This window comes from Prosopis cineraria, unplaced genomic scaffold, assembly GCF_029017545.1.
Source record: "Prosopis cineraria cultivar Desert tree isolate PC_DT_omini unplaced genomic scaffold, ASM2901754v1 PC5, whole genome shotgun sequence".
NCBI lineage: Eukaryota > Viridiplantae > Streptophyta > Magnoliopsida > Fabales > Fabaceae > Prosopis > Prosopis cineraria.
The window spans coordinates 37,476,493-37,586,464 of NW_026555336.1; the positions used below are offsets into that span (position 1 = coordinate 37,476,493).

The 109,972-nt window shown below is 32.6% G+C and overlaps 10 protein-coding genes, 1 long non-coding RNA gene and 2 pseudogenes across 21 annotated transcripts; 5 read left to right on the top strand and 8 right to left on the bottom strand.

Moving 5' to 3' along the window:
- Nucleotides 1-4,800: 4,800 nt before the first annotated feature.
- Nucleotides 4,801-11,279, top strand: LOC129311037 (phosphomevalonate kinase, peroxisomal). Of its 3 annotated transcripts, none has more exons than XM_054952978.1 (10): nt 4,801-4,878; nt 5,297-5,430; nt 5,982-6,079; nt 6,335-6,444; nt 6,525-6,577; nt 6,876-7,256; nt 8,149-8,253; nt 9,353-9,580; nt 10,118-10,240; nt 10,834-11,279. In XM_054952978.1, the coding sequence occupies exons 1-10, from the start codon at nt 4,824-4,826 to the stop codon at nt 11,098-11,100; spliced, it is 1,554 nt and encodes a 517-aa protein (XP_054808953.1). In that variant the 5' UTR covers nt 4,801-4,823; the 3' UTR covers nt 11,101-11,279. The 3 variants fall into 3 exon arrangements, with proteins under 3 accessions (XP_054808953.1, XP_054808954.1, XP_054808956.1); XM_054952979.1 differs by having other exon boundaries at nt 4,807-5,009; nt 5,280-5,430; XM_054952981.1 differs by having other exon boundaries at nt 4,807-5,009.
- On the bottom strand, nt 10,685-13,763 carry LOC129311036 (pentatricopeptide repeat-containing protein At1g31920). The gene is given in 2 exon segments (XM_054952977.1): nt 10,685-13,171; nt 13,174-13,763. Coding segments are annotated over 2 exon segments (1,893 nt in total). The 5' UTR covers nt 13,514-13,763; the 3' UTR covers nt 10,685-11,618.
- Nucleotides 13,764-24,021: 10,258 nt separating this feature from the next.
- Nucleotides 24,022-29,356, top strand: LOC129311716 (extra-large guanine nucleotide-binding protein 3-like). Its single transcript, XM_054954136.1, has 9 exons — nt 24,022-24,325; nt 24,751-25,944; nt 26,107-26,244; nt 26,517-26,621; nt 26,710-26,889; nt 27,090-27,249; nt 27,556-27,803; nt 28,128-28,300; nt 28,675-29,356. The coding sequence occupies exons 2-9, from the start codon at nt 24,979-24,981 to the stop codon at nt 29,267-29,269; spliced, it is 2,565 nt and encodes an 854-aa protein (XP_054810111.1). The 5' UTR covers nt 24,022-24,325; nt 24,751-24,978; the 3' UTR covers nt 29,270-29,356.
- A 2,876-nt stretch (nt 29,357-32,232) lies between these two features.
- On the top strand, nt 32,233-33,035 carry LOC129311477 (uncharacterized). The gene is made up of 2 exons (XR_008593295.1): nt 32,233-32,376; nt 32,494-33,035. It is a non-coding gene; the product is annotated as an uncharacterized LOC129311477 (long non-coding RNA).
- A 599-nt stretch (nt 33,036-33,634) lies between these two features.
- Nucleotides 33,635-38,543, bottom strand: LOC129310879 (26S proteasome non-ATPase regulatory subunit 13 homolog A-like; annotated as a pseudogene).
- Nucleotides 38,544-41,749: 3,206 nt separating this feature from the next.
- LOC129310508 (uncharacterized) lies at nt 41,750-43,662 on the bottom strand (annotated as a pseudogene).
- Nucleotides 43,663-47,819: 4,157 nt separating this feature from the next.
- LOC129311931 (DEAD-box ATP-dependent RNA helicase 5) lies at nt 47,820-54,841 on the bottom strand. The gene is made up of 13 exons (XM_054954435.1): nt 54,268-54,841; nt 54,066-54,190; nt 53,529-53,636; nt 52,822-52,902; nt 52,170-52,248; nt 51,369-51,454; nt 51,232-51,288; nt 50,795-50,862; nt 49,721-49,789; nt 49,478-49,571; nt 48,913-49,077; nt 48,699-48,791; nt 47,820-48,265 (listed from the first exon to the last, which is right to left on the bottom strand). The coding sequence occupies exons 1-13, from the start codon at nt 54,752-54,754 to the stop codon at nt 48,173-48,175; spliced, it is 1,605 nt and encodes a 534-aa protein (XP_054810410.1). The 5' UTR covers nt 54,755-54,841; the 3' UTR covers nt 47,820-48,172.
- Nucleotides 54,842-60,474: 5,633 nt separating this feature from the next.
- LOC129311199 (secretory carrier-associated membrane protein 4-like) lies at nt 60,475-67,958 on the top strand. Of its 3 annotated transcripts, XM_054953315.1 has the most exons (13): nt 60,520-60,651; nt 61,363-61,478; nt 63,277-63,390; nt 63,510-63,572; nt 63,778-63,811; nt 63,946-64,068; nt 64,456-64,518; nt 64,626-64,719; nt 65,031-65,076; nt 65,162-65,229; nt 65,748-65,796; nt 66,639-66,704; nt 67,680-67,958. In XM_054953315.1, the coding sequence occupies exons 2-13, from the start codon at nt 61,476-61,478 to the stop codon at nt 67,710-67,712; spliced, it is 756 nt and encodes a 251-aa protein (XP_054809290.1). In that variant the 5' UTR covers nt 60,520-60,651; nt 61,363-61,475; the 3' UTR covers nt 67,713-67,958. The 3 variants fall into 3 exon arrangements, with proteins under 3 accessions (XP_054809288.1, XP_054809289.1, XP_054809290.1); XM_054953313.1 differs by lacking the exon at nt 61,363-61,478 and having other exon boundaries at nt 60,475-60,651; XM_054953314.1 differs by lacking the exon at nt 61,363-61,478 and having other exon boundaries at nt 60,477-60,636.
- An 8,737-nt stretch (nt 67,959-76,695) lies between these two features.
- Nucleotides 76,696-79,437, top strand: LOC129312040 (phosphoribulokinase, chloroplastic). The gene is given in 7 exon segments (XM_054954596.1): nt 76,696-76,948; nt 76,951-77,132; nt 77,134-77,372; nt 77,960-78,044; nt 78,149-78,233; nt 78,475-78,719; nt 78,969-79,437. Coding segments are annotated over 7 exon segments (1,230 nt in total). The 5' UTR covers nt 76,696-76,806; the 3' UTR covers nt 79,221-79,437.
- Nucleotides 79,438-79,498: 61 nt separating this feature from the next.
- On the bottom strand, nt 79,499-83,038 carry LOC129312039 (protein WEAK CHLOROPLAST MOVEMENT UNDER BLUE LIGHT 1-like). 4 transcript variants are annotated; one of them, XM_054954592.1, is made up of 4 exons: nt 82,735-83,038; nt 82,317-82,403; nt 81,694-82,122; nt 79,499-81,314 (listed from the first exon to the last, which is right to left on the bottom strand). In XM_054954592.1, the coding sequence occupies exons 2-4, from the start codon at nt 82,344-82,346 to the stop codon at nt 79,764-79,766; spliced, it is 2,010 nt and encodes a 669-aa protein (XP_054810567.1). In that variant the 5' UTR covers nt 82,347-82,403; nt 82,735-83,038; the 3' UTR covers nt 79,499-79,763. The 4 variants fall into 4 exon arrangements, with proteins under 4 accessions (XP_054810567.1, XP_054810566.1, XP_054810570.1 ...); XM_054954591.1 differs by having other exon boundaries at nt 81,694-82,161; XM_054954595.1 differs by lacking the exon at nt 82,317-82,403 and having other exon boundaries at nt 81,694-82,161; nt 82,735-83,037.
- Nucleotides 83,039-85,055: 2,017 nt separating this feature from the next.
- Nucleotides 85,056-87,453, bottom strand: LOC129311876 (DNA-directed RNA polymerase II subunit RPB7). Of its 3 annotated transcripts, XR_008593414.1 has the most exons (8): nt 87,334-87,453; nt 87,063-87,204; nt 86,602-86,767; nt 86,444-86,494; nt 86,116-86,181; nt 85,934-86,002; nt 85,182-85,362; nt 85,056-85,092 (listed from the first exon to the last, which is right to left on the bottom strand). XR_008593414.1 is itself a non-coding variant. In XM_054954346.1 (7 exons), exons 1-7 carry the CDS (start codon nt 87,413-87,415, stop codon nt 85,300-85,302), a joined length of 639 nt encoding a protein of 212 aa, XP_054810321.1. In that variant the 5' UTR covers nt 87,416-87,453; the 3' UTR covers nt 85,056-85,299. The 3 variants fall into 3 exon arrangements, 2 of the variants coding, with proteins under 2 accessions (XP_054810321.1, XP_054810323.1); XM_054954346.1 differs by having other exon boundaries at nt 85,056-85,362; XM_054954348.1 differs by having other exon boundaries at nt 85,056-85,362; nt 87,063-87,218.
- A 3,232-nt stretch (nt 87,454-90,685) lies between these two features.
- On the bottom strand, nt 90,686-95,012 carry LOC129310375 (plastidal glycolate/glycerate translocator 1, chloroplastic-like). 2 transcript variants are annotated; one of them, XM_054952197.1, is made up of 8 exons: nt 94,710-95,012; nt 94,303-94,552; nt 93,265-93,526; nt 92,943-93,058; nt 91,919-92,028; nt 91,427-91,604; nt 91,195-91,324; nt 90,686-90,972 (listed from the first exon to the last, which is right to left on the bottom strand). In XM_054952197.1, exons 1-8 carry the CDS (start codon nt 94,797-94,799, stop codon nt 90,822-90,824), a joined length of 1,287 nt encoding a protein of 428 aa, XP_054808172.1. In that variant the 5' UTR covers nt 94,800-95,012; the 3' UTR covers nt 90,686-90,821. The 2 variants fall into 2 exon arrangements, with proteins under 2 accessions (XP_054808172.1, XP_054808171.1); XM_054952196.1 differs by having other exon boundaries at nt 94,303-94,618; nt 94,710-95,009.
- A 1,625-nt stretch (nt 95,013-96,637) lies between these two features.
- Nucleotides 96,638-103,555, bottom strand: LOC129310501 (CSC1-like protein At1g32090). Its single transcript, XM_054952361.1, has 11 exons — nt 103,108-103,555; nt 102,218-102,370; nt 101,425-101,560; nt 101,031-101,132; nt 100,744-100,863; nt 100,562-100,642; nt 100,044-100,384; nt 99,066-99,311; nt 98,267-98,591; nt 97,482-97,715; nt 96,638-97,193 (listed from the first exon to the last, which is right to left on the bottom strand). The coding sequence occupies exons 1-11, from the start codon at nt 103,419-103,421 to the stop codon at nt 96,876-96,878; spliced, it is 2,370 nt and encodes a 789-aa protein (XP_054808336.1). The 5' UTR covers nt 103,422-103,555; the 3' UTR covers nt 96,638-96,875.
- Between the last annotated feature and the right edge of the window lie 6,417 nt (nt 103,556-109,972).

The window sequence follows — 109,972 nt, forward strand, 5'->3', positions numbered from 1 at the left end:
TGAACAAAAAATTGGAAAACTTGGTTGAAGATACGTTAACATGGAAAAGGCAACTTTTAATTAACATGAATTTGTGATATCAAAACATCAAATATCAAATGATTTATCAACATGCTTTAACTATCACATTGACCTGAAATATTTAATTAACATTGATTCTCTTTTATGATCTCAAAACGTTAAATAAATTGTCAACGGGCTTTAAATATCATATTGATGGTTGATGATGACATTGAATAAAATTTTACAGTAAATGTATTTCTAATTATTACTACAACATGTTAAATTAATATTAACCATGAAAACAAATTTCTTTGATGTTTTGATTTGAATATATATATATATATATATTTGGCATTTCAAGGTACATTAATTATTTTTCAATAACTGGTCAAAAAATAATTATTTTTTAACATGTCAAAACAAGAATACATATTTTAATAACAATTCCAAGTGAAACTAAATTGGAATAAATTTTGTTAGTCCAAAAGAAGCTGTGAGAATATAGAACGGCGTGGATTAAAGTACTAAATATATTAGATTATGCTCCTTCAATTTTGAATATTAGTAACATTCTAAAAGCATAATTTGATTTATTTTATAAATTATTAATTGATGAGATTGTTTTATTTTAAATTAAAATTATCAAACTATCTTTAAAAAATGAGAGAGAGAGAGAATAATACTCTTTCCATTTCAAATTATAAGATACTTTTAGATAAAATTTTATATATCAATAAATCTCATTAAATACACTTAACAACCTTATATTTTCAAAATAAAAATATAAACTTCTCAAAATACCCATCATTTAATATATTGAAAAAAGAAGTGATGGAAATTAATTATAGAGAAAGAAAGAATAATATTGAAATTGGTGTATTAATGAAACCTTAATTTATTTAAAATATATTATATTCTGGGACGAAAAAATTCCTTCACGAGTGCTTTATATTTAGGACGAAGGGAGTATTATATAATTAGCTTACTTTTTGCTTGAGGGTTATGTTTGAAATTTTACTTATCTTTATTCCTTATACTTTATTATATTGATATTGATGAGATTAATAAAAATGACTTATAAATAAGATCAAAGAGAATATTAATTTATTTTTCACCCAATTCAAATCATGCGAATTGATAATTACTTGGGCCAACCCATCTATTCATGTTAATTTTAAAGAAATAAAAATCTTAAATTTAATTTATAAGCTATGCAAGAAAATTTTAAACACATTGCATCATCTATGGGGGCCAATTTATCTAATATTCTTCTCAAACATAACAAGATCATAGCATTGATCGAGTTAGCCAAACAAAAGTGATTGTAGGCACTAGGGACGATACTATGGACTAAAAAAAAATCTGTTCTTAATTGGAATGATTTTTATTGCCTCCTAGTCTGCTCAATAAATAAGCCAGTCAGGTCAATCATTTTTTTAACTTGACTTATATTTTTTTCTCCACGTAAAAGTTATATTTTTCTTAAAAAATATTTTACAAAAGCTAAGAGATTTCAAGCCATGAAAAGAAATTAATATAATGTTTTGAAAACTGGACCAATACAACTTGCTGATTTAGGGAACTGGTGTAGACATCATAAAAAAATCACGAGTCTATAGATTCGGCTAATCAACTTAAGAAACAAGCGTGTGCATGTGATGAAAATTAAGGGCATTCACAGGATAAGATTGGAACAATCTTGTCCTGTGTCCCATCCTTAAAAAAAATTGAGACTAAATTTTTATCCTGTGTCTCATCCCGTTTCAAAAATTATTCCATCCCATTAAAGATCGGGACAAGAAGAGGACATCCCACCATCTCAATAAATCAGACAATGTTGAAAAATGAATTAAGTAATAACATCCATTAAAATTTTAAATTATATAATTTATTAAGTTTAAAATCAAAACAACACAAGTACATAAATCACAACAATTTAAAATCAATTATTAAATTACATTAATCACAACTACACATTACGATAGCAATTATAAGTGATCTCTAAGCTATGAGAGTAACAACAATAGGCAAGTGAAGCACAACATCAAATCATTTTTCTTCTACTTTAGTTGAAATGTGTTAGTTAATTACTCTTTCAAAAATAAAACAAGAAATAGATATAAATAAAAGTTATTAAATAGATAGATATAAGAATAAATTGTATTAATATAATTAATATATTATAAAGAAAGATATCATCCTATTTACTCTATATCATTAAAATTATCAATATAAAAAACTTTAGTTTTGTATAAGAATTGCAAATATTGAAATTATAATTAATATAAGTATAAATTATATTAATATATTTAATGTATATTTTTAAAATAAAAAATAATATATATAATTTTCAGGACGAGACGGGACATCCCAATGGTAATCACATGTTCCGTCCCGTCTCAATCTTCTTTCTCATCCCACCTCATAAAGTCTTATCCCAATTGCTTTCAGGCCAGGACGAGACTCAGGATATGATCAAGATAATATTAGGCCAATTAAAATGGATACAAGTTAAACACTCCTAATGAAAATGATAGAGTATTGCTAGATACATTACCTTTTTTTTTGTTTTTATATGTGTGTGTATATATATATATATATATTATTTATAACATATGTATCAATTTATTAATGGTTGGTTTACCCTTATTATTTATAATCATGAATCAATATCTTCATCAGTTCAATGATTAATTTGATTTGTTAACATTGAAAATTAAGGAGTTGGTTGATGATAAACATCACAAAGACTTCATTGCATTAGAGAAAATACAATCCTAATTCAAACTCATGAGCAACTTTTGGCCCCAAAAAGACCGCCTGACAACAAAATGTAAGGTGCAAGCATCACCGGAAAAAAATTGCTTTGTTATACTTTAAAATTATACAAATAATAAGGTTGATTTTAGTTAAAAAGATTAGTCTTTTATAATGTGACAAGTTAATATTTGAATATTCACTAAAAGAAGTATTCATATTTAATATTACAATTGTGTTTCAAATGTGATTATTTTCAATAGAATGTTACACATCGGTAGCTAAAATATATATACAACAAGTAAATCCAAAGTTTATATGCTCAAGTTGTTGACAAGTTCAATCATAAACAAACTAAAGTCCTATTTGATACGAATGACTAACAGAGTGAACTAAGTAATATCAAGTTTTTGTGTTTGATAGGTGATAATAAAAATTTTAATTTCAAACCCAATTCCATTTAGGTGGAATTATTTAATACCACCTTAGACACTATAAAAATAATGTCGAGGCTGAATTTTTTAAGGCCAAAATAACCTTAATTCCTGATACAACATATTATAATTTTAGGTCAGTTCATCTTCTTTTTTCAAGGCGTCGATAACTTCTCCTTCTCCTTCAGTTTATCTTCTTCGTTTTCTTGTTCCAGATCCACAAACTCAACTTAAATTTGTTTGTTAATATAAAGTTTTTGGTCCACAAACTAGTGTTTGGGTAGTTACTGCGTTTCTTCTTCCTTTGCTTCCCATCCAAGCATCTCCAATCCACGGACATTGGCCACGGGCAAGAATCAAGATCAGCTTGCCAACTGGTGCAAGAACAACTCTGTTAGCTTCAATTCAGCAGGCCTAGACAGGAGCACGGACGACTCTATTAGCTTCAATTTATCACTGGATCGCTTTTGTTTTCTTGTTCCAAATCTAGTGATGGGAGTATAGTTTACTCTGATTTCTTCTTTCGATCTTTTAGATTTGGCGACGTGAACAAAAGAACTCCATTTTCTTGTTCACGCGCCATCATTTTCTTGTCTAGAATTTCGGATGAAGTTGACAGCCAAATTATTAGAAAAAGATGAGGATAATTATATCTTTTACTTGATTTTTGTTTGATTTGAATATTCAATTTTTTTTAAGTTCTCATGACACACTAAACATAATTTTAACACGAATTCTCTCTCCTACTCCCACTTCCAATCTCATTCTAATTTTCAATCCTTTAAAAGTTAATGCTTCATATCAAATAGGGTTGAAGGGTGAATCTAGACTTTACTCAATGCTAAGCTTGTGTGAGGAATAAGGCAGAATTGGTTATGCACATAAGGCCATGTTTAGTATATCAAAATTGTGAAAAGAGAAATGGAATTGGATATGAAATTTTTCAGTTGGTTTGTTTATATATCAGAATTGCTTTCTTGAAGGAATCTGATTCCATCAAAATTGATGGAATCAATTTCATTGTAGAGACCATGGAATCCACTAACTCAACATGAAATTGGCTTATGTGTCATTAAAAAAATAAAATAAAAGGTATTTTGAACTTTAAAAGTACATTCTTTATTTTTTTATTATTAAATTTTTCATTAAAAAAATAAAATAAAGGGTATTTTGATTTTTTATATTTTAAATACATATACTTATTAAAATTATATTATGATTCCATCTTCATACAAATACACTTTTAAAACTTAATTTCCGATTTTAATTCTGATTCAATTATAATTTCGATTCCGATTCTATCAAAAACTCTTCTATCATACCAAACGAGACCTAAGTGACTTCGAAAAGAATTTATAGTCAAAGTCCGAAAGTACAAATCATTTTTAAACAATGATAGCGAGTTATATTGGTGTTGCAAAAATTTCATGTGAATTAGATTTTATCATAATACTTTCAAACAAAATTTCGGAACGAAATTACATTCTAACTTGTAATGATTTTTTTTTTTTTTCACATTGCAACATTTTTTAAACTTTTACGCCAGTCAAAAGCTGAGGTATCAATTACACGCGGCGAAAACTTCCGGACCACAGTTCCCTGTAAATCCATTATTATATTTCGTTAAACATGGAAGGTTCATGTCATCTCCGTCGCCACCAAAACGAACAAATTAGTCCAACAAGTTACGGAGATCGGCATCACTTCTGAACTTCCATCATTAATCTTTGAAGCTTTTTTCATTCTAACTTCCAGAAATTCTGGTGGTTTAGTTCCAGTTGTTCTTGGGATGTGTAGTGGGAGCCCTATGGCTGTGTAAGTTCATTCCCCATCCACATCGCCAAGAATTTGCATCTCCAGTTTGTTCCCGGGCACTGAGTAATGATGTGAAAGTAGTTAATCAGAGCCAGCATGAAATTAAATTGGGATTTTGGCTATAAACAAGTAGACGCTAAATGAAACTAAGCTTTGTTTGTACAGCGTGATTTGTGACTAGTGATCAGATTTCTCTCGCACATTTTCTTTTGATGAAAGAAAAGGAGTTATATGTACTCAAACTTGTTATTGCTGACTTTGTTGACTCAGGGTTGCCTCTTCTCCAGGGAAGGTGTTGATGACCGGGGGTTATCTCATATTAGAGCGACCGAACTCGGGGCTTGTACTCAGTACAAATGCCCGGTTTTATGCAATCGTGAAACCACTTTACGAGGAAATAAAACCCGATAGCTGGGCGTGGGTAGGTTGTTATTGTACATATTGTTCTTTGGGAAATGATCTGAAATTGTCAATTATTTTGCTGCTTCCCAGATTCCTAGTAGCATACTGTTCTTGCAGTTTTGTTATGGCTGGAAAATTTGTCATCACGTTTGCCTTAATCAAAGACATGGCAGCGAGCGTTAGAATAAGAAACAGATCTATTTGTACATACAATTGTTGTTTATTTTAAAGGAACCGATGGGGGGAACAAGATGCAAACATCGGAAGGACGTTGCTCATGAGCACTGTCATTGTATAATCACTTCTTGCAGATATTGTATGAATACATATCTAGAGTAAAAGCTGGAATCACTTTTATCTTATAGCTGACAAGACACTGCATTATAGTAGCCATCGGTTTTGAAAATGCAAAAACCACTCTCTATTTTGATAGTTTTATTTGATGTCTTCATTGGCCGGGACTATTTTTCCTACTTTAACCAATTTATTTTCTTTTTCATTTTTTTTAAAGCATAGTCATTATTGTGGTGCTAAGTTACATGTAATTGCTGCCCGTTTCATTTCACTCAGGCATGGACCGATGTGAAATTATCATCTCCTCAGCTTTCCAGAGAAGACATGTACAAACTGGCTCTCAAAAGTCCTAAACTTCAATGTGTTTCTTCTAGGCAAGTTTCATGTGTTGCTTTTGCCTTCATTCTGTCTTTTCTTTGCCCTTATTGAAGCTCATTCATTTACAACACTGGAAATTGAATACCAGAACTCGTTAATAGCAAGCAATGCATTTATTATAGTACAGGGATTGTGAATGGTCTAAGGTTAAATAATGTTCTTTCTGTTTTTGGCCGCACTAGTTATGGCTTGATTGCAGAGTTGGATAACATATTGCGGGCTTATGGTTATTGATTGGTTCATTATTTCAGTGAAACAAGGAATCCTTTTGTGGAGAATGCTGTGCAATATTCTTTGGCTGCTGCGCATGCAACATTTGACAAGAGTAAGATGGAGTTGTTGCACAAGCTGCTTTTACAAGGTAACATATGATTTTTGTTCTTTACTGTTGCTAAAAGAAATGTGCTTGAAACTAATTTTCTAACTGGATTAGTTTTGCAGGTCTTGATATTACAATTTTGGGTGGTAATGATTTCTATTCATACAGGAACCTGGTAATGTACCCTCATTTATGATCTCTTTACATCATATTCTATGAGTATCTTTTGACTGTCTCTAGAGCAGTTTACAATACTTTGTTTTAAAATCCAATTGATGTCTATTATTTCACTGTTGATAAGAACAACCAACTGTTGCATTTTGTAATTTTTTTTTTTTAAATGTAGAGCCTTTTACCTTATGTCCCTCCTCCTCCTCTTAATCCCCCACCCCCCTCGTTGCAAGACTTTTTAACTTTTCACAACTTGAACAGTAGATAAAATAAAAAAGGGTTAAATTAATAAATTATGGCAGATTGAAAGATGCGGGCTTCCTTTGACACCAGAATCATTGGCCACCCTTCCACCGTTTTCTTCAATAACCTTGAATACTGAGGATGCTAGTGGAGCAAACTGCAGGCCTGAAGTAGCCAAAACTGGATTAGGCTCTTCTGCAGCAATGACAACTGCTGTAGTTGCTGCTTTGCTTCATTACTTCGGAGTTGTAAGGCTCTCCTCATCCAAAGATCCTCAGGAAAGGAAGGATACTGAAGATCTTGATGTGGTGCATAAAATAGCTCAAACTGCTCATTGTGTTGCACAAGGAAAAGTAGGCAGTGGGTTTGATGTTAGTTCAGCTGTTTATGGCAGTCAATCCTATGTGCGGTTTTCACCAGGAGTGATCTATTCTGCTCAGGTCTTTCCCTTCTTCCTTGTGTATGCCTGTATGATTTTCTGTGGGTGCAGTTCAAGAGTTTCTGTGTATTGAGCAGCAACTATGATACTTATTTGTCTAAGTTCCTCACATATACTGATAGAATAGTATCTAGACCGACTCTGCAGAAGTTATGAATGTAGCACAAGTAAAGATGGAAATGCATAATTTAACCTCCTGGGTTTGCCTGATCCTGACCCACGTCAGCTGTCCATATTGAGTACAGTGATCTCTACTGTTATCTAAATAATAAAAGAAGATATCAAATTATATGGAAAGAAACATTATGCAGAGAAAGGGGATAAGACATCCTCCTAAAACCAAGCAGCAAAAGAAATGGATATGGAAGAGTTACCCAGTCCCTCTGATCTATAAATATCAACCAAGTAAACTCCTAATCCATGTGCCAAACGCCTTAGGAGAGACCATCAATACAATTCTACTCAATCCTCTACAAGTACTTTCAATACTAACGTGTGATGATAAACATGTTGGTACAAGGGAAGTTCACAATTATTTGTTCTAGATTTCTAGTCAGTATTTGTTCTATGCCACTTCCCCACCTTCTGTAGAGCTTTTTTGTTGAGGTAAAATAAATCCAGATGGATCGAGTCGTGTATGCAGAATTTATTGATGCTATCAGCACCATAAATTTAGATCACTCATTATCGCTATGCATTGGTTAAATAGAGATTTGGAATGAATCCAATTCTCTGAACCAATTATTGCCATTAGTCCCATTATTTTAGACTGCTCATTATAAGGGGAATACTTTTTAAGATACTCATTCTAATTACCTAATGTTATCTTGAAATTAGTAAATATGTTCCACAAACGTCATTGACCTTTTTGACTTATGTTATTGACATTGAAGGTTTCAGCAGATGCGGGGTTTCTATCAGAAGCTATTACTAACATTTTGAAAGGAAAATGGGACCATGAGAGGACCAAGTTTTCATTACCACCCTTGATGACTCTTGTAAGCAACTTCCATTTCACATTTGTTTGCTCTTGTGTATGCTGTCTGTCCCACAGTTGTGCATGTTATTGGACACTTACCTCCTCTCCCATTTCCTTTTTTCCTTTGTGAGGGACGAGGGTTATAGATAACTATGTACTTTTACTTTTAATCCCTAATATAAATTGGTTGACTAAAACCTTCTGTGAATGGAAATGAAAAGGATAGTAATAAATCTGATCCCAGATATAGAATTTTAAATCTCATTGAATATGTCTCTTGGTTTTTCTAAGCCTTCTGTTCCATGTATGCCAAAGGCATCCTAAACTCTTATATTTCATCTAACACTTTACTGATTAGATGGCAGCTGTTCATTTGAATACTTGCGTTCTGCTAATTTATTAACATCCACTTCTCTTTTAATGTATAGAACTATCATCCTCCGTGTTCTTGGCATTTAAAACTGTTCATTAAATTGTCCGCGGCAGAGCGGCTAACTAAATATTGCTATGTTTCAAAGAGTGTTTGTTCTTTGCATAGAGTTCGCTGAATATCCAAGATCATGTGTATAATGAGATGAAAATCTTGGAGGTTTAATTCGCTAAGATCAGAGTTGATGGTGTGATTAAGGAACCTAAGAAAATTATATTAATTTCAGGGACGTAAATTTCATGCTTCTGCAATAATATTCTGGAATAAACTATCCTGTTTTGGCAACTTTGCAGTCTCGTAAATTGAAGGATTAGTAATTCCTTTTACTTTTTGATCTAAATTAAAACATTAAATATTGATCTGTTCTCTCTCTGTTACTTGGTACTACTTGGCTTCTCTTGAAAATATCACCCATATGTTTTGGATAACGTAGATGGATTTTTTCACTTCACTATCTTCCTTGGAAATGGAAGATGTTTTAGTAGGCATCTGAGGACCTTTTTCATGTAACCACATTCGTCATATTATTCTGGTTCTGTAACTGACAAATGATGTCAAGATTGTAAGCCTCCCTTTTTGGCAATCATTATCTCCTCTCTCTGGTTTCCCTTTTTTTCTTTTCTGACTTTGGTTTTCATATTTGTCTGAAGCATATGGAATATCTTGTGCTGAATATCATTCTCTTCAGTTACTAGGAGAACCAGGAACTGGTGGTTCATCCACACCATCAATGGTAGGTTCCGTCAAAAGATGGCAAAACTCAGACCCTCATAAATCTCAGGAAATATGGAGAAGGCTGTCAGAAGCAAATACAGCGCTGGAAATGCAATTGAAATTGTTAAGCAGACTAGCAAAGGAGCAATGGGATGCATATAAATGTGTAATTAATAACTGCAGCATGCTCAGATCAGACAAGGTATTTCCAGAGCTCATTTACAATTGTGTTAATGAAGCGATTTGGAAATCAAAATATAAATTCTTGTTCAGCTCAAGTTAATTGATTGACATTTAAGAAGGTTTGTCACACCCCAAGTTTACTTTTAGGTAATGATCATACTCAACACAGGATAATAAAATTAAAAAACTTGATTTGATTGAGGAAGGATGTATTTAAGGTAAGTAGAAAATAAGGAAGGATCATGTAAAAGAAACTGCTCCAGTCATGGCAGCATGTTGTGTCCATAATGCAAATTAATACCATGGTTAACTGGAAGTACGTTAGTGAAGAAAACAAAATTTATGTAAAATTCCGTGCTAGATTTTGCAGCCATTGTATCCAGATTTGATTTCAGGTTTTGCCCTTTGTCACTACAGATGTGACCTGTCATGGCTGAGGCCTTTTTTTCTTGACGTTGAGTTTCTATGGTTTTCCTTGCTATTTTGTGGCTTTCATTCTTGACTCTCGATTTTACTTTTTTGCTGTTGATGTTTAAAACGGAAACTGCACGAGCAGTGGATTGATCAAGCTTCTGAACCCAATAAAGAAGCAGTTATTAAAGCACTGCTAGGAGCAAAAGATGCGATGCTTCAAATTAGATATCATATGCGCACAATGGGTGAGGCTGCTGGCGTCCCAGTAAGTTCCTTCTACTAAATCAGTGCACGTTTATTGTCCCCTGGTTTCATGATGCTGATTTTCCCTGTAAAGTTTATGTCCAGGTGTAATAAACTGATCATAACTGATGTGAACTCATTCTTTTATTTTTGAAGGGTAGTGAGACTTTGCCCTATTTAAAAGTAACCCTTGATTTATTGCGTCTCTTTTTTTTTCATGACGAAATGAGTAGGTTTAATATTTGATGATCTTCTTGCTGGGATTGATTAAACGGGGAACTTTTTATTTGGATATTTTCCTTTCCGTAGCGAGTTGCTATTGGAATCCCATTGAATAGGATTTGTGCGGCTGGGAGTTTTAAATGTAATTATAGTATAATGCACTTGGTAAATTTCATAAATAATGTGTATTGCCAAAATAAAGTTGACATGGGATTTGAATTGTGTGTTTTTTGAGCAAAAATACTGTAACTAGAAGACGTATAGCATTTATAATCTCTATTCCAAGTGTAATCACAGATAAGATACACTCACATTTGCTTTCTTGGTTGATTAGTTTAGCGATTTAAATAAGAATTATGAGTCCAATAGTCTCATGAGTTGCAAAATGTACAGATTGAACCAGAATCACAGACACAACTTCTTGACGCTACTATGAACTTGGAAGGAGTTTTGTTGGCAGGAGTTCCAGGAGCAGGAGGATTCGATGCAGTCTTCACTGTCACCTTAGGAGGTTCAAGCACAAAAGTGACAAAAGTTTGGAGTTCACTCGATGTGCTTGCATTGCTTGTTACAGAAGATCCTCGTGGAGTTTCCTTAGAGAATGCTGACCCACGAACCAATGAAATCACATCAGCAGTGTCTGCAATCCATATTGAATAAGCTGATTACCTTGAATTGAATATTGCAAAAGACCGCAAAATATTTGCAAGGAATGCATGTTGTAGACTAGGTGAATTAGTTTCTTTTGCGTATGAGGAAAAAGATGAGGGGACAGTAAGCCTGGTGTCTGTTACAGTATTCTTGAAAAATGTACAATAAGAAAGGAACTCTTCATTGTCTCTGCTCTTCCTCCAGGTTCTGTGTTGAATGTTCCAATTTGTCGCCTAAGATCTTTGAATGTTCTGATGTGCGAACCATTTCTGAAACTTGAAATAGAATTGTGTTGCGTAGCTTTGGTCAAAACTATGTTCTGACTTTTTTCTTCTTGCTCTTCTGTTTGACCTCCCTGGGTGTCCTGAAATTGTAACACCATTTACGAACGATGTGCACAACAATTCCCCAATCTCCAATCATCCCATGTGAACAGATTGAGAATCATCTGTGAGGGATATGACATGAGACCTTTAAAACAGGAAATCCACCTGCGCATCACAACTCGAATGCAAATATAAAGAGATCTACCAATAATCTCCACAGGAGCAAGTTCCATCTTTAAAATGGTGGAACCTATGACGGTCTCTTACAGTGATTTCTCGCTCGTAAATCATCGAAATAAACTTGGTGTAGGTGTGACAGTCCCTACACATCCTAAGGTTTCTTGATATTCTTATGGGAGCTCCTTCAGATGTATGTATTAGTGCAAATGCAGTTGCTAGCTTCTGACTATGATATTTCAGTCTCTGCCTCTTTTCCTCTTCATCTATATCAAGCAACACTTGTGATGTGTCTGGTATATAGCCTTCGAATTTCAACTGCCATTCCATTTGGTTAATCATGTCATAGATGCTTTCACATTGGGGCTGAGACTTGTCCTGTGAGACAAATTTGTAGACCTTCCTCTTTGCTTCAACCAAGCTAACCCCAGGAGTTTGAATCAGGCCTTTTTCAGCCATTGCTTTTCTAATCCTTGCCACGTCATCCCACCTTTTAGCTTGCGCATACATATTTGATAGCACCAAATAATCACTAGGATTTCTAGAGTTCAGCTGGAAAAGATTCTGAGCAGCAATGTCGCCTAATTCTAAATCAAGGTGAACTTTACAAGCACTAAGAAGGCTCCTCCACACCACATCATTTGGTGCAATTGGCATGCTCTTTATGAGTTCATAGGCTTCCTTGAGCATCCCTGCTCGCCCCAAAAGGTCCACCATGCAGCTGTAGTGCTGAACTGTTGGTTCAATCCCATGCTCAGATTGCATGAGATTGAAACACTTTAGACCCTCATTGACCAGACCAGCATGGCTGCAAGCACTTAATACACCCACATAGACGACATCATCTGGTGCCAAACCTTGTTCCTGCATTTCCAGAAAAACTCTCAGAGCTTCCTTGCCATGTCCATGCATGGCAAGCCCAGATATCATCACAGTATAAGAGAATCGATTCTTCTCGGCCATGTTTTGGAACAGATAAAGAGCTTTCTCGAGGCATCCACACTTGGCATACATGTCGATCAATGAAGTCTCAACAATAACATTGAGCTCACTGATGTTCCTTTGAAAAATCCCATGAATGCACCTTCCAAGATCAAGAGCGCCTAAATGGGTACATGCAGAGAGCACACTCACCAATGTGCTTTCTTCAGCCCTCCAGCATCCCTTACTGCTCATATCACTAAACAACATCAAGCTCTCCTGCCACATTTCTACATTTGCATGAGCTCCAATTATAGCACTCCATGAAGCTATACTCTTTTCACCCATTTTCTCAAACACGGCACGGGCATCCTCTATTTGCCCACATTTCGCATACATGCTGATCAAACTGTTCTGTACAAATATATCATCTTCAAGACATGCCTTAAAAGCATGGCCATGAATTTGCCTCCCTTCTTGGAGAGCTCCTAGAAGAGAACATGCCTTGAGCAGAGGGGGGTGAGTGAAGTTGTCAAGTTCAACTCCTCTTTCAAACATCTCTTCATAAAGAAGCAAAGCTTCTTCTAGATTCATATTCTTGACGTAGCCTCTGATCATGGTGTTGAATTCAAAACTACCAGGTTCCTCAATTGACAGAAGATTGAGCAAGCATACTCCAGACTGCCCCAATTAGTTAGGGCACATGTAGTCACAAGATTGCTCGCACAGGAAGAATCCCAGAATAAGCCCAACTTCAGGATTTGGGCATGAACTTGCTTAAATTCTTCCATGCTGTTGCATCTTTTCAACAGAGACAAGCCTTTCTGCTCGTTGAGCCTGAAACTGAATTCAATGTTTTGCGGTGGATTCTTTGGTGGTGATAAAATATGGGTTTGCGTAAGGACAGATGTCCCAGTCATCCTTCCATGCACACCATGATAAACCAGAAATCGCAGGTAAAACTGGAAAATGAGAGCCCCATTATTATTCCAGCACATATGAATGACCCATCGTTCAACTCAAGTTTGAAGATGAAAAGAAAAAAGGGAACACGTAGTGCCAAAATGATCAAGAGCAGCCGAATATTGATCCCACTTCACGGAATAGCAATACGAAGAACTGTGGGAAGCACGAGATGAGGTGATTATAGGGCCTGAAGCCAAAAGGCCTGAATTGAGTGTTCTTGAGAGGATTTGAAGGTGATCCATGAGATTTCAAAGAGCGTTTCCAACCAGAAAAGCTGTTGCAGGAGAATTCTGGATAGGATAACGTTTGGGAAAAGGTTGGTCCCACTAGATTCTCCTGGCAACTTAGAACACCTCTCATGTCTCGCCACGTGGGAAGCGATGGCCGGCACAGCAAGAGCGACATTTAGTTTTGTTTGTGCATGGAGTCACTTCTAAATGTAGACCACAAAAATTAGGCCTATATGTATATAGCAGTATATATTCACCACTTTGTACAAAAATCACTTCTATTTACAATTACTTAGAATTAAAAAAAAATGTTTTTAAATAAGAATAAACTTGGAATCTGATTTTATTTTTTAAAATCATTTTAATGATTTAACTGCTTTTCCTCACCTCTAATGATGTAAAAAAAAAAAAGTTCTATATTAATAAACCGAAAGAGTATTGTTTAAGATTGTTTAGCTGGATCATTGTTGTGTGAACAGTTCCACTTTCCACCTGATTAAAAATTTTTATGGCTAGAGTAATTCGAAATTGAGGGAAAGTAGATTAAGCAATTTATTTTCATGTAAAAATATTGAGATGATTTATCCAAAAAAATAACTATCTCAAAAGGTTCAAACTCTATAACTAAAGACTTCAAGATGAAAAAATGAAGTTCGAGATGAAGAAATGAAGAAAAGAATAAGGTAAAAAGTTTTTTGAAATCAAGGATATTGATATCTGAATTGAAGATTTCAAATTTTGAAATTAAAGTTCTAAACAGCTAGTCAAAAAAATAAATTATTCTAAACAATCTCGTGACAAAAATTGAACTCATTTTCATGTAAAAATATTGAGATGATTTATCCAAAAAAAATAATTATCTCAAAAGGTTCAAACTCTATAACTAAAGACTTCAAGATGAAAAAAATGAAGAAAAGAATAAGGGAAAAGTTATTTGAAGTTAAGGATGTTGATATTTGAACTCTGAAGATTTAAAATTTGAAATTAAAGTTCTAAACAGCTGGTCAAAAAAATAATTATTCTAAACAATCTCATGACAAAAATTAAACTCATTTCTCATCGAACAAAGTTTGAATTTACCTTCATTTGGATAAGTAAAAAAATAAAGAGAAGAAAAATACTAATGGGAGGAATCTTAAAAATAAAAATAAAACAATTACTATTTTCAAAATTTCTCTTACTAGTTTTCCTTTCTTCCTGATTTTTCTCTAATCTTTTTCTTTCGTCCAAACTAAGTTTTAAAGTCTGCACTCAAGAGCATGCCCCAAATTGAGCCAAAACTAAGCAGGATTCAGTGGGAGGCCAACAAATACGGAGTTTGGGCCTTTGACTCTCACTATACTAGAAATATATCTTGCAGAGTCGGGCTAGACCGGTTGTAGGCCCTGGCCCAATATAACCTTTTGTTAAAAAATGTATTTTTTAAGAATTTATGTGAATTTTTATTTTTATTTTATTGAAGAAATGCATTCACAATTAAAACAAGATTACATCAACGACATATGACCTGCTGAATCACTCTCATCATCCACCGCCTCTTGTAATAAAGGTGGGGATGATCAAAAATACAAAAGCTAATATTTAGTTTATGAGACTTCTTATTAAGATGATCAACATAAGTATTAAAGCATCTACTAACATAATAAATGAGGATGCTTCAATTCCTATGAAGCTGAATTTTTAATTTTAGACAATGATAGACTGTGAATGTGACCAACCCATGATTCGAGTTGGATTTAGTCTTTATTTTTCATTTTTTACCAACCATCTGGATTCAGTCTCATTTATAGTCATGCCTTGATGGCAAGTTGCAATGCCAAAAAAAAAAAAAGGGTTTCAAGCATTTCAACATGAGTTTGTTATCATACCAATCCTCTCTTACAAAATAAGAACTTGATTGATTTGGAAAAGCAGATATCACTTATGGTCCCTCTAGAATTTAAATCCATGATTTAAAAAAAGAAGTTAAGCTGTATTTTTACTTTTGAAATAATTTTTAAAAATATATCTACCATCCTAAATCATTTAGTATAATATTTTTACTCCTAAAATAATAAAAATGTAGCATTATTCACTCTAACGTTAAATAATTACAAATGTCCATTTGATAATTAAACTATATTCTCTTGCATTATATTAACAGTCAACATCTATTATTTAATGTTGGAATAAAAAATATTATATTTTAATTACTTTAAGAGACAAAATTGATATTAAATAGTTTAAAATATTCAGTGTTCTTTAAAAAATATTTCAAGAGTAACACCCTTAAAAAATGATAAAAAGTATTAATAAATCTTCTCATATTATCCGAAACTATAGCCATATAATTCTACGGCATCACTGCGAGTTTTTTTTACAAAATGGCACCATTAAGGGTGAAAAAGAGCAAGTGAGAGTGGCATGTAGATAGTAAAAAGGGGTAATAAATCAATCTGAAGACGCCTTAAAATGTTGGTAATCGGAGAATTGTTGCAGCTTCATGTGAGCTTCATGTTTCAACGCAATAAATGAGAATATCGATTGCTTCAGTCCCTTTGATCTTAGTGACATAGCTGCTTTCGTCAAACTTGTCATCAACACTCACATTCAATCATTCACTTGCAGTCATGCTACATTATTGCTCCCCCCTATCATAGTACTCCCTCCTTTTATATATTTAAAGAAAAAAAAATTGTATCATATAAAAAAATTAATTAATCATAATAATTATTCTTTTACCTTTATATATAAAATATTTTTAAAAACTTATTTTATATCTAAATATAAAAGGTGATAACAATTTTTTTGAATAACTAAATAATTTTATCCTTTTTTAAAAAAATGAAATAGATCATTAAATATATATTTTTTATCACCATTATAATATTAATTATGATATTATTAGGGATAGAAACTAAAAATTATTGTGTTTTTATGTGAGTTTAACTAAATAATAAATTTCTATTGTGCGGAATTCGATTAAAAATATCTTATATATAGGGACGGAAGGAGTATGTCTAAAAATGAAAAAAATTAGATTGAAATGCCTTATGTTAGTCAACATAAGTATGCATTAATTATTTCTCGTTAATGTAAGTTGTGAGAAGTGATTTAAAAATGTGTAATAAATATTTATTGAAATATGTGATTTTGTTTATATAAAAAAAAATAAAAAGTGATACTTTTTTTATAAATAAAAATAGTAGGAGTATGGAACAATAATAGGAAGTTGGGTGCACAAAAATATTTAAAAAAAATGTTTCAGTTTTAAAATTCAAGAGCATACAGTTAAATAAAGTTATATAATTTAGCTTTTTTTCCCCCATTGAAAAGTAAACATGGGATCGTGATCAGCATGGTGCGGTGTCATTTTTTACAATAGAAATATACTTTCTCCGTTTTTAAATATGAAAACAACAATTCATGTAGTTTAAAAAAGTTGTTTAAGTATAATAATAACATTTAAAATTTAAAAATAATTAAATTATCTTTATAATCAATGAGACAAGTTTGTCCAGTGAAAATAACCAATAATTTTATGAAGGACAATTTAAGGAAATGTAATAAATACTTTTTAAAATTTGTAATTTTTCCTATAAATAAAAAGAAAGACACACATGATAATTTTTCGTATATTCAAAAACGTAAGGAGTATAGAATAAAAGCATACTGCTATGGTTTTATTTATAAAGTAGGAAGGGAATATTAATTTTGATTGCATTTATGAGATATTTTGCTATTTTTCACATTCATCTTGACATTTCTACCTTTATTAGATATTAAAAAATTATTAAAAATAGTTTTTTGTCCTTATTAAAAGTAGAAGTAAAAATTTATTAAATTTTAAAATAAAATTAATAAAATTTAAAATTTATTCACTTAATAAAATATATTAAAAATAATTTATAAGTAATAATACAACCTATCTCACTGCATCCAAAGTAAACAGTAAAAAGCTGAACCAAACTTTGGGCAAGAATTCAAGATATATGGATGAGCTGGACTGTAAATTATTGACCGCCTTACAGATTTTTTATATTCTAATATGATAATAATAATAATAAATTAATAAATTCATAAATAGTGCAGGTCAATGACTCTGGAAGAGGGCAGTGCCTATAATTGAAAGCATGAGAAGGAGAAGCCCACACGGGAGGGTACTAAAACGTCCTACGTGCATTGGGTAGGACCACCCTACATGTGGGTCCGTACTGCCCTTTCCTACGTCATTGTCCAACGTCTTTTTTCACTCCCACTTTTTGTTTTTTTGTTACCGTTTGCTGAAAAAAGTCCGACTTTTTGTTATTATCAATAATTTTTAATAATTCAAGCTTAATAATATCTTTGATGTCCCGACTCAATAAATAAACAAGTAAATTTAAATTTAAATAACTAAAATTTCCAGCAAAAATTTGTTCGACTTATAAATTTATGGCCCATATTTTTTCAAAAGTATAAATTTAAATCCTGCCATTAATATAAGAAATTAAAATCCCCTGAAGTTCTAGCGGGATTACCTGCATGAAAAGTGAAGCTTATGAAGATTTTTCTTATTGATTGTTGCACTCCATTAGTATATGTGCGTGTGCGTGTCTGTTGATATTAAGGAATTATTTCAATATTTTTTAAGTTCATACATGAACTTCAAATAATTTAAACCAGAAATCAGAACTACTTAATTGCAATGTCTCTTGTGTGTGTACAGGTGAGAAAATTATTTCAAAGCTAAGGTTATGTTGACAAAGGATGTTTACCATCTTGATTTAGTTCTGTTGGGGACCAAGACCTTCAAGGTCAAAAAAAAAAAAAAATAAAAAAGACCAAGACCAGCATTAACTGATCTAATTGATACCGGGAGGGGAGGGGGAGGACAGGGAGTAAATTAATAAAAAAAATATAAAGGTAACCAAAAGTGTGTGATAGAGTGGTATAGGCCTCTTTCTCCTTTAACGAAAATTCTCGCTTGAGCATGTAAAGCATTAAAATCTTTAGCTAGCTGTCTCATCCTTTGATGTGCCCACAATTCAGCAAATTTGGATTAGTCTGAGTCGTTGATGTGCTCGAAAGAGATGAACTGCCCAAGACACCATCAGGTGCAACATGCAAACCAATAAAAAAAAAAATTAGGTTTAGCTATTCAGTAGAATAATAGATTTTAACTTTATTTATTATATAAATTATTTCTTTAATTTTTAAAAATTATACAATTTACTCGTATCATTAATAAATGTTAGCTTAGATCGTTAGTTGATAAAAAAATAATAAAAAATATCAAAATTATGAAAAATAATCAAATTTTTTCTTTATTTTTTGGATAATTATCTATAATTTTTTTATGTTTTTTTTGTTCATTTTCTGTAACTTTTTCAAATCTTTTTTTAATCATTTTCTGACCATCTAATTATTAAAGTTGACTTTTATTAATAAAGGAGTTAGATTGCATTATTTTTAAATGTCAAAAGAATAATTTATATAATAAATGAGTTTAGAATCTATAATATTATTTAATTTAAAGTTTATAATGTAATTTGCCCATTTATTTTAAAAAATATATGGATGTTGTTGATTTTCAATGAATTTAATTACATTTTTTGTTTGATTTGACCTAATCAATTTGATAGAGTTTGAAAAATGTCATTAACTTTTAAAAAAGGGAATTATAAAAAGGGAAATTAGGGGGAGGGGTTTACTACTCCTATAATTTATTACAAAAGAACATAAAAACTAAAATTTGGATGAAGGGCCATTGTAACTGTAATTGACTATAATAACCTTAGCATAAAATTTGCGAGCTTTAAGATTAACACGGGGTGTTATTCAAGTCATAAAAGTACTCTTTTAAAAATAAAGTTGTGCGATTTTCAATTTTATACAAAAAAAAGCAGTATTTAATTTAATTAAAATAATTTAATTTAAAAAATCTTCACTTTTAAATAATCAAATCAATATAATCTTTTAAATTTTTTTGCTTTTAAAAATTAAATCAATGTAATTTTAAAAAATCTTTACTTTTAAAGAATTATTTGTTTTTGTCAATAACGTATTGTCTCAATCTTTGGACTCGTGCATTCTTAAAACATGATATTATTAACTCGTTAAGTTTACTGGGCATTAATTTGGCTTTGTTTCAATTTGTTGTTTTTCTTCTTGTTATATGAAAAAATAACTTCTTTCAAATTGTGTTTTTGCCAGGAGCCGTTCCTTTTCTTCTTCTTCTTTTTTTGCCGAAAGTAACTATTATTGTTACATAAAAAATAACTTTTTCTGATAATATGTTTTTGTTATTGACTGTTTGAGATATGATTAGAGAAAATACATGAGATATGATTAGAGATAATATATTGTTTTTTAAAGTATATTTTGATATTTGCTTATTCTAAACAATAACTTTTTTTTATCCTCTTCCGTGAATATTAATTTTTTCAGGCCCTTTATTATAAATTTCCCGTATAAAAATCACATGTTACTGTAAAAAATGGGAGGGAGAATGACCACCGAAGACTTAAAAACTATAGTGTAAAATATAGATATTTGTATTATAAATTCCGGGAGCTTTGGTCATAAATTTCTAAAGTTTTAATTATAAAAATGTCTTTGATATTTTTCCTTCATATATAAGTTTTTGAAGTTTTAATTATGAAATTTTCTTTCAATTATGTGAAATCTTCGGTTATAAATTTCAGTTTTAATTTGTCTAGTAAACTCAAATGTTTTTGTTGGCAAGAAAGCAAACTATCATATTTAACAAAATAATAGAACAATAAATCACCACAAATAATATATTAATAAAAACAGGCTAAAGTACACATTTAGTCCTTTAATTTTATGCAATATTTTATTTTAATATCATAATTTTATAAAGTATATTTTTAGTCATTTAACCTTAGTACTGTTAATTTTATTTCAACAAATTTTTATATTAAACTTTTAAATATTGATACAAAATTATCAAATATTGATGTACTAAGTTTAATTATTTTTTTTAAAATAACAATGATTGATACAAAAAATAATCATTTTAAACTAACAATGTTAGCGTTAAAGAACTACAAAGATAATTTATAAAATTAAGGGATCAAATTAAAATTTTATATAAGATTAGAGGACTAAAAGTATATTTTAACCTATATTAATATATTAATAAAGATATATACCATCATAAGTAGCAGTAATCCTTATATTAAAAAATATAAATCATTTTTAATTAAATAAATAGTTATTTATCTTTAAATTAACCATATATTTTTATATTTATCCTTATTTAATAAGATAATTTACCTTAAAATAAATATAAAATAATTTATGTATAGAGGTACTTTAAAAAAAGATGCAATGTGATGAAATATGGATGAGATTTAATTACTTTTATTATAATTATTTTATTAGTATTGTTTGAACAAGGATACTGAATATTCATTAGATTATTTGGGATTTATTAAGATTTGATGTAATATCTAGGGTCTAATATTATTTCTTTAATATTTTATATTTATTTTATTTTTAAGTATTATATCAAACAAAATAAAATATCTAGACTATCTAAATACATTATCTTCATCTTTTAAATTATGATTTAATTTAAAGTTATTATTATTTTTATTATTTATAGGGTTCTATAAATAGTCCTAAAGTTTTTTAATTGTATTTAATTTTGATATTTAAATAAGAGTTATATGATTTTTCTTTTCCTCTGCCTTTCTCTCTTCTCTCCCTTCCCCTCTCCTCTTCTCATTTTACATCATAATAATTATATTTTAAAAATTAAAAATATTTTATATCTTTTAAACAACCAATCTCTTAATAAATATATTATATTTTTAAATGAATGAAGTAAGTTTTTAAAATGTATTATAAGTAGCAAGCAGGTACTTTCGCCGATCTGATACTCCTTTAGTCTTTTGCATAAGTTGCTTTTTAAAATAATATTATATTATAATTCTAAATATAAATCATGTATTGTTTTATTTTAAATATATTACTTTATCTGGAATTGTCGGAATTCAGAAATTGAACATTTTTCCGTAACAAATGCAACTTCATCACCTATGATCATATTTATAAATTATTTTTAACATTTTTATTAAAATTAAAAGAATTTTTAAATATCATTAACTCTGTTTAAAAATAAAATTTACAAATTTTAAATTTTTTTTATTATTGAATATACATATTTTAAAAGTAAAATATTATAGCATTTAATAATATTCTCAACATTTAATAATGACAAGAGAACAAAGATAAATACAACATTCATTAATGTTTTTTGTAAACACCACCAAGATAAATATTTTTTTGCCATGAATAAGTCCAAATAAATATATTTTAATGAGAGGGTACAGAGTCATGTGTTTTTTTTAATTCATATAATTTATTAAAAACTAGTATAAATCCAAAAAAGTTTTATGAAAGTAACTAACTCTTTTTTAGTCTTGAAAAGTAGTAACTGCACAATTAAAAAAAATGACTGTATTATAAGCAAGCTTGTCAAACTCATGAGTTGTAGTAAACTTGTGATAAATATTTAAACTCAAATGAAAAACTTACTTCCCTCTATTAATAAACAGCCATTTAAATATGATTAAATAATTAAAATATAAAACATGATCATAATTTAATTTAGATATATTTAAAATGCAAATAATTTAAATTAAATCTATTTACATTGATATATTATTATATTCAACATAGAAATTTTAAAACAAGGAAATTTATTCTTGTTGTTGTTTTTATTAGTATTAATTTTTATTTTTTGAGCTTTATTTCTCTTCAAACTGTGTCTTATTGTTTACATGAAACAAGTTTTATACAATATATCTAATTCACACAATTCAGTAAAAAATTGGTAAGCTTAATAAGTTTAATTGAGTTTATATTCAATCTGAACTAATAAATAAATTAATATTATTTTATAAATTAAAAATATAAAAACAATAACTCAAAGAATTAACTTATAAATTTAATTAAGATTGTATTTAAATTAAATTTAAAAACTAATCATTATAATTTTATAAATTAAAAATGTAAAAATGATAGGTAATTTAAAAGTTTGACAGCATGATTATAAGGGCATGCAACTTTATTAAATTAAACGAACATTAAAAACAAAAGATACTTTGGTTTTGTTTTATTAGGAAAGGAGGTTTTACTTTATGTGCGCTTTTATGCTTTAAAATTGTCAACCAGATGCAAGTCTTTGTGATGATTCGTCAGAACAGTGACACTGAACTAAATTGCGATATCACGCGCCAATTTGTGGCGTGTAAACTGGGGTTATTTGGAAAAATACTGAACTAAATTCCATCCATTCACTCCTTCTTCTTCTTTTTTTTTTTTTTTTTTGACATATGCTCCCCCTCACCCACAAATATTATACCTCGCTGTGACAAGATAGTGTTATCCGGAAATAAATTCATTATACAGTGTCAGTATGGATAATTATTCTTTCAATTAAAAATATAAAATATCTTTAATTAAATTTCACTTTCTAATAAAATAATTACTTATTTTTAAATTAATTTTATTTTTTTATATTTACTCCTATTAAATACATTACAATAAATATAAAGTCATTATTAATAGGGGTATTTTTTTAAAAAAAATAATAATTATATCTTAAAAGATTAAAAATGTCTTATATTTTTAACATTCAATTTTTCAAAAATTATCTTATATTTTTGAACGAATGGAGTATATCCAAGCTTATATACACACACATATATAACTATGTCCAAACATTAAAAAAAAAAGAAAATATAGTCATTTAATTAATTTAACCCTGTTTATGTAATTTTTTCTAACATGAGAATTCGATGTATATTATTATTGGGTTGTTTATAAAATTGTCACCCTCAATATTTGAAATGATCAAATATTTTTTAACTTTTATAAATTTTCAATTAATTTAATTGAAATCAAATTCCTCCATACAAGGTATTTTTAACCAACTCATGTATATTTTTTAAAAATCTGCTAAATTATTAAATTTTAAAAAATAGTTTAAAATTTTATCTTTACTCTTATAAGTTAAAAATAATAAAATTTCATATTAATATCATAGATAAAAAATATATTTAAAAAACACATGAGATCAAGAAGGGGCAGGTTGCATGGACCGCACGGCAAAGGAAGAAAGCGCGTGTGATTGACAGAGGAAGATGGCGCGTGCAGAGAGCAGTGCAGAGTACTAATAATTAATAAATACAAGGGTCGTGCGCTGAGGTGATGTAGCAATGGGGGAGCAATAGGCGCGTGTGCTACTAAGAAGCCTCAGCCCCACGAGTTCGTCTGTCTCGGCCATCACGAACGGTTTAAAAAGAATATCGAGACGAGAAGGAAGCTTATAGGAATAGACTCACTAAGATTGCCAATGGTGGGGCAGCTGAGTGGGTCCCATCTCTGGAAAGCCACTCTCTAGCTTGAGCGACCTCAGCTCAGCCGCGACGCTCTGATATTTCACGGCCTCCTTCTGCTTTCTCTCTGAGCTCTGCTCTCTCTCTCCCCCATCACTCATCCATCTATGGTGGTGGGCTTTCAGGATGTAACTTTTGCTTCTTCAAAGCACCGAAGCAGGAAAAAGCAAGAGCTCCTTCGATTTGAAGCGCAGATTCGCTTTCATTTTGTCCCTTTCCTTAGGTACATTGATCTCCCTCTCTTTTCCCACCTCGCAACTCCTTTTCTTTCCTTCTTTCTCTTGCTCAATCACGTGGTGAAAAGTCATTTTTTTCCAATGTTATTCTCCGTTTCCTTTTGCCTCCTCTTCTTTGAACTTGAAATTTCTTCTCTAACCTGAGTTGGTAAATACTATCTGGAGGTCGTTTGGCTGTTATTTTTTTGAGTCTCAAACTAATACTTATGACCAGTCTTTTTTTTTTGGAATTCTTTTGAATTTGTAAGTTAATGACACGTCTCATGGCTGGTTTGTCTGTTTTGATTGTCATTGATTGGGATTTTCATTGGCTTTATCAGATTTGTTTGAAAGTCACGCTTGAACATCATCCTGTGAATCTATATTAATTTCATTTGACTTTGTTCTCGTTCCTCTATTGTTTGCAATTTAGCCATTCAACTAAGAAGGCTTTCAAGGTTTGATTGCGGCTGCTTAATGACTGTGATGCATTCTATGTGAACCACGTCTCCTGAATTCCCTTTATATTATAATTCCCTACACATTAGAGTTTTGGGTGTGAAGTTTAAGAGCTTAGGCCTCTTTTCTCTGGATTATTGTTGAGTTGAAGAATTTACGTAGTTTTAGTGGTGACGCCTGATTTGTGAGTAATCGTGAAGAAATGGATGAGAGTGAGGGAGAGAACTGGAGGAATTTGGTGAAGAAGATGCTTCCTCCTGGTACTTCTGTACCCAATGATGCCTCTGATCTTGACTACTCCATGGCCATGGAATACAAGGGTCCAGCCTTTTCGTATGAAGTACCAAGAGTTGATCCGCTAAGTGTGAATTCTCAAGCAATACCTTCTGCTAAACGGCTATCCAACTCACAAAGATCGATTGATCATGTGCCTCCTGTTATTGAACCAATCCCTTTGCCAGTGTCTCGTATTGTTGGTCTAACAAGTTCTCCTAATCAAAGTCCAAGAATGTCAGGAAGTTCTGAATCTGTAGTGTCTGTCTTGCAAAATGCAGATTTTTCTTCTGCATCACCTTCAGCGTCCCCTAGTTCGGTACATAATCCACCAAATAATCCTCCTAAACAAGTAATTCATGAAGCAAAGAGGGCTCCTGTTGTCACGTTTAATGCCATTGAGAGATCTCAGAGGAAAGAAGTTGAGGTTGTGAAGCCAGTTTATCCAGAATATGTTGGGATTTCAAAAGAAAGGAAGAAAAAGAAAATAAAAGTTTGCCATCGATGTAGAAAAGGGAAATGGGAATCTAAGGAGTTGTGTTTAGTTTGTGATGCCAAGTATTGCAGCAATTGTGTGCTCAGAGCAATGGGATCCATGCCGGAAGGGCGCAAATGTGTAACATGCATTGGTCAGCCCATTGATGAATCAAAGCGTCTGAAATTGGGTAAGTATTCAAGAGTATTGTCTCGACTACTGAGTCCGTTAGAAGTCAAGCAAATTATGAAAGCAGAGAAAGAATGCTCTGCCAATCAGCTTCGGCCTGAGCAGCTAGTTGTTAATGGATTCCCTTTGAAGCCAGAAGAGATGGCAGAATTACTTGGGTGCCCCTTACCTCCACGGAAGCTAAAGCCTGGTAGATATTGGTATGATAAAGAATCTGGTCTCTGGGGAAAGGTGATAAAAGCTTAAATTTCTGCTTCAAAGCTGAGAATGTTCCTGTTTAAATTTTCCTTATAGCAAGTACTATATCTCATATTGCTATTAAAGAATAATGAACTTTTCTTTCTGGACAATAAGAATAATGACTTTGATGTTTGTTTTTATTGGTTTCAATAGGAAGGAGGAAAACCTGACAAAATCATAAGTTCAAACTTGAATTTCATTGGGAAACTTAGCTCTAACGCTAGCAATGGAAACACTGAAGTTTACATCAATGGAAGAGAGATTACCAAACTTGAACTGAGGGTTCTGAAGGTAAGCTTTTGTATTATGTTAAGCAAGTTCGGTTCTTTTCAGTTTTCGTCATGCACCTTTATTTAATTTCACTCCTTTCTCTCTTCATCATTCTAATTTTACTTTTGTCAAGTGAACCTTTGATAACAATGGATGATGTATAAAATCAGGCATCATACTAGATTATTCCCTAATTTCTCTCTTCATCCTCCGGTTTTTGCCCCTTAATAAAAAGACTTCCTGATTAGTTTTATTAAAGCCCGTAACATTAACTTTGTTCTTTGAATGTTCAGCTGGCAAATGTGCAGTGTCCACGTGATACACACTTTTGGGTTTATGATGATGGTCGTTATGAAGAGGAAGGTCAAAACAACATCAAGGGAAACATCTGGGAGAGGGTATTTACTTGAATATTTCTTTCAGAAAACTGCTGAAGTAGGGGTCTGGAATATTAATGAAACTGGTATTTTACTTTTTCCTAGACAGGCATCAACAAGATTTGTTTGTACCCTGTTCTCTTTGCCTTTTCCCCACGGACAACCTCATGGACCAAGATATGAGACTAGTAATTATACTACAGTTCCAACTTATCTAGAACCGAAAAAAGTCCATAAGCTTCTTCTTCTTGGACTTCAAGGATCTGGTACTAGCACTATCTTTAAGCAGGTATGATCTTTCGTACATAATAAATACAAATTATAGACAAATCCATGAGTCAGGAAGTAGGAGATCTGAAATTATATGGTGAAAATGAGAATGGTTTAAAGTAGTGATAACTAACAATTTTGTTTTATTACTTCTAGTGCTATTTTTCCCCCTTTTTTATTGCATGTTCTATGACATTCACTTTTGCAATTGAAGAGCAGGCCAAGTTTTTGTATGGGAACAGATTTACTGCAGAAGAACTGGAAGATGTGAAGCTGATGATCCAAAGTAACATGTACAAATATCTTAGCGTATTACTTGATGGAAGAGAGCGCTTTGAGGAGGAGGCTGTTGCTTCTTCTGGCCAAACTATAAAACCAGGTAATATATCATGCAGTGGCATATATTCTTCAATTTTTTTTTGGTTGGTTCATGCATTATCTGCTTAGCGAACTTGAGGCAGACCACGACCCTGGTTTTATGGTACTCTGGTGCAGCTTTTCCAAGTTTGAATTTCCCCCAATGAGGCAAGATGTATTACAAACTTCAGACTTGATATGGTTGATATGCCTATATTTTCTTTTTAATCTATCTGATTGTAGTCTCTGTTCAATTTTCACAGCAAGGCAAGTTCTTGATAGCATCTGAATGCTTCTGGTGAATTTTCTGATTTCAATCTTTATTCAGGTAGGGACAGTGAAACAGCTGAAACTAGTCAATGCATATATTCCCTCAACCCAAGGCTGAAGCATTTTTCTGACTGGCTCCTGGATATCATAGCCACTGGGGACTTGGATGCATTCTTTCCTGCAGCCACACGGGAGTATGCACCATTAGTTGATGAAGTGTGGAAGGATCCAGCTATACAAGAAACCTATAAAAGAAAAGATGAACTTCATTTCCTTCCAGATGTTGCTGAGTACTTCTTAAGCCGGGTTATTCCTCAATTTTTGAAACCATCACGCTTTTTTCAATTGCACATAAAGTTGTTTGGCTTAGTTAATCTTCTAGTTAATGCCAGAAGCCAGAAGTGCAAAACTAAATTACAGTTTTTATTTGAACTTTTTATCGTGTCATCATCATTCTCTCTGATAATATGACATTACTAGATTTGATAATTATTTTCTTGGCATTTCAACCATTTGTTTTCCTTGTGGTGCTTTACCTTACAGATTTGTGACTTATGAAAGTATATTACAATGTTATCATCCCCCTTCTTTGAAATTGTCTTGAACAAATTTATGCTCTGTTTCTTTCAGGCTGTTCAGATATCTAGCAATGAATATGAACCTTCTGAGAGAGACATATTATACGCAGAAGGGGTTACCCGTGGAAATGGATTGGCTTTCATAGAATTTTCACTTGAAGATCGAAGCGCAATGTCTGAAACTTGTACAGATAATCTGGAATCTCAGGCCCCACCTCTAACAAAGTAAGTTATGTGGGTATTCTGCGTATTTTTCGAGCATCTTTTTCTTTGTTGAAATTTTTCTTTCCATTGTGATCTCCACACCAAGTCAAAAGTTTCCATCGTGGTTGAAATTTTTCTTTCCTTCTTCCTATTTTTTGGACTTGGTGTGGCTAAAAAAATATTCTAGTACCAGTTTGATGGTGGTGAATGCACAAATCTGGCTCCACCCTCTCACATCATTTTACTACATTACCACTACACCCTGGAAAATCTACAAACATGTAACTGGGCAATAAAAGATATTGGTATGTCAACTGATAATCAGCAAAGTATGGAAATAAATGGATCTTTATCATTGCCTGCCATTGTGTTTGTAATTTTCTTTGCTGTCTCAGGTACCAGCTTATAAGAGTGAATGCCAAGGGAATGAATGAAGGTTGCAAGTGGGTTGAAATGTTTGAAGATGTTCGAGCCGTTGTGTTCTGCGTCGCCCTTAGTGAGTATGATCAATTGTGCATTGCCACAGACAGCAGTGGCAGTGGAACGCTTCTTCAGAACAAGATGATACAAAGTAGGGAGCTATTTGAGGCGATGGTCAAACACCCTTGTTTTAGAGACACCCCATTTGTATTGATTCTGAACAAGTATGACATCTTTGAGGAAAAACTAAACAAGGTGAGTCTTAGTGCTTGTGAGTGGTTCAGTGATTTCTGTCCTGTGCGTGCTCATGACAGCGATCAGTCTCTAGCCCATCAGGCATACTTCTATGTTGCCATGAAATTCAAGGATCTTTATGCTTCCCTCACAAGAAGAAAACTTTTTGTCTGGCAAGCCCGGGCAAGGGATCGGGTTACTGTCGATGAGGCATTCAAGTTTATCAGGGAGGTTCTAAAATGGGATGAGCAGAAGGAAGAGTGTTACTATGGTCCACCGGAGGATTCATTTTACAGTACAGACATTAGCTGCTCACCCTATATGAGACAAACCTAATGCCTTCTGTTAGGACTTTGAGGAATAGTTAGTTCTCTGTATTATTTACTTAATGCATTTTGAAGTGTTAATGGTTTTGGTGGATAAGTGGTGTGTTTAAATCCTGCAGTTTACCATGCCAAAAACCAGAATAAACGAGTGAGAATAAGGAAGTGTTCTTGTTGGCATCTTGTGACCTTCCTTATCATGCTCATAAATTGAAACAACAAAAGTAAGAGAGGGGGGGGGGGGGACGGAAAGATCAATCGTAACTACAACTGCATTGTAGTTTATCAGCTTCCGAGGTCGAGCTCCTAGAAACAGTAAATTCTAACTGAATAGCCTCAAACCAATACGGCAGTAAAATTTACTGAAAATGGCATAAAAATAGCTTGGGAGGATGGTGCGGTTGCTCCAAGTTGCGCATGTGAATGTGATGTCCGGCATGAACCTATTGCTCGCTTCCTGGGGGAAGGTTGAAAATGACCAACATAGCTTCCCACGTCAAGTTTCCTTGGAATCTTGAAAATCCTTGTCGTGGAACAGTCCCATTCAGTCCAATCACAATCGGGCCGTGCCCGCTTTGACATCGGGTGTGCTTTTCTAGTTTTCTTTACAGGGGGGAAAAGTGTCGGAAAATGAGAAGAGACTATTTATAGTTAAATTTAAAGTTGTATGCATTGATGGCTTCCTTTCTTTTTTTGGAAAATACAATTATCTGATATATGAAGATGATTTGAACATGTTAAATATGAGTATATTATCATACTCAATTAAATTTAAAGACAGCTTTCTCAATATTAATTTTTTTAATTTTTTTCACTTTACTGCTGCTTGAAAAACTCTCAAATTTATTTAAGGTTGAATTTGTTCCATTATATTTACGTATATCCGAAAGTGTTTGGTTTCTTATGGTGCAATTTTCACCTTAAATTTTTAAAAATAATGTATCGAGCACCTTATTAATAAAAAAATTAACTTTGAACATTTATTGACTTTAAAATTATAGAAAAATATCTAAAAAATTTCAAAAAATGATCTATAAAATCATATATTAGTACCTTATAAGAAAATTAATATCAAATAAGTCTCTTAAATCTACATATATGTGATAGAAGAATAATAATAACTCTTCTAAGCTTGACATGTATGGTTTTTTTTTTTTTAATACTGCAATTTTGGGGTATCTACATCACCATTAACTTCTAAAAATATTTTCTTAAAAAATAATATCAATATTATCTTTAAAACTGATAAAAATTGATTTCTTTTATTCTGGGATATTCTCTCCCATAATCTCAGCCATAACTTCTTAACTAATTTATAATTTTTAAATTTCAATTTGAAAATCTTAAAAATTTAAAAATATTACAAAATTTCAAGTATTATAACTTCCTCAATTTATCTTATTAGTATATAGATTTTACCATTTTACCATTCTAAAAACTACCCTTTAATTCCTATCAGTTTATATATTTTAAATTTTAAATTTATAGAATTTAAATTTAAATGTGAAATTTTTGAATTCTGAATAGCTTTCGTATCCCATGATCTCTTTCTCCTGATATCATGACCCCTTTATTTTCGAATTTCATATGTATCATATTTTAAAATTATTTACATTTAAATCAATTTATTTAATTAGTAAATATTTTCTCATCCTGATAACTGCTCCTTAATTCTTATTAATTTAAATATTTTAAATTTTAAATTTATAAAATTTAGATTTAAATGCAAAAATTTTGAATAGGAATAACGTACATATCCCAGAATCTCTATTATTTAATATCATATTCTCTTTATTTTTAGATTTTAAAATTTGGGATGCATTATATTTTACAATTATTTTTCTTACTGCAAGCGCATTGTTAGAGATATAAGCCATATACTATCAATTTGTAAAGGACAACTTAAAATTTCTTGATGAAATTGTGGATATACATGTGCAATGATCTTCCTAGCCTTTCTCTATTATATATTGTTATTTTAAAATTTTTATATTATTCATTCTACTTATAAATCTCCTCTTTTTCAGTGGATTGATGAGGGGTACTAAGAATTTATTTGCCTTCATATCTATATATTATAGGAAGAAGTGCATCTTACGGTAGGAAGAAGCCTTGATGCATGTAGATTTCATTTCTTGATCAATGACACAAGCCTTTTACTAACCCATGTGATGATGTTCTCTTTATTATACCTTTCACTTATTCTTTTTCTTTGATTTATATATTGATTATCTCTTAAGTTTTTTTTTTTGGTCATTCTCTATCTATGTGGTCTTATTTTAATTTATAATCATCACCACATTTGCAAGGCATACAAATTTCTTTGCAAATTTGCTCTACAAATTCTCTCAAGAAGGGGTTAAGCCGCATAACTTCACTTTCTACACCCTGTCATATGAAGTTGAGGCCGTCTTCTTGATTATTAAAAATTATTAAATTATGCTTTATTATTTCACACATTAATAATAATTAATTATATATGACTTATATTAAAAAATTACTTTCAGACATCCTGTGCATTGCCCCGGATACTTGCAATTTTATAAGATAATCAAAGGTAAAATAAAAATCAGACACCAAACAACAAAGTTAATTAATATTAATTTTTTATAGGATATTTATTTGCAATTTTATGAGTTATTTTTTTGTAATTTTTATGTCACTTTTTGTAATTTTTCAATCAAATAACCATTAAAATTAATTTTTTTAACAGCAAGCTACTCAATGCATTATTTTTAAAATTTAAATAAAAAATTACATCACATGATAGTTTAGATATTAGATACTCTTAAGTGAATAATTAAAGAGCAAAAACATCCTTTAACCCTATATTTAATCACCACTATCAGCATGTAATTGGCATTAGGTTCATGTGATTTAGGGCACTAGGAATCAATGTTTGTATAACTTCTTTGACAAGCTAGTATCTTAAATATACTAATTACAATTGAGAACCAACATGATATTATAATAACTTAAACATGAGGCTTTAAGGTCTCTCCCTCTCTAGGGTTTCTCTCAAGGGCAATGGGAGTGCATCTTGTCTTGTGCAAATATTTGGTCACGACATCTCCCTCTCCGTCCTCTGTCAAAGGATGCGACGTCTGTCCTCTATTTCTAGTTAGTAGTTTCCTTCTTGTTTCCTATTTTCGTTTGGTTTTGTTGATGGATTTATAGTTTATTGGCTCAAAAATAATCAAATTTGAGGCGGCGCTCTTTGTGGTACCTCTTGTTCAGTGGTGATTTTGCTCGTGATTGGTTAGATCTGGAGCCAACTACTCTATTCTGACTGGCATTTTTGGGATTAAGAAACTAGAGGTTATCTTTATGGTAGCTCTTATTGACTCTTTGAGGTGGTGGCAAATCTGTGATGCTCATGACAAGTACCTCTTGATCCATCGGGCAAGGTTTTATGGTTAGTACCTTTTTTATTCTTCCTCCTACTGTGCTTGGTTCGTCAGCATTCATGATTGCGTTCACTGCTTTGCGGTTCACTCATGGTGGCTCTTCTTTAACCTTTTTGGTTGCTCCCTTAAAAGGGATAGGACCTCTTTGCTAGCTATTGTTGGCCTGTTTTCTTTCCTATGGATTCTGGTGGCTCGATGGCAAGAGATCATGCAGTGACGACTAAAGTTTTTGGTCCCCCTTGTTCTGTTGCATGAGGGGATTAGCTGATTTGCTTTTTTGCTCTGATTCTATGTTTGCCATTGCCTTTGGCTTATGGCTGAAACTTTGTCATTTTCGTCCATTAATGATATCTTCCCCTCCTTATAAAAACATGAGGTTTCAAGGCAGAGCTATATTTATAAAAACAAACATCATGGGCAATTCACAGTAACAAAATAGTATAGTAATTGGTAAATTATGATGGAGAGTGGGCCAAGCCACTCGACCCATTATTGGGGGGCTGGGGTGAGAGAATTTCAGCCCAACCTGATTCAGCTAGGTTGGCCCACTTTTCCAGCTAAAATAACAATTTACCACATATATTTCAAATGGTGCCAGCAGTTCTGTAATTTCATGTTCAAGTTCTAAGCAGGACTGACATCCAGAAGCATATACCAACAGGAGGTTTAAACTGAACATTAGAGACAGAAGGCAACGAATGCTTGGCACAAGTAAAATGCACTTGGCACCAACAATTTTCAACTCGTAAATGTCTCTAGACCTGCAACCATAGAACCAACAATTCTTGAGCCTACAAGACGCTGCCCTTCCACTGTTCCACATAGTGATTAAAGAGCAGCCTGCTGACTATCTTGGAATGTTAATATCCACTTTTTGTATAGGAATGACAACAGGGATGCTGACTATCTTACTAAGTTAGCACATAGTATTCCCTGTGATTTTAACTTGTTTCATTTGCCCCCCCCTCTAGGGTTCCCTAAGGGAGTCTTTTGTCTTTTCTTTCTTGGGTCTTTTCCCTCAGTTTGTAATTGTTTACTTCTTGGTGAATGAAGTTTCTTCTTACCCAAAAAAAAGGAGCAGCCTGCAGACAACACCAAACAGAACATTTGAGTTGGTTCTAGTACTCCCTGACTAAGGAAGTTTCTTCATCTTCCGTGGCTGCTTCAGATCTGTTCCCTTAAGAAATTGTTACAATGGGCAGAAAACATTTTTCTATCGAAAATCATGATCCCACAGATCATGTGTTTCCGTAGCGATGATTGCCGATGTCATGCTTGCTTTACGTCCTTGCCAACGTCTAGCCGATCCCTTAAAGATTTGATCTGTAGCATCCCCAGAACTCTTGGCTGCACCCAAGAAACATGCACCGTACCCTCAACTTGATCAATTATACCCTCAATCAAATGAAACTGCAAAAAATTCTCAGAGTGTCATTTTGGATAAACAGGCTTCACACATAAAGAGGCCTATTTTTTAAAAAAGAAGAGAAAACAATGAATGGTAGAGAAACCGCCTAACGCAAATGGATGCCCTCTTCAATAGCATGTTGCTAAAATTAAAAGGAAAGTACACCCACTTATAGAAATTAAACCAACATTAAAAAGATGTCCAATTACTCTCTTCGAGGAATGCATGGAAGTTGCCAACTGCCTGTATGCGCTAAGTTTAAAACTTCCTCAGTAAAGAAAAACAACAAATTTTCTCCAAAACCATAATAAGAATTTCAAACAAATTATCAAACCAACCTCTAAAAACTAGTTGAAGCTAGAATAAAAGAATAATAATACTTGTTTTAAGAAAATCCATATAACATAGAAGTAATGAAGGGGCAAGCCCTTTGGATATGTTTAAATGGACACACAGCTTCAATGGCTCCTTTAAGCAACTTTAAACTGCTGTACAATTTATCAAGTCAATTTGAGCAACGAAATCTACTACCATCAGATGGCAAAAGATCATTCTGAGCATAAAACAATATATGATTAAGTCCTACCCTGCAACTCAACAGTTCAAGAATTTTGAAGAAAACAGTTCAAAATATAGTTCAAACATCATATTAATGTTTACTCATCCGCCAAACGAAACCAAATCAAAAATCTTATGATTTTCGGTAGCTCCTATTAAAGCTTCTTGGGGGAAAGTGAACTTGTAAGAAGCAGTTAAATCAATAATTAGTATAACCATTAAAAGATTTCATAAAAAAGTTATGCACGGTTATTTAAATAAAGAAGTTTAATTGTATCAATTCAGATGAATTACTGATGATCAAAATATAAATGTATAAAAAGGAAAAAAAAAAATGCTCCCCCTCGCACATAATGCTTTCTACAAGATCTGAACAAGACTTACTGAAAGGCTCTTCCCGAGGAGATGGTCCACATCCTCTACAGAAAGTTTTGTTTGGTCTACAATAACACTTGAAGGAATTGTCCGAGCATCAGAAATTCAACTGCAAGTAATCGCAATCAGTTTTCTTCAGGAATAAAATATACATGTTATAAAAATATAACATGAAAACACAAAGCCCCTACTCAATAGTGTATGCTCCAATGCTTTGGTTGGATCCAAAAATATAAAAGAAGATTGTAGCAAAAAAGGTGTCTGATGACTGGTGCTTTCTTTAGGCTTTAGAATAGAAACAAGAAAAGGGGGGAAGTGGAAAAGTGAAGACGAAAAGTGAGAGAGAATTGGAGATAATGATGCCAGAATGAGAATTGGAAAATAATAATAATAATAATAATAATAATAATAATAATAATAATAATAATAATAATTGATGGCCAGGCTCGGACCAACCCAATAATTATACATTATTTTGAGAACGTGAAAGGAAAGAATTGGGGCTTGACTTTTTTCACTTGACATTTATTACATAACGGTACAAGTACATCTGTTTAATATATGCATGCTATGGGTAGTCAGGGCTTTTTTCGAGGGCCCTAGGCAATTGTCTTACTTGCCTATGGACTCCCATGGCCTTGTTGATAACAAACCAAATCCCCAGAATTGAATGCTTGAAGGATACACTAAAGCCATTCCGCCTTTGTCCCCAGACGACTGTTAATCTGTAAAAGATATATAACATGTCATTAAGCAATCCAGTAACGAAAAGAATATCCCAAACTTTACAAAAACAACAAAAAGTTTTAGAAAATACTCGCTATAGGGTGTGCAAGTAGCTCTCCAAAGTTGTAAATGTTATCTCCCAGTAGAGAAGAAATGGACAAATCAAATGCCAAATCCTAAACCAACCCCACCCAAAAAAAAAAAAGTTATGCTTAATAATATAAAAAATAAAAAGAAAACAAACAACGGATGAGTTAAACTACCATGAACTTTTCTCAAAGAAGCAAAAAAAAAAAAAACCCAATAAAATTAAAAAACACGGACCAAAGTCAGTTCAAAAATCATCAAAAGCAAAAGCATAAACTTTCTTTTTAAACTTCTCAAATTTATTTAACCTATAGGAACAGAAACATCATGACCTCTACTTCCACGTTCCACCTCCTCTTAAAGAAGAAAATAATGCCAGCACAGTCAATCAATTTGTATGGTATAGAAAAAAATCGGAAAAAAATTTATGAAATGAAAAAAGTATCAGCTTTTTCTTTATGCTACTCCAAATTATTTTAGCTGGAGGATTGGAAAAATCTTTATAGCTGAGCTATGAACATAAAGAGAGTCTTCAAAAACTATATTAAGATTGTTGAGAGTTCATTGTATGATAATGAAGAAGAGAAGTTAGAAAGTATGAAGTCATTAGTAGTCGAATGCGCAGCGACAGCATCAAGAAACTACCATCACGCACTCTTCCAATCTCCTATCACAGCCAAAACTATTGTACAAAAGTCAAGTCAAGAAGCAGTATATTGACCTAAGTATACGAGAGTTAAGAAATTGAATTTAAAACAGTCAGGACATGTCAGATGACATACAAGCTTGAATGAATCTGAGGGAGACTCCACCGATGTGTATGCCAGATAGAGAAGAGCAATTTTGTAGAACTCAGCAAATTCCTGGATAAATTTATGATATTGAGACGGTACACAGTAATAGCTTGAATAAACAGGTGGATTAATATCTGTCATACTGTCAATTGTGCTCTTTCCATCTTCTAGAAGTTTTTTGCTCTCCCTTTGGTCACATTGTGAAAACTTAAACAACGCTATTTGCATCTTAATGTAAACAATAGGCTCTTCTACCCGCTGCTCTGTAGTAGCTTGGAGCTTTTCAATGATACCTTCAAGATAACCGAGAGCAGCTTCTTCTTCAGAGACGAGAAACTATTGCAGCAAAATGAGCAAGCTTGAGAAAATTGATTTTAGTGTCAAAGTCTTTGATAAAACTATGATATATCGGTATCAAAGTATCACCAGCCTGAAATTTAATAAGACTAATTTGTCAAACAAATACATTATAAATTATTACAATGTGCAAAACAAACGAAGCTGTCATAATAGTTGATAAAAATGCTATCAGAAGAGGGGGAAAGAAATTGTGCAGAATATACGATATAATGGATGCGTTTAAGTAAGAGTTAGAGCTAGAATTAGTAAATCAAAAGGTGACATTGAATAAAGTATGAAGTTAACATTATGTTGTCCACAAGTTTTGTCATAAGTTGGCTCTTGTTACATAAGTCAACCTACCATGAGGATGGAATGTTTTGTTCTCATGATTCTTCCAGCAATCAAATGTATTCTATTCTAACTTAATATGGCATAGTTTAACAAACAACAACCTGAACAATCCTTGCAGCTTCCAGTCAATTGCCATTCAAGAATGTGATGAAAAGAACTGTATACTAGGTTGCAGCGAAGATCCCTTGCTCATAACAAGCCTATCTAGCAAAGGAAGAAACCACACCCCTTATCTCAAAAGTGCATGATATAAATTGAACTGTAATAAGCTGTTACCAGTTTCATCATTAGTATGGTAACTATATTTGGTCTTCCACTCTCATAAAAGCAATCAGAAGAACAAGGAGCAACCATCGAATTTATAAAGATAGCTCGATCATCTTAAACAATTATATAGGTTTGACAAGAGCTGCCGTTTCATACATTAACTTCTGACATTCTTGGTATTTGACTTATCAATCACATGCACCTAACCCATGCTGCAGAAGAAAATTAGGGAGGGGCAATTTTCATTGAAGCTATTTTACAAGAACAGAACCACGAAAATTGTGGTTAAAGGTGTGAGCTTCCATTCAAACACTTCAATTTAGAAATAGAGTTGAATTCAAAGGATGTATTCCAAAGAAACATTCTATTCACCTTTTCTGAAGATAAGAAAAACAAGGCTGGCCTCTATAGAGCTGGATTAAACGTAGGTAGAATCAAATAAAATTAAATAACGTTCAAATTACAAGTCCATATCTGTGTTTTCAGAACCTCATTTTCAAAATTCTTAGCAAGAGAGATTTCAATTTTCCAAGCAAGTTCATGATACACCTCATTTCCAAGATTTATGGGCCCTAGATGCTGGCTATACAGGGGGAAAAACACTTTATTGATGCAGATTCCACCAATCAGAATGCTACACTGATGCAAAGCCTCAGCTTAATTCTTCTAACCAATTTCAAGTTCGTGCTGATAAAAAACAATAATAATATCATAATACCAACAACCGGGAATCAAAAAAACCTAATCGTCATAAACAAACACGGTAAACTTGCGCAGAAATTGCCTCGAGGTGTAGAAACAAGTACAGCAGTGGGAACAGACCTGGAAAACATCAAGTGCAATGAACTGCTGGAGCTTCACAGTGAGCTGGTGCCAGAGCTTCTTCTGGTACAGATCTGCAAGAGAAATGTACCAATCAGAGAGCTCTGGGCTCGTATAGCACAGCAAATCCAAGTATTGCAGAGCAGCCATGACGATTCAAAGAGAAATGGAAGAGCTCCAAATTGAAGGTCTTCGGTTTTTATCTATATGAAATTGATTACCAAACAACTCCATTATCTTCTTTTGGTTTCTACTTTCTTGAACACCAAGAAACGCACGCAGTCCTTTGGTTTTTTCTAACTAATTCCCGGTTTCTCTCTCTCTCTCTCTCTCTCTCTCTAACTACTTCTTGGACTTTGGTTGCCTGATTATGTTTTCCTCCTTTTGGGCCGTACAAGCCCACTGGGGCCCAATATCTTGTATATCACCCCCCTGTGTCTTTTCCTTCCTTTGGATCTTCACCAGGTTGTATTAGATAATCAATTACTCCTCATCATAAAAAATATAAAGTATTTTTTAAAAATTTAAATATTAAAAAATATAAGATATTTTTAATATTTTAAAGTATAACTAATGTACCATTTTTAAAAGTTTTCTTAATAAACAAATTACTTTATATTTATTTTAAAGTAAAATATCTTATTAAATAAGAGTAAATATAAAAATATTATATTAATTTGAAAACAATTAATTGCTTTAATAGAAGTGTGATTTGCTTAAAATATTTATATTTTTTTAACACAGGAAGTGTCATTTATCAATCACTTTTATCTGTAAAAGTTGGGTGGTTTGCTAATTGCTACGGTAAGCACAGATTTACAGTAATTTTTTTTTTTTTGAAATAAAGAGTAGGTTTTTTCTATCTTTTAATCACTAAACACATGAAATAAAAATGCAATCGTTTTTTACTATTCTGGTTATTTATTTGTAATTATTTTTACAATTCCTATTCACACCTACTTATTTAGCTTTTATTATTCATATTTGTAATCATTTCGGCGCATCATGGGGGTGTAAAATCTAGTTTAAGAAGTAGTAGACGGTAATATTCACATTTGGCCGAAAAAATAATAGTGGTATTTACAGTTTTTGTTAAAAAATTTTATTTACAGTGTAATTAAATAAAGTGAAAGCAATCTGTTTTCCTTCAGTCGTAATGATTCAGCGCATGCCTTTCTCGTGTTTTTTTTTTTTTAATAATAAAATGCGATCTACATGGCACCATATAAAAATGAAATAGCTGATATTGCTCATGGTTCCTTGCCTGGCCACTATTATAGTTTTTAAAACTTTTTTAATGTTGTAATTACGAGGGTGGGTAAAAGAAAAAATAAAAAGGTATATAATAGATCTAAGTTTTAATTTTTCAATGCGTTGAAAGAGTTGAAACTTTAAACCCTAAATTTTCCACCCACGGTCCCCCCCCCCCTCAATTGAGAAAAATTTCATTAATCAAAAGTTGTACAAAGTATACAAAGGACAATTTTGGAAAAGTAACAAAACAGCCAGACATCAGGTATGTAACACTTTAAATAAAACACACTTTAGAAATATGATTAACTATGGCCTTAATTTGAATAAAAAAGAGTAATCAATAAAAAATTTTCATCTACACACACCCCTTATTTTACATTACTGTTGTCACCTGGATATTGGCTATTGTATTTAAAATATTTACATTTTAACTAGTTTATATTTATTTCTTTTGGAAATTAATATTTGTTTGTTTTCCATCAAATGTTATAGAAAATAATTAATAAATATGTAGGGAATTTTACATTCATGAACCTAAAGATAAAAAATATAAGATACATAAACAAAGAATAAATGTCAGATAGAATTTAATTCTTTTCGTTTCACTTCTTTTCTTACGTGTACGATGTATTGATTGCCGCAATTCATATCCCACCCGACAAAACCAACCTCATCTAACAACTAAAGCCCACCCACCATCAATCATACACTGATACACATAAAATCTAGTTTTTACACTATTTACGAATTATAAACAGTATATTTATTTTTTTTAAAAAAAATCTTCTTGTAACATTAAAAACAAAACGTATCATTTTTCAGACCTTCACTCTGTGCTACAACCTTTTGCATCTTTTTGCATAGAGTGTAGGGCCAAATTTTTGAGCTAATATACGATTTCGCCTTCTTCTTTAAAAAAATTATATATATGAGAAGTCAGAAGAGCGTGCATGAGAACAAGTAATATGATATGAAAAATGTTGGTCTCATCTATATTTGTCTGGATATTGAAACTGAAAATCATGGGGACAAACTAAAAAAATGTGAAAAGGAATAATAAGCAGAGAAGGCCACAATTAGAAAATAAACAGTTACTAAAAGAGAATGATTGAACATGCAGCATAAGGAACAAAAGCAAAGTCTTCTCCTTGAAAGCTCTATATATTAATCTCTTTCTCTTCCATCTCCAACTTCATTCACAAGATCGGGAGCGGAAAAAAAAAGCAGCAAATTAAAGAGCAGAATGGTGAGGACCTCACTGAGATGCTTTGTGCTTCTCATCTCTGTACTGGGTTCTTTGGCAGCAGTTCATTCAAAGGACAAGGTGATGATGATTGCAGCAAGAGACCAAGCTCGGGAATTGCAGCAGACATGGCAAAGGAAGCCATGGATGAACCATGGAAGCTTACGTGGGCCCAGGCTCGCCTTGTGAATCCAACGGTTCAATACCCATTTCACGCTCCTGAATTTCCTGTCTAGTAGTAGATTTTTTTTCTTTTTAATTTTTCAGCTCTCACCCTCAAACATTCTCGTGGTGTTCGTTTCTTTTCCGTAGTCATATCTCTGAAAGTCTCAAAATTTTTCAGAAACTTGGCTCCTTATTATCAGTGTATGACAGTATCTAGCTAGAGATTATTCTGCCAAATAACCCACCACCGATGAACTCTAATGAACTCCAGAGAAATTTATCACTTAATTAGTATACTTTTTTTTTTTTTGGCTGAACTGTCTGTCACAGATCGATTTCATTTTTCCTCTCATGGAAATTCGCACCATGAATTCCTGAGAGCTTTAGAGGATCCAAATTTAGATCAGATCATTTGTTTTTTAATCTTAAAACCATAAACAAAGCCCAGGGGATGCTGTGTGAGCTGAATTGGTTCTCATCATTTTGGTCCATGCTTAGTTTCAGGACAATCGTTTCATGATGGGATTGAGAAGTGAGAGAAGCTGTTTGTCAGAATCCACAGCCACAGTAAGAAGACTACCATTACTTCATGAAATTGATTCAGAACAACACTTAGAATTTAGTGATCTTCAAAGGCTCTACTTGAGAATGATGGGAAGAATGAACAAAAGCTAATTGAATATAGGCAATGCCATGATCGTCAACTCATCATATCTTTATTCCTTTCATTCTGATTCTGACACAACGGTATGCACGATGGCTTAAAACATTCGATAAATTTCACCCTTGACTAGGGTCACTGCACTTTCTATTATGCATCAAGAACATAGACAATATACTAAAGAGCGCAACAGAAGTTGGGATCGATCCTATTTACAATACTTGAAAGTAAAAAGTCCTGATCATGGCCCTCAAAGCTCCATGTTTCTGAGCGTGAAATTCAGAACATGATTTTCACAACAGAAACTGAGAAACAGTACCTTAGATCCCTGAAGCATTACAACTCTTCAAGAAGTTTTAAAATGTCATGTTCAGGGGCACTCATAGAAGGTAGAATCATTCGTTTAGGTTGAGATGTCCGTAACCTTGACCCTGCAATCTCAGATTCTAGGGTTACCCCCTCCTTCATAACTGGCAAGTCAGATCTTCTCCTCGTGGACGTTGCTGATGCTCTCTCTCTTTCCATATTCTTCCATCCTAGTCAATGAGCATCTAGATTTCAGAATCCTAAATGGTAAAATCTAACAGTTCTGCCTCATAGTGTCAGGGATTCCAATAAAACAAGATAGACTCTTGAGTGAATAGATAAAGTAAAGATGTTAAGATCCAGTTTCACTCAACAATGTCTTTTTGTTAAAATAGAGGGTTCCTGAGAGCACATAGACAACAGAAAACTATAAAGTTAACAAATTAGATCAGTCATGTAGTTTTTGGATTAAGAGAAATAATAACACAAAAGACCAATTGTGTATAGGGTTTGTGTGTCTTTGAATATGCTGTGACTATAAAAGAATATCAGCAATCAGCATCCCAGAGATGCAATTCATGGTCCAGCTCCAGATTCAGATTAGCCGGTTTATCTTTGTTGGTCTACCTATCTTTGATAGATCAAGTCTAAGTAATCAATAACTTAGTTGCGGGATTTGACTTAAGATTTAGGTAAGTAAAAACATAAGGTAGACTGAATCTGTGCTTCGGTGTAGAAAAAAAGAAACATCATGATCAAAACAAACAAGGATATTCATCTTACGTGAAGAATTGAAGGTTCAGGCAACGGACACTGAATTGGTCTGTCATTATCAAAGGGTTCAATTGGGTGTTCAACAGGCTTGAACTCTACCGCTACTTCAATTCCATGAGAACCTGCAGTGACAGAACCTGTTGAAATGGCAACCTCTGAAATTGGAGGTAACATTTCCCTCTGATCCTGCACAGTAAAAAAAATACAGGTACATAACTAAATTCTAATGTCGAAAATAACATAAAGCTATATCTAGTATACAGAATCAAGAAGATGAACTAATAGATAATAATAGTCACTACTTTCATAAAAATCATTCAAAGTATGTGTAAAAATGCATCAAAAACTTTGGACCCAGTACAATACAAGCAAGTCAAACGATCAGAACAAATCCATTTGCAAAACAGAAGCATACTAATATCGTATTCTTTGGTATTAAACACTCACAAAAAGCTGCAAATTCTAACGGCAAAAAATCAAACAGGGAGTAACAATAACCTCTTCAACGAATTAGAATAGTCAGAAGAAGGCTACTGCGTTATTAACTGAAACATGAACAAATCGTGGAATTGAGGAAATATTGAGAGGAGAGAGAAACTCTTACGAGGGCGCTTTGAGTGCGTCGATGAATACTTCTTCCGACAGAGAACCTTGAGAATATACCCACCATTGTTTTAGAACTCAAAATTCCAATACCCCAAATAAAGGGGTGATCTTTTTGATCTTGGTGCTGTTACCCTGAAGATTAGTTTTGGTTTCTCTGAAACCCAGAGAGAGAGAAGAGAGAGAGAGAGAGACCGGGGGGTTGTTTACTGGAATTTGCGTAAGGAGTTTGGTTTGCTGAGTGAGATTCTTGTATGTGTTGGTGTCTTGTGAGCCTTGGAACGAATATTAAAACACTGTAAATAAGAAGAAAAGGACGAAGAAGACGGCAATGCATGGAAGATTTTTTGTTTTGAAAAACCAAGGACAGCATCGTTCAATGAGTGAAAGCACAGGCACACTTAATAATTGATTCTAAACAATAAAAATAATTTCAAATTAATATTGATATATGACATCATATATAATTCACATAATTAATAAAATATTAACAATACTAGCTCATTCTCACACTTTACATATACATATATATAGATATATACATATATATATATATTATATATATATAGATAAGAGCGCACATCTAATTTGAAGAATGAATTAATATACATACTTCTTAAAATTCTCATTATCAGTGTAAAATATAAAAAATAAAATAAACGTAGGTCAGCACATACTTTATTTTGAAGAGGATGATTTGGCAACTTGTATAAGTGAATGAATGAGAGTTTGGATAGGAGCATGACAGTTTAAAATTAATGAGATCGAAATTGTTTGTTTCATCCCAATTTTGTTTTGTGATGAAAAATGAGTTGTATCATTTTTATTTTTTATATTATATATAGATATAAATAGGAGGAATTGAATGAATAATATGTTATATTAATGAATTAAAAATATTAAGCAAATTCATGGTTTCAAAACAAAAGGAAAAAATTTAGTCAAAGCCTTTAAAATTTTAAATTTCAAACACGTGAGGGACTGAAATGAAATTAAAGAATAATTAAAAATTTTTATTGTCTCGATGAAATTAAGCACATAAATAACTTATGTAGAAAAATTACCTATTAATGTATAGAAAATGAACAAGTGGCATAGGTGAAATTTGTAATTTTCATTAATAATATAACACTATTATGAATATTAACAAATGAAGCTAGGAGCCTAAATAACTCGTGTTAAAAAGCAAATAATGTAGGTGAAATGATGAATGAGGGTTACAAATTTATAATGATGTTGTATTATTAATTAAAATTGTAAATTTTACCTATATTAGTTATTTATTTTTTTATTTTTTAATTGTTAATTTTTATATGAGTTGTTCATGAATCTAGTTCACACCAAAAATAATGAAGTTATTTTAATCATTGAAATTTTATAATTTTAAAAGTTTAACTGAAATGAAGTTGGGTCAAGATATCCTAACTGAAATTTTGCTTTCAAAAACATGAATAATAAATTCAAGTTGGCAATTATTCTGTGCATCTAGTATTAGGAATATTGGACTATTGGTTTTTTTTTTTTTTTTTTTTGGTGGAGGGGCCAGAATTGGACTGCTGGTATATGTCTTCTTGCATGTCAACTTGTGGACGCAGGAGCGAGCGAGCGAGATGGAGGAGATGAGGATTGGAGAAGTAAAGGACACGGCGAAAAAGACATGCCGAGTCAGAGCCCCCTGATTGGAGCAATCTCACCGCCCATGACGCCAGACAACCATCCACGCGGCTTTCCAGAGAGTGGGAGTCACGCGGCATTTATCAGACACAACCTGCGAGTATCCATCAACGGGGATAATAATGCTAATGGAACAGAGTTGTACTTGTCTAATTAAAATTCTAAGTTTAAGCACTGAAAATGTAGTGGCATTGACAGGGTAGAGTTTTCAAAAATAACGTCCCAACTCGATTCAAATTAGCATAAACTCTCATTAAATCCTCTCAACTTAATGAAGAGTAGATATATGATATTGATACTCCACACACAAAAAGTCCTTTCCCAACCACCGTATAGGATGTGTCATTGTGAAAAATGATGATACGGCATTGATCAACGATGATTCATTGTATTCACAATTTCACATCCCATGGGAAGTTCTCTCTTTGTCTAACAAATCTGAGTATTTGCATTAAAAGAATGACAAATTAATTTTTATGAACATTAATTTTTCTTCCATATTGGTGTTTGGCCAGGCTTGGAGCAAAGGTGATGTGTATAAATAAGCATTACAGCTGCATATATTCATTCAACTTTAGTGATCCATATAATATTTTTTTATTGAAAACAATCATATTCAAGACATGATAATTATAAATAATTTATATAATATTTAAAGAAATGAGTTGCATTTTTGTTTTAACTTTTAATACCGGTGATGCCCAACGTTAATTTGGAGGGAGGGAGAGAGACAGAGAGAGAGCTCACTTTTTATTATGAGAGCCTCTTTCAACCAGATGACTTGGCCGATGTACTAGAAGGCTACCTTCTAGCTAATGCTAAATGGTCTGGTTTTCCAGCTTTCAAGTTTAACAACTTTTTTATTTTCCTTTGGTCCCTCGAGCCCCTCATATATGCATATATAATGCATAATGGGTTAGTCAGATGAACCACGAACAGGAAGGAGAAGGAACAAAGGGGTTTCTTCTGGGAAGCCACGTGGCCGCCATCAAGAGATATGCGCCACATGGGTGACATGCAGGCAATCCTCAACCTCAATATTGTAGTCTTGTCTGTTTCTTGTGTCGTCCCTCAAAGCTAAGCTAAGGAAACTTGGTGGAGCTTGGCGCCAAAGTTCTGAACTATAAAGCATTTGGATCCAAAATTAATTACATTATCATGCAACAAGTGGTACCAACCTTCTTACATCAATAAAATAACTAGCACTTGGTCGTGAACCACCGTCAAAAAATGATGTTTCAAATATTTCATCCAAATCAAACCTTTGTTCTGCATTGGCATGTCCTGATTTCTTTTAGTAGGTCTTGATATCTTCTTTGCTCGAGTAACTTCCACTAATACAGCCTGTCTAAACCAAGAACTGACTCAGAAAGTGTCTTATTTCACTCAAACTTATCAAGTTCATGCTAGATCAGATTAACAACAATTCATTGGCGCCCAACTTAGAAGCACCTGCCACTTGTTTATGCATTTTATTGCAAACATTTGCCTTTTCATTTTATATAAAAATGTCCACGGGACAGGATTAGGACACCCCTATCCTAAAAAAAGATCAGGACTAAATTTTGGTCTCATGTCCTGTTTCATCTCGAGTCGTCCCATCCTGTTAGGGATTAGGACAGGACTGAAGCGAGAATCGAAAGTCCCAACATCTCAATAAATTGGACAAAATGAGAGAAAAGTCTAGATAATAACATTCATTAAAAATTTAAATCACATGATTTATTAAGTTTAAAATTAAAACAATGAGTACATAAATTATAACAATTCAAAATTAATTATTGAATTACATTAATCACAACTATAAATATATAACACATTATAATAGCAACTACAAGTGATCTCTAAATTATAAGAGCAATAGCGACAAACAAGTCAAATGCAATATCATGTCATTGATTTTCTTCTTTAATTGAGATATGAAAATAAAGTAACAAATATGATATGAACAAAAGTTATTAAATAAATAGATACAAAAATAAATTGTATCAGTATAATTAATATATTATAAAAAAAATATTACCATATACCGCTTACTCTATAAGTATATCTCATTAAAATTATCAATATAAAAAATTTAATTTTAAATAAAAATTACATATGTTAAAATTACAATTGATATAAATATAAATTATATTAATATATTTAATATATTTAATATATATTTAAAAATAAAAAATAAAAATAATATATGTGTATATATATATATAATTTTTGGAATAGGACAGAACATCCTAAGGACAATCACATCTCTTATCCATCCCAAATCTCTTACTTGTCCTGAATCTCATACCAATTATTTTTGAATCAAGATGAAAGCGAATCAATCAAAACAAATACAAGTTGAATGCCCCTAACTTTATATTGATATCAAAATATTGCAACTTCGAGTGTGAAAACGTGTAGATGCAGTTAACGGAACTAATGTAATGTGTATGATAACTTTAATAAGTCATGGTCACGGATTAAGCGAATCTCTAAATTTTAAAAAGATATATACGAAAAACGAAGTTATAGGGGAAAAAAAGCATGCCTTGCATTGACATGTTTAAATTGTCGACGACCCCCAAAAAAAAAAAACATAGTACGGATAAACTGACTGGGTGTTTATTCCGTCAGCCAGTCGCTCCACAATATATTGCTAGACGTGCCTCTGCAACTGTTATCAATTGCCTCTTAAATTTCCAAGGAAGAAAAATTACAATTGGTACAGCAATTCCGGTGCAAATTGCTAGAGCCCAATCACTCAATCTGAACTGATACATACATACATATATATATAACTATGGTTGTCCCAGAGAACACAACCATAGTTGTTACACAAAGGAATCCAACGCTGGTAAATTTGAGGTTTACACAGTGATTGCACAGCGCCTTTACAAAGGGGTGAAATGGAACTGAAGAATTAGATGAACAAAACCAGTTTTTTTTTCTTTAAAAAAAAAATGAAGTGGACAAAAAAAAAATAAATGCTGAGAATATTAGGCGTCAATACAGAACTATCATCTCACTCACTATTATGGATCAATACATGTTTCCTTCTTTGCTTTTGCAAGAACAAATAATTGAATTTATACCTAAAAAAAGTCACCAGCACATTTAATCTTCGTCAGAGTCGTCAAATGTGATCTTCTTTGACTTTGGGGCATCAGCAGAAATCTCCTTGAAGTGAGCTCCGTACAGCTTGGACTCCTGATATACAGCAGAGAATGGTATACTTGTAATCAACACAACGAAAAACCTTTAAAAAATGATAGACGAGGAGGATCCATAAATTGTACTAGTAACAGCTAAAATCTTTAAAAATTAAAACCGTTATTCAGTAATCACAGTTATAAGTTACCTTTAATTTTTCTTCAAATTCTGTTAATTATGCTTCTTATACAACCTGATTTTCCAGTGTTGAAAGTGTTTTAATACAAAGGTAATCAATTTAAAGCTTCCTTCTTTGTAACATCAAGAGAATCAAATTTTTAGTATGGAGAGTATAAATAATAATTTTAAGAAACGTCAATGACAACTTATTTTTATAATCCTTGAAAAAAAAAATTGATGTTTCGAAACCCTTGGCTATGATTAATATAAGTTATTGATCATTAACTATCATTTTCCTAAGAAAATACACCTTTTTCTTTACGTGCGTGCCAAACTTCAAAAGAGCATCAGGCACAATTTGATTTGCTTCTTTTAAAACATTCACTAGCTCCCCAGCAAGTCCCTGAAATAGGACCACCAAAAGCATAAAATCAAAAACAATTTCAAGGACAAAAATGCCAATTATATGATAGAAATAAAGAGGAGAATAAGAAAATTCAAATAGCTGAAAGAAGAAATCCTACCTTATTCTGCTGCGTGAAAAACGTATGGGAAACACCTTTCTTCCCGGCTCGTCCTGTCCTCCCAATTCTATGAACATAATCTTCTGTAGTTAGAGGAAAACTGTAGTTGATCACCACTTCAACATCTGGAATATCCAATCCCCGTGCAGCCACATCAGTGGCAATCTGCCCATTCAATTATGATATCACATAAATGTCCATATAACGCAATGGATAAGGGGAGAACGCCTGAGTGACCATTTCTGATTTATAGATCCAGAGAAAGTTCTTAACAGATGTTACTTTCATCCACTAGAAAACCTGTGGACAGAAATCGCGAATTCTGCTAGAGACTTAAAAGGGGCAGAAAACTTGGGAGAAAATCAATTTATAGAAATCGCAATTACAGGGAATATGTTAAAGATAATAATCAGTGATGAGAAGAAAAAGTAGTCTACGTTATAGAAAAGTACCAAAAAAACTGTCTGATTTGGCCCGAACAAAAAAAAAAAAAAAAACTATGTCTCATTAAACTTTCGAGTAAATGAACTGGTAAAATTTAAAACAATGATATGAAGCAGCATACCATCAAAGGACAGCTTCCATTCTTGAATAATGATAGTGCCTTTGTACGTTCATATTGTGCCTTATCCCCATGTATTGAGACAACCTTCCAACCCCTGGGATGTTATTTGACAGAACATGAGCACCTTCTATAGTTGCCATCCACAACAACTCACCTCCTAACTTAAATTTGTTTTCTTTTCTCTGTTTTTTTTTTTTGGGAAGGCAGGGGGGGGGGGGGGGGAAGCAATGATCAGAGATTCACCCTTGATGAAGCATCTTTTCAACTCGTGAAGCTTCCAATTTGTATAGGACAAAAACCAATACTCTATTCCTGATAAAAGGCACAAACTGTCAGACACACACGGCAGAACCAACATTGAAAAGGATTGATAATGTTTTGAAATATCATCATCCTTTCATGCAACAGAATTATAATCATATAGCAAATGCTTCTAAAACCCATGACCTGGGCAAGTCAATTCTTTAACAGCTAGCGCTTGGTGGACTCGCTGTATGAAAACTTGGAGAAGGCTTATCAGTTACCAAGGATGTAACTTTATATTCTGATTTTTTTTCTTTAAATAATGGAAATGTCAAATGCCCTGCTTTGGAGTAGGACATATAGGTCCGATTTGCTTGCTAAAATGGAATAAAATAGGATTGATTGAAAAAATAAAGATAAAAATAAGATGATCAAAGGGGATGGATAAACACATTCATAAAGAAAAGTGGTAATTTAGTTTATGGGGTTGGAAATCATAATTCAAGATATTTTTGGGGAGTGCGATAATTCCCCCATTTGTAATACATGCTAATGAGTTTTACCATGTTTACTATGGGGAGAAGGATGATTTAATTCATTTTTGTCTTAATTTTTTCAATCCATTCTTGCTAATAACCAAACAGGACCATAATCCTGTTGTTTAAGCAAAATCTATATAAATATCTCAGTTCTATCTCCAAATTATAACCCCAATCTTCTTCCAAAGTCCCAGAATTCACCACATCATTGTACTGCATTGCATTGTTTACTTGTTATTTTGTTTGTCATATGTTAAATGTTAATTATTCCTATTTGTCTCCGTATAAATCATTTTCTCAGCTGATCATAGTTCTTATCCACTCCAGTTTTGTAAGAAGTTCTTGACATTCTAAATCTAAAAAGTTCTTCAGTCATTAGAGGCTTCACCATTTCAACTCTCAGTTCAAAGCTAGTAGGTCTATGATTCTCATTAATTTTATGCTTGCTCATTTGAAATTTATTATCTTGAATACAAGTATAGTTAACAGCAACAGGCATTTTTTTCAACACAAGAGAAAATGTTAAAGCACATACCTCTGAGATTTGTGGTATTTTTCTAGCAAAGCTACCAGGCGTCTGTCTCGTGAACGATCATCTAAGACCTATTTAAGTAAAAAAGTATATATAAATAATTAATTACTCTCCCCAATCCAAATGTAAGCAGCTTTTAGAAAAAATCTGCATACCAATAAAGTTCTTATTCCCTTAAAAATAAATATTATTTTTCTTTTTTACCCCATTCCTAATTACTAATGCACTCCATGATAAGTGAAAGATACATTTACACAAAGATCTAGGTTAATAAATACAAAAGGTAAAATAGGGATATTATTTGTTTACTTGTACTAGGTTGCTTATATTTTAAACCAAGATTAGCTTAAGGGAAATGCTTATAGTTTGGACTAGATGGAGTATATGCTAAATGTACACATAAAAAAATAGGAAGATATAGATATTTGAAGTATTTTCACCTCAACTATCTGCATAACATCATGATTCGCAGCTAAGTCCTCTGATCCTACAACAACCTGTCACAAGTTTCACTAACTTCAAAATCAAAATTCTATAACAATGAAAGGGTGGGAGCCATTGAAATAAAGATACCGACTTTCACAGGGTTAGGATCCATAAATTCTTGAGCTAAGTGATGGACTGGTAGAGGCCATGTAGCACTGAACATCACCATTTGACGAACTGCAGCAGAACATAATCTTTTTGTTAGATAAGATATTGTAAGTATAATTAATAGATGACTAAAATCATGAGGAAACTCACTGGAGGGTCAGAACTAAAAATTCAGAGAAATTTCATCAAAATAAATTTGAAATTTAAATTAACATTAGAAACAAAATATATAATTAAAAATATAGTCACCCAGGGTTTTATGGATTTAATTTTCTATAAAAAATATTTAAAATATAGATTTTGACGTGTTAAGCTTGATCATAAAAGTTGGAACCAATCTAAAATAGCTACACTTTCTGGAATATGGAGAATCCAATACAATTGAGCAAGGTTTCCACCTCAATAGAAAGTATTAGCCACTAAAAGAAAGACAAATAAAATACGTTGCACAGGGATTTCTCATTTACCCTGAAAAGATTATGCTGCATTAAGGTTTCTACCTCATTGCAAGCTCAGCTAGTTAGCATGCTGATGTGATCAAAACTAAAAAAACTCATCCCCTTACATTAAGTGTGAAGAAAAATTAACCATATTAGAAGGCATGAAAAATGAACATAGGATAGATGACATGTTAACAAACATGATTTGTGCCTCACCTCTCTGAGCAAAAAATAAATAACAAAAAAGGAACACAAGTAAGAAAATGCAAGATGAACCAGAAAAGGGAACTACAGTGTAAGTTATGGGTGGAAAAAGAAGCTGTAATTGATAAAATATGTCATACCAGAACAAGTCTGACCCAGTATGGAGCGAACTGCTTGCTCAAATCCCATGTCAAGCATTCGATCTGCTTCATCAAGCACCTAGGAAAAATAAATTCGTATGTTTGCAAGTCAATCAATACATGTAACTCATTTTCAGACCATCCAGTTCCTCCCACTCTAAAGATGAGACAGTGCACATCCCAGTAAAAGCAGATCTAAAATCTCTTCAAAATGAAAAAAGGGGGGGGGGAGGCCACAATAGTAGCTGAGCCTAATTCCATCAATAAACAAGATATTAATTCATGAACTCATCCCCCCCAAACCCCGTGAAAAATAATATTAAAAATGGGGTAGAAGAAACCCTAAAGATTTACACAAAGTGAACTCAGATAAATATATATTTAAGACACAACTGTACATGCCAATATATAGATATTTATGCATGAGCCTACTAACATAATACATAATCAGATGGCCAAACCCCAACCAAGTGCATCCAGAGCAGCCAAGATTTCATATGAGAAGTATATGATAAGTAAATTCAAAATCCACCAAGTTCCAACACCTGCCTTTAGCAAGTAAGAGGCAGAACAGAACAGCATTTTTTATTAATTATCAACAAAATCATTGAGAAACGATAACTGATCACCAACATTTTTCAGAAGTGCTTACCACAAAAGAAACCTCTTTCAGGGAACAAACACCCATTTCAATTAGATCCGTAATACGACCAGGAGTTCCAATGACAATGTCCTGTAAGAGGAATCAATAATAAATAATTAGTAAGAAGAGTGTGTTAAATAGGAGGGGACGAGCTTCTGAAAACAGACTTTAACAAGTGCAATGTAGGATCACATTGTACCCTGTCTTCTTCAACTAAGCACCTTGGATATCTCTTGCTATCCAAGAGGCCTGTGTTTAAGAATTTGGTATCCCAAATGACTGGTGGCATCCAAGATGCCTAAAAGCATAGATGCCATCATTTTTACATAACAACCAATAATTACAGAGATTTCGCATCCATGAATTGCTTACTAAGTATAAAAAAAAAAGAAAAGAAAAAACAATTGCATTCTTTTAATAACATTATATTGGTTCATTCTCTGTCTCTCCTCACCCTTTTCTCCTTCTCACTCTATTTCTCTCTACATCTCCTCCGCCCCTTTTTCTTCTATATTCCATCCTTTTCCTTCTCTCTCCTGCTCTCTTTCTATTCCTTGCATTTGGTTCAACTTCAGCACGTCAATAGAAACACCAAAAAAGGGGTCACCATAACATACACGGTAACATAATATATAGATAAGGCAAAAGACCATGTGACTGCAAGTGGCATCAGCATGCAAACCATTCAAAGAAAAGGGAAAATCTGAACAACTTACAATTCCAGATTTTAATGAAGATATTTGTGGCCCTTTGGAGGTTCCACCATACAAACAAATAGATTCCACACCACAAGACCTTCCAGCATCACATATAACATCTGAAATCTGTAAATAGTCAAAGGAAACTGTCAGCTAAATATTTTCACCTCTTTTAGCGAAATAACCCCGCGGGCTTGGAAAATGTAAAACACTAAGAATTGTAAAGATTCAGAGAAAATTGCACAGAGTATGGAGTTTAAAAAAGAAAAGTAAACTGTAGGTCCATTTAATAGAAAGATTCTAAGTCCAAGTCACTCCTTAAATAACGACAGTCACTTCTGCTCAACTCATAAGCGCTCCCAATAGAGATATATAACATCAATATGACTGAGATTTCATCGCAAAATCAATTTTTTATTTAATTATTTCTACTAGTTGCTATCCCTGCCTTCGTATTTGGCTCCTTGTAGAAAGGACCCTCCTTAATGTGCCCAGTTCTGTATGAAGAGGTCAAAGAAAGGTCAAGTAATACCCTGTGAATTAACATATACATACTTGTTGAGCCAGCTCCCTGGTGGGAGAGAGCACAAGGCAAAGAGGATTCCGACCCTTTGAATCTTTATTCTTGCGCTTGCTCAAAACATGCATCATAGCTGGTATTCCAAAAGCTAATGTTTTTCCTGATTGCAGAAACCAAAGTTAGAAGCAGGATTAAGTCACGCGTTCAGCTTCCAACCCAACAAGCTATCACTGATACCTGACCCGGTAGCCGCAATGCCAATTAAATCACGACCATCCAACAAGAAAGGCCACGCCCGGGACTGAATAGGGGACGGCCTTTCAAAACTTTTGCAGCACTCCAATACTTCCTTTGGAAGCCCTGATGCGGCAAAAGTCCTCGTAGGCGTATACTTCTCGTCCTTAATATTCTTCCCAGTAACCACCACGTGCTCGTCTCTCACCGACTCATCCTCTCCGCCGTTCTCGGCGTCATCTGTTACGTCAGCTACGGTTTTCTCCGCGTTCTTTCTCGACTTCTTATCCTTCTTACTCTTCTTCGATTTCGGTTCTGCGCTATCCTGGACCTCAACTTCCTCAAGCTTTCTTTTGGGACTATCTTCGTTTTGCTTATTTTTCTTCTTCTTCTTCTTCTTCTTCTTCTCTGCTTTGGTCGCCCGGTAGTCTGGGTCTTCCTCGGCTACTGGCTCGCTGGCTCTGGCGGTATCATGTTGTTTCTTACCCATGGTTGAGTTTGAAGCTGAAGCTGTAAACAACTCCTGCAAATTCCAGAGCCGCGCGAACCAGTGCCAACGGACCAGTGGTGACGTTTGGGTTCTAGGGTTTTAGTTGATCAGTTTTAAAAACAAATTAAAAAAAAAAAATAGTAGCGTGTGGGTCACTCGGGCATATTTCGGGCGGGTAATTTTCCATTCAAAAATGTTAAGGCCACCTTCTAACTGGTAAGTATCTTGGATTTTTTATGATAATGTGAAAATTTTATTAATAAGTATTTTATAAATATTTTGCAAATGCTTTTTGAATCTGGCATGTTTTAACCTCAATGAGTCTTCAAGCCTAATTCATTTAAATATTGTTTTGCCAGAAAAAAATTCAAGCCACTCCCCACCCTAACTCTTTTTTGTACTTTTTTTTTTGGTAATCAACTCTTTACTACTTTTTTTTCGGCAAATATAAAAAGTAGGTCCTGTTAATGAAAGAAAATATTTCTCTCAAGATGTTGAGAACAACCAGTTGACTTTTCTGAACTAAATCATTATATAAACTTTTTCATCAAAAAAAAGTTATTATATGCACAAAAATTAGAATTTGAACCTCAATCACTTGTTAAAGCAAGAGAATTTCTATCACACGTGCTAACTTTAATAAAAAATCTTCCTTACTTATACCAAGCCTAGTCCTCACGAGGTTACAACACCTTGTAACGAAGTCAAAAGAATAGGCCATGTATCTAAATTCTGTTAGTTATTGAGTGAAAAAGCAATAGAAGAGTGACATATGTTTTGTATATAAAATCATTGGTTTATCCACACATTAAAGACTTGAAGTTAATAAAAAGAAAAAGAAAGACCTGTAATGCAATAGATGTTTATCTGCATACAACTCACTCCATTTGTTTTTAAATATAAGTAAATACTAGGTAACTCATGCAATTTAAAAAAAATTAATTAATTATAATAATTATGTATGAAATTAAAAAATTTGGACTAAAATGCTCTAATAATTAATGTTTTTTTTTATCTAATTTAATGATACCATCCATTTATGAGAGGTAATTTGGAAATAATGTAATAAGTGTTTCTTAAAATTTATTGTATTGCTGATAATAAAAAACACTAGAACATATAGTAATTTCTTCTGTAAAAAAAAAATGGGGGCAGTATATCACACAAGAGTATTAATTTAAATTGTGTCTTACTTATTGATAAATAAAAATAATATATAAATTTTTTGCAGGTACTTTAAATCAAAACAACACCTTGCACGTGCCTCTTGTTGTAAATAAATAAATATTTTTAACGTGTTAGAGAAAATAGGAGATAGAATTATGAAAAAATAATAATCAAGAACCTTTATATAAAATTTATATTAGTTAAAGATTAGTTGTTATCAAAACTTGAATAAATATTTGTTGACTTGAGTTAGTTTTTTATCAACAAATATCTATTCAAATTTTAATAATAACTAATTCTAAATTAATAATAATTCAATTCAAGCCTGTTTTTCATTCAAGTCTTGATAACAACTTATTCTTGATTGATATAAATTTTATATGAAGGTTTTTGATTGCTATTCTTCTTATAATTATCACACACACATTACAACAATCAATCAAATTTACTCATGTATTTTCACATATATTATAAGGAGCAAATTGGCTTGTAAATTATGGATCTTGTAATGCTGGGGCTCTAAGCTCATTTTTCATATAATATTCTCTCTTAGTTTTTGAAAAACAGTGTGATTTGACTTTTATTGTTAATAAAAAATAACTTTTTCATTCAATCAAAAAAATTAACTTTTACAATTGGTTGATTAGAAAATGATATCAAAATTAAAAAAAAATCAAACAATTTTTCTTGATCACTTCTTATACTCCCTTCTGATTCTTATTATAAAATACTTTTAGCTGTTTCATGCATTTTAATTTTTTTTAATATCATAAAAAAGTGACAAGTTCTTTCATTTTCACCGTCAACTTTAAATAATAATATAACTATATTAAATACATTTACGCTAATTAATGAGGGGTAAAATTGGAAAGAGTGGATTAATTATTATAAGATATTTTATATTTTGAACGAAAATTACTTATAGAATATGCTTTATAAATAAGGCTGGAAGGAGTAGTTTTCAAGGTCATCTACTGTATTTTTTTAATAATTTTATGTCATTTTTTGGTCATTTTCTAATCAATTGATAATTAAAGTTAATTTTTGTTGGTTGTAAAGACCAAGTTGTAATATTTTAAAAAATTGAAAAAAAAATATTATAGCAAAACAAATTTAAATTGCATTTGGATGGATAAATTTGAGTTAAGAATTTATATTTAAAATCTCACATTAAAATTTTACATTTAAAATTCACAAATTTTAAATTTTTTATTTGGATGGTATAAAAAAATCTAAATTATAATATTAAAATTATTTTTGTTTAAATCTTAAGCAAAATTCTAAATTTCAAATTTATATTTAAAGATCCATAGCTAAAGATCCATAGTTAAGCAATAAATATTAACACTCAGAAAGACAGAATGATTTGCGCATTTGTTCATCGTCGTTGCCGTCCTTGTCATCGTCGCCATCCCATTGTAGTTCGGCCGAACAGGTGATATTTAGTTTACCAGTAACCTAGCTAATCTAATCTCCTGACTCCTCATTCCACTGACTTGTGTTTATCCATTAGACTCATCCACTGACTGATTGTCAACGTTCTCGAAGAACTAATATTAATTTCTTTACCATCAATTATCAATTATATCATATTCATTCACCACAGTGTTTTACATGTCAGTTAAATCGGAATTTTTTTCTGACACTAGGAAAATCACACGTTTAATCACAGTAAATTTAGTCTTCCTAGTATTCTCATAGTTTTAATTATGATTATGATTTACATGTATACTTTTTTTTTCATCAGTCGTCTTGTTAATATTGCATCACACATGAGAGTTGATCTCGCTTTTTATCCACATTATTTATTAATTAAAATACACTGAGAGCGTCATAATAACCAAACGTTGATTGGTCAAAGTGATGAGGACTATTTGAAGCATTGTTTTAAATAACAACGATTTGAAACATATGGAATCATGTATGATATCTGATACAGGCAGTATAAAAGTAAAATCTGATCGCTCTATAAACATCATACGTGGGTGCGTGTATAATATATTATGAATTTAAATCCTTTAAAATTAGGATTGTTATATTTTATATTTTATAAAAAATAATAAAATGAGTGAAAATACTTCTAAAAAAAGGAAACTTCATCTAAATTTATCAATCCCAATTTTAGAGGATTTAAATCCATATATCACATACACGCTCAATATCTATCCTGACTGCATTGTTATTGCATATATGTATTAAAAAAAAAAATCTGTGCTCACGTGATCATTTGGGGATGCATCAAGAATAGACCAACTAACATGTAACTAATAAATTTGCGTTTTTTTAACGTGAATAATCTACTCGAACACATGTTAGTTTTTATCAATACATCACACAGCAATTCTGCTGTTTATTCTTAACGACACATATACTAAAGAATTCTCGGCAATTTGGCTCTCCAGAAGTGTTGAAGTGAGATTTGAAACCTTATTGCCTCTTCCACGTGTGGTAAAAGAAAAAAGACCAATTTCTAAACTGCAAAATATATAAAACATAGAATTGCTATCATGTTTCAGTCATTTTTCAATAATCTATGTTTCTTTACTTCATTTCTCCCAAGACTAATTTAATTAAGATCCGGAGAAAAGACTTCCCTTTTTTGTAAATCACACTTTTACCAACAACTTTCTTTTTCTGTTTACCATAATAAACAACTACTTTCGACACTTTTTTTTTTTTTACCAGCAACTATTTTCGATATCATGGTTAAAACCCATGTACATATAAGATCTAGTCTCGCCTTAAAAAAAAAAAAATCATTTATCTGTCCCAGAAAGCGAACGTGAACCTTAACCATTGCAAGCGTCCTCGATAGTTAACTGATTAAGACATGCGTTTTGAAGATGGTTGAGTTTTCGCATTCAAAGAAAAACGTCGAGTTTTAATTTCCATGTCAATCATCATTAATAATAGTAGTTACATAATAATAATAATAATAATAATAATAATTTCAGTTTTTTGGCCTTTTACCAAACTTGATTTTAAGAAAATCGTTTTAAAAATTATTTAAGTAACTAAATAAATATTTCTTTTGTAAAATACAATCCTTTGTTACTGTTTGTCCTACAATAAAAACAACAGTAACATCCTTTTAATTTTTTTTTTTAAAAAAAACATGCTGACATTTTCCTGTGCATCGCACAGGGCATACTCTAGTTGAGTGTATCGCAAGGTGGAAAATGGAATTAAAAAATCTAATATGAAGGTAACTCCGTGAAAGGCTGCTGAAAGCAACAAAGTATCCGCAAGAGGCTGAAGGACCTAACATGTAGATCAGTGCAAAATCAAAGGGCAAATCGCATTATCCAATTTCGGTAGCCGGTACCCCTTTATTAAACGGGGTTCAATTTCCATGTGGATCAGCACTCGGCACTCATCAATTAAACGGCACCCGTTTCGAGTAATGCGAGCAAATCACGCTCTTGACCCCTAGCTATCTCGAGTACAACTTCTAATGTGGAAAAGAGAAAGGACTTGCTCATTGAGACTATTTCCAAGGACCCGGCTTAACTCATGGACCTGCATCTTTCATTTTTCAATATTCTTGAATCAAGGACTATATATATGTATATATAAAGAGGAGTATATAACTAAGCAATAAATTTGTTATGCTAATTAAAACTAAAAATCTAAAACAGTTTTTTTAGAAAAATTAATTATTTAATTATTATAGATTTGACTTTTTCAGCTAGAAATAATTGAATTAGACAACCTGGTCTGTTTTAGTTCAAGTTGAGTCCAAAGTTGAATAGGATTATATTTGATTCATATGATTGGGAGAATGGTCTCAATAGTTAACTATCTTCCTTTGATTTGTTTTTTTTTCTTTTTTCTCTATGATAGCAACAATTTATTATTTCAACATGATAAATTTAATTAAAATAACAAAATACTTATAAATATAAAATTTATAAAAAAATGTTAAAAGCTAGTAGTAAATGATAATATCCCTTTAATATTTTTTCCACCAACTTAATACTTATTATTATAATTAATCAATTATAATTATATTCAAATAATTTCATATGACCATACCAGACTAAGTGGTCTAACAACTCAGTTTTCTATCTGATTAAAATTTATTACTAATATTTTAAAATTTTAAACCCTTTTGATATTTATAAATATTATAAATATTAAAATTTTAATATATTTTTAATTTTTATAATTTTATTTTTTAAAATATAGAGATCAATATTTAATAAATTGAAACTTCAAAGTTCTAAATTGCAAAAGACAAAGTTAAAGAACTGATTTACAATTGAATCAAAACTTTAAAGATTGAGTTATAACAAGTTAAAGTTGAGGGATTGAGTTATAATTGGATTAAAACTATAAGAATTAAATGATTAATTTTTTTTAATATATATAAAAGAAAAAATCACATTTAACCCTCTCCTAATAAAATTAATCATATACAAAAATTAATGCGAAACAGGTTATTGTTAAAATAAAATATGACTTGTTTTTTTTTCTTGGTAACTATTTTATTTATAATCAATTCTCTTGAGAGGGTCTTGGGTATAAAAAAACTAAACCCTTCTTAAACGGTATCCCGGTTTGCTAAAAAATGCAAAGAGAGAACCAGTGCGCCCCACAACATAAATATCTTCTAGAGTCGGTGAATTTGGCAATCTTTTCGCACATTTTCTCTGCAAAATCCAGGGACGACCATGAATCGCCACCACGATCCCAATCCTTTTGAAGAAGAAGAGGTTAATCCATTCTCGGTAACTTTTCTCTCCCTTCTCTCCCAATTGTTGATGTACACGTACTTTTTTCTTTCAAAAAAAAAAATCTCAGATCCAATTTTCTCTGGACTACAATCACTGAGGTTGGGATTCTATGGTGTATGTGAATCATGAAGGAAGTGCCTAAGTGGCTTTTTGGTCTTTATGAAGCTTTCAGCTAGAAATTATGGCGGGGTTTTTGTTCTTTTCTAATTATAGAGATCACTGGGTAACCGGTTCTTTGATTTCAATCTGTTAAAGTATAGCTATATTTTCAGAGCTTCGCTTGCTTTGGCTTTGGTAAAATTTCATTCTGTTGTTTGCCTGTGTACATGGTTGAGGAAGAGCGTGCGCCGATTTTGCAGAAATCCGTGAAGGAAAACTCAACGTAGATGTTCTAGAGGTATCGGATCAGTAAATATAATGTATATGATTTCAAAACTATGGCGTTTTCGGAGCCACCCTTTTGGGTGAATGAACATACTGCACTATGGGGTGCTTAAACTGATTCCTTGCTGCTCAACTGAGCAGTGGTTGGGCAGATGGTGGTGATCCTGCTCCAATTTGATCATTGATAATATTTACAGGAATTGGAATGGACTGGGACTTTGTACATGATAGTAATAAAGAGGGACGAAATATTAGGGGTTCCCCATTGTTGCGGCTGAAAGAAATGGTTCCCTTAACTAATGCAGTTCACATTCACTGCAGATCTAGACTGTCAAACCAGAGTCTTCCCAACTTGGGTCTCTAATTTGATGCTCAAACATGGAAATTTATTGGCATCAACATAAAATCTTTCCTCATTAAAATGAGGATAAAATATGGTATGGCATCCTTTGGTTTGGTCCAACTCTACTTTGGAATTTGGAACTGCCATTAGTTGAGGAAGGAATTTCAATACTCAATACTTTTTAAATTAGGAATTTGTACTTCAAGGCGGAATTGGGGACAATATTTGCCAACAATGGTTGGGTTAAGTGGAATGGACTTAATATTTTTTTAAATAAAGTTGATGTTGTGAACCTTATTAATGGAAAAAAAATCACTATAGAAGAGCTACTCCTATTTAGATCCTATAATGCTTGAATCTAGAATAGTTGGCTATAACAGATACTAGATAGTTGTAGTTAAAAAAAAAAAATATTAATGATTCCCTTTAGTGGCAAAACTCAAGAAATATTGTGTTGCGTGTGTCAATTGTCAGATTTGGTATTTCAATTTGCCAACGGAGGAGTTTGGCTGTCAAAGCATTGAAAGTTGGATATTTTTTGTAGGGAAATCGTATATTTATGAATCGGGATGTGTTTCTATATATTCCATCAGAAAGGGAAAGATACCGTTTGATTTGTAATTTTTTTTAAAAAAAAATTCTAGCTTTTGCTATTTTACAAAATCCCTGATGCTCATAGATTCTTTTGATTGTACATGTTTCCATTCCTTCCTAAAAGAGGGAATTATACTACATGGTAAAAAAGTGGAATTGGGCCAAACCACAAGGTACCCCAGTGTATTTTTCCCTAAAAAGATTCACTGACAGTCTAATTTTTTTTTTTAAAAAAAAAACTACAGAAAAAATAAATATTGAAAAAAGGAGGGGTTGCAATTCCTTTTTCTCCCTTCAATCATTCTACATAGGAAGACAAAATTTTCATCTAAACAAGTTTTCATACTAATGGATAAGTTTATAAGGTGGATAACAGAGGACATCGCTTAGTTCTGCAGATATGAACAGATCATGGTAGAATACATTACACTTATTGTACCAAAACTTACGTTGACTTGCTGGCATTGTTGTAAAATTGATGCTATTTCATAAAATTATGGAGTGCAATTTACTTAACTAAGATTTTTACATGTATTAAAACAGCATAAAGGAAGAGACAAAAGCTTAAAATTTATAGGGACATGTTAATCATCAGTCATAAATCCTTCAAAAATGGCCATACATTTATAAAATCTTAAGACGAGTGAGATAAATAGCTAGTTTCCATTACAACATTTTATAATTTTAGATATGTAATTTTTATTATTTTAATATTAATGGTGAATTTGAAAAAGAGATGTCGTTCTAAACGTGTGCTGTGATATGGAAGTCAATGAAAAATCATGAAGACAATGTTAATAGTTTCTTCTACCCTTTCAATCTGGCTGCTTTATCAAAAGAAGAAAGAGAAAACATGTGTGCAGATAATATGTGCATAGAAATCAGGAATTTACCTCAATAATTTAAAACAGAAAATATGGCTGTCTGTCTTGTGTGTCCCTAAAATAAATAGTGATATGATAATACCTAAAAGGATAGAATGATGCTGTTCACTTGAGTAACATGGGTGATGAAAAGTGTGTAAAGCTTTGTTAAGTTGCTTACTGATCAAATTAGGCTATCCAGGAACATACGATTCAAGTAAACATGATGCAACCCTTTACTATAATTTTCAGGCAGGGAATTGCTACTATTTTTTGAAATTTTGATAAGATGCGTTTTCAATGGCAAAAAAGGTTTGGTTTTGGTATGGTATTAAGCACCTTTCCTGTGTTCTGGAAGCCCTTGGCATTGAATAATTTAGTCTATTTATGGTCAGGGTATGTGGTTTACGTTTTTTTGTTGGGAAAATATTGCAGAATGGTGCATCTGCTCCTGGATCAAAATCACGTATTCCGCCACTGGCATCTGAACCATTGGGTTTTGGTCAAAGACATGATGCTACAGTTGATATTCCATTAGATAACAAACATGTAATTATGTTCGCTAATTTGAAGAATTTTGAGGGCTCTTTTTTTCCTGTGAGGTTGATCTATACGTCCCCCCCCCCTATTATTATTATTTTTTTGAAAAACTTACGGTGCATTCATAGGACACTAGGAAAAAAGAGCAAGAACTAGCAGCTTGGGAATCAGATCTGAAAAGGAAAGAAAAGGCGAGTTTCTTTTTTGGTTTATAATTATATCATTTTTATCTTTTTGATTTTATTGTCTATTGCCTCCATTGTCTTTTTCCTTACATTCAGCTGTTCCCTTTGTATATGTTGGTATCATTTAAATACAGCTACTTCCTTGCTGCTCCAAAAAAAAGAAAAAAGAAAAAAAGACTAAGTTCTTGACTATTTTGAAATGTTTCTGCAGGATATAAAAAGGAGAGAAGAAGCTCTTTCTCAAGGTTACTGATAAGACTATGACACAACCTTCTCAATTATTCTCAATTAACTGTCTTGTTGCTTTTCAGAAATTGTGTTGATTGCTGAGTCAATAGCTTATTTTAGTTCACTGTTCCTTCCAAAATATGCTTATCAGCTGGTGTTCCTGCTCATGATAAGAATTGGCCTCCATTTTTCCCAATCATTCATCATGATATTGCCAATGAGATACCGGCTCATGCTCAAAGGATGCAATATCTGGCCTTTGCAAGTTGGTTAGGTATGGGGACTTAATAATTAGTATTTCCATTGCCAATGATATGCTAGTTCATGAAACTGTTAGTTGCAATTATGTTTGAATCGTGTCCCTGAATTTTATCTTTAACTAGTTGTCTGGGTAACATATCATTTGCAATGTGCGTCTGTATTTCTGATAAATTGTTCCAGGTTCTCCTTTTCCATTTAATAATCGTTTGTGCTGTCCAATGATACAGTTTTTTCCACTTCGAAACTTCCCTTGTCATTTCATCTTGTTTTTCTGGTCCTTCTGTTTGTTTATACTTTTCACTCATTACATATTAGAGTTATAAATTCCTCAATAATACTCCACTATACGATTTTTCTATCATTTTGATCTTTTTACTGATTATTTAATGATTTGTTTCAGGAATTGTTCTCTGCCTGGTTTTTAATGTAGTTGCTGTGACTGTATGTTGGATTAGAGGCGGTGGTGAGCTTACTTTCTTCCTCTCAATGTTTTTACTGTATTTGGGTTCTTGCTACCCTCTGGTTTGTGTTGTGATTTGGATCCTTAGGTTAGTGTTTTACAATGTGCAGGGGTTAAAATTTTTTTCCTTGCTGTGATCTACACTTTACTTGGAGTTCCCATGTCGTACGTGCTTTGGTATAGGCCCCTCTATAATGCCGTGAGGTAAACTGCACTGCTCTAGTATTGCTTCCTTTTCTTTACTATCATTTTAACTTAGTAAAAGCGTCAAGGATTTAGGGCTACTATTTGTCTAGTGCTACCTCTTTCCCCTATAGTAACAGGTGGAGAGAATAGTAATGGATTTACAACCACTCATTATGTATGATGAAACTTGTAAAGCTGTAAAGAAAAATATGAAAAGGCCTTACGCAGTAGTCTGTGTATATTCAACATGCAAAGCATGTATAGCAGTGGCTTTAACTTATAGAACAAGAATACTGCATGTTGATGGCATGATTCTTTCTGATATGCAGGACAGATAGTGCATTCAAGTTTGGTTGGTTTTTCCTGATTTACATGGTATGTGAATCTATTACTTATTGCTGGCAAACTAGTGAGTGGGTAATGTATTAATCCTTCTCTTAATTGCCTTGGCATGATGCAGCTGCATATTGCGTTTTGTGTCTTTGCTGCTATTGCTCCTCCGGTTGTTTTTCATGGAAAGTCATTGACGTAAGTTCTATTCTACCATTTACAAATCCTATTTCCAAGTTTGCTCTATTGAAGTTGGGAGTTGTTAAATACTTAATCTGATTGATTGCAATTTCGTAATGAAGTATGCCTCAAAAGGCCAAGGAAAAAAAAAAAAAAAATCCCCGCCCCCCCCTGGGGGGGGTATGTGGGATCAAATCCTAAATCATGTTGGTGGATTATGATGATGGACGTTGGTAATTAGAAGTATCCAGCTTAATTGTTCACTTAAGAAATGCCACCTTATGGGACTGCATGAGCTGGTACTGCCATATTCTAATAATTAATTTTGTTAAGGTGTAAGGGAACTGCTGCAACTTTGATATATAATATTGATTGATTTTAAAAACACTTTAAAGTATTTGCTGCTAAAATTTAAATGAATTCGAATGTCACTTTGTGGTATTATCTTATGGGCACCCTTCTATTTATTTATGTGTAACATATTATAGCAGCATATATTCCTTTTCTGTTTATATTGAATGCTTTCAAAATTTCAGGGGTATTCTTGCCGCAATTGATGTCTTCTCAGACCATGTATTCGTTGGGGTACGTTGTATTTGTTGCGTCATTTGAACTAATCTTATCTACATGTTTATTGCTGTTCAAAGATATTGCACGACATGAGGGGAAGCTTGTTCCTATCTGATGCGTTAATCTTGAAAATTATACTGAGACAACTTAGGTGCACTTACCAATGGGGACATTGGTCAAAATAAGCATAAGCTATTACTTTTATGTTTTAAAATTGAAAAGTCATGAAGGCTGTTAGCCTTTTGATAGAACCTCCAAGATATTTTTTCGTATTAAACTGTGATATAGCAAAGCAGAGAAAAAGTTCCCTACTTTATCGTATGCTGAAGTTCTGATGGAAAATAAGTTCCACCACTTCTGTTTGTGCCAATTTTGATTGATATTCTTGCAGATATCTGTGCATCATGGATAAATCAATGCCTAGGTTACAAATCCTATACTCTTGAATCACTAAATCTGTTTCCTAAAAAGATCACAGCACTAAACCACATGAGATCAACCAACGCAAGAATCCTAGAATCTTCCTTCAGAAAATTAGGGGTTAGGACAAATTTTGACTTTGTTCTATTATGGAACTGGCACAGTCATTCTATTCTAGAAGACAGGTGACTTGGCCCTTGAATAGAATGTAAGGTAACTTATAATGTTGGGATTAGGATTGTGAAAGACCAGTAATTGATTCAGTTAATGGGGTGATGTAATGAAAAAAATCATATTTTTCCTATTTTTGGTATATGGAGTATAGATAGTCTATTGATTTGGTTAAGTTAGTAATAATAAAACCGTAAGTACCGTATAAAGAAATAAGGTTTTACTTTCACATTTGTTTCTGTCAATTTTGATCGGTATTATTGCAGATATTCTATTTGGTTGGATTTGGCTTGTTTTGCTTGGAGACTCTACTAAGCTTGTGGGTGGTTCAGGTGAGGAGCCGAACATTTGCATTGGTTTTGCATTGCCCATTTTATCTTGTTTCATGTTTTCGGACAAATGGTAATTGTGTTAATATTGTAATCTCATTTTTCATCAGTATATCTTCCTCTCCCTCTCTCTGCCTCTTCGTCAATCTCTAGGGCAGTAATACCTTGATGTGGTTGAAACTTGCGGCTGATAGATCATTGATGTTAAATAGTAGGCTAATATTTTTTTTTTTCCTGGATACTGAGTAGATAAGTACGTGGACTGAAGTAAATGTTAGCATGCTTTAAACTAGGATTTCAGCCCAGATGTTCTGGTTATAAAAAATACTTGGATGAATGGACTCATATGTCGAGGAGAGGTTCAAGTGTTTAGAACCGTAGAGAGATGCTTTAGAATTATGACTAAACAAGCAAGGACCTGTTCACTTTGGTTAGAGTGCTGAGGTATTATTACTCCATATGAAGGCTTTATTTGTGATCGAGATTAAAAACTTTGCCAAGTATTGAAATACATCTTAGCTGTGTTTGCAAAAGGAGAAGAACTGTAATATAATTTATCATGGTATACTGACAATTATAGTTGATTTTCTTCAGGACTGAGGCTGTAATTGAAGTCGGAAGAATCGTAGTTGCGCAAGGGGTTATGGGATAAAAACAATACATACGTATATTAACACTGGATTGAAACAAATTACTATAACTTGCAGCAACCTTCACCTCTATTTTGTATTCTAGGCTTAATTGCACTTTGGATTTTACTCAAGCGAGCAATTTAGTACCCCTAGAAGGATGGTTTGGATGTTTCAAACTAGCGTCTTCTTTCAATGGTATTTGTCTGATAGGTTGTTAGGATACTAAAGTGTGACGTTTATTTGCCTTCTGCACTCTCAGCACCTTGATTTGCTTAGATATTGTTAAGAAAACATGTTTGCAAATATTCATGATGATTTTGTTTGTCTTCTTGTTTTGTTTGTGCAGAAAGTCTACATGTATTTCAGGGGGAACAAGTGAGATTTTCCAGTCACATGCTAAGTGACCAGTATATTCTTTTTCTTCTGCTCCAGTGTCTCCCCACTTTCCCATGTTCCTACCTATGACTTTTAGATCAGTGTTTAGTGAATTCTAGGAACTTTAATGTGCCTTCCTGTGGTTGTATAACTCCGATCTCCCTTCCCTCTGATTCTTTTTTCCTTTTTGGTTAGCATAGTGACATCCGGATTTTTCTTTCAATTAATGAAATATATGTTGTGAGTGAAACCAAGGAAAAAAATCCTGTTATTTTAAGAATACTATTCCAGTTTTTAATATACGATGAAGTTCAAAAGTTTTCTCTTCCAAAATATAAGACAAGGTCAGAGTAATTAATGTTTTTTTCTTTAATTTTACCCCTTATTTATTGTTATTTGAATGTTTAAACAATAATTAATTATGATTATTAATTACAAAGGAAGGTAGAAATGATTTTTTTTATTTTCAAAATTATAACTAATATTTTTAAGGTTAAAGTATGGTTTTAATTCTTTAACTTTATATAAGGTTTTAATTTGATCTTTTAATTTTGTAAAGTATTCTTTTCCTCTTAAATTATAAGATACTTTTGTGAAAGATTTGACGTTTTAGAATATAAATTTTTTAAAAAGATTAATGTTTCATTAAATAGGTTTATTTTAATTTTATCTTTTTTTTCTATAATTAATTTTTATTCTTTTTTTTAATATATTAAACAATAGGTATTTTGGGAAGTTTATATTTTTATTTTGAAAAGATAAGGTTATTAAATGTATTTAATAAAATTTATTATGTGAGATTTTATTTAAAAGTGTTTTATAATTTAAAATGGAGGAATATATTTTTAATCCTATAACCTTAATATTATCAATTTTAAATAGTTTTTTTGTATCGATTACTATTATTTAAAAAAGTTAAACTTAATATGTCAATATTTAAGAATTTTTTGTTAATATTTAAAAATTTATTGAAATAAAAGTAAAAAATTAAAAAAATTTTAAAAAATATTTTATAAAGTTAAGGGATTAAAATAAAATGTTATATAAAGTTAAAAAATTAAATGTATATTTTAATTTAATAAGTGTAAAGTTTGTTTATTTTGTTTTAGATTAAAGGCTGGTTCTGTCGTTGCAGTGTTAAAATAAATACACAAACACACGCACGCACGCACGCACGCACGCGCGCAGTTGGATGGAAAATTCACAATGGGCCATGTCATGGATGAAGCGAAATCGATAGTTGATTCTTCATGGCCATATGGAGCGGCATTAAATTCTGTTGTCTAACCCATGGAAACATAATCCTCCAACGTACGATGCCCTTCTTGCTTCTTTCTCCCTTACTCTTCCCCACCGACGCTGCTCCTTCAGAATTCAGATCGCTAAAACTTTCTCCGTAGGTGCGGGCCATGGTAAACACTACCTCCAATGCGCGTGTTGAATGTGAAACCTTTATTTAAAAAAAAAAAAATTGATGTTGATGGTCTGCAATTAAAAATATAATTTTGATGGTCTACATTTAAAATTCTTAATCTATAACTTTTTCAATGATAAATTTATTTTCTTTGAAGAGTGACAGTTATAGAATACATTTATTTTAAATTCTGTATTTATTAAAATATAAAAAATTTTAAATCATAACTGGAAGAGCCATATTAAAGATAAGCATCAAAATCAAAAGATGTTCTCCCTACGGAGGACTGCTACTTAATTAGAGTTTGTATTTTTAAGAATATAATTTCAATATTGATTAATAATTTGAATTATTTTAGATTGATAATGCATCAATTATCTCAATGAATAACCCTGGTGATTTTCTTTCTCTTCACTTGATCTCTTCAAGATCCAAACTGCAGTAATGATGATATAGTTGACACACCTCAAACTCAAGGACGTGTGAAATTTAGTTAAGTAATGAATTCTGGATTTGAACGTAGACGTGGTAAAATCATTATATTCGGCAAGCAAGCCGTATAAATTAATGAAACTGATGAACAATGCGATAACTTTTTTTAAAAAATAACTCAGTCTAAATTTTTTCTCAACTGATTTAATTCTTGGATCTTAATTTAATACAACTCAGTTCTTATAGTTTATTGAATTAAAAAATTATAAATACTGAATTGCATTCAAATGTATTTTTATAAGAAGAGAAGCAAGTCTTGTCTTGTCATCCTTGGATCAGCGTCTTATAAGCTTCTACTTGTCAAAAAGGCTGGCGACAGCTAACAATGTCTTGTGTTTGTGGTAAAAAAAAAAACACACAAAAAATAAAAAAAATAAAAGCATGAGTTGAGTTAATTTTCAAATATTTGCAATAGAAATGCACTTCAAAAAGGAGCAAGTGCTTTCACAACAAATTAATTCATCAATTGATAATTTTCCGGTGGCCAATGAGGTCAACACGGCTAAAACCCAATATCATTGAGAAATCTGTCAACGAGAAACAAGAAAATAAAAGTGTATGACCAGGAATCCACTTTCAAGTTTTGTGGGATTTAAGCTAATAGAGCCAACGAGATTGTGCTCCTTTCTTACATTTACCCATGGACCTTCCAAGGTGACCAAAGTGGTCAAAGCAAAAAGAAGTAGATAGCATAGCATATTATACTTGTGCTCCCGAAAGGTCAAATTCAAATGGACTTTTGCTTTGTTGGCAGTTTGACTCACAGTTTTGTAGCGTTTAGTTTTGGTTCCATCCGCCACCATTTTTGCCTTATCCATTCCCTTCATTCATTTGATATTTAGTATCATCGCATTAATTTTGAGTACTATTCATTCAATTGGGGTAATTCTCTCCTCGTAATTTTTCCTGTTCGTAAAATTCCAACCCCTTGTTTAATGAAAATCATACTCAACCACTATGTTTATTACACATAAATTTCTTTTTATATATGTGTCTCCTATTACTATTATTACTATTTATTTATTTTCTTGTTTACGATATTCTCACCTCACAAGCTTTCATAAATCATACTTCAAAACTGCTTCTCGTCCTATTAATTATAAAATAACATCATGCAATCATTAAAAAAAATTGAAACCTGCAAGGTTGACTTTATGGGAGAATATTTCAACGGGATTAATTAATTTAAATTAAATATTGAGTGTTAAATTTTAGAAATTTATAAATTCAATTCTCAATTTTATAACTTCATTATGATGAATTTATAACATGTGTTGCAAAATTTAACAGGAAAATAAATTTATTTATTCTTCAACTATATTAAAATTTAAAAATAAATTATAAATTTATCATAATAAATTTATAAAATTGAGAGCCAAATTTTAAAATTCTTAAAATTTAATACTTAAGACTTCATTTAAATTAACTGGTCCTTGGACCTATTTGTCACTCTCCTCTGACTTGACTCAGACTCATCGCATGCCATTTTCTGCATTCTTTGTTCAATATTTTCAATTCATAGACCCAGAACCATTTACTTTATATTTTATATTTTATATATAAATATATAGAATCAACTGCAATATGGCATACAAAAATCGAGAACAATGGGTCTTTCAGACTCACGCATAAAACTCAAGGTTTAGGCGTTTAGCGAGGATATTTTTACGTAATTGTTAAGAAGGCCAACAATAAATTACATAAAAGAAATCAAATAAAAAATTTACTGTTTTTTTTTTAATTATGTTTTAGGATTTTGTCAATCTTCCGTGTTTTGAATTTAAGTCTAGAACAGGCATGCATGCAGTATTGCATATCGCCTTGTAATTAAATTAACAATTCCAGTTGCAGAAATCAGCATTCAACTCAAAAAGTGAACTTATTGTACTACACTCATTTGGGTGTATTCCAATATCTCATACCAAACCAAACCTTTAATTAATTAATTTATCTATTTTAATAAAACAAGATGCTCTTGTGTTTAGGAGCGTATCAATCAATCAAGAACAAATCATTTTATATTCTTAGGCTTTGTTTGGTTTTAGAGGAGGAGAGGAGAGAAAAAATAATTTTATATAAACAACTTTATCCATATCTTATTAAAATTTTTTTTAATAAAATATAGTTATGAATGTTCTTAACATGTAATTATAAATATATAATTATTATTGTTAAATATATATGATTATAATTACAATACATAATTATTACTTGCAATATACACACATAATTTTATCTTTTATTTAATGGTGAAATAGTCAGACATGTGTGTTAGTTATTTACAATGACGAAATTCAAACTCAGCAAGCAAACACCATGGATAAACAGTAAGCGAACTTAGAAAGACACGTGTAATAGCAAGAAAATGATGGATGAACAATAATGGGGAAGTAGAAAGGTCAATATGGAAGCAATAAGAGGAAAATTTGTAGTGAAGAAAACGATGTGATGAAAAACCAGAGATTATGGCGATATCCTCCACATTGGAGAATCAATGGAATATATGGCTTTAAAATCCGTCATTGCTAAACTTGTTTTTAAAAAAAACAAAGAGTAATGATTAAAAGAAATGACATATTAATTATTGTGCAATAAAATTATACGGCTTTCCTCTGAATCTCCTCAATTTAAAAGAAAGGAAAAAAATTTTCAAACCAAACAAGGCTTCCCTCCCCTCCTTTTTCCCAACCAAACAATAACTAAAGTGTTACATCATTTTTATATATGCTCTTTAATTTCAACCCTTTTATGCTTTTAAGTAAACAATTTAGTATTTTAATATTACTACTTGCAAGCATGCAAGTTCACGCGGTGTGACAAGTTGCTCAAACCGACATTTTTTTTTTTTATTTGCCATTCAAACCGACAGTGCTACTTGCACAAAATTAGAACTCCGGGTCCATGACCATTAGTCCTTTCCTTTCAAAATAAATAAATAAATAAAAAGGAAAGAAAAATTTGATTTTGTTCACGTGCATCACAACGTCCCGTTCACTTTTTTTTTTTTTTTCTCTTTTTCCTGAGAAGCATTTGGTACCCTGAGCCCACTTCACATTGATATAATTTTTTTACCTTCACTACAACAGTTTTTTGCTTTAGATAATACTCAATTCGTTTTAAATTATAAAATATTTTTAAATAAAATTTTATATATCAATAAATTTCATTAAATATATTTAACAACCTTATCTTTTTAAAATAAAAATATAAACTTTCAAAAATACATATCATTTAATATATTAAAAAAAGATAAAAATTAATTATAAAGAGGGGAAGGGTAATATTGAAATTGGTATATTTAATAAAACATTAATCGACTCAAATTGTTTTATACTTTATGATAGAGAAACTCTTTTAAAATTGCACTATAATTTAGGATGGAGGTAGTAGTTTTTATTGTAACAATTCTAAAAATAATGCTTAATATAGGTATAAATAACAGTTTTTGTATGTTGTTATTAATCCCTACTTTAATTAAGCAACAGATATTTACCAACATCTGAAAATTGTATAAATAACAATTTTTGTATGTTGTTATTAATCCCTACTTTAATTAAGCAACAGATATTTAACACCATTTGAACATTATTCTATAAAATAAAACACGTAGCAATTTTCAAGTGTTAAAATAAAATTTTTAAATAAGCAATATAAAAATTGTTATCCATTTCACAACATATCACAATTGTTCCCTACTCTAATAGGCTGAAAAAAAAAAAATTTGTTGCCTCATTCATATCTCATAACAGTGGGAATTAGCTTTTCTCCTCTATAGTGAAGGAAACACTGCAGATCTAGACCATATTGCATTTGATGACTTAAGTTTGATAATTTTTAATAATATAAATTTAATTGAGATGATTTAGATTTATAACGGAGAAGCAGTAAAGGGAAAATACAGTGGAAAGAAATTCAGCCCGAAACAACGTTCCTTTGATGACACTGTCACATATATATTCTCTTCCAATTCATTCATTAATTATAAAATTAATTATGTCATGACGCTCGCTAGGCTAATAGAATCGAAATTCCCAACGTTGTTTCATTGATCGCGTGCCATTTTATGGCGACCGTCATTTTCTTTTAAAGACAGAAATTAATAGGTTTGGGGCATTTTCTTTTTCATTTAATCGTCATGGAATACTCATATATAAATCATTTTTTTTTTCAATTCAAATGAGGTCCCTATATATCTCTCTAAACCAGGCGTGCACCGCATTAAAATAGTAATAATTATAATATAATCTCCATTTGCACCATAATGAAGTAACGAAGGCAAAAAGTGAACATGTTGATTACTGTATCATAATATTCGAAACATAATATAATATGGTGGATTAATTATATATACCAGGCTATATAAACCTAATTAATGCAAAATTTAGTATTAGGAGATGCATTACTGCAATATTGCATATTCACTTGGTGGCGTGCGCCAATTTGCTCAAATATTTTTCTCTCTTCCGTTGTTACTTTTAGTGTTGCAGTAATCGCCATCAGTTATGTATGTGTACGCAGTTTTCATGTATACAAATACTTTACTTTTTTTATTAATTATTGTTTCTTTATTTGTTACATAATTCCTGAATTTAAGTTACATAAATTATTCTTAATTTTTAAATCTCATAACATTAAACTCCTTGTATTTAAGCTTGTATCGATGATTTTCTATTGTCTGTCAATTCATCACCTCAAAAATAAAAACTATCATTTGTTATAAAAATCATCTGCATACAGCTAAATATTTAGAAAATATATCTCATAGTTTAAAATATACGGAGTTTGTCTGTACATAAAAAATTAAAAGAATTTACTATCATTAAGATTCTTTTGTAAAATATATTTGAAACAACACGATTTTGTACAACTTTTTATAACTTTATGGGGTAAGTTTTCATGATTAGTTCTTTAAACCTTGCACTTTTTTTTATTTTATTATACACATGTACTTTCTTAATCAGGCAATTTTCTTGATATATGATCAGACAATAAATATAAATTTTTAGAAAAAACTTAAACTTTAATTCGCCACACTAAATACACTTATAAACCTTGCACTTTATTAAAATTGAAGTGATGAATTTCGACAAATATAAAATATATGAGTTCGTTATTGAATTCAAGTTGGCCAAGTAAAGATCTATCATGCGTTGACCGAGCATAATCTGCCTTTATTTCTTCATCATTTTCTTAGAATAAAAGAACATAATTTAATTCCTTAATCCACTCAAAAGTTAAAAAAGACCAACCAAATGTCGGAACCCACTTCGGTGTCTTTTACTAATGGCTTTATGCAAAAACAAAGTCAAAAGTAAACTTTGGCTTATAACACGTAAAAATTTACAAATCTAGTGACAGTTAGGTTTTAGTAAGTTTTATTAAAAAAAAAAAAGTTACAAATATCATTAATTCAGACACGGGTTACAAATAATTATAAATGACTTATAATTATAATACGTAAACACCTGATTAGCAATTAACATTTTTGTATTCATAATCACTTGAATCAACATTTATTAACTTATTTCGTAACAAAACTTTTGAAGATTCGGTTGTTATTAAATTATTTTTTGGGACAAAAGTGTCATTAAAAAGACACATAATGAAGCAAAATATGTTGAAATTAGTATCTTGATATACACACACATGTACAAGAAGAATCATGACTTATGACTTATTAGTTAGCTCGAGTGTAGGCAAATTTACAATACACTAAGTCTTGTAGGTTTTAAAGAGTGTAGAGATAGAAGAGAAAATGAAAAGAGACGTGAGTGTTGGTTATCGACTAATTGTATTATATGAACTATATCGATAACCGTCTTAATAATTAAATTAATTAATTAATCTCTTATTATCTTTAACTCGATCAATTAAAATATAGAAAATAACTAAATGTTATAAGATTGTAGGTTGAGCCTTCACATATCACGATCTATACAAGATTATAAAGAATAATATGTTCTGAGCTTATTAATTAATACAAATATATAATATTATATAAACATTCCATCAAAATATTCTTTAAATTCAATAAACAACAATGATTTTTTAAAAAATAAAATAAAAACTTATACACTCCTCCAGCTCTGCAGGAACGTCAAATGGTTCACTTTATTTAATTATATATGACAATGTTCAAGGTTGTATAATTGTATGATGTCTGAATTAAACTCATTTCTAGATTCAAATAATTATGAAATAGTGTAATTGATTGTTTTGCTAGAAACCATTGGCTTAGAAACTAGAATAGTGGAAGCAGTTTTTTGATGTTAAATATAATATATTATTTTTTGTCTACCGTTAACAGTATTTGACTTACTGGCACTTGTTAGAAAGAAGAACAAAAGGAATCTGAGAATTGTGGTGATAAAAAAGAATTCAACTACACCGGATGATTTGGTTTAATTAGTAAGAGAGTTGCCCGTTTAACTAAAGTTCTCCAGTTCAAGTTCCAGAAATGCAATATTTTTGTTGGTAGAGCTTTTACCCCAAAGGTCTCGATTCAACTTAATCTAAATTAGTTAAAGTCTTGTTAAAGTTTTGATGTAAGGCGATGTAAGGCAACTTCACGGATATTCTGTTGTGTACCTCACACTACATCATCTTATTTTGCTGATGTCAATTTTTAACCTTTTGTGACTACTTTTCCGGAATGTGGTCCTTCATCAAACCCTTCATCTTAAAGGAGCCAATATGTTGATGACACGTGGCATGTCAACAATCCATGCGGCATTTTCTAAACCACTCAGCCTTCAGTGCCTGTTACGATCACAAAAATATCTGGTATTTCTATTTCTTCATTATTTTTCATCAGCTGGAGGAAAATACATTATGAAAAGACATGCTTAACCCTTGCCTGATGATTCATTACATCCACGTGGGTTCTTTCCTAGAATTACATGAAGATCCGCGTTGTCCAAAACAAGGGGGAGTCACAGAAATCCAATTCCAAAACACAACTCAGCTTTTCCATCAGCCATTTCCTACTATTTTTTTGTTTTCTTTTCTTTTCTTTTCTGCCAAACAGCTTTGGTTTCAATTCCACCTCTCGTTTTCTTTGTGCTCCAAACTTGTTCTTCAAATATGTCCCATCCCTTCATCATCATCAAAGAAGAACCAACCTCAAACATCTCTCAGCTTCTCTCTGTGAAGAGAGACACAGATAAAACAACAACAAACAACACCACCAACAATGGCAGCTTGCACAGTGTACACAACAACACAATCCCTCAGCACAAAATGCTGGATCTCATCTCCATCAAAATCACATTTGGGTTATTTTCCCCAGAAACAGCAGGTTGTTATCTACAGGAGGAGGAGGAGGAGGAGGAAAGCACCACATGTGTGATAACATGTGCAGCAGCAGGTGATCATGGTCAGACTATAGTGATTGGTCTAGCTGCAGATTCAGGCTGTGGGAAGAGTACCTTCATGAGAAGACTAACCAGTGTGTTTGGAGGAACAGCAGAACCACCAAAAGGAGGAAACCCAGATTCTAACACTCTCATTAGTGACACACACAACAGTCATTTGCTTGGATGACTATCATTCATTAGACAGATATGGAAGAAAAGAGAAAGGAGTGACCGCACTTGATCCTAGAGCCAACAATTTTGATCTCATGTATGAGCAAGTTAAGGCTCTTAAGGATGGATTTGCTGTGGAGAAACCCATTTACAATCATGTCACTGGTCTCTTGGATCCTCCTGAGCTCATCAAGCCTCCCAAAATCTTGGTCATTGAAGGTTTGCATCCAATGTAAGCATTTCTCAAAACTAAGGTTTGGTTTTCTTTCGTTTTTAGATTGGTTGTGCTCAAGTGTTTTCAAAACGGAAAGCTCATGTTTTTGCTGGGTTTGGAAGTGGCTTGAGTTCACTATTTTCATTTCTAAAAGATAAAAATGAATTATGAGACAATGGGGTGTTTAGCTCATACTTAATCCATATCTTTGGTTGTTTTGTATGGCTGAGAATATTGCAAGACCTTCCAACCTTCTCATTGTTAGTTAATTACTTTAAAATAATAGTTCATATTGCCTTTGATTCATTAGAGAGGAGAGGAGACTGCAATACTTTTTTGATTTTTGATTTTTCTTTAAATAAGTTATGTTATAGAGTATTTTTAGAAAATCTATTGTGAACGTATATCTATTAGATATAGAATATTTCATCTCTAACAAAAAATTATTTATGAATAGATTCCTTTTTTGGGTCAAGGTAAAGTCAAATTGGCCCCGCTCAGAGTTTTCAAAGCTAAATAACATCAATAATATATTTACATGCACAGTAATGAAGTGTCTTGCCGGTCATCAGTTTAGTTTATGGAGGCTCTTGTAATTCGTGTAGGTTTGATCCACGGGTGAGAGAACTGTTGGACTTCAGTATCTACTTGGACATCAGCAATGAAGTGAAATTCGCTTGGAAAATTCAGGTGAGCACAAAACACAACCCATCATGAGTTCCACAAATTTCTGCAAATTTTCAAAGGATACTTTCGAAGTTCTCTTCCATATTGTGATCTGACAATTATTACAGAGAGACATGGCAGAGCGTCGACACACCCTTGAAAGCATCAAATCTAGCATTGAAGCTCGGAAGCCTGATTTTGAAGCCTATATTGGTAATAAATACAATCAAACCTTCAACTTCTGGCAGTCTAAATGTCTTTGATTGGTCTAGTCTTGAAAAAAAGGACCTATAAGCAGATCAGTCATTGAATTAGCAACACTTATTTAAAGTTCATTATTGTGATTATGATTGAATCATAACATAACCTATCATAAATAAATATTTTTTATCGATTTATTGCATTATGTGTGTAAGTGATAGTGCATGTTATAACCTGTTCACTTTGCATTCAGATCCTCAGAAGCAATATGCAGATTCAGTGATAGAAGTGTTGCCAAGCCAGCTCATTCCAGATGATAATGAGGGAAAGGTTTTAAGAGTGAGGTTAATACAGAAAGAAGGGGTTAAGCATTTTAGCCCTGCTTACTTGTTTGATGAAGGGTCTACCATTTCCTGGATACCATGTGGGAGGAAGCTAACCTGCTCTTATCCTGGCATCAAATTCTTTTATGGACCTAAGACTTACTATGGTCATGAGGTACCAACAACTCCAGATCTTCTATTTTCATGTCTGTAATGTTATAAATAGTTCGAATTAAAGAATAATTAGTCTCAAGATCACATGGGATTGTTCAGTTATAAATTTATCAGCATGGATAAAATATTTGGTATTTTCAGCCCCTGAGGTTTATGCAGGTTGAAGTATTTATTATATAAGATCTTCACTCACTTCATTCCCAGAAGTTGATCTTATCAACTTAACTTTGTTTTTGTTCACATGATACAGGTATCAATTGTAGAGATGGATGGGCAATTTGACAAACTAGATGAACTGATTTATGTTGAGAGCCATCTCAGTAACCTCTCAACAAAATTCTATGGGGAGGTTACACAACAGATGCTGAAACATGCTGACTTCCCAGGAAGCAACAATGGGACAGGTCTTTTCCAGACCATAATTGGGTTGAAGATTAGAGATTTATATGAGCAAATAATAGCCAGCAGGGCTAAGGCTCCAGTAGGAGCAGCAAAAGCCTAGAAACCCTGCCATTATACATATTGAACGAGGCAGGCTTTGGAACACTCCCACAATCATTTATTCTATTGTGTTTTCCACATTCTCTGTATTTTTTTGTTGATTTGTCTAGTTTTAGGCTGTTCTTCATGTAAACGAAAATATTCTGGATGTACTTATTTGATCTGTTGCAAGTTGTTAAATAGAAAAGCAAAAGCTGGGATGGAGATTTCCCAGAAGATTGGAAACGTTTCGCTTTATACCTGCGAAAAGGAAGGGGGGGGGGTTGAAATCAAATAGAATAATCTCTAGAAGAGTGATGTTAAATAAGAGTAATTCTAGCCTGTTCATCATAAGCAATATTCTTATTCTGTTCTTGCAGCCAAGCTGAGCTTATTCAAGGCAGTCTTATTCTATGTCCTTACAATTAACAGCCCTTAAACCATCTCCGAGAGAATCACAGTCCCAACCATGCATGAACTTTTACTTAATTGGTAGAAATAATTTTACAAAAGATGGGGGTTATGGTGAGACTTGGGTGCATTGGTTTTGAATCAAAGATTGCATTCACTTGTTACGACGGGCTTTTCTTTTGGAAAAGAACATTATAACCCGTGGAAACAGTTGCTTCTTCTTCTTCTTTTTGGTCTCTGTTTCTGGGGCTCGTTCAGTTACAGTATTATTTGAAGGCCCGTTAATCTGCTCAGATTTATTGTATTCTTTCTTCCGCTCCAAACTAGCACTCCTTTTCTGCTCTTGGTCAGCCTTCCACTTCCGTAACTCCTGTTCTACTCCTAATTTTCCTTCTTGGGCCTTCTCAGCTTTCGCAGTTGCCATCTTCAAGGATTCCCTTCTTGCAGCCAACTCTTGATTTACTTCCTCCAACTTATTTAAGCTGTTCAACTCAGAGTCCTTAGCCATCTCAATTTGAGAATTAGCAGCTACAACCCTCAAATCAACTGGCTTATCCGCCTCGTATGCACGCTTCCTGAGTTCATAGTATTCTCTCAGTTCGAGTGTTACCTCAGAGGGAGAATGCATGTCATAGTTGTTTTCAGCCGATTCACTCTCTTGCAATGCTTTAACTGCTTCTGCTGCCACCTTCTCATAGTACTTGGCATCCTCTAACTCTGTCTGTGCTGCCATTAACCTACGTTCCAACGCGCTTGCTCTGGCCTTGGCTTGTTCAGCATCTTCCTTCACTTCACGCAGCTCTATTTGAGCTGCCTGAGCAAGTGATTTAGCATAAACAGCCTTCTGTTCTGCTTGCTCTAGTTTTTTATCGAGGTCAATTATCCCTCTGGCTCCTTTCTTTTTCATCTCAGCTGAAGCCAATTGAGACATTGTCTCCAGTTCAGCTTTGGGAGATGCAACTGCAACAGAGACTGTTTCCTCACTTCGCCTGATGGTTGTGATAACTGAGTGAAGCTCAGCAGATGCTTTCTCTGTTTTGACTTTCACTTCGTCAAATACCTTTTTTGGTTCTTCATCACCCTCCCGTTTTAATTTGGATTTCATATATGCTGCTAATTCAGATTTCAAATCAAGCAATAAAGAAGAAGATGCATCCAGTTTAGATTTGAGATCCTTCATTGCTGAAGCTTGTTGGTTGAGTTTGTGGAGCTTCTCTTCTGCATGTTGAAGTTTCAGCTTCCAGTTGCTGCAATCCTTACCTCCAGCTCCTGGCTGCGAAGTTCGTGCCATCTTCAATAACTCAAACTCAAAAGTCAAATATTTCAATGACTGCTCAATTTTTTTAGATGCAGCAACAGCCTCTTCAGCCATTTTAACAGCAATGTCCTTTTGAATCACCATACAAGCATGCTCATCATGCAATCTTTCCAGTTCCTCATTAGTGGAATTTAAATCTGAAATTGCAGCTGCGTGCCTGGCTTCATTTACAATCTCCTGCTCCAACTCCTCAGCTTTGAGCCTCGCAGTTTCTGAGGCTTGAGTTGCTTCGTGCTCTTCTCTTTGTGCCCTCTCTAAGTATTGTTTCAGTTCTTCTATAAGTTTGTTAGTGCTGTACAAATCCTCAGGTAGCTGGAACTTGACTTGTCTCCTCAGCTCGGCAATCTCCTGTGATATTTCAAGTTCTACTCCCACACTCTTGGGTCTCTGTGATACCAGAAAATAAAATTAACAGTTAATTTTAACTCCAAGCCTCTATGTATGCATGTAACAGTGATTAGTCCAAACCACATGGGAAGCAAGTGACGAAGAGAAAAATTAGTTCACTTCTCCGCTTTGCAGAATGGAGAAAGGACCACTATTTTGGTGCCATCAAAGGCCTAAAGAACACCCACTTGTTTTATTTTCCTTCTTCATTCTTGTTCTAATAAAATCTAGCAAAATTGCAAATAAAGTGAAGTTAACTAATTGTACTTTTTTTCTTATGTCATCATTAGTGCCATGAGCAGAGGAATTTCATCATGACCGAAAACAACTCCCAACTTTTTTTTCTCAATTGACACTAGCGATAAGAAGCCAGATATACCTGCTGGATATTCTTAGCACGACGGGCTTTCCAATCTATGCTTCCTCCAAACCTAGAAACAGCTTCTTTGACAGACTCAATAGGCGGAGTCGTATCAATAGCGCCTTTTTTCTCACTGACATTACTAAAGGATCTAGGAATTGTAAGTTTTCTCCGGCCTTCTACACGAGCAGTGACTGGCTTTTCTACAAGAGAAATGACTGGTTCTTCTACACGAGCAGGGACATCAGGCTCTTCTACACGAGCAACGACATCAGGTTCTTCTTCCACACGAGCCAGAACGTCAGGTTCCACTTTTCTATTTCTTAGGAAATTGGTTGAAGCTTTAATGTGTGAATGACTATCTGGTAGGTCAATTGCTTCAGCAATTCCTATAGGGAATCCAGGAAGTTGCATCTTTTCAACATTTTCCATGGAGGATTCTGGAACCTTTTCCAAAATGGCAGTGGAGTACCGATCAGCAGGTCTCTAAACTCCAATTGAGCAGAAAATAAGCAAGAAAAAGAAAATAAAATTGCAATTCCTAGTATTTGATTGTCTTGTATAATATATTGAAGACATGCAGAGGTCCACATGTAATATCTCTACGAGACAATTAGTATCAAACACCTAAAGATCATTACCCAAATCTTGTCTATAAGCAAAAGATGCATTGAAAATATTCACAGGAGAACAAAGCATAATCTGTGATCTGGACTCAGAAGGAATACCTTCACATAAAAAAATAACAAACAAATGTTAAACGGGGAAAAAGCAAAGGAAAAAAAAAAAAACTGGGTTTTGTTCAACATCAGAACAGAGAAATGGTTGATGCCATCTCTAACCGTCTAATGCATGTAGCTGATAGATAAGGTAATTGCATAAACATTACACGAAAAAGACAAACAAAACATAAACCCACAATGGTCCATCTGAATAAGAAATGAGAATTAATATAACCGATTTGATTTAGGTTCGTTATTAACAAACTGGACTAGAAATACTGATGAGGATGAAAGAAACATGAAGAAGAAAAACAAAGCAAAGCAAAGCAAAGCAGACCTGGATTCCAGGGGAAAAAGAACCCAGGTTCAGGGGCGAAGGAAGCGGGTGACCCAGAGAAGCAAGGGAAGAAGGAGGAGGTTAAAAGGAGAGAGAGGAAGACTACGTTGGAGGCGACGAAGGAGGGAGATACAGCGAAATGGTGCTGCATGCAAATCCTCCTTCAGGGGTTCCAACTCAGACGCAGGAACCCATAAAATTGGAAGAAGAGGAAGAAGAAAATGCCATTCGAACACGTGGTGGGATGGCTAAATCTCCTCCTTTTGCTTTCCACCACTAGTTTTTACTCTTTCACCACCTGGACGTTGCACTCTCCTTTATCTTCACCTAAGCATTCACGAATCACGATTATTATGACATGGCCTTTACAAATGTAATTAATTTTTAGGACGACGGTTATTAAAAGAAAAGGGACCTTAAACTAGACATCAAAATCACTGAAGTAGAATTATGATTAGTAAATCCGTTTTTAATTTAAGTTGATAAAAATTTACAATTTTAAAATAATTACACATGTTTTCATGTATATCAGACAGAGTTTAACAATAAAGCACATTATTTTAAAAGTAATTAAACACGTTTTCTTATAATTACATGAAATATATCGAATGGTTTTACACTGTTCGTTGCTTATAAATATTATGATCTGCAATAGGTTTTGCATGGATATATTGATATACTTGTTATTATTCTTGGCTTACTATTAAACATTTTTTAAATTCAATATTATAATTTAGTCATACGTGGAAGCTCTAAAATCTCACTACCTTGCAAGCCAATGCGTTCAAATTGTTAGGTTGTATAAGAAAATAACTCCTAAAATTGCCTAAAGAAAACTTGATCTAGAAATACTGTTTTCCGAGAATATCAGACATTATGCTCCTACGAATGTGACAAACATTGGGTAGGAGCGAAATTTCTTGAAAGTCTAAGCGCCCATTTAGTACCTAAAATGTTGGCAAAAAAAAAAAAAAATAGCCCCTTCAAATGAAACGTAAGTGATAGAATACGAGCCCTACATGTCTAGCAAGCTCAAAAAGGCCAAGATACCCACGATGCACAAGTGGTGAAAAAGGTTAAGAGGCCAACAATCAATCAGTGACTCAAAAATATAAAAGGACCACATGAGTGATTGCATGTAAGTTAACATGGATAATTACATGCGTGAAATATAACATAGCACATGATAGGCTACGTCTAAAGCCACCATGGGTCAATTTCCAACTTGTTGAAGGGCCAATGCTGTTATATACATACAGAGGAGTCCAATGAAACTTTAATATGTTAAATTGGGGGCCAAATGCATTCCCTAATGGACCATGGAAGTTTTAGAACCTGAACGAACCTTATTCAAGCCCAAATGGCTGTTCAAATGGCCCATTCATGTGTATGGACATGAATGTTGAAATAAACATCAATTTAGAAGGTTCACTTTATAAAAAAAGTGTGTCACAAGCCTAAATTTATAAAAAACTAAGCTTAAGAAGTGCAAATCCTAACCCAATATAAGAAAAACTATAAATGAAGCTTTTATAAGTAAGGAGGCATGAAACTTTAATGAAGAGTTCAAAAGATGATATGATTTTAAATCTTTTATAATCCCTTAATTGTCTCTTTAATTGTTTTCTAATTTAGTGATTCTTTAAATTCACTCTCTTTTTTAAAAAACAAGACTAATTATAATTTTTTATTTTGAATCTAATCAAAAATAAAAATTAATTATATTATTTTTTAAATTTTATAATTCTATAATTTTAGGATCACATCTTCTAAATTATGTGATTAAATATTTTTTTCTTTATTTTATATTATTTTTGTTCTCCTTTTAATATTAAAAAATTAAGATTTTAATTTTAAAAATAATTTTCTTTATGAACCTACATATATTAGGCATGCTTCTTTTTATAAAACAAAGAAAAATTAAATAAAATTATTTATTTTAAAATATATAACTTTAATAAGTCTTAGCATTCTATGATAACATTTCATATGAAAAACAAATGTGATAAAAAATACAATTAACTCTGATGATGTCTTTCAAAGTTTTGAGTTACTAAAGACAAGTGCTCTAAATTTTTTTTTTAATTATTATCCCATTATTTAATTCAATTTTTTTGGTCATAAATTTCACTCATTTTTTTTTGTTCTTGTATTTTTATTGTTTCAAAATTCTATCCCTAAACTAACACAATTTTGCTTCTGCATTCTTTATCAATAAGGATGAAAAATAATGCACTGATTACAATGTTGAATCCACACTCAAAATTTTGGTTGGTCTCCGGCTCCGACCCATCCACTATGCCAATACGATAAAGAGGTACTTCAATGAAAATTGCACATGTACTCCAAATTTTCAACCTGTGCAAAAGTTTATACTGATCAATTTCCAGCTCAATGAATATAGAAGCGGCAAGATTGGCTAGTAAGATTTTTGATCTAGTGATAACCTAAAACTAAAATAGGAATCTATATCTATAGTACAATACAGATCAGACTTCTGGTGTCACAATCCACCCCATGAAAAGTATATGCGCTAGAGTGCCATAGAAGGCAGAGCAGGTGCATCTAGATTGTTGCAGGGTCGTTGATCACGCCCAGAAAATCATCTTTTATGGTACCGATGCAGAACTGCCAAAGAAAAAGTCACGCATGGAATTAGATAAGTTAATTCCAGAAAGCCACAATGGAGCATAAAGCCTGATATATATCCCATATCCAATGACAGAAGTAATTTAAGAGTTCTGCACTTGTCTTTTAGAATACCAAAAACTGGAAAAAACGTAAAATGATTAGGTTTTCGGGCAAACAGCTTACAAGACGATCGTTGCAGATGAAGCATACTAGAGAACGTTAATTAGAGATTCTTAAAGAAATAGAGTAATGTCTGCTCATTGTTTCAAGACAAAATTAGGTGTTTTCTGTATCTTAAGGCTAAAGTTATAGTGCAGTAGCCAAGATTTAAAGCCAGTGATTTGCACATGAGCAAAAGGCTATACTTCAAATAAACTCCGATGAAAGCCTCTGTTCTCGATTTTAAGGTCTTTTGCAGGGAGATCCAAAGCTCACAACCATTAGAAATATATCCATTAGAAATTCTAATACCCTATTAACTCATATTTCCCAATGAAAAGTTTAGCATATATAGATCTGCTTAACTCAACATTTATCAGAGACAATACAAAATGCAATAAAGGCATACAATTTCAGTGGCGTCCACTCGAGTACCAATAATCTTTAGTCTCACTTCACTATCTTTCTGAATCTTAACCTGCAAGAGACCAAGTGGTTAACACTAAAGCATGTATTACAGTACTAACTAAAAGCAAAGACTAGTTCCTTTTTTAAGTTAACAAGAAAGAAAGAGAACTTGTGAAAACATACTGATCCATCTGAAGTAGTATAATTTGGCATGTCTCCTGATTGGAACTCCATATCATCTGGAATCAACTGAAATGAAGGACAAGACAGAATTGTAACAGAAGCAAAAAGGGATTCGAACTTAAAGCATTTCCGGTTGTAAACTCTACATCCAATTCATTTCAACCAAAACTTCTCAAAACTAATTTTGACTACTCCAATAACTTGTGCCATTCCAATGGTCCAACTGATGTATGATTACACATAATTTTCATTAAGGACGAACAGTTTAACGTGCAGATGACAAAGAAAATCTCTTGACAGAAGGTTATATAAAGTACACAAGCCTTACATGGTTGGAGACAAAAATTTGGACAGGCCCAGCCTCAGCAAAAAATCCCATCTGTACAGGGTCCAAAAGGCCAACAATAACTCAATGAACCGTTAAGAACCATTATTTGCACACTATATTGTGTGAAATTACCCTACACACAAAGTTAGAATATCCACCTTGTTCACCATAGTAACAACTGCTTCTAAAATTTCCCCCTTAAATGGTCTGAAGACAACACACTGGTACTTTACAGGAAACGTCACAAACCCAGTTCCATCGCGAATTAACCCTTTCCCAATATTTTCTATTCCGGTGACCGCAACTACAAATCCATGTCGACCACTGTAAAAATCAAAATATGACATCTCCAAATTAGAAGTTCGCAGGAATAACTGTTTTTCTCATGTTTAGTTTCATTCTTAATCAATCAATCAATCACAAAGCTAACACTCCGATGCAATTAATAAAGCGTTTTCAAATGCTTTTGATTTTATGAACATTCGGGCCACTAAGATGAGATCCATATCACTGGACATGAAGCAAAGTTCCTTTTCCTTTTCAATTTTTTTTCTACCATGTAATTTAAGGGGAATAGAAAAAGAGACAGAAAGAAAGAAAGAAAAAATCCAAAACTGACCTGCAAGTTCCTTCCACATCTTTCATAAGCTTGGCAACAAGATTATCGCGAAGGTTACGACCAAAGTAACGAGGATGTAACTGCATATTCCGCTCCAAAACGATATGGAAGAACATTTTCTTGTTCGACTTCCTTCTTCCCACTTTTAGAATAAAGCTGGATTAATACATAAAAACAACAATTACATGGAATGGAAAAGTGAACACAAAATCTAAGGGAGGAAGAAAACTGAACGAGCAACAGTGTAAACAACGGCAAGTGAGATGCTCACCCAAGGCGGAAATAACTAACGGAGCCAGGAATCCACTATCCAAGGCGGTGTCCAGGTTCCTAACTTCATGCGTCAAAATCATCTATGCTAGGGCTTCCGCAGGACAAGAACCAATCCATTCTTTTCATCATTGAAAGGACAAAAAAAACAAAAGAAAAATAAATTATTTTTTATTATAATTAGGAAGGGAAAAGAAAAGTCATGGAGTCATTAATTTTATCAATTTTTTTATATTATATATGGATAAATTTTATATACATATTATAAAAATAAATTATGTTAAATATATTAATAAATTATGTTAAACATTTTAGAAATTGTTGATATTATTAATTATTAGTTATTAATATTTATACTTTGCAACCTATAATTTTTCTAACATTTTAATTTAGTTCTTATAGTTAATCATCTTACAAATCACTCCTCTACTTTCTAAACATTAAAATTTAGTCCTAGGATTCAAATGGCAAGCTGACTCAACTGGACATACTCTAGCCCTGCCTTTGTTTAATTTCTTTATATATATATATATATATATATATAATATAAGTGTCTTGAACAATTAGATATTAGATATGAACTCATTTTTTAACAGAGATTTAAAACTTGCTTGGCTAGAGATTGAGGAGGAACAACATAACTACATATGTTTCACCGTCTTGTCTGACATGTCAATGATACTGACAAAATTATCCCACCCAGCACTAGTAGATAATTGGATAAAAACTTCATAAAAATATGAGTTATTAAACTTAGATGAAGTCTAAAATTAAGGAGTGCCAAAACTAATGAGAACTCTAAATTATTAATTTTCCAAATGATAGGTTATTAAAAAGGGAGAATCGCATTAAAAGCCCTAAAAAATACATTATTATATTTTAGGCCTGAAAAAAAAATTGATATTACGTAGCAGGCCTTGAGACCTTTATTGCAATTTTTTTCACACCAAAAATACAATCTTACCCTTTATGAAAAGAAATGGAAATGAACAAACAAAGAGTGGTGTGACTTACGAAAAATGCAGGAAGGCTACTCAGTCGGAGGATGCTAAAGTTTCTCAACTCGAATAATGAGGAGTAACTTTTGAGTGTGCATAGATTTTAAAATTCCTCCATCTTAAACAGTGCTTCAGTTGAAAATTTATCTGTTGAGCTTTGATTAAAGATGCTATCCACCATTTTTATGCTGAAACAGGAAAGAGCTAACTATTGAACCACAACTAAAGAGTGATGTAATGTTTTGTTGACGTTTATTATTTGTTGTTGTTGATTGCTTATTACTTGGCCATGTTTTCTTCATCGAACCACAAGCAGAGAGTGATAGAACGAGCTTACTGGCTTTTTAGCCCTGCATAAATTGATGAGAGGATTATCCAAAATAGTTAAACTTCAGCCAAATATCTAGTTGGATGAGAAAACCTTCGGTTGGAATTTTGGTTGTAATTTTACTATTGATATAAGCTAAAGGTTGTTGAACTATTAAGTTGGCTGTAAAAGTTTTTAAGTCAATTAGTTGTTGTACAATGATAATTGTTGACTTATTCATATTGAGCTTTAACATGTGAATTGAATAAAATATAACCTAATATGAATAAAATCTACTATTAGAAATGTTGAAATATTTGTTGTACAAAAACTAACTTTGAATTGTTATCGTTGAATGTTAAGTTACGCATTTTGTTAAGTCTAGTATAGTGATAAATTGAAATCGCATGGACTTTCAATTGAGAATACATGAATTTTAGCTTGTGTTGTGCATAGTAAATATTGTATTGTATATTATTTGTCTCACTTGAGCATTCTATTAAGCCTAACCTACTGATAAACCGAAATCGTATGAACTTTCAATTGAGAATATATGAACCTTGTGCATAGTAGATATTGTGCTGTATATTATTTGCTTAAATTGAATATTTTGTTAAGCCTAATCTATTGATAAACTAGAAGCGCATGGACTTTTAGTTAAGAATATATGAACCTTATATTATGCATAATAGATTTTGTGTTACTCATTGTTTACCTAACTTGAGCATTTTGTTAAACCTAACATACTAATAAATTAGAATTATATAGACTTTTAATCGAGAATATATGAATTTTATGTTGTGCATAATGAATATTATATTGTACATTATTTGCTTACTTTTGTATTTTGTTAAGTCTAGCTTACTGATACAACAATATTGACAAATAACTTATCACAAAACTTTTTTTCCAACCTCCTTTAACCAGCCGTCCTCTTAGAAGGTCATGAACAAGAAAGATAGAGTTTCAATTTTAAGATAAAAAAAATTATCATTGTTTAAAATATGGGAAAGTTGGACACAGTCCCAAAACATGCAAAAATCCTAACCCAGTTTGAGAAGTAGTCACATTGTTTTTTTTTTGTACATAGGCAACTATAATTATGTATATGGAAGCATTCCTAAATAATATTTTTCAAATAATTGAAAATAATATGTATTTTTTGTTTGTATATAGAGAAGTAACTGTTAAATGTTTTAAATATAGTTGCTAACTTTTTGTATATATTATACTTGAAATATCATGTCAAATTTTATGTGGGTACTTATTTTAGTAGCTAGACCAATACCAACATGAAATTATTCATATATGATATAATCGTCCTTCTTAATACTGGAAAGGCATGGACTTTGAGTTGAACATACATAACCATTATCTTTTGCATAATGGATATTGTGTTGCATACAGTCTACATAAGTCATCTATTTTGTTTAGCCTAAGCTCCAAAAATATTAGAACATCATGAACTTTAAGTTGAACATACATGAACATTATCTTGTACATAGTAGATGTTATGTTGTGCATAACATGCCTAAGTTGTCTATTTTGTTGAGCTTAGGCTACTGAGATATTGAAAAGGTATAGATTGAGTTGAACATACATAAGCATTATTTTATGCATAGTGAATATTGTATTGCGAATGATTTGCCTAAGCTATTCATTTTATTGAGCCTAGGCTACTGAAATACTAGAAAGGCATAAACTTTTAGTTGAACATTATCTTGTACATAGTAGATGTTGTGTTTTGCATGAATTCACAAGGGTTTTTTGAATTCAAAGCAAACAAAAGGAAAAAATATACTTTTGATCTCAAGAAAAATTGCAATAAGAGCCTTAAAGCCTACAGTGCAATATCAAACATTTTCAGGCCCAAATTGCAATTATGTGTGTTTCTAGGATCTTTAGTGCTATTTCTCCTATTAAAAATGCACAACAATGGATGAAATGCTAGACGTAATACATTTTTGTGGATTGACTTTTATTTTGCTTTTTCATTGTATTTAACTCCAATTTCGGGTCTAATGCTCCTCAAAGCCATGCACGCACCCTTTTAAATGAAGTAGAGATTCTTACTATGGCTCAATAGTCAATACATACAATGGGACATGTTATGGCATTTTGAGGGATGAAAAATTCTGTCAAGGAATGGCATGTGCTTCCTTGTGACACATACAACTCGGAGTGTCAGCCAACAATTGCGAGCAAGCTGTGTCTGACAGCTGGAATAGAGCAAAGTGTAGTGCCAAAGATACCATTCAGAGCATAAGCAATTGCACAAAATGGGAGTGCCTCAGGTTCCTTGGCAGACAATGCTGCGGTTCCTAGACCATGGGCACTGTCACGATCAACAACACAACAAACAACTGGAAAATAAGCCAAAGTGCACTGAGAAGAAAATAAAATGAACACTATCTTTCCTAAATGAATTCCCTACAGAGTAAGAGTACTAATAACCTCAACTAATGCTGCTAATGAGAAACTGGAAGTACAGGTTGGTATGGTAATGAATGCCATAGATTTTCTTGGTCAAGTGGGTGATCTAAAATTCAAAAGATACCTAGATGCAGTTGCAATTCCTCGAGCAATTGGATCGCGAAAACGAAGTTTATCAAGTGTTGCTTGCACAAAATTGGCTCCAACTAGACCAGTTAAAACCACCACAGCTGCTGTGAGAGATGAGTTGGCACCTGCAAGAAATTATGGCAAAATTTATGTAATAGGACCCAAGCGCACATAAATCTACGTATTGTAGAATTCAAATTTAGCTGCTGTGAGTATACAACATTTACCTTCAAAAAACGATATGATGCTAAGGGCCAAAGCAACTGTTATACATCTGGGTAGTATTGACACTGTTAAAGATGGCTCTAACCCAGCAAGACGTCCAACGAGAGCAGTTGAGTACAATGAGAATACTGTTGAGACTATGACAGAGGTGAAAATCTCAGCTGCATGCCTTTTTATAAGCTGAATAACAGATAAATCAATTAATACTTAATGGCGTTGCCATGATTTCGTGTTTGTATTTATAGCAGGCTTCTTTTAATAAACTAATACCATTACTACTTAAATGACAGGCAACGTACACAATGGGTGAGTATAAGGAAAGGCTGCGAGTAACTACAGTTTGTATTCACATTTATTCAAGATAGCACCATAGTTCACTATCAAACACTGTGCCCAGCAGCCAAAAATCGAAAATAGCTAGCACAGTGAAGAGAAAATATCAAGTCATTCACTTCATTTTTTGGATTTAATTACTGAGAAAATTGGATAGTTACCTTTCTTTGTTTGAACATAGAGAAAGCAAAAGAGAGAATAACAGAACCCAAAAATGACGTTAGAATGTCACCAGCTCCCGGATTAGAGGATGTATTTGTAAGATAATATCCTGTGTACATAGAAAGAAGAATCAAACTAACATTTGAAGAGAAGAGTTGAATGGAGAAAAGAACCGCGTTGTTCATATGGCTAGAGACAGGGGACATTGATTTTGGTTTTTATTTCAGACAATCAACCTGAAGAACTGTCACTCGATTTACCATCCAGTATTAGATCCATTCTCATTATATTAAATGCCTTTCCTCGTAATTTATAACTAGATAGCCCATGCATTGCAGGGAGTACCTTATAACAAGTTGCCCTCTTCACGGCTCATAACAGCACAACTTGCTATAGATTTATACAATATAAAGATATAGATTCTGTATATAAATATGTTTTGATTGCTAATCTCATCTCAGCTCTGCGAAGACAAAAACTTCTCCCAGACACGGCTTCCACTGTGACCTAAGGCAATTCTCTTATGAATATAACTATTAGAAATGCCATCTTGACTAAATTGTCCAACAATACAGCATTGGCATCTTCAAAGGGGCCTTAATATGACATCAGGTGTTTTAGAGTCTGTCCCTCGTATAGGACAGGTTCATACTTTTAAAATTTTGAACCAACCATAGAACAAAATTTTGAACCAACCTAGAACATTACCTAGTAGCTTCTGTCAATTTGCACCATTCCCAGCAAAAAAGTATACTTGGCTTGTAAATAAAACCAAAAGAGTTGAGCGTTGCTCAATATCAAGAAGTTTAATATTTGATGAAGTAGCAAGAAGTTTAATGAACTAGATCCAAACTCTTCAGTGTTCAATTTGGCATCTGATGTCCAATGCTTAGATATCGACTGTTGAAATCAGTGTTTCTTACTGGTATTACTGAAATCAAAATACATTCCTGCAAGAAGATGGCAGCCAACAACAGAACAACTCCTGATATAGAGAATTAAACGGTTAATTTTCAAGAATACCTAGAACGGGTTCGAAGCCTAACTTAGAGAGATATCCAAAAGCCAATGCTGTCAGATCTGCAGATAGCGTACAACAAATAATTGGATGGAAGACCATCCTCACACTTGATGGAAGCCTGGAAATGAAACATTTTAAGACAGGATAAACTTCCATAAAAGCAGCTTCAATTCATAAAAATAATGGTTCTTTACCTAAATGCATATAACATGCGACATGACAACATTTGGATTTGTTTTTTATATTTATCCCTAAACAAACAAATGAAAAAAATATAATAGTGCTGTTAATATGCACTAATTGAGGAAAAAAAAACAAATTTACCTGGAACCAAGCATGTAGCCTGACACGTTGGAAGCAAGCAAGAAGGGAAGGCATGTTCTAGCATGAGTTCCCAATGCTGTTGGGTTAAGAAATGCAACAACTAGTGATATAAGGAAAACCCCAGTCCAAGCCCACATTTCAATGGAAGAAAATGGAGATGGCTTTTGCATAGGCTCAGCATCTATCATTTCTGTCTTTACAGCTTTTCTTATAGCCAGAGCTGTGAAACCAGCAACACAAAGTGTAGCCAGCCATCCTCCAACTGCTCGATACAAACAGATACCAACATGAAATTGAAAGGAAAACACAATTTGTCCAACACAGACACATCAAATAGGGGATGTAAGTTTTTAAAAGAAAAGGGATCTTCAAATAAGAAAAAACCCTGAACCAGTTGTCACACTATTAAAATCAATATTATAAGACACTTTTAGTTCTAGTATTGTAAATCTTGAAATTTGATCCCTCCATTCCTTATTGAGTCAATGTTGTCCTTCAGCATTTAGAAATAATGCAATTAAGTCCTTTCTTCGTTGCTCTGTTTCTGGTATAGTAAAAAAAAAAAGAATGATGAACTTGTCAGCTCGTGTTTGATCCATGGATGTAATTTGAGCACCTTGGACTTGCTAGATGACAAGTAATCAAGTAAGACCACAATAAATTTTGCTTAAATTTATGAGGAAAATGATTATGAAATGGAGATCACTAAACTAATGATCTCACTTGGGTTACCCATCAATCCATCATCCAGCAAGCCTGAAAGCTGAAACTACGTCTACACAACAGAATTCACTGTATCATTAAAACGCTTTATCTTAAAAGTAAAATAAAAGAACATCATTATTACATATTATTGAAAGACAACAATGACTCAATCAAAACTAGAGGCACGAAATGGAAACTTTTATAATACTTGATAGATATGTAAGCCACAAAAGTAATTTCCAGTAAACAGTGGCTGTAGCTGAACTAATGATTTTCACGTGAGACTCTACACACGATGGAAGAAACTAGTACAAGGCAAAAGTAAGCAGCTACCTATAATAAAGCCAATCTTGATGCCAGAAGCAGCTGGAATATCTTTAATAGAAAGAGGCAAAATAACCAACGGTGGAACGTAGAACAACGGGAGCCATCTTTGAATGAACATAAACGCCGGTTCAAAGAACTTCATCAAGGCCATAGCTGCAGACGGCAAGGTACAATCGAGAACCACCAAAGCAGAAAATATACAGAACATCCCAAATAATGCGCTCGGGAACTGAATAGCGGCCGCCGTGAAGAATTTCTTCAAAAAAACATCAATCGCGAGAATAAGACTGAGGGAGGTGATCAAGTGCAGAACCCCAAACACCTGAAACACACTCGATTAAAGAACATAAAAATAATTTAAATTTAAACCCCGCCAACGTAATCAAACAACGAAGAGTAGAGTATGGACGTACAGTTTGGCTCACTGTGGAAGTGTTCTGACTCTCAGTCTCGTCTGATTTTGTCGAAACTTCTCTGCTAATGAGACATTCATGGGTAGCCATAGGAGGAACCTGAAATTGAGTGCAGGAAATTTATTGGGTACGCCTGAGTTTTGCGTGAAGGATCGCTTTTAGGAGCATCGAAACACATTGACGAAGACAAAAGAAGTCAGGAGTGGTCCGGAATGAGTTGGGAGATAGAATTTTGGATAGTCATGACTGCGGACAGAAATAGAAAAAGCGGGGTGCGTGGTAAGAGAGTACGCCATGAAAACGGCGCGAAAGTGGACAGGTGGAACTCGAAGGTCCAGATAAAAGAGAACGAATTTCACAATTCCTTTTACGTTTAGCGACTTTCGACGGTTACAAATGGAAGTAAACCTGGGCGCAACCTGTTCGGATAACATTTATCTTATAATTGTTAGTTTCTAATAACAATGATTAAATGTTGAAAAATAAAATCATAAAATTCGAAATCTCCAAATTTTGATATAATTCAGACGGAATTTTTTCTCCTTTGTCGCACTTGCAGGCAAGCAGCCGGCGTGAAATGAGAGAAAAACAAAGGAGGGTGGGTGTGGGGCCCACCACTCATGAGGCTCCCATTTCTCTCTCCTCGTGCATCACAATATTTTCTTAAAAATTATTTACCGTCATTTTTTTATTAAAAATAATCATATGGACACAACAAGTATTAAATGCAAGTTCTTATTTCAACGTCAGTTCAAATCTTCTTTGTCATGTTGTGAGTTCTTCAGCAGAAGGTCAACTTGCCATTTGATGAAACATGCAATCAAATTTCGCATGAAGCATAAACACCACACTAGTTTGTTTTAAAATTGCCTCTTAACTCTAAATTTAAAAATATCACGTATGAGACTGTAAAATTGAATATACGATTATTTTTTTTGAATATCTATCTTTTATTTTTTCGACTTATTATTAAGAATATCTTAATAAATACTGTTATAACTTTACGCACAAACAATATACGCATTTGTTAGTGTACTTATTGCTTGTAAGACTGCTTGGTCAGATAAGGTGGATGTGCATTTCTCTAGAACCAAGTTAACAGGAATAATTTTTTAAAAAATAACTGTATTTTTAATAAGGCTATATATTTAACATATCTAATATATAGTTACCAATAAACAGCTTAAAAAAAAAGTGAATAACTATTGTCTTACTCAATGATTAACAAATTGAATCAAACTAGATGATCAAACCGTCAACCAGTCTGAATTTTAGCTTGATTAGCATGAAAAAATCATTTGAAGAGTTGGACCACTTTGAACAAACAATCAGAACAGAAACCAAATACATTTTTTCAAAAATAGAATTGTTCAAAAAATACCTTTTTTAATTTTTTATCAATTTTTTAAAAATGACTAATTTTTTATGTTATGTTGCATCATGTGGTTTGTTAAGTCATGATAAATTTAAAATATTTGATTTTATTTTTAAATTAAATAACAATTTCATATTCATTTCTTATATTTAGATTATTATATGCATATATAATTTTTTTAAAAATTTAATTTCTGCTTCACCGGTTCGACCATTGGTCCAACCCGATTGGACCATGCGAATCTTGAATTGCTGGCATTTTCAATTCAATATCTACTCCGGCTCTGAAAACATTAGTCTTACTATCAACATTCCTTGATTGCTTTACATGAAGAAACACAATAAACACCACTTCTTTGAGTGACTTGATCAGGTAAGACCATCCTTCCTTACTTCGGCCAAATTTTCAACCCAGCAAAAAATAAATAAATAAATAAATAAATAAATAAATCCCACGGGTAAAGAGAAGCCATATCATTTACATTTAAAATAATAATAATAATAATAATAATAATAATAATAATAATAGCAATCACAAGGAATGCAAACCGGAATACACAACTAAGTCTCTCAGTAACTAAGAAATGATGAGTTAGGATTCTTTGCAACATTGACTGGGTTTGCTTTCAGATTTAATCTTCTACACCCATGCATTTGAAGAGAAAGCAGTACAAAAGAATGTGACTGTACATAAAACTCAGACCCCATCTTCATGCTTAACATCTCATCTTATCATCATTTTAATGATATGCATTCGCTTTTACGGATGTAGAAGATTCAGATTGATTAGCTTCAAGGTTCAACTTGATAGTGATAAACATACTGTGGAGGGGAAGATGGGCGATAATAATAGGCCTGTGGCGGTGATGCAGTATAGTCATAGTGAGGAGGAGAGGGTTGATGAGCATGTTGAGGGGAAGGAGAACTGAGCTCACTTGATGGGGAAGCGGTCCCCTGAGCTTGATGTTTGTCTACTCTGACTTGAACAAGCTCTTCTTCCTCTACCTCGAATGACCGGAAGATCGGATGCAAGTATGCGTCGGCCAGGTATGCCTTGATGTTCAGGTTAGGCTCTGCGGTTTTCTCCAGTATATCCTTTGCCATTGCTTCCTGAAAATACCCAGAGAAATTGATTTTCAGTACTGGAAAAAGAAAAATAATGTGTCAAAGTCATAGATGTCTTTTCTTGATTTGCTAGGTTTATCCATTCTTTGTAGACCACGCTTACTCCCCCCCCCCCCCACCCAAAAGGTTATTAGGTGGATCATTATGTATAAAAGACAGGTAGATCAAGCTATGATCTATCTAATAACTTTTTCACCTTCAAAGCAAAACAAGAACAAAAATTATAGCAAAAGATCTCAGGCAGATTTGCCTTTTGCAGGATCCACGTCTTACCTCAAGCGGATACTTCCTAAAAGCCGGCTCGAAACGATTCTTACAATACTTGTGGAATACTAATGTTAGTACAGGTAAGATTACAAGCAAAGGTGTAGATTTGGCTGCTTCTTTTGTGCTCAGCAGACCCAACAGAAGAAGCTGAGATATTAGCAAGCTTGCTATAATACGGCTATGAACATGTGGCCAAAATGCAGCAGCACTTTCATATTGTTGATTGTAGACATTAATTATCTGCATAGTTGAGCACCAAATAGCATTATATACGGTTAATATGCCATAAAATGCTGGTGTTGACCTTTCTATAATTACATTTGAAGGGAGAAAAAAAAAGTGATATTGAATGTCCATAACCAGAGAGAACATCTGATGTCTGGCTTATTCCTTCCGGACATAACAGCCATGGCCTTTTATCTAATTGTTACTGCATTTCTTATGGTTGTCTATTATGTTCTCCAACGTCCAATCAGTTCCAATTAATCTTCTAATTTCAAATTCTTCAATATTTATTTTTTTTAAAAAAAATTGGGAATATATTTCCATCTAGCCACTAGATTCTAACAAACACAAGTTTTAGTGTGCTTATTTATGCATCATTCTGCAGTTTCAACGCACAAAATATTCTGAAAAATAAAACACCCAATTATTATTTTTCATTTTGAGATGAGTGGTTATGTGCATAAATCCTAATTCTTTTAGGAAACAACAATTGGCTTGTGTGTAAATCCAAATTACTCAGTAAAAACAGAAGTTTGTTATGAGAGATTGCTAGTAAATTAGCTGACCTGATGGCGATATACCAAATATGCCAGGGCAAAGAAGACCAGTATGAAAGGAAGGAGGATTGGTGTCACCACAGCATACACAATACCGAGAAGGAAGTATAGCTGTAGACTTGGAATCGCCTCCTTGAAGTCCACGCTCCCAGGGTCCATTGCCTTCTCTCTGTCTCTTTCTGTTTTAACTAAGAACATGTTCTTGAGATGATATATAACCAATGGCTTCAATCTGAGAATCTCACCAGCAATTCCAGCCCAGCCATCAACCATGATGTATGTCATAAAAAACGTAGCCTTCATGGGAATGGAAACTCCAATAGTTCTAGGGATTCTATAATCAGTCCAGGACGCACACAAATTAGTCACATTGAACTCCATTACATGGTCAAGACTGACATTTAAAAATGATTAGAATGGCAACTAAAGTTTTTTTAAGGAAAAGGAGGATAATATAACTTTTAGTCCCAACACTTTCTTTCAATTATTGATTTAGTCATTGAGCTTTGACTTAATACAACTCAATCCTTATATTTTGTTGAGTTAAGGAATTATGGGGAATAAATTGTACCAAGTAAAAAAATTACAAGGGCAAAGTTGTTCTAAGTCAAGAAACTATAAGAACTTAGTTATTTCAATTCAAAATTTAAAGACAAAACTGATAATTGAAAAAAAGTTCAACAACTAAAAGTTGTATTTTCCAACAAAAAAAAAGTACTGATTCAATAATTGTAAAGTCCAATGGAAAAGGTTTGAACATATGGAATAGTAGAGACAGTCAAAAGAATTAATGGTATAGAAGATTTACTCTGTGGGCGATTGGTGAAGGAAGGCATGCAATTGCTCAAATGCAGTCCCAGTCACTATGCTTCCCAAGAACACATTCACAAGCATAAAATAATAATATTTTGCAGCAGCTCTCCGCTCCAGAGTTGACAATGCAATATGCCCCTCGATTTTTGACATGATCAACAGAACTGTCGGAAGGATATACAGAAATATTTTGAGAGCCAGACCAGGAAGAAAACCTTGAAGAAAGGACTTGATGAATTTCCTGCCAAATGCAACCAAAACCTCGCGAGGTTAAGAGCAAGATAATTGTGGCCTGATCATGAATCATGATGAAAAACCTAAGAGTCAGAATGTCTCAACAAGTTCGGTCCAAAAGAATGCGTGAACTAGTCAATTCCTAGCATCAGTATTAAGCACAACTTTATAAACTCAATAACCTAATCAAATGCTAAATTGAACCTCGTTGACTATGTAATTTAATATTAGAATCTGATTATTAACCCTACCTGTGAATCAGGAGGCTAGAGGAAAGTAAAGGTGAAGTAAACTTCTCAACAAGACCTATAAATGGATATAGCTAAGATACATGGAAAAAGTATTCTCATCAGTTCATCATGTTTTTAGTCACAAAGCAGGGGCAGTATTTTTTAATTTTTTTTTTGGGGCGGGGGGGAAGGGAGATGAAGGCAAAGGGATACCGAAATATGGGTTAATTAATAACTCAGTATACTAGAGAAACTTGTTTAGTAATTGTGAGAATATGAGCTGCAGAAAGAATAATCCTTTTACGCTAAGATGTAATAAAAGTGAAGTTTGATGCTCTATTGGTGTACATACTGCATAACATTGAGATTCCAGCCAAAATTTACAGATAATATTGTGCATGGAAAGAGTTCAGAAATTTAACGATGGAATCCAGAAAGTACAGAAATCGACCAATGGAATCGTAATGAGCTTCTCCAACATATTTTCAAAATAGACCAAATTGACTTACAATTCTATTACTGGTCTGAGAAAAGGAGCAACTCTTTCAAGACCCTCCAAATTTGCAAGGGATTGCACAAAAGCAATGGGGATCATGTAGAAGAATACCAAGGCAAACACTGCCATGGATATTATGAATTTTCGAATGGTTAAAGAGAAAAATGGTATGGCCAAGTTTTGCCAATGCACATCACGAGGTTCTGGAGCCCAATTTGTCAACCACAGTGTGGGATTCTTATTTTGTTGTGTCTGTGCACAGACTGCTGCTCCCCAACGAGAATCAAATGAAAGAAAAGCAACTGGTAAAATAGATTTTGGATCTTTTATAATTTTCTGGCGCTCCAATGTCATCTGCTCAAATCAACAGTGTGGAATGTAGATATATTAGGGTAGCTCAACAGAAGGAGGTGGGGAAAATCAAGTATCAGAAGGAATTGCACTGGACACTACTTGAAAAGAAAATGTATATAGGAGGAAAAAAAATAAAGAATGAACAAATTGCTAAAGAAAGAAACAATCATCACTTACTTTTTTATCAAGATCCTTAATCAGCTTTTTGTAGTACTCAATAGCATCAACTTTTCCACCCAAAAGCCCAAAGAATCCTGTCTAAAAATTCAGAAGCATTAACATTATCAGATGCTGGTCCTGAAGAGCAATTGTTATTGACAGACCTAAAGAAATGCTTTAAGTTCACAGCAAGGACTCACCTTCACAGTTGGCCTCTTGTCAGGATGCCTTTCAAACTTAAGCTGGTAATAATCCAGCCAATTTTGAAGCCTATCTCTTCTCCTTACAAATTTAGCAAATTTGTTGGCATTGTAGACAGCCTGAACAAAGAATGGGTAAATTATAATTTATAAAAAGGATATAATGGGGAAAAATTCCACTGGATTGAAACACATCAATTTGAACACCACCTATAGAGTTATCAACTCATCATTCGTCAATTTCTGCGCAAATTATTCCCCACGCCAGTATTTAAGCTATTAATTACCTGGTGACCAATATAGTGATTTGGGTGATTCCTCTGAAAGAAGTTATCCACAGCATCTGATACTGAACGACCAGATATATGAGGGATATTCCTGACAACAACCTGCAGCAAGCACATGATCCTAAGACTTAAAAAATATGCCTCGTAGAAACTCCAATAGATGCCTGTTTAGGGTCTGTTTGGTTTGAGGGGAGGGGAGGGAGGGGAGCTCCCCCCCAATTTGGAGGGAAGGCTTTGGAGGGGAGGGGAGGGGAGGGGCTCCCCTCCTCCTAACCAAATGAGGAGAGGGGAGGGGGCTTTCCTCCCCCCCAACCAGACACACCCTTAAAGTGGCAGCTAGTAACATTCTTAATTTAAGTCCTTTGTTAAAAATGAGTTAAAACTTTCCACTCACAGTGAACTGCTCGACACTCCGGCGTTGTGATGCCAAGAACTGCAATCTCATTGATGCTACATTATCATATTCTTTATATAGCAGGAAACAAATCCAAGTTGTGAACAGGTATTCCAAGCCTATGTGAACAAAAAATCTGAAATTCATCATAACTGTTAGACAATTGATATATCATTAGAGTGTAAAATAATTTACAGGTAATATTAGACATTGAAAGTGCATGTTAAGAGAAAATTAGGTAGATTACCCGCTACTAAATATTGAATGTTTTATTCATATGCAAAATTCAGGATAGTATTTGCGTCAACTTCAAAAGTGGAGAAGTATAGATTCTTATAGGAGCTAGTGTCTTTGATTCAGATAACAAGACATCTTACCAGGCTTATTTACATATTTTGGTTAAAAAGTTCATGATTAGGCGAACTCTTGGAGATAAAGGAAGAAAAAAGCTCACATTTCTTGTTCACAGGGATGTACGTAAAATAAATCCCTATCTGTGCTAGGCAAAGTAGTCAAAGTACCACTAGGACATCATACATATTGAGAATTATCTTCACATTTGATTAAGTAGAATGTTGAGACTTCATTTTCAATAATAATTACGCTTAGCCTTCAGCTTTGATAGCACCCCATTTATGCTTAGACACTTGAAGATATGCTTCAATCAGATTTTTCCTAAAAGGGTTCTATCTTCTAGCAATGACTTGCGAAGTCAATGTCAAGAGAAGGAAACACCAACTTGAACCTCAAAACAGAATATTTTAAATCTTTGTTTTCATTTAAATACTAGTACCTTATAGATTTAGCGGGAACATTTGATATTGAGAGTTTATCAATATCGCTCACAACCAGTTCTTTCCTTAGGAAAAATAACGTCCCACTTGATACATTGACTGGAATAAGAATGAGGAGAGCCACGATTGCTGTTGGGATAAAAATCTTTAAGCTGTAAGACAGAGAGAAAACTAGTCAAAATTCTTGCAGCAAAACAGTAAAATAATTCTGATTTCAATGGAAATTAGAGAAACAAGACAGTAAAGTAGTTTAGATGCAAACAGAAATTGGAGAAACAAGAAGGTCTAAGGATCATCATGAATCATGGTCTCCAACGTATTTATAGTCACAAAGGGCTGAATAATCAGGTGGTAGAGTCATTGAGCAAGTTCAGAAGGAGGAGGGTTTAACCCACTGAAACAGTTCAGAAGAAGGATACTGTATAGTTTGAAGAAACCAGGAGTCAACACACAAAACCAGAGAGGCTTCTGTGAGGAACTCAGGAAGAGTTGGAAACAACAAAAGAGTGAAAATGAATAAAAACAATGCAATGACCAAGCGTTCAAGCGTTAAATGGGAAAATTTTGTTTCTAAATAATTTCCAAATATTGTGGCTGCACAACAGTGTATCATTTCAAATTCCCGATGAAAAGAAAAATGCCAGAAACACGATGGAAACTAAGCCAATGCATACAAAGCGAGCTTCATCAGCATAAAACAGCGACATGAAGATTCACATTTCAGCACAACCCCATGATATTTTGCCATCGGATCAGCAGATGAACATGGCAACTAAACAACAATTCACCTCAGCCACAATGAAACTCATATTTACTTGTGTAAAAAGCTATAACAGCACATGTAACATCGAAGAATTCTAAAATTAAACACGAGCGAAAAGAGATCAACCCCAGAGTATAAATTCTGAGAAAAACAGCAGAGTCAAGGCCAGCATGGGAGATAATCTCGGACTCGCTCATTCTCATAGCCTGAGGCATCCAGTTCAAGAAGGTGAAGTAAGTCCAGACATTGAGATTGACAAATTTTCCCACAAAATTACGAGAGCTCCTGGGACTGCTTCTTCCTCCACTGATATACCATTTGGGGAAGTAGACTCTGTCATTGATGGGTTGAATCCTGAGCAGAGCGAAAGCGAGCAAGAATGCAAAAGCACTGAGAATATTGATGAGAGCAGAGACTCCAATGTCCTCCAGAGTAGCCATTGCAGAAACGAGAGAAGAAGAAAGCAGACCAGGGGATATCTGGAAGGACAGGGAATAGAAGATAGAGAATGGCAGAGAATGACAAATTTCGCTGCAAAACCGAATTGTTTATGACAGAAAAAAAGTGGGCTCTTCGCTGTTTAGACTTCACAGTAATAATTAACAAATTAAAAAATGAAGTTGGCTTTGTTTGATTCTGACTTCGAGAGCAATAGGAGGCAAGGTTTGCATGTGCGCGAGAAGATGACTTGGGAGAGAGATGAAAAGGTGGCTTGGGTGATGATGCGGATCATGTGGGAATAGTTACGTTTCATACTTCTAAAAAAATTGTTATCTGATGTTATTAAAAATTGTTGTCTGATATTGTTATTCACATGATTGTCTACATCTCTATCAGCAAGAGTGTTTGATTGGGAAGGAAAGAGGAGGAATTTTGCCTCTCTCTTCTTGTTTGATTTAAAAAATAAAAAAAAAAGAGAAGAGAATTTTTAAAAATATGTCCTCCCTTCCCTTCCAAATTGGGAGGATTGGAAAAGAGGAAAATAAAATTTTTCATACTCTAATTAATATACTTTTCATGATAAATTTAAAAATTGTAAATATTTTTTTAATATCTCAACATTAATAAAATAAAAGTAAAATTATTCATATATAATTATTTTTTCTCTCCTCCCCTCTTTTCTCTTGAATTGAATAAGATAATATCAAATCATTTCTCTTTCCTTTCATTAAAACCACTCTCATTTTCGTTCGTTAAAACCTTTCCACCCAAACCAAACATACCGTAAAAGAATAAAATAAATGAGTTTTTTTTATATGTTATCTCTTCACGCGGCGAGAAAGGTGCATGTAATGCGATGGCATAATCGCTATATCTGCGGCAATAGATTGGCTTTAAAGTGTCTATTATGCTTACCACTTACAAATGGTAATCATAGAAATAAAAGTTGCCACGTTTAGTGATTAAAATAAGATATTATGAGTAACAAATTAAAAAAAACAATTTTATCCTTAATTTTTTTTATTTTTCTCCTCGACACTTATAAATTAAATATTGAAATGTGCTCCCTCTTGTTGATCCCCAAAAAAAAAAAAAATGTGCTCCCTCTCGTCAATTACAAAGACTTTGAATAATTGTCAAAGCATGTGAAAGAAAATGTTGACCTACACTACAAAAGTGATGGACTTTACATTGAAATTAACGAGGTGGCATATTGTAAGGTTTTTAACTGTTGAGAGATAAATATATCAAGAAAAAAGTTCAGAATTTCATATATTCAATTATATTTACCAGAAAATTGCACTTTTACTCGAAATTAAATTAGGAAAATTATTTGTATTTAATGCTACTGATGCCTAGTATTATTATTACTGGATACTAAATATATGTGAAAAAATAATTTTTCAATAAATGTTTGGTATTATCTTGAAAAATGAAGCTGATGATATGAATATGAAATGGCTTTTTCCAAGATTCGTTAGGAACCGCGGACTGAGCGGCAGACCAGATTGGCACTCCTCTTTTACTCTTTTTTTGGAAAAGGCTTCATTCTTTTTCACGCGCCCATCCAAATTCTAAACACATCAAATAAATAATCATCTTCCACTAACAACAACAACAACAACAACAATAATAATGAACAGTGAAAAAGCCAATTGATGATCACATGACATGGGATGAGAGTGTACTTTTAGCCTGTTCAATTTGGTTGAGATTCTCTCGTTATTAACAAGCTTTTTGGTCTCTAATCGTCGCTAAGAAGCAGAATAATCCGTATTGGTCCGAAAAGTTAACATGAAGCATGATTCATGAAGATTCAGGGAGCCTTACCTTGGTGGCTTGGTTCGTCTCCTTAATTTTATTTTTTTATAATAAGATATTAACCAAAATAAATAAATATTGATCTAATTGATAAAAATTTAATCCATGACCCACAAAGTTATAAAATAAAATTTTGTTGTTAATATAAAATTTTGTTGATAAACAACTTATAAATACTTTTATAAATATTCTTTGAACTTGACGGTATGTCTTGTCTCCAATGAACTCTCATAACTCAACTCATTTAAATTTTTGTTTATTAAAAAAAAGATTAACCAAATTAATATTATCTTACTTTTTGAATATTCATGACCTTCCAAAGGTTCAAAGCACCTAATTAGTATAATTCTCGAGAATTGTTCCATTTTATTGTTCTCCCCCTGCATGAATCCAAGTTATTAACACATGAGGTCGAAAAAAGTTATTAAAAATCATGAACAATTATTTGTGTCTAATGCATTAATAATTATTTGGTTTTGAGAAATGTACATCATTATATCAATATAATATATACAGTAATAATGTTGAATGATTGGCAGCCTATATATATAAGTTTTCCTCAAAATTTCGTACACACGCAAGGATCAAAGTGACGGAGCCCTTCATTTATTTTCTTTAAAACTTTGTCTTTGTTTTTTTTTTTTGGGTGACAAATTTTCTCATGTTTTTATCAATTCATTCACTTCCTCATTTAAAAAATATAAGGCCTTTTTTTAATATTTTGATGTTAAAAAATATAAATTATTTTTAATATTTTAAAGTACAATTAATGTATTTTGTTAAAATATTTTTTTAATAAATAAACTAAGCAATCATTTATCTTCAAGTACGATACCCTATTAAATAAAAACAAACATGAAAAAATGATATAAATTTAAAGACACTTAACTTATTTATTTGAAATAATTTAGTTAAAAATACTTTATATTTTTAAATAAATAAAATATATTTTAATTAATTTTATAAAAATATCATTTTTTTCCTAAAAAAATTCATTACAACATCCAAAATATTAGATCCCTTTGTCGCGGATACGCTGATGAGAGACGATGTTATAAAATTTAGAAAAAATTTTGCATAGATTCGATACACAGTATCATCTATGTTATATTCAATAAAAATATTTCATTCTAAAATATACATTGATTTTGCTATTAATGATAATAAAAATAAAAGATAAAAAATTAAATAGGCATTATATTTTAAAAATAAGGTCATTAAAAATATTGACACTCAATATTTTATTTAACTAAAATTGGCATAATTTTATTAGATGAAGTATTATACCGGGTCCATACAAGATTTTCTCATAAAAATTAATGTTACATCTATTTGTGAGATTTTAAAAAAATGACTCAGTAAATTTTTAAAAGCAGTTTTGAATTGATTTTAATATTAATGCGACAATGTTTTAACCGTCTTTGTTTATCTTTCTTTTCCAAAAGTATAAGATACATAATGTGGCCGTGAGGGGCTGGGATTTGGGACGAAAGAGACTGCCTTCGCCCGTGATCCAAATACCAACTACTTCATTAGCTTCTTCTTCATGTCTTGAATATTAATTTTTCTATTAAAAATATATATTTGTAATAACGAAATAGAGTTACATAATGTTTGTTGAGTTTCTCATTTTTGCCATGGTCCCCCCCCCCCCCCCCAAAACAAAAAAGGGGAAAAAAATCCTTTTTCTGTTATTTTTTTTTTCCATGTTTCTGTTCTTTTTATTGTTGTTCGGTAGCCTGCGTCAGAAAGTCAAAGAAGCTGAACTCAGAGAAGACGACAAGGTTTGACGAAAGCAATTAGAGAGCATCCTATGATTCCAAATTTCCAATCTCATCTGAGTTCCCGCCCACCGCGGAAGGCTATTTTCAATTCATTCTCGCTCATTAAACTCATAAATTTAAATAAATTTATAATAAAAATATAAATTTAAAATATAAACTCTAATCATAAATTTATAAAAATTTATTTTTATTAATAAATGGTCTTTAAAAATACATGATTAGATAATTAATATATAAAATATGATCATAATTTAATTTAAATATATTTTAAATTTAAATATAAATAATTAAAATTTAATCTATCTACATTTATAGAATATTATATTTAACATAGAAATTTAAAAATAGAGCAGCGTATTTTTATTTTTTTTATTTTTTATTAATATTACTTTTTTGTTTTTTTGAATTTTATTTTTCCTTGAAACAGATCTCATGCTTTTATGAATCAAATTTTACATAGTGTATATATATCTTGGTTAATAAGTTTGTGAGTAAATTAACACAATTTTATAATCTAAAAGTTTAAAATTAATAAACTCAAAGAGTCAACTCTCGAATTTAACCAAGTTTTATCTAATTCAAATTTATAAATAAATTAATATAATTTTATAAGTTAGAAATATAAAAATGTTAAACTCGTAAAGTTAACTCGAGAGTTCGACAATAATGTTCTCCCCTCTCTCATTTTTTTAATAAAATAATTATTTATTTTAAAATTAACACCATCTTTTTATATTTATCTATATTTAATAAGAATATTTCATTTTATAAATATAAAATAATTTTTACTATGAATATTTTTTAAAAAAAATATACTAATTGTATATTGAATAATTAAAAATATTTTATATTTTTAATATTTAACACCTTAAAAAAATTTAACGGGAGAAGTAAGTAGCTAACTTATTTATTGATTTTTTTGTGGAATCAAATTTTTTTATTTAGCTGCAGTCTAACCACTTCCTTTTCAGGTCCACAGTTCAGCCACTTTTTAGGGCCTATTTGGATACTCATTGGGAATTAATTATGGGATCAAAATTATGGTTTTGTAAAAATTTATCCAAACACCCTCATTTTACAAAACTCTATTTGATTTGGGAAACTCCATTTTAGAGAAACCGAAATTTCTTTTATTTGCAAAACTCCATTTGACTCCTTTTCTTTATATCATTTATTTGCACATTCAAAATTGATTATCAAGAAATCATCCAAACATATTCAATTTATCAAAATCAATTTCTAAAAATTTGTCCAAACGTCATCACGTTCTAATAATCAATTTTTTCTATAATCAATTTTTTCTAATTGAAATCCAAACACACAGTTAATGTTGATGTGAAACGCAATTTATTATTCGTTACATGCATGGATAATTTTGTAATAATTTTTTACCATCGTGAATTTTACAAATGTATACTGGCCCGATGGCCTTAAGTCAGTGATTTTGACGATGAGAAAAATAAATTCTACTTAACATGATTCTATGCTACAATAATTAAAATTATATTTTTTTCATTATGAAAAAATGCTAGTTTCCATTAGGGTAAGGAGAAATTTGTAAGTAGATCAGATGTACCAGATAATATATGACTCATTTAATAGAATTTTTTGGTTTTTTTATTTTAAAAAATAAAAAACTATTTTCGAAACAAGTTGCCAAATAAGCCCTGGATCATTAATGAAATGAGAGCAAGATGTTTTTTGTAAAGTTTCTAAATACTAATCTCACTTAAAATGATAAATTAAGGTAATCTTTAGACTAACCCAAGTTAGATTACTAAGTTTTAATTTGTATAAATAGGATCATAAGTTTTCATAATTTGAAATAGATCAAAATCACTTATTAAACTTCTAATCAGAAAAAATAATGTTTCAAAAACATGTGATACCTCATAGAAATGAAATAACTCAAAAGCAGTTGAAAAATGTCGAAAGCCAAAAAACATAGCAGTGCACTATGGCTTCGTGCACACGCGCCTTGATTGTTCTTCTCTGTGCCACGCGTCGCGGTGCAGGCGCCATACGCCATAGCGTGTTGCACACTCTTGACAACAAATTTGATGTCATTTGATAACAAACTCGGGCAACTTTTAGCGTGCCTCGTTTCTTTGTTCGACGTCCGAATAAAATAATCTAGGTATTTATAAAAAACTCATTTTACTAACTATCTAATGGCACAAGCTTTACTTTCAAATTAAGTCATACAAGAAAGTTGGATATCTAAATACATTTTTAATACTTTCACAATTAAAGGGGTGTCTAAAACCCTATACTTGTGTCAAAAGCTATTCTCAACACTCAGAACACACTCATAAGACTTAGGATTCTCTGTACAACACACCACACGCACATAATTCCAATCACATTAGAATTTCACTCTTCAACCCCTTAATACCAAAAACAAAAGGGGAAAGTTTTAGCATTGCATAATTCATTTAACATTTAAAGTTAAAACCAAATCAACCATATACTTACACTAGTATTTTGGCCAACCAACAACCTAGGGCCCAAAATACATTCTAAAAGTTATTAACAATGATATAATGTAAGTGTAAATAAAATGCATCCTAATTGACAATATACTTATTCATTATACAAAATAATTACAGATGAGAGGCTATACAATAGGAATTCTAAATTCCTAAGCCTCTGGAAGCTGTTTCCTTTCCACATCAAAGCTAGAGCCTATAAAATATTGAACTAGAAAGGTGAGTCTACCCACTGAATAATCAAGATATACTTACCCTTTACAATTATATATCAATTGAATAAACACATATAAATGGAGTTAATTACTCAAGATATCAATTACATATGATGCACGTTATCTTTTCACAATTCGATATATATTCATAATTCCTCATCTCAATCATAGAGTACATTACCATAAGACATTCAAACCTACGACAATGACTCAACTCATTATCTCAATACACATTGTTGTG

Bases quoted from the DNA above. Each gene is read 5' to 3' on its own strand.
- LOC129311716 (XM_054954136.1), top strand. From the start codon at position 24,979: ATGGATGAGAGTGAGGGAGAGAACTGGAGGAATTTGGTGAAGAAGATG. The intron at 25,945-26,106 runs GTGATAAAAGCT...TGGTTTCAATAG, and splicing joins AATCTGGTCTCTGGGGAAAG to GAAGGAGGAAAACCTGACAA. The intron at 27,250-27,555 runs GTAATATATCAT...ATCTTTATTCAG, and splicing joins TGGCCAAACTATAAAACCAG to GTAGGGACAGTGAAACAGCT.
- LOC129312039 (XM_054954591.1), bottom strand. From the start codon at position 82,346: ATGCATCTTTTGCTTATAGACAAGATTTGG. The intron at 82,162-82,316 runs GTAATGATCTTT...ATTGGAGTTTAG, and splicing joins TGCTTATAGACAAGATTTGG to AGACCTGCTGATCGGTACTC. The intron at 81,315-81,693 runs GTATATCTGGCT...CTGGTATCACAG, and splicing joins GTGCTAAGAATATCCAGCAG to AGACCCAAGAGTGTGGGAGT.
- LOC129310501 (XM_054952361.1), bottom strand. From the start codon at position 103,421: ATGGCTACTCTGGAGGACATTGGAGTCTCTGCTCTCATCAATATTCTC. The intron at 101,561-102,217 runs GTACTAGTATTT...GATGAATTTCAG, and splicing joins GTTCCCGCTAAATCTATAAG to ATTTTTTGTTCACATAGGCT. The intron at 100,643-100,743 runs GTGAGTCCTTGC...CTGAATTTTTAG, and splicing joins ACAAGAGGCCAACTGTGAAG to ACAGGATTCTTTGGGCTTTT.
- LOC129310375 (XM_054952196.1), bottom strand. From the start codon at position 94,799: ATGGCTACCCATGAATGTCTCATTAGCAGAGAAGTTTCGACAAAATCA. The intron at 94,619-94,709 runs GTACGTCCATAC...AGTGTGTTTCAG, and splicing joins CTTCCACAGTGAGCCAAACT to GTGTTTGGGGTTCTGCACTT. The intron at 91,605-91,918 runs GTAACTATCCAA...TCTGTTATTCAG, and splicing joins CTATGTTCAAACAAAGAAAG to CTTATAAAAAGGCATGCAGC.
- LOC129311199 (XM_054953313.1), top strand. From the start codon at position 60,595: ATGAATCGCCACCACGATCCCAATCCTTTTGAAGAAGAAGAGGTTAAT. The intron at 65,230-65,747 runs GTAAGTTCTATT...TCAAAATTTCAG, and splicing joins TTTCATGGAAAGTCATTGAC to GGGTATTCTTGCCGCAATTG. The intron at 65,797-66,638 runs GTACGTTGTATT...GTATTATTGCAG, and splicing joins CAGACCATGTATTCGTTGGG to ATATTCTATTTGGTTGGATT.
- LOC129311876 (XM_054954346.1), bottom strand. From the start codon at position 87,415: ATGATTTTGACGCATGAAGTTAGGAACCTGGACACCGCCTTGGATAGT. The intron at 86,182-86,443 runs GTAAGGCTTGTG...CCTTCATTTCAG, and splicing joins AAATTTTTGTCTCCAACCAT to TTGATTCCAGATGATATGGA. The intron at 86,003-86,115 runs GTATGTTTTCAC...GGTCTCTTGCAG, and splicing joins ATACTACTTCAGATGGATCA to GTTAAGATTCAGAAAGATAG.
- LOC129311037 (XM_054952978.1), top strand. From the start codon at position 4,824: ATGGAAGGTTCATGTCATCTCCGTCGCCACCAAAACGAACAAATTAGT. The intron at 6,445-6,524 runs GTAACATATGAT...TTAGTTTTGCAG, and splicing joins GCACAAGCTGCTTTTACAAG to GTCTTGATATTACAATTTTG. The intron at 10,241-10,833 runs GTAAGTTCCTTC...CAAAATGTACAG, and splicing joins GTGAGGCTGCTGGCGTCCCA to ATTGAACCAGAATCACAGAC.
- LOC129311931 (XM_054954435.1), bottom strand. From the start codon at position 54,754: ATGGGTAAGAAACAACATGATACCGCCAGAGCCAGCGAGCCAGTAGCC. The intron at 54,191-54,267 runs GTATCAGTGATA...TTCTGCAATCAG, and splicing joins CATTGCGGCTACCGGGTCAG to GAAAAACATTAGCTTTTGGA. The intron at 52,249-52,821 runs GTAAGCACTTCT...TATTTTTCCTAG, and splicing joins TGAAAGAGGTTTCTTTTGTG to GTGCTTGATGAAGCAGATCG.